The sequence below is a fragment of the Lipophrys pholis genome, assembly GCF_963383615.2.
Source record: "Lipophrys pholis genome assembly, chromosome: 13".
Lineage (NCBI taxonomy): Eukaryota > Metazoa > Chordata > Actinopteri > Blenniiformes > Blenniidae > Lipophrys > Lipophrys pholis.
In genome coordinates, this window is record NC_137632.1 from 24420914 (window position 1) to 24565092 (window position 144179).

The following is a 144179-nucleotide window of genomic DNA, read 5'->3' on the forward strand; positions in this document are numbered from 1 at the left end:
TGTGTTTGATTGTTTTTTGCTTTGTTACTATTTTGTTACTATTACTTATATATGCTATTCGAGTTTGGTCTATTTCTAACACTGAAATTTTGTCTGAAAATAAAATGCTAATTATTTTCCCATTGGCCAGATTACTTAACTCAAACTCAAATAATTTTTTTCCTCTTGCTTCTCCATTTCGTCGATGCAAATGTAGATCATGTGGACAGTGTTGTTTGTTTTCGTTTTATTCATCTAAATGTAAATGTTTTTCGTTCTTTATTTTTTTCTATTTGTATGTTCGAAATGCAGATTCATTCATTCATTCATTCATTCATTCATTCATTCAAAGCTTTCCATCCTCCATCCACTCATGCATCATCTGTACCAGGGATGACAATGAGTGAATTTCACAATCAATGTTTGGCGAATTGGCTTGCAGGCTACAACTGCAGTTGGAGATGAAGTGTTGAACAAAACTCACTAGTGTATAACAATCAATAAATATGCACAAACTCCCAAATATGGACAATTTAGATTTTATATTTTGACGGAAATCGAAGAACATGCAAGCTCTAACTAGTATGGAAAGGCAAATTGAATGTCAGGGTTTTAGTTGTGAGATGAAAGTGCAAAACTTCGATATATGATTTGATTTGTTGGGTTTCTCTCTGTTAAAAGCACCTACAAATGACTGTGTTGTATTTGGTGCTATATAAATGAAAGTTGAATAGAAAATTGAAAATGAATCTTCTAGTGCTACGTAATTTAGGTCAGAGGTGCTGAAGTTGATCTTAACTGTGGGCAAAGGCAGGTTTCACTCTGGACCGGTCACCAGTGCGTCAGGGGCCAAACAAAGAGAGAGAGACAGACAATATACTCACACATACTCACCTTCTCAGATATGGGATATTTAGAGTGACCAATTATCCTCACATGCATAAGGACATGCAAACTGCACAAAAAAGTCCAACGCTGTATCATGACTTTATGAAGTGAGACTGAGAGTGCTAATCATTCCACCACTTTGGAGCATTATTGCTCCCACATCACTTTTAACACTTTTAGTCAAAAAGACACATAAATTAAAACCCAGAGTCTTTGATGATGCGTGTTAAGCTCTAAATAAGCAACATAACGTCAATCTGTTCTTTTGCTTTTAATGTATTCTTTTCTAAATTTACAAACACTATTAAAGTTGGAGGATACGGTGCATGTATTGCATTATTAGTTATTTATTTGGCACCTTTGGGTTTGTTCATTCCTTCGTTCTGTCAATCGGTTGGTCAGTTGTCTAGTGGACAAACAGATAGATAGATAGATAGATAGATAGATAGATAGATAGATAGATAGATAGATAGATAGATAGATAGATAGATAGATAGATAGATAGATAGATAGATAGATAGATAGATAGATAGATAGATAGATAGATAGATAGATAGATATTATTATACATACTATTATCAATATACAGAGTTAATATTACTGTTACTTATACCAATAATAATAATAATAATAATAATAATGATAATAATAATAATAATAATAATAATAATACCATAATTTTATTGACTGTGGGGGTAAGAGTTACTTATTTTAGGGTATTTACCTCCAAACAGCCTCCACTGGGGCATTTAATCGATTACGTAATTGAACCAACACAGACGTTCACGCGCACCCACCCCGGGTCGTGTGATTCCCCCCTGCGGGTTTCCATCGCCGGAGTTTGACATTTCTCACGTGGAGCCCCTCGCCGCACACCATCATCATTATCATAATCATCATAAAGCTCGGCCCCTCCGGAGCGCGAGCGCCGACGCGCGCAGGAAGGCAGGAGGCAGGCGGTGGGAAGACGCGGAGAGAGCTCTGCCTCCCCCCTCCTCCTCCTGCTCCTCCTGTCCTGTCCGCTTCCTCACAGCGCCTGCGAGCTGCGCGAGGAGAAGCAGGTTGTGAATTCCTCCACCTTCCTTTTCCTCCCGGTTCGGTTTTCTTCTCTCCCCCGGAGCAGGACGCGGAGGTTCTGGGACTATGGAGGATGTGTATCACTGCACCCGCAGCCCGGCGTGGGAGGAACTTGTGAGTAAAAACTACAAATCTGGAGACTTTAACAAAGTGCCCCAGCACCCTTGTTTAGGTTTTTCATCCCTAAAGAAACTCACGTTAGAAGAATCCGGCGAAGTTTCTCCACTTATCCGACTTCACGCTCCAGTGCGTCTTTACGCGTTTCCCCTCGATTCTTTTCAAGTGTTATTCTAAGACGTCGAAAGCGTGTGATTCGCTTGAAATCAAGTCAAACACAAATCTGCACACTGATAACTCACAACAATTGTCATGCTTATTCTCGGATGAAAGACTTCTTTTCTTCTAATCCACATTTTGTCGCTTGGTCCCTGCCCATTTCCTTCAAAAAAAAAAAAAAAAAAGAAGAAGAGGAAAGAAATCCACCAACCGCTGTAAATCATCTGCTGTGTGTCAATTGAATCCAGTCATAGTGATTAGCTCTCATTCAAGAAGAATGGGATGATATTAGTTATATAACTTAGTAACATGAGTTCATGTGCGCATTAAAGTTAACTAAAGTTTTGCTTATAAATAGATAACTGATTATTGTAACAAATCGGGATCAGGATATGTAGTTTGAGTACTTGTAATTTGTATGAGTAACTGTGGTTTGAGTTTGAGTAGTGGGATTTCTAATGGAGTTAATTGGAGTCATTTTTTTTGAGGATGTTTGTGTGAACACAGCCGCTAGGGTCTGCCCTGCCACGGACGATCCCTCCGGTTCACCGGTCTGTGTCCCCGGTGTGGAGCCATAATAACCATCCGCCAGGCAGGGGGCTCTACTCCGGGAGGGTTTTTTTTCTTTTCTTTTTTTTTTTTTTTATGCGCCGCGGAGCCCATCCCCGCCGCGCCGCGACATGCTCCATCCCCCCGCGCGCTCCGCAGCCCACACACGCTCCGACGAACACCGCCGCCTTTATCCGGGAGACGGCGCGAGATGACGGCGAGGAGAGACGCGTCGCAGCCGCTCGGCAGCGCTCGGCTCCCGGAGAGGAAGGGAGCGGGAGCGGCGGCGGCGGCGACGGCGGCTGCTAACCCCGACTGGTTTCCCTCCTCCTCCCGACAGGAGCCGGAGAAAGGACCGGTGTCCGCCGCGGGAATCCATGCGCATGTGGTGGGCGCCGCGGCCGGCTCCGGAGCCGCGGACGAGTCCTCCGACAGCGAGGCGGAGCAGGAAGGGCCACAGAAACTCATCCGGAAAGTCTCCACCTCGGGACAGATCAGGACCAAGGTAAGGCTCGGCCTCGTTGTTGTTGATGGTGTGTTTTCCTCTTGTTGGCTTGTTGACTTCTTCCACCGAGATGGTCCGCGCGCATTTGCGCAAACTGCCTGGTTAGAAACATCACGGTCTGAATCCCAAGCTCCTGACATTCAACAGATCTCTGTGTGCTGTTCTTCAACTATCAAGTCCAGTTGCTCTCTTACGCAAAACAGACCAGAAAACCTTCGGGAAAACACCCCCTCAAAATATAACCTAAAATTGTTGGATCTGACAACGTTTTAAATAGTTTGTTTGTTTATTTGGAATGCAAAAACAGATGAAAACATGCATATATTGCAAAACATGGTAAATAGTAATAAAAAAATGATAATTATATAACAATTGATAATAGACATCATCGTGAAAGGCAATTAAAGTGCTTATTAAAGGATTGTGAAGAAGTTATTCACTCTCATCCCTTCCCTATTAATCCAACTGACAATGATACGCTTTAGTGTCAATATCTACCCATGTTTAGATTAAGTCGATTGAGTTCATTTTAATTATGTTATCTGAACAACGTGCATTAGAATGAGCCGTTTAATATAGAGAAACTCAATATTTTCATGTTAATCAGACATATTTCTGATAGGTAAACTGAACAACTGCCTCAGTTGATTGCGTTTCAGTGTACGTGATGAACAAACTCCTGAGAATTACTCCGAGCTCAACATAAAGTGCTATTTTATAAAACTTTCTGCAGCAAAATACAGTGAAATGCCCCTGAAAAAAAAAAGCTTTTGCTATAAGGCTGTTTTTTACAAACTCCCCCTGACAGCATGGCTTTGAGGCTAGTTTCATGGCAGCATCACTGATATCTCAGCTCGGATATTGTGTTATGTCCGCTACTCTCAAATAAGTGTGTGTGTGTGCGTGCGTGTGTGTGTGTGTGTGTGTGTGTGTGTGTTTGCCCTCTGATGCACCGGTGACCTGTTGAGGGTGTAACCTGCCGTCACCCGGAGCCGGCTCCAAGCACAAAAGAAAGGAAGGAAGGAGGGATGGATGGAGCCAGTAAGAGGATGCTGTGCTGCTTCTTACCTCCTGACACCTTAGCTTTCTTGGCCCACTTAGCGTTTACACTGGACCTGAGTTGCGTCCTCCCCACGCCAGTGGATCCACTTAATTATTGACGGCTCCACTCCACCCCACTTACATTATTCAGCACAGGAGTATATTTAGAGACCTCGGGCACGTAAGGCCTCACATTTCTCATGCAAATGATCTCAGATCAATGTTGTGTAACCTTTGAGGACACGTGGCAACATGCCAGTCGAAGTTTATACTTTTCAATGGAGATGTTGTCGAGTTTGTTGATGGTTTTGGGTAAAAAAAAGTGAGTGTAAAAAAAATATCTAATGGACAAATAGTAAATAGACAGTAAGTATGTATTCTTTTTGACCAATTATATTCAACTGAGGCTCCGTTTACGCAGCAAAGTTTTCAAGTGAAAAGGCAAAACTTTCATTGCGATATTGCAATTTTTCTCAAAACGGGCCAACCGTGTCTCCATGGAAACGGGACAAAATGCTCATTTTCAGAAAACACTCCGACTCCGTCTCCGTGGAAACTAAGCAAAACACAACTTTTTGCAAATTGCTCCAACTCCGTTTCCATGAAAACGACACAAAACGCAATGTTTCTGAAAAGTTGGCTACTGCAGAAAAATACGAGAATATAAGGCAGGAAAAATGTTTTCAATATACATTAAAAATAAATAAATAAATAAAATAAATATATATATATATATATATATATATGTGTGTGTGTGTGTACAGATGCATGTAAATGCTGCACAATTCAAAATGTAAGTAATGGAGATGTCAGTTTCCGTAGATTGCATTGATTGATTAATAATCCTTTATTTGTCCCACAATGGGGACACTAATGAACAATAATAATGAATAATAAAAACAACAAAAGTGACAGGGCCGCACGGTGGCGCAGTGATGAGCTCTCTTGTCTCACAACGAGGCTGTCTGTGTTCAAATACTGAACGAGGCCAAGTGTCCACACACCTTTTATACAGTATACATTCACACACGTAACACATGTATCTAATTCAACATGTCTGAAAATGTGTCTGAACTTATTAACGTATTTTTAAAAAAATAATCAAGAAAGAGCACTGCTACTTTGAAGAACACATCTTAAGGCACAAACACAGTAAAATAATCCAAATGTGTTTGTTGCATATCATAATACTGGACTTTACCACCTGATATCGTGCAACCTGTTGCCTCTGTGGTCAAGCCTGCACTTTTAAAACACTATCAGAGTCGGGTGGATGAGTTGTGACGTGCACGTATACTGCAGGATTGCTAATTGCAGTGGTTGGCGTTCAGCCCGGAGAGGCCTAATCTGCTCTGTCAAACTCCATCCAGCGGGCTGCATGTCACTGCGGGATTACTTTATGCCGCTATCTTAGTGGTATAAAGCACTTCTACTGTAATTGTATCAGTGTGTCTAGCATGTTGACATTGCACTAACAGGTCTGTGACTTATGGTGTGGGTCAGTGGGTTTTTTCTCTCTCTCCCTGTGTGTGTGTGTGTGTGTGTGTGTGTGTGTGTGTGTGTGTGTGTGTGTGTGTGTGTGTGTGTGTGTGCTGACGGTTCCTAATGGATCATGCAGGCACTGACTCACTGAGTGTTGTTCCACCGAGCTGTTTGCTCAGCTCCGCACTGTGTGTGTGTGTGTGTGTGTGTGTGTGTGTGTGTGTGTGTGTGTGTGTGTGTGTGTGTGTGTGTGTGTGTGTGTGTGTGTGCGCACGGATCCATGCAGGTGTGTGTGTGTGTGTGTGTGTGTGGGCACATGTACATGTGTGCACAGTGTCTCTGTCCGTCCCCTCCCCGTCCACTAGCTCTTCGCTTCTTTGGTTGCCACAGACGACCACATCTTTCGTCCCTCGCTGGTCGACGGCCGCGCCGCCCGTAAGACGCTTATTTTAGCTGAAGGGCGTCACACATGCCACGCAGTTATACGTCCACTTTTTTCTCAATTGATGTTGAAATAGAGGGGGGGAAAAAAAATCACGTATGACGTGTAAGTAAACCGCAATATTAAGTAAAAACTACACTAATGCTTTTAAAAATCTCTTTTCATTAAAGAAACTTTATCAAAACAAGAAAATTGTGCAGGAATCTCTTAAAATAGTTTATCAAAAAGTTAATTTATAAAAAAGAAAAAAAAAACACCCACTGATTTCTACTTCAGCTGTAGCTGTACAGATTAATTAATTTATTGATTAAAACAGTGATTCTCCTTTATCAACTTAAAGCAGCACGAGACTTCAAATAAAGCGCTGGGCAGTTTGTTATGTCTGCTCTACATTCCAGAACAGGGGTGTCAAACATAAGGCCTGGTGGCCATAATGGCTCGCAAGAGGCTCAAATCTGGCCAAAACACCAAACAAATTGGAAAAAAAGTAAACAAAAATGAAAATTCTTATTTTAATGAAACCCTCTGGTGCAAAATTCAGTGAAATGTCAAAAAAATAAATAAATCTATTACTGAAAATCGAAGTTTTCTTTGAAGTTTTTATTATTTGCTTGTTGGTTTGGCGGGTTTGGAGCCTCATGGAGGTCGGTTTTGGTCCACAGGACTCGTGTTTGACATTCCTGTTTAAAAATATGTTCATTTACTGGCTGGTTTAGTCCTTCATGTCGACACATTTTCACATTCCAGAACACAAACCGACAAATGACTTGAGAAAATGACAAGCGGGTGCCAGGGTATCCTTATGTAAATGCCCTTCAGCTGTCAGTGTCGTTAATTAAAATAGACCCGTCTAAATATGTGGTAGGAGGCAGGACTCCATGTTTGATTCCAGCAAACATGTGAGGATGACTCACGACGGTTTCATTGCCTCCTCTCTCCTGTCATCTCCACTCTCGGCCCCCTCGCTGTCTTTTCAGGGTGTGCGGTACAGTGCTTATAAACTTGTGACTAATTCTGTAGCTGTGTGATTAAAAGCAGAGCTAATGGTGCGTCGGGGTCAGCTGCAGCTGCTGCTGCTGGGACTGGAGACATCGCTGCACACCTCGCGTGGAATAACCCACAGCGCGTAGATGAACAGTTCAAGGGACGGTGCCTTTCGTAATGAGGAGAACGCATTGTCTGCTTGGATAAATACCCCTGGGATCGGGAAATTAGAGAAAATGACGTCAAAATGAGGTCAAGTGAAAATGCATCATTTTTGCATTTCAGAAGAGTTTCGTGTTTCCACGGCAACGTTTTGAAAACAGCGTCCGTTTCCTTGGAGAGGGCAGAAATGTGGAAAACTACGCCGTTAGCATGTCGGGCCACTAGTGGGCACTGTTTGTTGTTTTTTGTTTATCAGTCATGAAACATAAACAGAGTTTGATGGCTACGAATTCGGGTTTGTTCGTAAACATCTGGACTTTGGTGTGATCGATTTGTGAAAGTGCAGATTGGAGATGAGCGGCGATGGTCTCGTTTTGGTTTGTTGTTTTAGTCTCTGTCCAGAAGTGAGACCTTTTATGAGAAGTAGATTTTAAAGATTGTTTTTCTGGTAGAGGAACTTTAACGTTGTGGCTGATAGGCCTGCGTGAAGACATTATTATCAAGGCAGCCAAGGTGGTGTTCGCAAGCACCTGGTAGCCTGAAGGGATCCTGTGAATCTCCACCAGTTAAAATGTTTGGTACCAACAAAAAGTTGAAACTACAGCAGTTTGCAACAACATAGGGTCACTATGTTATACTCACCTCAAGTGAAAAGCAATTGCTGTTTGGCGATTTCAAGAAGGCCTTGTTTAGAGAAGCTCATTGTCAGAGCAGTTATACATCCAGAACTCCTCTATTCGGCATTGCAGAGTGAGGGCCCATGGAGCCACAACAATCAAACCTTTTACCGATCAGTGCTGATTCTCTGGATATCTACGCCTCCATATCCTCCCCCTCACCTCCGCCACTCTCCTGTGAGTGTCCCAGCGTCCTGTCCTCCTCTCCCTCGGGTGTAATTGCAACTCTGCGTCTCCTACAACTCCCACCACATGCTAAAATTTCACCAAAGAGATGGGGAAATTACAATCCCTTCATTGGCAGAGGGGTAATTGCCCCGTCTCTGATCTGCTTTGTTGCAGCCGGACTACACAAACGTGTAACTATTCATTTGTCAAGCGGCGGTCGGAGGAAGTGAGGAAATGCTGTTTAAGGCTGGCAATTTACACACAGTCACCTCAGTAGGTTCAGTTTCAGCTTTGACCGGGAACATACCTCGAATCTGAGGCACATAATTATGTACGGTTACTGTTCCTGTGAGTGTGAGAGACCAGAGGCAAGTCGAGTGTCGAGTGAGACTAATCTCGATATGATAACTGTGTCCTCTACAACCAATCATTTCCTGGAGGCCTAACCAGACAGGCAACTTTCAACTGTGGAGTTAAGTTGTGGATCGCTTGTTAATGTGTATTTGATGCACCGCGACCACTATTTCAAAGGACAAGAACAAGTACGAACCTTTAGCTACTTGCTGACACCACGTACCAACACTCCTACTTATTAAACTCAAACGATGTGTGAAGCCAACGCGTTGGTGGGAACCAACTCTCATTTTTAGTTCAACTTTTATTTAGAAGAGAAAAGGAAAAGCAGACGAGGTGCTTTCTTTTTCCCCAACAGGAACTGCAAAACAATCAAACAGACTAAAATAGTACAAGCATGGTTTCATACATATGTTTCTCCTTCTTACTCCAGTTTTTTTTTTTTGGGGGGGGGGGAAATGGAAATAGTACCAAGAAGAAATATTGTACTATTGGTTTCCACCATCCTTCCTAAACAGGACAAACACTTTAGTCCAATTGTTGCATGATGTCTGAGTTAAATTAAATTTCCTGACAGAGGATGGACCCCGGATGAGAGATCTTTTCCGAATCCCTCCAAGGAAGGAGTGATTCTCTTAGTGGCAAATTCTCTGTGCAGACTGTCCTAAAACCTTCCAAAGAACACAACGCAACTGATTGCCCTAGATCTTTGAGTATGATGAAGTTGCACATCCAGTGTTCACAGAACCGTAATAATTGGCTTCAGTTCGACTGGTACAAACTCTCCTCTTCATCCTCTTCAGGCTCGTCTCAGTGACAGTGGCAGGGACAGTTAACAAGTCGGCGACACAAAAATTAGAATTATTTTGTGTGTGTCACACAAATCTTACAAGAATTTCACGATCGATCCCTGACGATTTTTACTGAAGTTGCCAAGAGTTCAACTGCACGTGGTGCAACACTTACCATATGTTTACATGATACGTAATCGGGGCTTATAGCTCTTAAATTGTTATGAGATAAAACAATCAATCCTTTTCATAACAAGTAAAATAGATGAATTAAGGGGTTCAACAATGAGGAGAGTCCTCATTTGTTGCTTCATACATATCCCAGCTTGATAACAGTGACTGTGTTCAGACTGAAGTAAGTCGCTCCGCTGCTTGCCGAGGCGTGTAATTCCAAAAAATCTTCAACCTTGGCTCGTTGCATTAAAACACAATTAACCTAATCAGGGAAGGAGGTGGAAAGTCATGCGTTTTTTATCAGATTAATTAGACAGAGTCCTCCGTGAGGACCCAGAGGGGACTCGTAATTGGTTTAGGACGCCGTGCTCTGGGACTCTTAGCGGAGAGAGTGATAGACGCAGGCTGAGATGTTGAGTTGGCTCGAGCTGAGGTTCATAAATGGTCCGGTGGTTTGACTGTCTGGCTATTGTCCGAGGCAGGACGTTGGCTCTGCTCGACTCCGGCCGCTCAGCCTCCCAGGGATCTTATCCACCAACCACAGCTGCTGGATTCATTTGAACCGCCTGTGCCTTTGTCCATTGTGCCGTCATGTGTGTGCGTGCCGTGGAGAGCCCGTGTGTCACGCCGTCAGCGGCCCGGCGGGCAGCAGTGTAAGTTACTCACCGCTCGGGTTACTCATTCCTCTCTACGGCTCAGGACTCGCCGGCCGTCTCACAGTTGAGCAGCGGAAAGGAGCAGGGGTGCACAGAGGCGAGCTCCGAGACTATTTATAGATCACTTCTGGCCTACTTGGCAACAGGAAGGAGATGAAGACAAGGAAAGGAACTATGGAGGCCAAGGAGGAACAAAATAGAAAATAGAACGTCCAACTGGAGCAAAGTCACTTCTGCTTCTCTGGAAGAGACAAAAATAAAGTGTCACTTTTCGTTTCGCGGGGATTTGGAGTTTAAAATCTTCCACATGGATACTGACCACGTGAGGCCAACGCTGATTCTACTTGGCTACAAGCACTGGAGCTAAATAAAGAAACGTAGTGAACCTACCTCGTAGTATTAGTGTTGCGATGACTCAGCTCTCCTTCGCGGTACCCTGCAGAGATGCCAACTCTCTGTGTGTTTGTCTCAATCAGTCATGAGGCATTCATTATGCTTCCCAGTCCTAACGGGGCTATCCCTTCTCTGGTTGGCATCGCCATCAGACCAGCTGATTATGAGGCCTGCAGTGTGTTTGTCTATGCTGGTGTCAGGAGTGTTATGATGAAGGAGAAGCATTAAGAACCTCCTGCCTTTATAAGTTCTCTTGGATGTGCAGGAGACCCCCAAATGCACTTTCTAACCTCCGCTCGCACCGCAGGGCTAAATGAGGCAATGACTTCATGCACTGTGGTACAGCCCCACTGTAAAAGCCTTTTAGGGTAGTCGGCAATGAGGTATTTCACCTTAATCCACTGCAGGAATGTCGTTTTTTTGGCCGTAACGTTACGGGAAGGGAAGCAGTGAATTTACGTAGGTATACAGCTGTTTCAGCCCGTCCTCTTCCTGTGCTGCTATTCTTCCCTGTTAGTCACATTTCTGTCCAAACAGACTACACAAGATGAGCAATTTAGATGTGCAATTCCCTCGCAGTTTGAAGAACTCAACTAGCATTTACAGTTTTCGGACGAATTTACTCAAAATCTGATTTCTTGCAACATTTATCATACATTGCAATAGTATTGTCCCCATAGAGGGAATTCCTTTTGGGTTCAAAATAACCCATCAAGAACTCTTTCCAAGGCTCGGAGGTCATTTAGAAGGAAATTTCTATACTTCTCAGACCTTAAATTACAGAAAATGTCTTGCAAAGTGGCAGAAAAAGGCCACAATTACATATTTCCCCTTTTTTTGTCAAAAAGAATTCTCTGAATGGGCTTGAAGATAATCTTTATACATTATAGATATTATGATCCTGCTTTACAACATGTTATTTACAAAAAACAAATACTCTAAATATAAATTGTTGGCTGGGTGCTTTGAATTATGCTCTCAGTTACAGTAGTTTTCTGAGTTTTCCAAATGGATTAATCAGGTGAACAAAAATTCTGTTTGTGCTATTATAAGAAATATCACCAAAAAAATTTCTTGTTAGTTAACACAACTATTCTCTTCCAATTTTGTAATATTTCCTTCAATTTACATTTGTCATTTGAGAAGAAAGCGTAAATAGATGACAACTTTAGATTAAGAGTTCAAACATGCAAAAATGAAAAGTTAAGTCATGATTAGAAGCACAATGTACTGATTGTTCAATCTTAATGGAGAACTGAATACTAACTCATTAAAAAAATATTAAAAATGAACAATAAACTAATAACAAATGTTACTGTGCAGCTGACAGAACTATTCAAACATGTAAGACACTCCAATTGATACAGAGCTGTCGCTGTGGTGCTGATGTCCTAAATTGGACCTGTTATATATATTTTTTTCCAGATTGTTTGAATTAATTGAGGCATAGTTTTCATAACAACAGTTAAAAACAAGGTGGCTTAATTTGGTAATTTAACAGCAGCCTCATCTTTCTGGCTGCTGTTGTGTCCGAAGTGCATAACTATATGAATAAACCCACAAAGCCTGTGTATTTTTCTCAACTCTTTGTAAAGTATCCACGAAAACTTTACATTTTAAAGCCTGACATGTTACTAAAGCATCAATGTTTTGTCCAGCTCTATCAGCCAGTATAAATAGATGCCATCATATGTCAAACATACAATGAAATATTTTGGAAATTGGTATAAAACTAACTCACATTTCTCATATCATACATTTCTGTTGAAAAAGTTATTTAAATTTCAATGGGTAGTTTTAAATGTAAAGTTATGATGTTCAATCGTAGTTTTTCTTACATTTTCATAACAAATTCATCAATCAGGTGCACTTATGGGGCTAATAGTGTCAGCTTTGTGCTATGATAATAAATACTACAGCAATGATACATATCTCAATAGTTAACGGGACTATTTTTCCCATATCTCATGAAATGTACTTCAATTGGTTAGTTTAGATAGAATGATTATAATTGTAGCATGCTGAGACAAGCCCATGTGGTCAAAAGGTAAATGTGTGTTTTTGTGGTTTATTTGTAAACGAGCTCTTAAATTATCGTATCACAGATCTGACATTTATAATTCTATACGCCCATTTTGACCGACATTTAAATTTGACATGACTCTGCAACGTAAGTGTTTACACCATGCAGCGGGCGTGTGTGTGTGTGAGTGTGTGTGTGTGTGTGTGTGTGTGTGTGTGTGTCTGTGTCTGTGTCTGTGTCTGTGTCTGTGTCTGTGTCTGTGTGTTCTGCAGTGTTTTCTGTGTTATAGTTGACACAGCTGGTGGGCAGGATGTCGGCTTCAGCCTCCATGTCTGTTTGTAATTCTCCCCTAAGAGAGCAGCCTTTCCTTTGCTATAAATAGCCTGTGTGTGTGTGTGTGTGTGTGTGTGTGTGTGTGTGTGTGTGTGTGTGTGTGTGTGTGTGTGTGTGTGTGTGTGTGCGTGTGTTCTATCCTTGTTTTTATGTACTGGTGGGGACACAAAACCTGATCGTGGCCTCATGTCACAATGAGGACAAAAACGAATGTCCCCACAAGGGAAATGAACACATTTTTAGCTACGGAGACTTTTTTTAAATTTAGTTTTATTTATCTTATTTGAGTAAGGCTGTGGTGAGGGTTCTGTTGAGGACAGGGATAGTTATAAGTAGTAGTTTATAGTTAGTCTGGAGGAAATGAATTAAGTCGAAAGTGCTGTCACCATATTGTAATCTTCATTGAACTGTAAGTGTGTGTTTTCCCGTACTTTCGGGGACCTAAACTTCATTGCACACCAACCCACGGACTCGTGTCAACGTGACTACATAAAGATGTATTATGAGGTTTCCTAGTGAAAACATGTTGTATTGTCATTTTGTTGTTTGGGGTAGGTTAAGGACAGAGTTAGAGGAATAGTAGTCACAGCCAAGATTTGGAGGAAGTCTACAGGAAATGAATGTACGTGAACGCAATAACCCATAAAGAATGCACACATTGCATGTGTGTGGTTTATGTCCTTGTGACCTGACTCCACATGAACCAACGTAGACTAACGTCACAGTGGGGGCAAAAGTGGAGGTTCTCACGAGAGAGAGTAAGAGATTAACCTAACCCTGTGGTCAGAGTGAGGTTAAGGACAAGGTTAAGGTTAGACAGGTTGTAGATATGGCTGAGTTAAGAGTTAGTCTCCAGGAAATCAATAAAACTTAAAGCACATGCACCATTGAAATGTAATGTGTTTCTGTGTGTTGGTTTTGCTGTACTTTCGGGGACCCAAACTTGGTTGCACGCTAACTGACAAGGACTCATGCCAATATGGAGACATAAAGAGAAATTGTTATGCTTTTTGTTGAAAATATGTTTTATTGTCGTTCTGTTGTTTGGGGCAGGCTAAGGACAGAGTTACAGAAGTAGTAGTCACAGCCAAGTTAGGACGAATTCTACAGGAAATGAATATCAGTGAATGGAATGACCTTCAAGGAATATACATAGGGTAGCCCTAATTGCACACCAACTCATGGGGGAAAATATGAAGATCCATGAAGGGAACATTCTACAGTTTTTGGTGTGGTTTTTTTTGTGTGTGTGTGTGGGGGGAGGGGGGGGGGGGGCTCTTGCTGTGTTAGGGAACGACAAACGGTTAGCGTTACATATACAGTATAGTAGACAGATAGTACACAGTGTGTGTGTTTGTGCTCGTTCCACCTCTCCTGTGTACCCAGAGAGAATGATGTTCTTTTACCCAGCATTTGTGTGTGTGTGTTTGTGTGTGTGTGTGTTTTATCTTCTCTTTGTCCACTCTTGCATGCCTAGTTGTATTTGCTCTGCCTGTTCTGTGTGTGTTTGTGTGAGAGATGATGATGGGGGTGGTAATGATGATGAGTGCATGTACTGGGTCGCTCATGAAGATTCATTTGTTGTGACAGGCACAAACACTGGCTCTGCATGCGATAGAAGAAACATTTTCACTCTTCCATCTCCGCGGTATCAGTGCAGAAAATCAACTTGTCGTGCCCTAAAAGTTTATTTTGCCTACTCTTTTAAATGTGTGTACAATCTAACCAATAAGTGAAACTATTTAAATGGGAGTCAGGAAAGAAAATGTACACAATAATTTCTCCCTTAATAGAAATTGGTGTGATTTACTCGATTAAAGCAAGAAAATTATATCTTTATTGTGAATGCGGAAAGCACAGAAACAAATAAAAAAATATAATTTCTCTAACTGCAAAACTGTTTTTTAGCTAATGATTACAACTGCTTATTGACGACAATAGATGATATATAACAGTACATGAGGTATGATTAAAAAAAAAAGATATAGTTAGATACTGTAAGCAAAGCTGCAACACAGAGGTTCAGCGATCCCGGATAAACTCTTTACATACATCATTTTTTTCCAATAAAAAAACACCATTGAAAAACCCATTTCACAGTATTCCTCAAACATTCGGCTGCATCCCATGAAAACCATATAGGACTATTTCTGTTGGCCAATGTTGATTAAACTCATATAGCTTAAAATTGATTAACAGATGTTTGAAATGTATGTTGTCTGTTTGAATTTTCTTTTTCAAATTTTTATCTGTACAAATGAATGCAGGTTTGAGGATTTATGTAGCGTGTATATATAAAGTTAATGTTGATTAAAGCTCCCTAATACACATTTGTTCAGATTAGCCATAAGATCATGATAAGGTGTCTGTTTTTATTGAGTTTATTCTAATGCACATATCTTGTTTTCTTTTTTGCTGTATTTATGATTTGTTTTATATAAGGTGACCTTTATAGTGGATCCTTATTAATAACTTTCATTTTATTATTATATTATTATTATTATTATTATTATTATTATTATTATTATTGTTCAGAACCTGAACAATTTTGAAAACTGTTGAATGTACAAATTGAACAGATTGAATTATAATAGTTTGAAGAGCAGAAACAACTATTGGTTGGTTGTGATGATGCCACATTTCCAACAATTTCTATAAACCCATTGTGACTCTTATTAATAATGATTAACTTTTTCATGTAGAAGAAATGTGTGGAAATATATTAAAATGGTTACTTCCAATCAAAAACACTTCAGAAAATGTCCTGACTATGGGGTTAGAAAAGCAGAAGTACATTTCATTTTCGGGATTCATGACTCAAAGTTTACATTGTCTGTGGAATACCTTTCTTAACATAAGTGAGCGTAATTTGTGAAACAACCAATGGCAATAGCATCACAAGAGTCTCCTCACCTTCTGTATGAAATTATCTCTTAGTGTGAAGTGAAAAATGACTTTTTTCATGACATGCATCACAGCTTTTTCGATCCCAGACAGTTTTTCAGAAACTAAACTTTCACGTTAAAGAAGTAAATGTAGAAAAATGCTAAAACAGTGTTATCTTAAGGCATCTAAGCAAACTTCTCTCAGAAAAGTCAAGAAAATCCATTGACTGTGGGATAAGCAAAGTGGAAGTAAAGCTTGCTTTGTTGAGGTAAATGTGGAAAAATGCTAAGAGGGTTACCACTAATGCTGCTTTGTGAGACTAACCAAGAACTTTCAGAAAACCTCAGAAAAACCCACACTTGTTGTGTTCCCGGGACTTCTGCCATAATCCTGCTGTCCTCTGTGGAATACCCTTCTAAAAATAACCACTAAGTGTGTCTGATTGGTGAAGCAGCCATGATTCAATGGGAACAGGATCATTAGAGTCTTTCTCAAGATGTCTTTGTGATTGCTTGGACAATCGCTTAGAGTTCAAAAGATGTTCAAAAGCAGTACAAGCAGTCAATGGGACGCTTAAGTTGTCATTTCATTTGAAAAAGACAAGAACGTAAAGTAACAGTCGTTTGGGGTTTTTGATGATGTAACATCTTCAACATCCTCAAGACAGTCTTTAGCAACCACATACTTTCTGATGTATGAAATGAAATATGTGGAAAAATTCTAAAACTGTGTTACCACAGATGCTATTTCTTGCATCTAACCAAAGCCTCTTTCAGAAAACCTCAGAAAATCTACTGACTCCGGGATAAGAACTAAAAGTACCGATTGTTTCCGCTTCTTAGGACCCTATGCCGTCATCCTCTGAGGAGTACCTTTCTAAAAATAACCACAAAGTCTGTTTGATTTGTGAAACAACCGTGATTCAATGGGAGTGTGATTACCAGAGTCACCTCACCTCCTCTACAAAACTCCTTCTTTTTAGTCTGACCTGGAAAATACGAAAAACTACTCGATGTACTAGCTTCAAGGTTTGAGTTTGAGGGACGGCACCCTTAGTACCTGACCCGAAGGATGGAGGGTGACTGTGGTGGTTGGCTAAATATCAGATGTTCATGTTCAGTGAAACAAAATAAATTTTTATGAAATTAGAATAGGCAACATATTTTTGTTGCCACTATTAACTATGGTAGGATTGACCCTAATACATTAGTACCACATACCTTCTGTCGTAGGAGGAAATGTGGGAAAATACTAAAACAGTTACCACTGATGCTGTTCCTTGTATCTAACCCACAGCTCTTTTAGAAAACCTTGGGAAAACCTTGGGAAAACCTTGGACCCTGGGACAGTAAAAGCAGTACAACTTATTTCAGGGTTTTACAACTAAATCCTGACATCCTCTGTGGAATACCTTTCTAAAATAAACAACACCAGATTTTTGACACGACCATTATTCATTGGGAACGCCACTTCGAAAGTCCTTCTCAAGATGTTTTTGTGTTTACTTGGAGGGTTCAACAGATGTTCAAAGCTGCACAATCAGTCAATCACACACCTTTCCTGACGTTTCATTTAGTTTGAAGATGAGAAGTAACAGTAGTTTGAATTCGTCGCGATAATGTAACATCCCCAAGAGTCTCTGTTTAGACAGTTGTTAGCAGCCACATACTCCTTGTTGGACAATTAAATGTGGAAAAATGCTCAAACTGTGACCACAGACGCTGCTTCTCTCATCTAATCAGAAAACCACCGAAATCCCTTGACTCTGGGATAGGAAAAGCGGAAGTACTGTTTATTTCCGCTTTTAAAGACTCAATCCCTCTGTCCTCCGTGGAATACTTTTCTCAAAATAACCACAGAGATTTCTTTTTTTGTGAAACAGCCCTGATTCAACGCACATCACTCAAGTTTTTCTCGAGACATTCGAGAGTTTCTGAGCAGTCAAAGTTCACAGGAGCTCAAGAAGTGAATGAGTTGCTTCCCTCGCCATGTTCCTTTCTTTCCTTTTCCATCTTTCCCTCCCTCTGCAGCCGTCATTCCTCTTCCTCTGGCCCAGCGGTTGAGTGAGCGATGTGAGTTTACAGCTCTTTAGAGAAATGAAGTGTGGTGCGTGTAATGGGTTTTCCCTTTCTTCTCCACTTTTTTGGCCTATTCTTTGCCTGCCATGCATAAAATTGCTGCCCGCACACACATAAACAGCGGGTACTTTTTTATCTTGACAGTTTCCTGCAGATAAATACAAGAGGGTGCGAAACACAGCACGAGAGAGAGAGAGAGAGAGAAAGAGAGAGAGAGCGGACTTCTCTCGGATGGAGGATTTCTTTAATATGAGGCCTCACATTAAATGCTTGTGATTTTTTTCTCTTTCTTCCCGCAGACGAGCATAAAGGAGGGATTGTTGTTGAAACAAACAAGCTCATTTCAGAGGTGGAAAAAACGCTACTTCAAACTGAGAGGCCGAACTCTCTACTACGCCAAAGATGCCAAGGTATATATCAACAGTTCAACTCCACACAACATACATGCATGCACAATTACCTTCAAACATATTGGTGAAAATCTCAGAAAACCCTTTTATGACCCCAAACATTGGTAGCTTTCAGTCTAATTCCACAAATATCTTTTTTTCATGGTTGTGGAAACCAGACTTCTTAAGGTACAAAATGCACATGAGAGGATTATTACCAAATGCCTGGCAGCTCTGATCTGCTGAGGATAACTTACCTTAGGATTAAGGGGCAACGAGTTGAACTTGCTCTGTCCAGAGGTAGCAAAAACACATTTTACATCTCATTTATTTAATTTGTACCATATCAAAATCCCCCCAAAAATTGTCTTAATTACTGCACAAGCTTTTTGCCGGCTTGTATTAGTCCAAACGCTCTTTATGCTCTATGTATGTGTCAAAACAGATATTTTCACGACAAACTGTTAAAACGTCACTGCCTTTATAATCCTGTTTTTCCGTTATGATGGAATGAGCGTATGGCAGGCAGACAACCTGAGGGAACTGCCCTGAATGAAAATACTGACCAAATATCAAGTGGAAGAGGGGAAAAAAAATAAAGTCAATGTTTACTAATGTGGTCTTGTCAAGGTCAAGACTAGAGCATCCCAGGACCAAGACAAGACCAGAACGCTCTCAGGGTGGACAAATGGAGGCCCCAAATGCAAATAACGTTCGCACCAAAGGCAATATTCATTAGCTGTAAAATCCAGAAAACACTATACCAAGCAAATAGTGGGAGGATACAAATCAGATGACAAGTGCATAAACAGACAAATCAAGCACAAGCAGAACCGGAGACTTGAACAGGTAATGAGTGGAGGATAAATGATCAGACTGACTGGGTCTTTAATTACACACTGGGCTTGACAAGACACAGACGGAAACAATCAATGCTAACAATCAGGACAATAGCGGAGCAACAAGACACAAGGGACAATTTAACATCTTCACATTTGGAAGAAATATAGAGAGTACTTGTAGAAATACCCCAAAGTAGATTACAGTATGAAAGTAGAGGATTAATTAAACTATAATATAGAGTCTTTGAAGGCCGTTTCTGGTGGCAGGAGAGGAATTACCCCCATTGGTCTATGAAGAGTGTTATAGATTTCAGTTTTCTGAAAAACAGTCAGAAAATTTACTTGTGGTGCGAGAGATTGAGTTCAGAGTTGCTGCAAGTCTTTCTCTCTCAGTGAACATCCGTTTTTCTACTTTCGGCACTAAACACTAATGCATCATTTTATCTAAATTGATGATATACCCTGAGATGATACAATCTTGCTCCAGACACAGTTTGAAATGGTTCACTCTCCCCACCAATTAACACAATTAAAGTTCTTACATTTAGACGTTGGTAGATATTTTTACTTTAAACTGAGTGACTGCATCATCCAACAACAGCAAAATCTACACGTAAAGATTCATCACCACTAAATGCATGGCTGTGTATTACTCCCTTATCCTAAAATTCCAAACGTATACCCATGATGGTGTGCAGAATCAAAAGGATGTTATTTGTAGAGCTCTCTCTGAAGTCAGTTTAGGAGTATCTTTCACCTCTCTGGATCCCTTGTATAATCAGTATGTGTGAGCCCATCACATTGTACCAACGATGCAATAATCTAGACTACACCACTGACTGAAACCTTTAATTTACAGGAGCCTCTGCTAGTTGCCTAGCAACCACTGCCCACCCTGGTGATATAGTGTGTTAATTAGTGAGCTTTATATGGTGTCAGCTGGTACTTATGGACAGAGTCGGGGCTGAAGTCCACGCTCCTTGGCTCCAGTCTTTATGTAAAGATAAAATGAACAAAAAGATTTTATCTTTAATCTAATTGGTTGACGTATTTTTGTTAATTCATTCCAAATTATTTTCTGTGACTAATCAAACTGGATCAAATATAAAATGTTCACAAAAAGAGCTGGTGAATTAACTGACTTAGATAAATAAATGGAGCCCAGTAGGTTGATCCACCACTGGAGGAAAAAGGTGGTGAAATTATTGATCCTCTCACTTTTCAGATAATCTCAAGCAGCATCAAATTCAAAATTAGCATATGTGCATCAAGTGTATATTTTGATATGTCTTCTCTATGGTCTACTCTAAAATGTTCCATTTATATCAGAGGTGTCCAATCTGTATATTTTTCACTGGCCTGCAGCAAATTCTACAATTCTATCACCTGTTTTGTAAATCAGAGGTAATTTGATGAGACAAAAGATGCAGCGGTGTATATTCTTCTGTATGCAGACCTCTAGAAAACATTTGGACACCCATGATTTAAATGATGTGCACGTTCTTGCTTTCAGTATTTACTTCACTGGAGTGATGTTTTTCTTTTGCTTTCCCCCCTTTCACTCTGATTACGATCTGTTTCCCTTTCACCCCTGACCTTTGGCCTTTTTCGGTCGTCTGGATGATGATGATGATGTGTGTGTGTGTGTGTGTGTGTGTGTGCGTGTGTGCACGCCGTAAGTCCGGCAGTGCCGCGGCGCGCTGGCAGGAGCGGGTGCTGCGCAGGGTGTCCAGGAGCCGCGTGTGCTGGCGAGCTCTGTCCGTGTGCTGGACGGGCGCACGACGCTCCCCGCCACCTTTGGGCGCCAGCGGATCTGAGGAGGGCCTAGTGAGGATCCGGGTCAGCACAGCTCAGGGGCCAGGGGCCCGACCACTAGGACCCGCGTAGCATACCCACTCACCTGTAGTCCGCATTCACGTCATAAGCGCTCGACGTAAATGTCCAATCAAATTGGCTCACGTGACTCCAATGCTTCCTAATGACATTCGGCCAATCCCAAACCAAATATGACATGAATGCACTCGCTTAGATTCAAGATTTAACTGCAGGTCGGGCTGTGTAGTGTAGAAACTGTAGAGCTACGCCCAGAGTCATCGAGCTTGCTAAACTAACTCTGTAAGGAGTCTCGCTTCCATTGCTTTATGAGTCTTGTCGCACTGTAAAAAGGATACGAATGCCCCGTTTACACAACGTTTCATGTGAAAACGCATAATTTTTGTGTTCTTGTTTCAGGAAAGTTGCACGTTTACACAGCAACATTGTCAATGTAGTTAGCAAGCAAGGCCACAAGTTGGCACTGTTGTTTGTTATTTAACAACACGCTACAAACATTAGCACTGGGACTACACAGATATTCTGGTGGACAGACGACCAAGTTGGATTGTTTTTACGTTGACTGTCTAAATATAACTACCAAGTCCCAGGAGAATATGGACTGGGACGTTGTTCTTATTGTCCAGCTACTGAGCATGTGCACAACAACTGTTTACTATGGCTGTGTAGCGCAAGGCGCAGAAGCAGCGCTTCCCGCCGTCTATTCAGGATTGAGCCTGAATGTTTGTGTTGTCGTGTAAACGGATTCCCAAAACACAACAAATGTTTAGCGTTTTCACTCTTAAGTCGTTGCCGTGTGAACGGGCCCCAAGTTTTTGGTTTTTCCTAAATCTGATCTGGCTGCTTCCAAAACGTTAAGTTGCATAAATACAAAGTAGTTGCTTTTTGTGGTAATTTTACAATGCAACCACCTCAGAAATAAAGTTGAAAACATTTTTTTTATAAAAAAAAAACAAAACTTGAAAAAACCTGAAGACTCTATTTATGAGCTTCACTTGTGCCTCAACTGCATATTTTAAGGAGCCCAAATGTAAACCATATGGACCAAAATATTCAATTAAATTATATACCAATATGGCACTAATCAAAATTATTTTTTAAATAACAGCACAATGAAATGTAATATATTGTGCACAAACCTCTAAGCGCAACTATTTAAAGCAGCCACACTTTAAATTATTTCAATTGTCCATTTTTTCAGTGCAGAATTATTAAGATGCTTTGATGTTAAGATTAATCATTAAGACACCAAAATGTAAAGTTATTTCTAATGATCTAGCGGTGATGTTCATCTCTGTGAATAAGTGCCCATCACCCCTCTCCCGGCACGTCCAGCCTCTCTGGTGTCTCCGAGGCGGCCTGGCTCGCCGGCTGTGCTGCCCTGTGCTGAAGAAGCCTGACCTCCTCATTGATCCATCAGGGGGGCCACATCTCAGTAGCCTCCTGCTGGATAGGTTAGCGACTGGGCCCATCGGGGTTCTTTAGCCTCTGCATGACTGTAAGATGGCCACAAGCTTACTTAAATTAGTGCAGAGCATCTAATGTCAGAGGTCTTTAACATTCAGGTAGTCCAGGACTCGGTTCACTTGGGAGGGAGGGGAGCTGAGAATTTTCACACCTTCATTTGGTTCGGTGGCGTTCACATTCACTTTAGAGACCGGCTCAAACCGCCTGCAAAATGTCACGCAATTACAACAGCTGCTGGTTTGGGGGGGGGGGGGGGGGGGGGGGGGCGCTGTTACCCCAAACAAACCCTGACCAGAGAGGAGGTGAAGAAGAAACACGGCTCATTGATCGCTTCTTATCTCCGGTTCAGAGTTCGGGGGCGATTTCACGTCCCCCAAATGAAACAGTTTTTCCCTGAAGAGACTCTGATCCGGATCAAACAGGAGAACGTGAAAACGCCCTTAGTCTCTATTCAAGCGTCTTGAAAATATTGATATGATTATTTTATTCATCTGCAAAATGACCACAAAAGAATATCATAATGCTCGATTATGACACAAATCACAGGGTAAATTGGGGCTGCAGCAGGTTGATCAATGAAAATAAGGTATTAGTGGAGGAGGAAGAGCGCAGGAGGCTGCTGAGAGGCTGAGCTCTGGATCTGTGGGGAACAGAGGGTCTGGACGCTCGCCTCCGTCCACCATTCACTGTCAGCTTTCATTACAGCTTCCCCCAAGACGGCTGTGTGTGTGTGTGTGTGTGTGTGTGTGTGTGTGTGTGTGTGTGTGTGTGTGTGTGTGTGTGTATACACACGTGCACAACGGTTGGTGGCGTGATGAATGAGAGAGAGTGTGTCAAAACAATCACTCACACATACTGTACATCCAACACACACAGGATGAAGAAGCCAGCATGGGGGTTGGGAAGTGTGTGAGCATGAGCGTGCGTGTTAGGGTACAGTATTTGTGCTGGCATGTCATTCATACTCAAGGCCTCTTGGCTACACAGTCACACACATTCACACGCGCGTCTTGGAGGCATATGTGGAATTGCTCACACACACACACACACACACACACACACACACACACACACACACACACACACACACACACACACACACACACAAAACCAGTTTTGGCTGATATTCCTCTGCAGTCAGGCCTGAGGAGAGCGTCAATCACCGGGCATCCTCGCCGATAGCTGCAGCAGCTTGCTTACTCCTCCCACACACACACACACACACACACACACACACACACACACACACACACACACACACACACACACACACACACACACACACACGCAGTCAGAGGGCATTCCTTTGATGGAGTCGGCTGTTGGCCGGCGGCCCTATAGGAGCTCAGCTGTGTTGCTTACGCATCGCAGCTCTGTTAGGATATCATGTTCCTGTTTGTGGAGTCTGGCTCCAGCTCGCTGCACCGCACACAGATTCATGCTCGCTGCGCCGCCACGCCGTTCACGCCGCTCTCGTCGAGGTGCACGGCCACAAAACGGAGGGAGCACAGAACAGGGAAACCTCTGTACAAGTTGTAGCTGTGCACGATGGCCGATCATCATGAGGACCACACGTGTCGTGCTCATTAGCTACGTTTACACGGACGGGGACGTCTGATCCCAAAGCGCTTCGTATTACCAAACAGAAACCGGCTTCGGGCGATTCATATTTCATAAACTCGACTCATTGCATCTGTTTGTATCAACAGGATGCAGAACATTGCGTTCTGTGGAGATGATTCATTTTCATTTCCAAAAACACATTAAAGAGTCGAGAAAAATATCGAATTTTGCTCAAACTGACACCCTAACCCCTGGAAATGAAGTGGGGAACGTCTTGCACCATGTAGTCTCACTCATATTATCACTGATAGACCTCCTACAATTGCATGTATGGATCAAACTTAATTTGATCGTTATCATTCAATAACAAAGAATGAAAAGTGTCCATGTAGCTGCATCTGCTCATGTTAACCTCTTCATTCACTGCTTCACTTCCTCCCATTCCAGACGAGCATCCTTTTTTAAGAATAAGTTGAATTTTCTGCTCGGCTTTGGCCAGAATAAGTCTCTGCCAAACAATAAGCTAAGCTCAAGCTCATGTGTTGAAATCCGACGTCTGATTCTCTCATTCTCTTTTGTACCTCTTATCTCTCTCGCCTCCTCCTCCTCCTCCTCCTCCTCTTCTTCCTCCTCTCCTCCTCACAGTCCCTTATCTTTGATGAGGTGGACCTGTCGGACGCCAGCGTCGCAGAGTCCAGCACGAAGAATGTCAACAACAGCTTCACGGTGAGTGCCTGAGCTGATTGGATTTGAGGCGTAGTTTGCATGTTCTCCCCGTGCATGTGTGGGTTCTTCTCCCGGTTCTCTGCTTTATGGGTTAGTAGATATATATCATTTCTTTCTTCCTCTTGAATCAAAAACCCCTCCGGTGGGTTCTTCTGGCTTTTGCTCTTATATACTGTATGTCCAATCTGAGTGGGTGTGTCCACCAGTTTTTGCCCAAATCAGTGTGTTAGAGCCTTTCTTACATGTTCAAGTGAAAACATCAAGCTGCCGTTGCCCTCAGTGCCAACTTGGACGTCTCTACTCCCATTGTTAGTGTTTATAGTCTAATGTTCTGTGATGCATGTGTGTGGTTTCATTACAAAACAGACAACAGCACCCACTAGTGGCCCAACATGCGAACCAAATAGTTTTCACCATTTCCTGTAAACGGCCAAATTACACGTTTACATTTGAAACGGGGTCTTGGAGGTAATTCTTGTGACCTCCAAGGAAGAGATTTCGGAAACATCTGGTATAAAGATGTAAAACGTAAAATGCTCATGCTTTGCCTCTGGCCGCCTCCGAGCGGTACCGGCACTCCTTTGTGACGACATGGACACGAACAGGCTCATTTTCACATTCCGCCTGTGCAGCTTTTCATTATTCAAAGAAAAACCGTTGTCATTTGTTTCAAATGAACACGTTTTCACTGGGAAACCCTCCCTTCAGATTCAACAGCTTCCTGCAAGCGTCTCCTCCAGTGCGAATACGCAGCGTTGCATGTCAGTGATTTGGAGATTCTCTAATAACAATAAGAATGACGAAAGTAAGACGGATTGTAAATTATATTCTGCCAAAATATCAGAGGCTGTGTTTTGTAATTGTAACGGCTTTTAATAAGTGCTAGTGTCGGTACTCGGTAGCGACAAGTAGCTAAAGGTTAGTATTTGTACCTGTACTTGTGTTATTGGTGCATCCCCAGTATTTTTATTACACTTGAGCCATAATCATTCCGTTATTGGCACGTGTTGCGTCCCTACATGTGTCACTTCTATATTCACGTGGATAAATATTTGTTACTTTTACTGCTATCGTCTTTTCGACGGTACATTATTATATTAACGTAAAGTATTTCGTAGTAACGAGGGGTGAAAGCGGCTCTTTTGGTCGTGCAGGTTGCAGACTCAAGTGATTCTGTCGGTTCTCATTATACATGAGATGATATTTAAATGCTTTTCCCAGCAGAGCTTGTCACAGCGCACGCTCCCGAGGAAAACAAGTGATGCTGTGAATCCAAGAGTGAATGAGTGGCTTCGTGTGTGTGTGTGTGTGTGTGTGTGTGTGTGTGTGTGTGTGTGTGTGTGTGTGTGTGTGTGTGTGTGTGTGTGTGTGTGTGTGTGTGTGTGTGTGTGTGTGCAGAGGAAACGAGCCTCATGAGCAGAGGATAGAAACAGAAAGTGAATGAGCCAGTAGTGGTTTGTCCTCTCTATAAATGTCTCATGACTCCCCTGGTTGTTGCTATTTATAGAAACGATGAGGAGGAGGAGGAGGAGGAGGCAGGCAGGAGAACAGTGCCTGGAGGAGAGCGCGGAGCTATTTTTAGCACCGCCTTGAAACGCTCCGCCGAATGCCTGGCATGGCTTAACGTCGGTCATATTCATAAATGAGATTACGTGAGGCTGCTGCAGAGCGTGCGGGTGTGTGTGTGTGTGTGTGTGTGTGTGTGTGTGCAATGGGGTACGCTGCTAATGAGTTCAAAAAGGCACAATAAGCATCCCACTAAGCTGATGAGAGGAGAAGAAGCTGCACAGATAAAGGAGGAAGACAAAAATAAAGCATGTTTGACTTGGAATGAGCTCAGGGAAGCTTGAAATGAGGGAAATACTCTGAAAGGTAGAACGGTGGAGGAAATCCTGGAGTGATGTCACGCCGATGCTGACTGCGGTTTTCAGGGGAGGGGGGGGGGTGGGGGTGTTGTAGGGGGCTGAGAGGGGATCGAGCTCTGAGGAGGAGGAGGAGAGGAAGTAGGACCGCGGACACGGAGGACATAAAAAAACCCAAAAGGTAACGTGACGAGTGGCGTTTCACCGACACGCGAATCTTGGTAATGCTCATGAGCCCGACAGGGGGAGACCGGGCTTCATCACAACAGAGAGAGGGGGGGGATGGAAGCCACTGCGGAGGAGATGATGCTGTCCTCCGCTCTGTCTGTCGCGGGGACGAGTGCTCGTGCTGAATATCTCCGTCACAGACCGATTCCTCTCGGCGTCCGGGAGCCCGGCGGTTCGTGCGCCGCTGCAGACACACTCTGCTGATGTTTGTGCCGCACGTGCACGCTCGTGTCGTCTCGTGTGGCACTCAGCAGCCGCAGTCGCCAACGCTTAAATGTCACCAGAATCGGATTATAGACCCGTTTAATGTAACTACCCACAGCTTCATCTGCGATAACAATCCCACATGCCAATCAATGACTAATCAATCACATTGAGGATGCGTGTGTCTGTTTTTCTACGGAATGTTCAGGATAAAAGTGTGCATCTCTTCGTTCACCCGCGACCTCCACTTGGTGGTGTTGTGCGATGGTGCTGCAGACAGGCAGCACCTTGAAGTCCACGTGAGGCAGAGCTGAGCCCGCCCACAACCGTCTCCCGAGCCAAGCTCCGCCTCCGCCGCCGCCAACTCCCATCAGATGTCCTCAAACCGCGCCGAGACTGTGAAGTGAATCTGAATGATGCTCACGCACTTGTGTGTGTGTTTGCGTGCGTGTGTGTGTGTGTGTGTGTGTGTGTGTGTGTGTGTGTGTGTGTGTGTGTGTGCGTGCGTGCGCTGCAGGATTGGCCACATGCTCTGCACGTGTGTAAACGGTGGCCGATGCTCCTCATTATCGGTGAGCGTGACTTTCGTCTGTAAGCAACGACCAATCAGAGCCGCTGGCGGGCGAATGGAGAAATGCATCACTGTTACAGAACTACATCCGACAGTAACTTGTTAGTAATCAATTACTATTACACGGTATTGTTTGCTGCTGTCTTCCATTGAAGCAGCCGCTCATCGTTTGCTGCACTGCCATCTTCATCGTTTTTCTTTTGCTCGTCTGTTGATGTTGCTTTGATCAAAATAGCAACATTACTAAAGTTACTAAAGTTACTAAAGTTACTAAAGTTACTAAAGTTACTAAAGTTTCTTTGCGCTGAAGAAAATTGAAGAGCTGCAGAGCTGCTGTCTCTCTCCATTAGCTTTCAGCACAACAATGTTTTTAAACTGAAAACACGAAAAGTTTGTTGCGTTTTGGAGCCCGGAGCCGCTGAACACAACAACTTTCTGAAAAAGGCTCCCGAGGTGGAACCATTTTCGAAAAACACTCCGACTCCATCGCCATGGAAACGGTGGGAAAATACAACGTTCCTGAAATGCTGCAACTTAGTAAATAGTTCTTCTGCACATGCTCAGCAGATACAGGACAATAAGAACAAGGCTTCCTCCAGAGTGTCATGGCTCCCAGTCCACCTTCTCCTGGGACTTGGTACTTTTATATTTGACAGTCACTATGGATAGCAGTTCAACTTGGTCCTCCAGCAGCGCCACCTCATGGCCTGGCATGCCAACAAAACAAGGCGTTTTTCACTTGAAATTGGTTACTATTACACTAAACTCCTTTTTTTTGTTTGTTACTGAACTAATTATCTTCTCCTGACACCAATTTTGAACGATATCTCATTTTAGCTTCCTGTTCTCTCTTGTCTGCATGTTGGTCGTTAAAGCTGTTCTGCTTCTTCTCGACATCTTTAGTTTTATAAATCAGTTTCTGTTGAGAGCGGGTGTTTCGCTCAAGTACTGAAAATCACCTCATGAGAGTGCAAGCAGTTAAAAACACCCAACTTATTTTAAATGACTTATTTATTCAGATTTTATTTGGACAAAACATGCTGGTGGTCGTGTATTCACGTGGTACCATGTGTAGTAATGAGCTAAAAAATGTATCGTGTATAAAGATATAGTTGTGATATTTAAGACTTTTTAAGACCGCATAACTTGTTGATGAAGTAACTAGTATTTCCTGGTCATTGATTGAACAATCCTATGCGACGCCGTCTCATCTCTGGCTGTGGTTCGTGCCGGTCAGGGAGACGTTTGTTTCTTGCCGTCATCCTTCATTACGAGGGCTCACATGTGATGTGACTGCAGCTGAAGGTCAGTCACCGAGAGAGGCTTTCCAGACCTGAGGGAAGCCTCCAGCCAGTTTAGGAAACAGACATTCCCGTTTCCCCTGGCAACCAGCCTTATCGCTACCCGTCTCCAGGCACACACACACACACACACACACACACACACACACACACACACACACACGCACACACACACACACACACACACACACACACACACACACACACACACACACACACACACACACACACACACACACACACACACACGGATGCAAGCACGCACGCACATGTACAGGGTACACCAGTAGAGAGAAGATGATCCATGTCCAAAGGGATCAATTTGACAACGTGCATGCGAATTCAACCTGCTCTGCGCGCACGCACGCACGCACACACACACACACACACACACACACTAATCCTCGAAGTTCCTGGTGGGAAAATATGCATTGTGATTAACAGCTGAGAAAAACAAATGATAGAGAGAGAGAAGCGAGAGAGTGAGAGAGAAACCAAGCGATAGAGGTAGAAAGAGAGAGACTAAAAGAGACCACCAGTAAAAAAAGAGCAACGGAGAGAGAGAGAGAAATTGAGAGAGGAGGAAGAGAGAGACTGAAAGAGAAAAATAGTGAAAAATAACAACAGAAAGAGAGAGAGGGGTAGAGGTAGAGAGACAGAGCGAGAGAGAGAGAGAGAGAGAGAGAGAGATTTTGTGTTTTTGTCCACTTTGAATAAATTGCCACGGTCTGAGAGTGCTCGCTGCTCCGCCATGTGAAAGCACTCTCACGGAACACTCTCAGTAATTTGGGAGTTGTTGTCTTCACTTAAATAAAAAAAAAAAAAAAAAAGGAGTAATACTAACGTGATTGTCTTCGGTAACGAGCGAGGGCAGAGAGAGGACAGCGACGATGCTCTCCATCTTTCCGCACACACTGGAGGATCCACGGAGATGATTTCTGTTGCTGTTCTCTTTCTCTGTTTGACATTTCGCCGAGCGCATTGATTCCACGACCTGTGACAGATTGATCGCAAGAGTGATTAAAGGGATTGATCAGGGAACTGCGTGGACGCTGAAGCTGCTGCAGAGCACGATGATCTGCTTTACCGCAAAAAATAAACAGCTGACGAATGTGTTGAATAACCTCTGAAGGAATAATCTTAATTAAATACAACTTTATGCACGTGAAGAGCATACTTACGATTCTACAATACATTTTCCGTACTTGTAGGTTAATTGGTAATGTCATTTTACTCATATTTAAATACATTTACATACTCAAAATTGAATTTTTTTTTTTTTTATGCAATTGCCATTTTTGTTTGTTTGCATGATGAATTATTTCAAATATTCATGCAATGAAATTGATAACTTAAACTTTGATAGGACCTCAGTTTGCCAAACTGGTCACATGAATTTCTGAAGCAGAAAAAAACCCAACTAAATATGCAGGATAAACTGCTAAAACAGTTTCTGAAATGTACAAAAGAAAATAATAAAAAATACACTTCATTGATGCAAAATGCTTTTTAAGTCATGTGCACACACACAGATAATTTAACTAATAGCATTGTCAAAGATGGAGTCTTCAAGCCACGAGAATAGTCGCTTCGCCGATCGTTTTTCCAGCGCGATCGAGTTGAACAGGTTCCACCTTTGGAAGCCGTTTTCAGTAACTCTGAGCACCGTTTTTCTGTTTTCACTTGAAATGTGATCGTGTCGACATCCGATAAACGTTACAGCAGCTTTTTTTTTTTTAATTCTTTTTCTTTTTTTTTTAAACTCTCACTGGAACTCTAAATCATCCTCATGGAGCTTGAGACAAGTTATTTGGAAAACCAAGTCTGAATCCACGGATACATTCACGTAGGCTCACTATGTACTCGTGTGATTATGTTGCAGACTCGAGCTGCTCCAGAGTTTGGTCTGTGCGCAACACGAGTCTGTAAAGCAGATGGTTCGCCAGCAACTGTAGCCTTAATGCAGAAAGAACAGCGGAGCTGCAGGCAATCAAGCACACACACACACACACACACACACACACACACACACACACACACACACACACACACACACACACACACACACACACACACACACACACACACACACACACACACACACACACACACACGAGGTGTCGTGGGTGTCTGTCGTGCACCTGCTGTTTACCACACCTTGTTAAAGCCTCGGGTGCTGCTGTTCCCAACAGGCCTGTGATCACACAGATAGAAAGAGAAGGAGGAGGTGGAGAAAGAGGAGGAGGAGGAGGAAGAGTTACATTTGTTTTCCTGCAGAAGTAAATTATTTTTATTTTATTTTTTTATTTTGCCTCGCTGTTGATCGGTTTGGTCGGTGCAAATTGCCTCCTTCCAGGTTTAGGAACTAAACCCATTATTGGCAGAATGGCTGTGATTAAAAGAAGAATAGATTTTCACAGCAGCAGCTGGATGTACGATGATTCAGATTACGGTGAAGAGTCCATCTGAAATCTATAGTCACAAGATTATGAAGCGGTGGGTGGGAGGTTCAGGAAAAAGACAGTCTCATTGAAAAAGACTTAAACTTAATGTAACCTCGCTCAACTTCCATCCTACAACATGTAAACGCTCTTTTTTTCCCCCCCTGTGGAGTTTGCATGTTCTTCCTTGGTATGTGTGGGTCCATTGTTCAGTGAATCGGATCATTTTCAAGTCGGATAAATTAGTATCGAAAGAGAACAGATGTGTTGATTTGTGCGTGGGAGATCTGCGTGCGTCTGTCTCTGTCTCTCCGGGATCGTTTTCCCAGTTGAAGTGAAAAATCAGGGTCATGTTTATTTCTGAGTGCGATACCGTCTCATGTGCGTTTTCAGCCTCGCTCTTCTCGACAGTGTCGAGCAGCGACGACGAGAAAGAGACGGAGAGAAAGAGGAGAGGGGCGGGGGGCATTAATAAGTGATGGGGTGTTGACAGGGCGCTGTAAGTCTGCGGGGTTATCTACAGGGACTGTCCTTTTAAACACACATGCAGGGGACAGAGGGGAGGGGTGGAGGGGCCGGAGGGGTGGAGGAGGCTCTTAGCCTTCACCGAGGCGCTTCGCCTGTCAGCACATATCTGCCTCAAAGCTGCATGAAGGGGAAAAAGAGAAAGAGAAGGTTGGGATGAAGGAAAACTCAAGAAGGTGTGAGTGAGCTGGAGTTAATGAGAGAGAGAGAGAGAGAGAGAGAGAGAGCGAGAGAGAGCGAGGGATGGGAGGGGGCTTCTCGTCCTTTCCCTCCCTTAAAGACAGAAACAGTCGCTCTCTCCTCTCAGTGGCACCGCAGGCTGACGAGAAGCGAACGCTGGAAACACTTACCCCCCCCACCTCCTCCTCCTCCTCTCTCTCCTGCTCTGCCTCTGTTTGCCCCTCGTCTGTCATCCCCCGCATTCTCACCTCCCGCCTCCCGTCTCCCGCCAGGTGATCACTCCGTTCCGCCGGCTCATCCTCTGTGCCGAGAACAGGAAAGAGATGGAAGACTGGATCAGCTCGCTGAAGTCCGTCCAGTCCCGGGAGCATTACGAGGTAAGGGGACAGAATTCCTCAAATTTGTACTGACTGGGAAACGTAGAAATCAGAGAGTGTGTGTGTGTGTGTGTGTGTGTGTGTGTGTGTGTGTGTGTGTGTGTGTGTGTGTGTGTGTGTGTGTGTGTGTGTGTGTGTGTGTGTGTGCGTGCGTGCGTGCGTGCGTGCGTGCGTGCGTGCGTGCGTGCGTGCGTGCGTGCGTGCGGCAGGGAGACGGGGGAAGATATCCAGCACTCCATTAAGAGATAGTGCCGCAGCAACAATAGATCCCAGATTAGGCGTATCCTCTTTTGGAGATGCTCTCGCTCTAAAGCCGCCTGCTCGGTTTGCGCGAGTGCTAAAGTGTCGCACACCGTCCATCGCTGAAGGCAGACGGGCATTCCCAGAAGTTTGGAGCCCGAAAAAAGAGAAAGGCTCAGACCCACATGTGCCGAGAACAGTCGCTCACAACTCCACAGCTGGAGTGAAGCAAACGGCTTCGTCTCCGAGCCTGCACGCTTCCTTGTTGTCGATCATTATCTTGAAAAATGCTCCAAGTTCTCCCTCCGTCAGCAGGAAGTGTTTGAGGACTGTAAATCTGGGCTTTGTGCTGACCGCCACAGGTTTTTCTTGGAGGAAGAACGAGGAAGCAGCGCTGCATTGAAACGGCTTTGATTTGAGAGGGAAATCTTATATAAGACCCCATCCCTCACCCCCTTTTTCTGCACCGCAGTGCAGCAGCAACCCCACAGTGTGTCACAACAGCAACAACAACAACAACAACAACAACAACAGTAACAACAACAACATCAACACACTCACAGGCACAGTGTCAGGACAGCAACACAATGTTATTTATTTAAAGGCTCCTTTTCCTTCTCCGCGCAAAGAATCCAACCGTCCCAGTTTTGCAGGCACCTGCTCCAAATTCTCCCTACGAAACTCAAACGGCGTCCGCCGACATGCAGACGCAACGCCCACACCGGTACAGTACGCTGTCCTAATGAGCTCCACAGTGGGCTCGCTCGGTAGTTGGGTGCGTTTGGGAGCGTACAGGCTCGGCAATCAGGTGGAGCTCTTTGGAAATCAAGAGTGGCACCGACTTTCACAAAGTGGGTGACCACCCCCCCCCCCCCCCCCCATGGAGTCCTGAAGCACGTCCTGCAGGGTTTTCCTTTACCCAGTTTGCTCTAAGGAATCGCAAGAGAGCAATAAACCTGAAGGGGAAGTGGCGTATTATTATAATCCGGGAGTCGCGATTCAACAGATTGAGTGACGTGAGCATGGAAATGGTGGCGAATTCGATATTTCGGTCTGAAACACAGGGCTTCCGTCGATACAGCGTTGTACATTTTGTTGTCATGATGATGTATTGTCTCGTACCCAGTGCTGCCAACCTATTTTAACCTCTCCTTTGCCAGACTGCACAGTTTAATGTGGAACATTTCTCAGGGATGCACAACTGGTACGCCTGCTCCCATGCACGGCCCACCTTTTGCAACGTCTGTAAAGACAGCTTGTCTGGGGTCACCTCCCACGGCCTCTCCTGCGAAGGTAAGCAACGCACGCAACGCCGCACTCAGAGGCTATTTAAAGCCCAACAATGAACGCTAATTGTGGTTGATTTCACTCCAGTATATTTACCATGAAGTTGCTATTGTAAGCTGTGTGAGTCACACTATTTTAGCAACAAAAGCACAAACAGTGCAATCTGAAGTGAAGAGGAATGGACCGCGCGAAGGTGTGAGCGTATTGACTGACGGCGCAGTTGAAACTTGATCTCATGCGTGTCGGCACTGGTCATGTTTGGTGTGATTGAGGGCCCGTTGACATGGCAACGTTTTCAAGGAAAAACGCAAAACTTTTGTTTAGTTATGGGTGTCTGTTAACATGGCAACGGTGCCCGGGAGTCACCGAAAATGCAGCCTTTCGAAAGCAGCTCTCAAGGTGGAACTTTTTGAAAACACCGTGACTCCGTCGACATGGAAAGGGGCGAAAACACAACCCTCTGGAAACGCTCAGTCTCTGCGTGGAGGTGGCTGAAACGCTGCGACTGCACATGCACACCATGTCATGTTCTGCACATGCTCAGTGTATGGCCAATAACAACGTGCCATGACTCCCAGTCTATATTCACCTGGTGAAAAAGAAAAAGCCTCGCGGTCACAGTGGAGAAATGGGAAGCGTTGTTGCCATCATCTTAACAATATTCGTTAATTTTCCTACATAGATCTAAGCTTGTCCTGGGATAGCCACACTTGCAATACCACTTTGTACCACTAGATGGTGTATCGCATTACCATCTAAAAGTCAGATCCGAAGCTCAAACAAGGACAGCCACTCTATATGTAACAAGGTCAACAATCGTGACTTTTAAAACTTTGACATCCACTGTACCATATCCATCGATCAAGTGTCTCTGTGTGTCCGGAGAAACAGACGCACTGACATTAACGTGCTTAATGCAACCGGCTCTGAGCAAGAAACAAGAGCGAGCTGTAAATATAGCATGAGTATTTCTTCGGAAGATGTACGGACAGATGGGGATTGCTCTCGCCTTCTTCTCCAGCACTCAGACGAGGCACTTAGAGGACTCATGAATAATGCCTGTACTCTCGGGAACCTGTTTTCCAGTCACCCCACCCTCGCTCATACACAATCATGTCATTAGGCAGTCCACACAGATATACTACAAACTAAGTCAAAGTCATATCCGGGAGCAACAATCGATGTCTCAATCTTGTCCACCGCTAAACGCTGTTAGAGGGCATTAGCAGAACATTAAGAGAATATCAGAGGACATGATACGGCTGGCTGTTAATGGCCGAGCCTATAGCCGGAGCGTTCGCCAGTCAGACTGAAAGAAAACACGGTGTGTCTCGGACTGCGAGCGTCTCTGCTCGCAGGGTGAAATTGAGACGGAAAGACAGAAGAGTTGTCTGTCTGTGCGGCCTAGGTAGCACAAATCAATCCCTACTGACTGTCCTCTGCAGAAAATCGAAGAGAAATTTAAGCTGTGCTGATTGCTGTAAAACCGCTCGGTTGGCTTCCCTCGGAGCTTAATAGAGACCCTCTGCTTATTTTCGTCCCCTGGCTCTCTGCTGTTTGTCTGTGCAGCAAATCATCCGTCAGACATTGTTAGAGGAGCCAGAGTAAAACAGAACATCAGCAGACGCACCGATTGTTCTCCAGTATCTTTTTACAACTAATTCTGAAACAGTGGACGTCCAGAAGAGGGTAAATGGTGTTTATTCACTTATATGGTGCATCTTTTCACTGCTTCAGTCTTGAAGCACTTTACACTGTCAGTCACACTCGTCCATTCACACTCCGAGGCGATCGACCTCCATTGGGAGCAACAGGGGTTCCGCCCAGAGGCGCTTCCACAGATTGAAAAGATGGGAGGATTCACTCATTAAGTTCAGATGAAGTTACATCAGTTAGTGGAAGGAAGATGCTCCATGATCTGGAGATTAGTGGGACGAAGATGCTCTGTATTTTGGATGTTAGAGGAAGATGCTCTATAATATGGATGTTAGTGGGAGGAAGATGCTCTATAATCTGGATGTTAGTGGAAGGAAGATGCTCCATGATCTGGAGATTAGTGGGACGAAGATGCTCTGTATTTTGGATGTTAGAGGAAGATGCTCTATAATCTGGATGTTAGTGGGAGGAAGATGCTCTATAATATGGATGCTAGAGGAAGATGCTCTATAATATGGATGTTAGTGGGAGGAAGATGCTTTATAATCTGGATGCTGGAGGAAGATGCTCTATAATGTGAATGTTAGTGGGAGGAAGATGCTTTATAATCTGGATGCTGGAGGAAGATGCTCTATAATGTGAATGTTAGTGGGAGGAAGATGCTTTATAATCTGGATGCTGGAGGAAGATGCTCTATAATGTGAATGTTAGTGGGAGGAAGATGCTCTACTAATATGGATGTTAGAGGGAGATGCTCTATAATCTTGATGTTAGTGGAGGAAGATGCTCTACAATCTGGACGTTAGCTCACTTAAAACTAAAAAAGTCGTGTTAATTTCATAATCGTCATCAGTTATCAGCATGTTCCTACCAAAAATAGTGGTGTTTCAGAAACCCGATGACGCGTCATTCCCAACACTTGATGCCACACAGATGATTCAGTGTCTCTCTCTCTCTCTCTCTCTCTCTCTCTCTCTCTCTCTCTCTCTCTCTCTCTCTCTCTCTCCCTCTCTCTCTCTCCATCTCTCTACATCTGTCTCCTTTGCCTCCTGCTTTGAATACGAGAGGGCATCATTGTCAGGGATAATGAGCCTTGAGTGGAGAGGCTCTCACCGCCTTCACACGTACACAGCGCACATGTTCGCGCACATACATGGGCCGAGACCCGCACGCACGCCGTCACAGGGGAACATTAGCAAAATTAGAACGGGAGGATATGCAGATGGTGCTCATTATGATCTCCTTGCCTGTCGCTGACTCTTTGTACCAGCCTAAATTAAGCAAAAAAAAAAAAAAATGGTGTCACTTCGCCTCTGTTCTTTCACAAACGAGGTGCAGAAATATGCCGTTATTCTCAAGATCCCATCACACTTTACCCTCCCGCGAACGGGAAAATTAAGACGTGAGCAATTCTAAATAGCAGCCTGGGTCATTGCTGATGTAATCCTCCAAACATACGGAGATAGACGGTCTTGGTGGTGAGGCCTTCACGCCAGCGCCCCACTAGCTCTTTTTATTTCCGTTTACTTCAAGCTGAGTTTGATGGTTGATACCCAGAGTCGTGCTGGCTCTGCTGCTACTTGGACTGCAATGACAAATTAAGCATCGATATGAGCTAACGGCTATCATGCTGGCGATGCTAACTCAGTTCCACAAACAAATGGCGTTGGCGAAGGTCTGCGCCCTGCCGAGTGACGTAGTAGGTTACTTAAGTGTTTGGAAATCACATTGCTAAACTCAACTTTGTGGTGCGAAGCATACTCACCTGATAGCGTGCAGCTCAAACACGAAGGGGCGCTCGGACCCTCGGCACGGAACCTCTTGATTTATCAGGCAATCAGCCATGATGAATGTTTCCAACTCTTTTTCATCAGCGGCGCTTCACTGGCGTTAACCAATCGGGGGGCCGAGCGCCACGTTAACCACCTGTGGCTTCGGAGACAATGTGGGTGGCCCGCTTTGTCCTCGTGCGCCCGCTCAGTTGCTAAGGGTTACAGCCGATTACATTAAGCCGGGTTTGACTTTCACCTGCCGACAAAGTGATGCCGCGGAAACATGCAGGGAATCTGAATCGCGAGTGGAATGTTCACACAGAACTCCAGACGGAGCAGCAGGTAGATTTGAATGTAAATCTGTTTCCGCATAAATATGCAAATGAGGGACGTTTCTTTTTTTGGAGAGAGGTTAGTAATTACGCCTGCTGACATCTAATTAGCGCTTGATTTATTACATCTGTGTACTTTTCCCGGGTGTGTCCGTTGCTGAATCATGCATCACTGTCCGCTATTCTTAGCGTGCGGAAACAGACGAGGCTTCGTGCACAATAAAGTGTAAAGTCTTAGTAATTAATGGCTTCTTTTTTTTTTTTTTTTTTAATTGTCCGCACACAGGCGCCACCGCAAGTGAAAATGCATCGTTCTGACTTCCCGTTTCATTTGCGTTTCCACGGCAATGTTTCCAGAAAGTGTTGTTTTCGCCCATTTACACGGGAATGGAGTCCGAGCGTTTAGAAACGTTGTTGTGTCAGAGGTTCCGGGTGAACGACTTCTAAAAGTTTTCAAAAAATGCAAAACTGTTCTCCAGATCCGAGAGCGTCTTCTACTGTTCAGAATCGTTGCTGCATGTGCTTCTTGTGAAGTTTATTTCACCTTTCGAGAAATAAAACTGTGACATAATAATAATAATAATTTTAAGAAATAGCGAGAGGGTATTGTTGTATTTTGTCCTCATACGAATCAAATGTTTCTCACTAGATGTCATAGAAATATTGATTTTGTTCTTCTTCTTTTTTTTTTTTCAGTGTGCAAATTCAAAGCCCACAAACGCTGCGCCGTCAGAGCCACTAACAACTGTAAATGGACCACGCTGGCCTCCATAGGGAAGGACATCATCGAGGATGAGGACGGGGTGAGTTCATGGATTCATTCCTTCATGAAAGGTCCCGTTTACACGATGCAGTTTCAAGTGACAACGCATCGTTTGGGTTTCAGGAAAGTTTTGCGTTTACGCTGCAACGTTTTGAAAACAAATGTCTCGGCAGAAGCAGCGGAAACACTGAAAGTGATGTAGTTAGCGTATCCATCTGCTCACACATGTGCAGAGGAGGTATTTTTTCAAAAAAGTTGCGTTTTCCCCGTTCCCACAGACGCAAGAGGAGGAGCAATGTCAAAAAGTTATGTTTTGTCCCGTTTCCACTGAAATTGAGCCGAGGCGTTCTCAAGAAGTTGAGTTTTTCCCCGTTTCCACGGATACGGAGCGTTTTCAAAAAGTGGCATTTTTGCGTTTTCTCCCATTTTCCACAGATACTAAGTCATGGCGTTTTCGAAAAGTTGCATTTCCACAGACACGGATTTGTAGCAATCTCAAAAAGTTGCGTTTTCTTCTGTTTCCACGGAGACGTAGCATTCTCAGAAAGTAGCATTTTGTCTCGTTTCCACGGAGACGGATTTGTAGCAATCTCAAAAAGTTGCGTTTTCTCCTGTTTCCACGGAGATGGATTTGGGGCGTTTTCAAAAAACCTTGGGATATACTTTCAAAAAGTTGTGTTTTCAGTCGCCCCGAGTGTCAACGTTGTGTAAAACTGACCCCAGAAACGCTGCGAAAGTTTTCCATTTTCACATAAACGTTCACATCCTGCAACACAAGTGAAGAATAAGAAAGCACAGAAACATTAAAATCGTTTATTAGGTCATCCCACGACCCGGTTTTACCCACGTTTGACACGTTTGTGTGTGTGTGTGCGTGTGTGTGTGTGTGTGTGTGCTCTCCAGATCGCGATGCCTCACCAATGGTTGGAGGGCAACCTGCCGGTCAGTGCCAAGTGTGCCGTGTGCGATAAGACGTGCGGCAGCGTCCTGAGGCTGCAGGACTGGCGCTGCCTGTGGTGCAAAGCTATGGTAAGACTCCCGCCGCCTGTGCACAGTCTCAAAATTCTGCACATTCAACAGGATGCACGGGGCTATTTGTCTGAGTTAGGCTTTGCAAAACATGCAGTTGTGGATTATATTTCATGGATTGTTCCGCAATGAGAAATCACGCCAAGAATGTAAAGTTTCATCATCAAAATCAAACCTTTTAGCGATTCGCCTGATTACTGAGTCATATTTCGGGCACCATAAACGCAGAGCAAAGGTTTTCCCGACGTTCACCGAATGCGAGAAGATGAGATGTATTTGCACAAGATGCACTCACACTCAGCATGCAAACATGTCATCTGTCAGTGGAAATGACAGGATTTCCCCAACAGTGACTCAGCATTTGTTGTCGTACAAGCACGGTGGCGTTTCGTGTGGCCGACTGCTCACTGTCTTGGGTGATTCCGATTTTTATTCCTCTTTTCGCATTTTGTCCTCACAAGTGTGGATAATGGTGATGGGTTCAGTTTCACTTTAGACAACACAAATGATATTTAAAGCAATAAACAACCAACTTCCTCCAAACATTAAAAAAAAAACTGATGGTTGTTCTAACTGGAGACCCAATTCAAAAAGTGGTTCAAAAATATGTTTTTTACAAAGTACAAGGAGGAGGACGGGTTGTAGACACTGGTGTAAGAGTATAATAAAAAATAAAAAAACATTTTTATATGGTGTTTTTACAAATTTTCTTGGATATATATATCCAAGAAAATTTGTAAATATATATATATGTTTACATGACAGCGGTGCTCGAAGTCACTGAAAATGTGAATTTTTCAAGCCCATTGTTCTCTATGTGTGTGTGGTTTTATTCCATAAAAAACAAACAGCATCCACTAGTGGCCAAAAATGGTAATGCATTATTTTGTGCCTTTTGCACGAAAGCAGAAACATTTTTTCATAGGGTTTCAACAATTACTACATAAAGTGTTGACAATCTCAAAATAAAGCCAATTTTAAAGAAACCTGTTTCAAAATAAAGTGAAATGCTCAAAAAAACCTTCTCCTATCGCTGTTGCATTATGGGTGTTTTTACAAACTCACCCTGACAGCATGGGATTGAGGCTAATGCTAGTTTGCTATCTGTCATGGCAGATATCACCGATATAAACTGTTTTAACCAAATTCTTGTGGGTTTTGTTGTTGGTTTTTCTTAGGTGCACACAGCCTGTATGGACCTGTATCCTCGCAAGTGTCCTCTCGGCCAATGCAAAGTCTCCATCATTCCCCCGACGGCGCTGAACAGCATCGACTCAGACGGTAGGCGACACACTCGGAATCACCTGCGGGGGGCAGAGTTCAATGTCTGTGAGCAATCTTTCCATTTCTGTGGCGGCGTGGTGGCGACCTGTTGGGACGACTCCTCCTGAAACCGTTCAAGCACACACTAAATGTCCCTGTTTTCTCGCCGCCCACCCCTCTTGTTAACTTGCTGGAGCATGAAAACAGCAGCGAGAGACGGGTGACGTGTTCCTGCAGCCCCCGGTCCAGAACTCAGACCTCAGTTTCAGACCAAACACAACGCTTCAGGAGAACCAACCCAAAACGCACCGGTGTTTTTAAAATGATAATTAAATTCATGATTTTTTTTATAAAATACATTTTTTTTCGTCAACCCTCTGCAGTACTCCCGCCAACAGGTCTGAGCAGTAATACTCCCGCAGAGCGTGAAAGGTGTTAATCAAGTGTGAAGGCCGAGACGTTTGTTCCAGGAAGTTTAAAAATAGCCCCACCTGACAGGTTGACACACGCCCCGCTAAAAATAGACCTGTGTGTGTGTGTGTGTGTGTGTGTGTGTGTGTGTGTGTGTGTGTGTGTGTGTGTGTGTGTGTGTGTGTGTGTGTGTGTGTGTGTGTGTGTGTGTTATGTGATTGTTTGTATGGGTGTGTTTGTGTACATGAGTTTCTCATGTGAGTGTGTGAGCGTGTGTGTGTGTGTGTGTGTGTGTGTGTGTGTGTGTGTGTGTGTGTGTGTGTGTGATTAGCACCTGAGAGACAGATTCAGAAAAGCATGCGTGATAGGATTAATGCTGCTGGAGCCAGTCTCTCTCTCTCTCTCACACACACACTCACACACACACACACACACACACACACACACACACACACACACACACACACACACACACACACACACACACACACACACACACACACAAAAGCATGCGCTAATTAGTGATAGATGAAAATAGAAAAAAGAAGAATGGAGCATCAATAAATATGAATGATGTGGATGTTAAAATAAAAACGTACAAAATGACGAATGGAGGAAGAGAAAGGAAAAACACTGTTCTTTGTCTTCCTCCGTCGGTTTGCATCGTCTCACATGCAGGATCCCCCTCCGCCTAAACACATGCAGAGATGGGTGGGGGGTGGGGGGTGGTGGAGCACGTGCCAGAGCATCGTGACTGCCTCCCCTCCTCTCCTCACACTCCCTCCTTCTTCTCTCCTTCCTCCCTCCTTCCTCCCCTTCCTCTCATTCCTCTCCTCACACTCCCTCCTTCCTCCGTCTCCATCCTTCTCTTGACAAGATTCTGGAGAGAGGAGCAGTGTGTGTGTGTGTGTGTGTGCGTGTGCGTGTGCGTGTGCGTGTGTGTGTGTCAAATTAAGCTGTAAACACAGCAACTTGCTGCATTACATCCTTAGTATTGCAGCACTCGTGTATCTATGTGCATATGTGTTGCTTTAAGACAAAGAAACTGATCCTGGAGCACGCACACACACACACACACACACACACACACACACACACACACACACACACACACACACACACACACACACACACACACACACACACACTGTAACCCCATGACTTTTGATCATAAATCATTAGTAAATTTCTAACATAATCTCCTAATATTATATGTATTTATCCAGTAAGAACAACAGGACATTCCAACTGTTTTAGAAACATTTTTAAAGCTGTAAATCATTAAGAACTTGTCATTATGGTCGGTTCTGCCACTTTCCAACAATTTCATTTGCTCCCTTATATACCAAGATTATTCCCTAAATCCTAATAAATCAGTTTTCAGTTTCTCGGGTTAGTTTGCTGTAAATGTGACTCTGTGGAGTCGGCCTGTGTACGAGCGAGCTGCCCTGATTGAGCCGTGCGCTCCGCCTGGCTTCTCCGCAGGCTTCTGGAAGGCCACCTGTCCGCCCTCGTGTGCCAGTCCTCTCCTGGTCTTCGTCAACTCCAAGAGCGGCGACAACCAGGGCGTGAAGTTCCTGCGGCGCTTCAAGCAGCTCCTGAACCCGGCTCAAGTCTTCGACCTGGTCAACGGAGGGCCGCACCTCGGGTGAGGAGAGCGGCTTCAAATGGCTTCGGCGGGGGGGGGGTTAAGTGACGGGAAGCAAAACGTCGAAACGGACAGTCAAATGTAAATTTGAGCAATTTCAGATTTTCCTGTTGCCGTGGGGCCAGATACTGATAAAGTCCAAAATGTCGTCCATGGCAGTCACACATTCACATATTTATAGAATAACCCAGGCGTGCTCAAAGGCCACATACAGTCCATTTTCATCTGGACCAGTAAAATAGTGCCGTGATAACCTTTAAATTTAAACCTAATAACTTTTCTCTGTCGTAAACGTCGGTGATGACAAGTGACAACGTGCACTGTAAGTATGTCAGAAGTGACAGAAGAGTTTCTGTGTGTCTTCGTCAGCCTGCGCCTGTTTCAGAAGTTCGATAATTTCCGGATCCTGGTGTGCGGCGGCGACGGCAGCGTGGGATGGGTCCTGTCTGAGATCGACAAGCTCAATCTACACAAACAGGTGAGAGCGCGGTGATCAGCGGTGGTAGAAGTTCACACAAGACGTGAGGGTCGTTAAAGTTAAAAGAAAACTTATTCAACCCATCATCCATCTTGGATTGATTCATTTATTTACTAAAGTCCCGTTTACACGACAGCGCTTCAAGTTTTTGTGTCCCGTTTGAAAACGATGTTTGTTCCCCCGAAAACACCCGAAACTACAGCGATCACGTTGGGCCACTAAACTAAAAAGTTGTGTTTTCCCCCTGTTTCCATGGAGACGGTGTTGGAACGTTTCTAAAAAGTTGCCCATTTCCCTCGTTTCCATGGAGACGGATTTGAAGCATTTTCAAAAATGTACGTTCCCCCCTCCGTTTTCACGGACACAGAGTCCTACCCTGGGACCCGTTCTCAAAAAGTTGCGTTTTCAGTGGCTTGGTGAAACGGTCAACAGTGGTGAACGGACATCCAAAACGCTACAAATGTCTTTGTGTGTTTTACGTGAAATCGTTGCCGTGGAAACGGGGGCCTAAATCTCTGGGTTTTGTCCTGATGTCTCCTGTTGACATCCTGCAACCCTGAGGTTGATAAACTTGTCTTAAAGATCTGTATTTGTGTTCCTTGAAACACTGAAGACGTCAGAAACATGAGAGATCAGCCGTTGTGGTTCTTGTGGAGTCACATGAGGTAAACGCATTCTCCCAGTCTGACGCTCCCTCTCCCCGCGTCTCAGTGCCAGCTGGGCGTCCTTCCTTTGGGCACGGGCAACGACCTGGCCCGGGTTCTGGGCTGGGGTCCGTCCTGCGACGACGACACCCAGCTGCCGCAGATCCTGGAGAAGCTTGAGCGAGCCAGCACCAAGATGCTGGACCGCTGGAGCATCATGACCTATGAGATCAAGATCCCGCCCAAACACAGCTGCCCCACCACGCCTGAGGGCGCCGACGACTGCCAGGTACTGAGCTCACGTCGAGCTGACAGACGTTCACACGCCTCAGCGGGCCCCATCAGGCCCAGCAGGAGGAGGAGGAGGAGGAGGAGAAGGAGGAGGAGGAGGAGGAGGGAGACGCTGCCAGCGCTGCCTGACATTTTCACAGGGCCTCAGCTCAGGTTCAGAACTGGGAAGGGAAAGTGAAAAGTTCCCACAGAGCGCGAGTTTTTACTGATGTTAATGAGGGAAACGACGATGTTCCTGAAGATGGAAGTGATGCTTCAACAGTCAGCCTCGTCTATGTGTGAGACCAGAGTTCAAGACAGAATAGAATAGAATAGAATAGAATAGAATAGGTATTTATTGCACTGTTTCAAGAAACGATGAGACAGGATATGGCGGCTGTTAACTGGTATGCAAATTTAAAACCCACAAAAAAAAAAACTGAATAATCGATATGCTTGGATTAAGTAACTGATAATGTACAAATAATGTGAAATATTTAAAACCAGAAGAGAAATTTGGATCCTAATCTGGAGTCTTGTTGTTGATTTTTCCTCTGATGGCTGATTGTGTAACTTTATATTATCAGCTCAGAATATCTGTGATTGCACCACCTGAGGTTAAAATGTACCGAACATGTGACGATATAAAGTCGAGTGTGAGGATATGTTCTTACATACTGTATATTTTCAAATGTGGGTATATGTGTGGGTATACATTTCTATCCATGTAAATTGTATATATGGATATTTCAAGTAATTTATGTAGGTATATTTTTGATATTGTCAAAAACTACATGTTGATGAAGACCAAACATAGATTTTCTTGGGCAATTGTAATAGAATATATATATAGGCAATTATTTGTAATATCCTTCCTTAATCACAATTGTACTTTATTATATTTATTGTATATTATGTATAGTTAATTGTTTAAACATTATATGTAATTTACTTATACCTTTATATCAGATAATTTGTCTTAACATAAAAGTTCTAACATGTTTAAATTAATTGATTATTGTATAAGTGGAAACTAATAGCTAAATTAAAAAAATTGCTATAATTGACGATATAACAGGATATTTTAATCAGAGGATTGTTTTAGCATATGAAAACCAACACGTCTACATTTGAGTCTGACAAAATAAAATCCCATGCAAAAAGAGCGAAAACTTTAATATAGTTTAGATTTACTACACAAACATAGAAATATTTCAAGTTTTGTTTTATTATAAATAACGTCAGCCCTCAAGTCATAAAATCCACTGTGAACATAATAGAGGTCTGAGTTATTGCAAACAACTTAAAACCGACAAAACAAATGCCGCTACAGTCACATAGAAAACCTGACAGAAAGATGAGATTTTCGTGCTCGACTGGTATTTTTACCATCGATACTTCAAGGTTTTATGAAAAGTCAACATATTGTCCCATGAATCCCTCTAACTCGTGTCTCTACTTTCCTCTCTGCAGTTTCACATCGCAGCCTACGAAGACTCGGTGGCCGCTCACCTCACCAAGATCCTCAACTCCGAGCAGCACTCGGTGGTCATCTCCTCTGCCAAGTACCAGACTTTAAACTACTTACATGGAATATTTTATAGTGGGGGGGGGGGGGGGGGGGGGGGGTCAAGTGTTCATTTTATGAACTCGATTTTTTGTTAAACGTAAAAACAGAGTATGATAAATGCTAATTCTACCTGGTTTGATTCACCATGAGGTCCTGATGTTTCCTCCTGGGTTCTAGGATCCTGTGTGAAACCGTGAAGGACTTCGTTGCCAAAGTGGGGAAAGCGTATGAGAAAAGCACGGAGAACGTGGAAGACTGCGACACCATGTCTTTAAAAGTGAGCGCGGCGCCGCGACGACACGTGTTGGACTAGCGGCGACTCGCTGAGGGACGCCGCCCCGCCCCGCCCCGCCCCGCCCCGTCCTTCACCGTCTGTCCTCCTCTGTGTCCCGCAGTGTGCCATCCTGAACGACAAGCTGGACTCGCTGCTGCAGACCCTCAACGCCGAGTGCCAGGCGCTGCCTCAGCTCCCGCACGCCACGCCGCCCATCGTGGAGGAGGAGCAGGAGGAGGAGGAGGAAGAGGAGGAGGAGGAGGAAGAGGAGGGGGACGAGGAGGAGGCCAGCGAGGAGAGCCTGACGGAGCCCAAGAGGAAGCTGGAGGAGGAGGAGACGGAGAAAGGAGGGAGGGGAGGGAGGGGAGGAAGGGGAGCGGGGTCGCCGCATCAGCTGTTCAGGTGCAGAGAGCAGCTGATGCTTCGGGCGAACAGTCTGAAGAAAGCAGTGCGACAGATCATCGAGCAGGCCGAGAGAGGTACACACCATGATACACACACCCTGATACACACACCCTGATACACACACCCTGAAATATACTCATGATCATCGAGCAGGCCGAGAGAGGTACACACCATGATACACACACCCTGAAATATACTCATGATCATCGAGCAGGCTGAGAGAGGTACACACCATGATACACACACCCTGATACACACACCCTGATACACACACCCTGAAATATACTCATGATCATCGAGCAGACCGAGAGAGGTACACACCATGATACACACACCCTGAAATATACTCATGATCATCGAGCAGACCGAGAGAGGTACACACCATGATACACACACCCTGATACACACACCCTGAAATATACTCATGATCATCGAGCAGACCGAGAGAGGTACACACCATGATACACACACCCTGAAATATACTCATGATCATCGAGCAGGCCGAGAGAGGTACACACCATGATACACACACCCTGAAATATACTTATGATCATCGAGCAGGCAGAGAGGTACACACTATGAAACAATAGGATAGATAGATAGATAGATAGATAGATAGATAGATAGATAGATAGATAGATAGATAGATAGATAGATAGATAGTCACTTTGATCCACAGAAAACGTATATAATCTGTGTTTTGTGTGTCCAGTGGTGGACGAGCAGAACGCACACACGGACGACACCGAGCTCCCGTCGCCCGTGGAGTTCAGGAAGGACAGCGAGGAGGAGAACAGAGACAGCGAGAAGGACGAGGACACCAAGGAGCTGGAGGGTAGGACTTTGCCTTCTCTCACTTCTAAAGCAGGGGTGTCAAACATGAGGCCTGTGGGCCAAAAGCGGAACGCAAAAGAGGCTCCGATCCGGCCAAACCACCAAGAAACACAAAGGAAAAAGAAAGTACAATATAGTAAATAAGTAAGTAGGTCAAATAGATTTATATGGAACCTTTCACAGATGAAGATAATGTTGAACAGCAATAACAGCAGGAAGATATAAAGAAAACTGAAATATAATCAGTCAAAAAAATAAATAATTATATGTATTAAAACTGGGAGAAATGAGAGTAAGAGTTAAGATACAGGGAGGAAAAACATACATAAACAAAAACATGGACTAAATTAAATAACGTCGCCCGGGGAAACAGCGGAACTAGATTGGAAAATGGGAATTAAGAAAGCAGAAATGTGCAATATATAGTACAACAGACACCCTGAAAAATGCCCAATATACACCACAGATGTGCAATATACAATACAGGTCGCCTCAAAATAATCCATCTTTGTCCAACAAGATTGATCAGCAGATGAGCACAAGTGAATATTTGACTTGCCTCTCCTGTTATTTCACACAACAGAAACCAGGTTCAGTTCAGATTTCACTCCTTTCTGTACAGAGGATGTGACTCACGCCCTCTTGTGGCGAGTAAACTGCAGCACCAGAGCTACTGTAAAGAAGAAGAAGGAAAAAAAAAAAGCGCTGCTGACACAAATCACCTTTCCCGTCATAAATAAACTGAGGGATTAGCGCGAGAATAGATTCTCCTCCTCTCCTGTGATGTTCCCCCGTCGAACCAGGCTGCTTGTCTCCAGTGAACGTAGAAACTGGAGCTGCGGAGGTCTGCGGATGATCCGTATCCAGCGTGCGTCCGTGTGGGTGTGAGCGCGGCGGCCCGCAGGATGTGGTTATTGTCTCGGAGGCTGAACTTCTTCCTGTTTACCACGGGCCCGCTTCCTTCCTTCCACACATTTTCCAGCCGGTACGAGACAAGGAGGCGTTCGCCTCCGTCTCCACTGTTGCTCCTGGTGACGGTTGTCAGGTTCGAAGTTTCATGTACCGACACTGCAAATTGGCTTCTGCTGTTCAGCCGCGCCACGAAAACAAGCCGGGGCGCCGCCGGCGATTCAGCTGAGGTCGACACAGACGTGCGCCGCCGTCCATCCACGAGAAAAGGAACTAGAGAAACGTGAATTCTGTGCATTTATGTGTTTTTGGAGAGAAGTTTTTGTTTACGTCCCGCTTGCTTCTGCCTTTCTATTGGTTCGTTAGTTGACGCAGGTCGCGTCACCATCACCACAGGTTTCTGACCACTGTCAGAATTTGATTGCGGATTGTCTTTGGTCGCCGTGACAACGGCCGTTCTCACAGTGCCACTTGGAGCGGCGATTGCTATCTTTCGTCTGGGACGGTTTGAAATCGCACAGTGCGTCGTGGGGAAAAGAAAGTTCCCGAAAATAGATTAATAAAGTGTGATAAATCATTAAAAAAAAAAAAAAAAAACAGACACAAGAGGCTTCAGTTAGAAACTTATTTACTATTACTAATTTAGAAATGTTATAATTTTGTAGAGACATTTTGCAGTAATGACTCTGTGATTGTCTGAGGCACCTTGAGATGTCGCCTGATTTTTAAGTGTGCTATACAAATGAAATGTGTTAATATTATTATTTATTTTTCAAATGTGTTTGTTCTCTTGTGATAAAACATGCAAACTGTGTTTTTTCCATATTTAGAGGAAAAAACCCAGACAGACCGGTTTTCGGTTAAAACAGTTTGTGACTCTATGAAAGCACATTGGGGGCGTTTCTTCAATGACATGTTCTTTATAAGAGTCTTTTTAAGTTAAGCCCTTCATTTGGTTTTATTTAGAGTTCATGGCTCTACAATAGTCAAAACATTTGAAAAAGTGAGTCATTCGGCCCCTTTTTCCAAATTACTGCAAAAGTGCTGAGGACAACTACAATGACTGATATATCGGCACAAACATGTATTTCTATTTTCTTGTAGTATTTACATTTTGTAGACATCACACATGGTCTAAGACTTATGGTTATGAGACTTATGCAACAGTGTCTGCAATCAAATGGAATACCAACATGTTAGTAGAGTAGCGCCATCTGCAGGTAAAAGGAGGGTTTATTGTAATAATGTAGGAAACATTGTGACATGTTTTTTTTTTGTCTCTGTGTGTGTGTGTGTGTGTGTGTGTGTGTGTGTGTGTGTGTGTGTGTGTGTGTGTGTGTGTGTGTGTGTGTGTGTGTGTGTTCAGCTGCTAAGAGTCCCTGTTCCCCGACGGAACGGAGGGTGAGCCGCAGCACGCAGTCCTACGGATCCTTCACCATCACGCCGTTCACCACCAGCAAAGAGAATCTCCCCGTCCTCAACACTCGTATAATCTGTCCAGGTCAGCACACACACACACGCACACACACACACACACACACACACACACACACACACACACACACACACACACACACACACACACACACACACACACACACACACACTGTAACCCCATCGATCATAAAGTATTTAACAGGGAGTTTAGTATTTATTTCTCATATGTAATAAACATAATATAGTACAGTAGAAGATTATAGTATTTCTAATGTAGTAATAGTAAATACAAAACAAAACATATATATATATATATATATATATATATATATATATGTTTTTTTTTTTCATTTATTTATTTATTTTTTTCATTTGTCATTCTCGTTTTTGTGTATTATTTTAATGTACTGAGTATTATTGATATGCCCTTGCCTGATAACTGCTCTCCTGTAGGAGCGAGGGAAGAAGAGATTTGGGGGATAACAATAAAGAAAGTTATAAAGCTAAAAAAAGTAATAATGAAGTTGTGTTTTCCACTAACAAGCTCTAATGGATGATTTACGTGTGTGTGTGTGTGTGTGTGTGTGTGTGTGTGTGTGTGTGTGTGTGTGTGTGTGTGTGTGTGTGTGTGTGTGTGTGTGTGTGTGTGTGTGTGTGTGTGTGCAGGATTGCGAGCCGGTCTTGCCGCCTCCATCGCCGGCAGCTCCATCATCAGTAAGATGCTGCTGGCGAACATCGACCCCTTCGGCGCCACGCCGTTCATCGACCCCGACCTGGACTCCCTGTGAGCGCCGCACCCTCTGGTCACTCTGGGCGCCCAGCAGATCCTCGTCTGACTGCTTTCTGTCTGTTTGTGTTGCTGCACCCAGAGAGGGCTACATGGAGAAGTGCGTCATGAACAACTACTTCGGCATCGGCCTGGACGCAAAGATCTCGCTGGAGTTCAACAACAAGCGGGAGGAGCACCCGGAGAAATGCAGGTGGGACGATATTCCCTCCTTTATTCCTGATTAAATCCTGCTCCTGCACACTGTTAATCTCAGTTTCTGCCTCTTCCTGACGCAGGAGCCGCACCAAAAACATGATGTGGTATGGTGTTCTGGGCACGAAGGAGCTCCTGCAGAGGACCTACAAGAACCTGGAGCAGAAGGTCCAGTTAGAGGTGAGGAAAGAAAAAAGGTTTGCAGATTATGACTAGTGTAATTTGCACGTGCAGATGACAGTCGGGAAGCTATCTGATGAGGATATAACTGGTTCCTTCTCGACAGTACTGACGACCCCAGAATACCATTAAAACATTTGAACTGATTATAGAGTATTTTCCTCCCACTAACGTCCAGATTATGGAGCATCTTCCTTCCATTAGTATCCAGATTATAGAGCATCTTCCTCCCACTAACATCCGGACTATAGAGCATCTTCGTAACACCCAGATTTTAGAGCATCTTCCTCTTAACATCCAGATTATTGAGCGTCTTCTTACACTAACATCCAGATTGTAGAGCATATTCCTCATAACATCCAGATTATAGAGCATCTTCCTCATAACATCCAGATTATAGAGCACCTCCCCCCCCACTAACATCCAGATTATAGAGCACCTTCCTCTTCACTTCCAGATTATAGGGCTTCTTCCTCCCACTAACATCCACATTGTAGAGCATCTTCCTCCCACTGACATCCCAGATTGTAGAGAATATTCTTCCCATTAACATCCAGATGATTATTTATGAGAAAGTATTCAGTTTATTTTCACAGCATTCTAAAACTCTGAGTGATGAAGCTCCAGGTGGTTATGTTGATGACATGTCCTCCTGCAATACAAACCCTGAACCGAGCTGTTAATCTGCGTCCTCTCTCAGTGTGACGGTCAGTACATCCCGCTGCCCAGCCTCCAGGGCATCGCCGTGCTCAACATTCCCAGCTATGCGGGCGGGACCAACTTCTGGGGCGGCACCAAGGAGGACGACGTGAGTACGATTCCGGTCTCGCTGTGAAAGTGGACAGAGCGGAAGTGATTCTCCCTCCTGGAGCCGAAGTCAGGATGTCAGTGTGGATGCTGGTCGACCTCGACGTGCAGAGAGGGGAGCCAGTGATATAACTGTTTGTTTAGGGCCCGGCCGGAGGACTGCTAGTGTCACGCACACACATACGTACAGTACATGCCTTTTGATGTTACGTAACTCGTGCTGGAGAGAAGGAAAGAAAAACAGAGAGGACATTTAGATAAACTCCATCTTGCACGCACACGCTGAACACACAGAAGCCCTGAATCATATTCGTAATGTCCAGGCCCAGAATGGAATTCCAGTCACGTATGTCCAATTCAACATGTCTGAAAATTGGAAGGAAAAAGTCAAACGTATTTAATCCTCCCACTTCCCCAATATTCAATAATCACATTTCATAATTATCATGACCATTATGGAATAATATGATTGTTCAGCACTTTTTGTTTTTTTCATTTATTCGCACATTATTTTCCATTTGGACATTTTTACTTTGTTACGCAGTTTCACTGTTGATCATTAACACGTTCATCAACTGTTTTCAAATCAAATCAAACAATTTTTATGGGAGCGACTTTTGAATATTTTTTTTAAATAGATTGTTTTGCAGACAAACGATAATAACTGTTAAAAATGTGCTGCTTTCCGAAACTAATTATTATTATAGTTTGCTGTTAAATTAATATCCTTTGTCTTCTGGATACTGGATTTCTGACCTTGAATTACAACTGTACAGCATGAATTTATAGTTTTACTCGTCTCCATTTCCCGAATGTCCTTCTCGCGTCTTACAGATCTTCTGCGCTCCGTCGTTCGATGATAAAATCCTGGAGGTGGTGGCCGTGTTCGGGAGCATGCAGATGGCCGTGTCCCGGGTCATCAAGCTGCAGCACCACCGCATCGCGCAGGTGAGGAAAGCCCAGTGCAGCATGCAGTGGAAGAGAGAGACGTGTCAGAGCATGTGTGTGTGTGTGTGTGTGTGTGTGTGACCGAAGCCTCTGTCTGAATCAGTGTCGGACGGTGAAGATCACCATCCTGGGCGACGAGGGCGTTCCCATCCAGGTGGACGGCGAGGCCTGGATCCAGCCGCCGGGCGTCATCAAGATCCAGCACAAGAACCGGGCACAGATGCTGACCAGAGACAGAGTAAGGAGGAGGGGAGCAGAACGGATGTGTGGGACGTTTTGAGAAACGTGCATTGAAACATACTGCAATACCTACCAATGGATGCTTTTCTATTTCACCTTCTCAGTGACTTAAAGCAACATTGTCGAAAAATTCAGATATGTTTCCTGTTACTACCTTATTTATTTATTTATTTATTTATTTATTTATTTATTTATTTATTTATTTACCTGTTTATTTACTTGCTTATTTATTTGCTAACTTATTTATTTATTTATTTATTTGTATTTTGTACATTTGTACCAACCTTTCGCAAAACCTACTTACCCAAATTGCATGAAATTTTCGGGGATGATTTATCTTCCTCCAACGACCACTCAATTCGATTTTGGGAATCACAACTAACCGTTTCCGAATAATCCCCCCCAAAAAACCGCGAAACTATGAAAAAAAAAAAAGTGCCATTCATCTCCTTTCATCTCTTCACACTAAATCTCCTTTGAAATGTTCTACTAATAAAAGCACTAATACATCCCCCAGAAAGCCTTGCAGTCTCACAGTAACACCTGGTGGCTGAGTCGTTTCCATGGCGACAACAGACAGTGCCGTTGCTCCCTGATCTACCCAGTTAACATCGATATAATTGCTATCATGTTAACTATGATGGTTGGCGATGGTTTGCGCTCTACCGAGTGTAGTTCTAGTTTTAAATGATCTCAACCCTGAAGTAGAGAAAAAAAATCCTTATTAGTGTATTTCTAGCTCTTTAAATCCATACTTATATAACACCATTTACTCACTTTTACTCATACACTTTAACCTGATTTCAACTTTCCAATCAGCGAATTAAGCGGTCACGGTTTCAGTATTATCACCACCGGAAAACACTAAAAACCACAATTCGATCCCATTGGAAACATTATAAAACTGTTCATGTGAAGAAGGTTTGGCGAGTGGAAGAAAACAGTCCACCACACAGAGACTAATCAAGTTATCAATGAAGGACAGATGTGGTTATTTTCCCCCAATCTGCATTTGGAATAGATTATTCAACCAAATTGTTCAGCTTGAAATCTTTTCATAAATAAAGTCCAGCCTGGTTTGAACTTATTCTTGGTCTTTTCCTCCAAAAAACCTCAAATGACGCACAACCACCCCCGAGATGGTTCAATTGAGCACAATCGTGCCATAATAACTTTTTAATTTAAATGCTAACGTTTTTCTTTGACGTGCCGCAGAGTATACGTGATTGAAATGTTCAGAGTTTCACGAAAACCAAACAATCACTTTGGAAATGGACTCCAATCTCAACCCAAAGTGAATTTTTTGTTAAACCTTCTGGTGCAAAATACAGTGAAATATCCCTGGTTTGTTTTATTTTTTAAAAAGTGTGTTGCTCCAACCAGCCAATCAGAAATCAAACCCTATATAGTGTCATCGGGGGTTTAGCCGATCCCAATCAAGGTAGGCCCTCCCTTTGACTCCTCCCACAATTAGGCAGCTCTACTCTGGCACATGGCACCACGAGAGGAAGTACTTCCTCCTCTTCCCAAGATGGCTGTGTGTGGGCGGAGCCAGTCCAGCTCACACAGACACAGCAGATTCTGAATGCAGCTCCTATGATCCGATATTCAAATGGAGGAAAATCAAGTAAAAGCAATAATACAATGTTTTTGGATCAATGAGATAATATGAAAGCGTTGAAAAGTTGGATAATATGACCCCTTTAACGCTTATTATGGCCCTATATTATCGGCCCGGCTCACGCAAGATAAAGTTCTATGGAGTCTATATGTATATTGTGCTTGTTTGTGCTCCCCTGCAGGCGTTTGAGAACACGTTGAAGTCCTGGGAGGACAAGCTGAAGTACGACAAGCCTCCTCTGCGGCCTCACCTCTACCCTCAGCAGTCCGTGGATCTTGCCACGGAGGAGGAGGCCTCCCAGGTGCAGATGTGCGCCCGGGCCTCCGAGGAACTCATCACGAGGTAAACCTCGCCCGACCTCCGTGCGCCTCCCTACGTCTCCCGACTTCGTTCTCCAAATAACGCCCTGCACTCCCTTCTCTCAGGATATGTGAGGCCGCGAAGACCAACGGGCTGCTGGAGCAGGAGCTGGCTCACGCTGTGAACGCCGCGTCCCACGCCATCAACAAGACACACCCCAAGTTCCCTGAGGTACACCACAGACTCAGCTTATAACAGCAGGAGAACAAGGATGGTTATACAAACAAGTTATTTACCACTAGAGGGCACTGCAGCCGCTCATTTCTTTGTATCCACTCCTTCATGCCACTGTCATGGGGACAAAATAATCCAGATTATAGGTTGATATTTCTCTGCTTGTGATCAATCCATCGGCATTTATTAGGGTGTCACTTTTCAGAACGTAAAATACAACTTGTAGTGCTTCAAAAAACATAAAAAAGTTCCTCTGAACTTTCCACTGATTCACTTTCATTTCTAGAAGACAAACTCTCCCATACTTCAAGTCTCTGTATTGTGAGTGTGTGTGTGTGTGTGTGTGTGTGTTTACCTCACCCCGATTCTGATCCTGAATGTTGTTCCTCCAGAATCTGACGAGGAACACGGCCATCGAGGTGGCGAGCACCGTCAAAGCTCTGTACAACGAGACGGAGTCTCTGCTGCTGGGCCGCGTCTCCCTGGTGAGTCCTTGTGGCTGAAGCAAACCGCCGAATCGCTCACCTTTGTTCTGGCTTATTTACCATTTCACTCAAACTGTGGCATTAAAGAATATCAGTCCTTTGTCTTTCGCCGTGTCGGCTGATAAGTCCCCCCTTTTTCTTTTTCTCTCCCCCCCCCCCCCCCCCCCCCCCCCGAACAGCAACTGGATCCGCCGGAGGAGGAGCTGCTGTCCGGCGCTCTGCAGAGCGTTGAGGCGGAGCTGGCCAAACTGGGAGAAATCCCCTGGCTCTACCACATCCTGCAGCCCAACGACGAGGAGGTAGGCAACCTCACACACACACACACACACACACGCACACACACACACACACACACACACACACACACACACACACACACACACACACACACACACACACACACACACTGATATTACATGCGTCTGACACACCAGGTGAATTTGGGCTGAACTAAAATGTGTTTGACATCCCTGATTTATTATTTCATCCCAATTAAACACTGTCTTGTGGTTCAGTTTCAAATTCAATGACATTTGACTTCATATGTTTGACCGTCAATTTGATAGACAGATAGATAACTTTTATTGTAATACTGACAATTTACATCGGAGATGCACTGCAGAACCAAATTCCGATGCAGGGTCAATGATAAAACACACAAAAAGTACCTGAGATAAAATAACTTCAAATCCCCAAGACAAGGTGACTAAAATGTAGTGCAAGACTAAATAAGTGGAAATAAGTTAAAACGGAGAGCGTGGTATTTGGTATTAGATTTCAAGTTTCCTACGGCTGCTGGTCCACTCAAGATGAAATCGTCCTGCATGTGAGTTTGACTTTTATTTCCTGTATGTTATGTTTATACCACATTGCTGCTCATACAGAACTTCTAAATCATAGAGACAAGGCATATTTATGTCTAATAAGATGGCTGTTGTTACTATATCAACAGGTTTGTCAAGCTGAAGTGAAATTTGAAATTTTGAAATCACATTCAAAAGAAGAAAATTTCACTTTAAACGTTGACAAAAGACACTTAAGTTCTTCTCACAGTCTGGCTGTTGTCTTTTTGTCATAAAAAAAAAAAAAAAAAGAAATCAGCTATGGGGACTCTTTTTTTAAGATATAGTGTTTTTAAAAGTATTCCCGTGTTTGATCATTTACCCTCTTAAGACATTTAAACCTTTTTTTTATATATTTTTATTTTATGAGTGCTATTATTTTTTACACGTTCTATCAATTTTAAGTGTGCTTTTGCTCACTTTATCGATTCCAAACGGAGCAGCACCTGCTACTTCGTTTATATTGCACATATCACGACAAATAAAGTTTTTTTTATTCTTTTCTATTCTCCTCTATATTTGGACCATTTCCATCAGGAATTAAAAAATATCAATTAGTCATATTTGTTTGAGACTTACACTTTAATGTTTTTACCCAACGTCCACAATAAAACAAAAGTAATTCAGTTGCTTACTTATGATAACATCCTTTAACAAGAGCAACATTTTTGGCTTGAGGTATTTGTCCTGGATTTCTCTACATACGGCGACATTTTTCCCGTATAATGTGCCGATCCATGATCGCCTTCCTGCACACTTAGATGAAGCTCAATTTGCTGCGTACCACAAACCTCATCTTGAAGTTGCAGTTTTGACCTTTACCTACTGAAATCGTGCTGTATATAGATTGGCGACACACATTTCTGTAGGTTTATGCAACAGTAACTGAGGGAGGCGGGGCTTAGCCACACATTTACACCTGTGCGGCATCAATTCCCGCTGCTTAAAAGAGTCCTCAAACCAAAATGGAACCTTCTTCGCCGTGTCGTGTGACTGCAGGTAACGAGAGAGTCGGGTAGCTAAATGAAAAGCTATAGGTTGACTGTGCTTATGTACCAGGACCCCTCTCTGGGTTACGGCAAGAGGAACAGTCGCAGCAGCATGTTTCGCATAGTGCCCAAGTTCAAGAAGGAGAAGGCCTCCAAGAAGACCAGTCCCCAGTCAGGTAGGAGTGTTCCCATTGTTTTCCTCAGACTGAACAGACAGGCAGCCGGTCCGGGTCGGGATCAGTCGGGGTCTCTCCGATCTGCCGCGGGGGAAGCCCGAGTGAAGTTTATGTTGAAATATTGTGAATGTCGCAAACTTGACGCGAAGCTGGAAATGCTGCCATCCTTCGTCCATTCAGCGCCATCCAATCCACCCACAGTTCTAATACCAAAGAAAAACAACAACAACAAACTGTGTTTCATGCACTGTGATGTCCCCCCACCCCCCCACCAAGGTGTTACGTCTCATTGCCCGACCCTGTCCATCCACGTGCCCCCACCACCCCGCCACCTCACCACCCCCACCTCATGCCTTTCCGTCATGCTCATGAGTTCAACTAGTCGTCAACAAGACTTCAGATGGAGAACGAACAAAAAAACAACAACCAAAAAATAACCTGCAGGGACTGAAAGTTTCAAATAGAAAAACTGAATAGACGACCAGTGAGTCGGGTGTTAGAAGTGTGAAAGTCCTTCCCCTCATCTTGGGCTGGTCTCTGATTGGTTCAGCTGTATTTCCTCTCGTTTCCCCTCTTTTATTTTTTCTGTGTTCTGACAATGGTTGACGATGTGCATGCACCCCCCCCACCCCACACCCCCCACCCTTTTCCTCTGGACTGCCTCATTTTAACCACCGACCTTCAGCCTCTTCATCCTCCTTCCTCCGCCGCCAGCTGCCTCCTCCGCTTGTTTCCCCTCCACTCTACATCTTCTCCCCCGATGATTTACCACAACTGTCACCCTCCATTTGTGAGGTTGTGCGTGACATATTCACATGGGCGAGAGTGAACGTTCTGGGATGTGTTAAATGGCAGCGTGTGTGTTTGTGTGTGTGTGTGTGTGTGCGTGTGCGTGCGTGTATTTCTGCTGTATACGTGTGTGGGTGGGTGTGTGTGTGTGTGTGTGTGTGTGTGTGTCTGTGTGTGTGTGTGTGTGTGTAGTGGAGAGGTGGGGCACAGAGGAGGTGGGCGTCTGGCTGGAACAGCTGAATCTGGGGGAGTACAGAGACACCTTCATCCGACACGACATCCGCGGCTCGGAGCTGCTGCACCTGGAGAGGAGGGACCTGAAGGTAAACACACACACACGCACACACACACACACACTCACACACACACACACACACACACACACACACACACACACACACACACACACACACACACACACACACACACACACACACACACACACACACACAGACACACACACTCCTAATCTGTGTCAACCCTCTCCTCCGACCCACGATCAACTCTTTTCGCTCTGTATCCTCTGCGTCTCTCCGGCTCACGTCTCTCTGTGTCGCCCGCCTCTCGTGCTGTGCTGCATCGCTCTGCTTGGCTTCTGCTTGGTGACAAAGACTTGCTGCAACCCACTAACACTGTGTATCTGTTGAAGAGGGGGGAAGTCAGCCAGTCGTAGAGGATATGTGTAACTGAATAGGAAGGAGACCCACAGCCGTCATCTGTTTCCTAGGGAGACTGCAAGGCGGCAGAATGGGAAAGATTTACATGACGATTCACATCTGACTCTTGCAGGGTTGAAGATCCAGGTCCCAACAATTCAATACAATTCACTTTTATTCACATGGCGCCACTGACAACAGAGCTCCTCTCACAGCACTTCACCTTCGTACATCATAAAGAGAATAACATACAAGAAAACATGGTAGCAAGAGAGTCCAGAAGGTTTAAGTCGCAGATCGCAGACTTTCAACTGGTTAACCGAAGATCCCTGCAGGAAGGTACAGAGAAAGTAAGGAAGAAAGTAAATTATGGATTACATGGGGAGTATAGAGTGTTTGTAACAACCAATAATTATTGCCAATAACGTAATAATGACCAATAATGAAATAATAACAATTCCGTATTTATGACCAAGAACGTAATATTACCGATACTGTGCTAATGACCAATAACATTATTACCAATAATGTGATAAATACCAATAATGTGTTAATTACCAATAATGTGTTAATTACCAATAACATAATAATGACCAATAATGTATTAACCAGTAACAGAATAATTGCCAATAATGTCATGACCAATAATGTCTAATCGTTCCTTGAATCAGCAGGGGCACGCTGATTTTAGTTTTTTTTCTTAAGTAGGTGAAGCAATTTGTGCTGCAACAACTGTATGAAAAGTGTTATTGAAATTTAGTTTGATTTGATTTGATTTGATTTGATATTCCAGGTGAATCTGGTCATTTTTTCCTCTTGAAGCATCAATTTAGTTTTCCCCCAAGACATCAATATTGAAGCATTTGATTCTGCTTGAACTGATCTTGACCGTACCCCATGACGAAAACAGAATCATCTCCTTCACTTCTAAATGATTTCCGCGACAAAATTTTGGTGTGATGTGCCGATTCAGTTTTAGAGAGAATTATTTAGAAGTAAAGCAGATGATTCTGTTTTCGTCATGTGGTACGGTCAAGACCAGTGTAGCCCATATATGTGGCGTCTTCAAGTTTGGTGACGAAATCATTAAAAGTGTGGAAGATGTTCGGGTTTATTTTAGTTTTTTTTTAGATGTCATGTATTTTTTTCACACATTGAATATTTTCAGTGTTAGGGTTAATAATTATAATAATATATATATATATATATAATAATAGGGTTTTATTTCTTAGCTTATGTTGCTAATGCCTTTTTTCATGATGTTATTATATTCTACATTAAATTCTGGAAAAAGTTATGTACAATGCATGTTGCTACCCTTAAACGGCCCAGATAATGTCGATAATAGCAGGTATGATGGTATTAATCGTTATTAGTTTAATACCATAGTGGTGAGACACTGAGTAACGTTTCCCTACAGACTAAACCTAAAGCAGCTCACTCAAGAAAAAGGTCTTTGGGGACTTTACCATGCCTGAACTGTCGGCTTTTTCCAAAGAGGAACATTTTGAGTTGAGTAGCAATTTCCTCAAAGCCATGCTGTGAAGGTGAGTTTGTGAAAATACCCATAATGCAACAGCTGAAGGAGAAGCTTTTTGGACATTTCACTGTATTTTGTGCCAGAAAGTGCCATTAAAATTGGCTTCATGTTGAGATTGTAGTTATTTTTGTTAGTAATTGTTTGGTTTTCGTCAAAATATCAACATTTTCAGCACGTATGCTCTGCGACACAACAAAGAAAAACTAAATTCAAAGGTTATTATGGCTCTATATTACCAGTCCGGCCCACTCAAAATGAAATTGCGTCTAAGTAAAATGAGTTGACGCCCGCAATGTACATGAACACACACTTACACTGTTTCTATGTTTTTCTACGTATGTCCCTCATTTCATTGTTCGAGACTCCCGGTCAGTCTATTTGTTTTTCTGGAGAATTTTAGTGCTTTGCTGTTTTATTGCAGAGAATTGTTCAAATGTTAGTTTTTTGATCTAATGACATTTCTCAGAATGTTTATTGTCATCTTCAGTGAAGCACAGTGTTTCCAGTGTACATAAACAAGTTTGATTCAATTTAATTTGATTATAAAAGTATTTACATGAAGTTATCAGGGAGGATAATGTTCTTAATTGATTTTGAATAGGAATTACTTAAACTGTGTGGACAACTTCAAAAAATGACAGATTTCAGGTCTTTGGATGATTATCTATGTCATCAAATACTGTAAAGAGTCTTATTTGTGTCCAGCTCAAGAATCACAGCCTTTTTTTATAGTAAAAAGCATTTTTATCATAACTCTGTAGCATTTGCTCCAAAAAATGCTTACGTTTAAATTTTGACATATTATATACAATCACAGAACCTCAAAAGACATTAGTAAAACATAATCATCAGATGGGATTACCGTCTAGAAACTCTCATTTGTTGACTTTTGAGTGCATTTGTGAAAATAATCTGCAAATATGAAGCTACTTTGGTGCAACATCTCGGTAGGACCCAAGCAGAAGAACTTTCTGAACGGACACTTTCCCACCAAGAGCAATAGTGTCGATCATTCCTGTTCGAACAGAACTGTTGGAAACACAGTACGGCCATGGTAAATAGTTCTTCTGCACATGCTCAGTAGATGGACAATAACAACAATGGCGGCCTTATTTACAAGACAAGGTTTCAAGTGAAAAATATATTTTGCGTTTTCGTGTCAGAAAGGTTTCATGTTTACACGGCAACGATTTAAAAATGATGTAGTTTTCATGTTGGGCCACTAGTGGGTGCTGTTGTTTGTTTACATAATGAAACCACAAACACATACAAGAGGAGAACAATACACTCTAAACATTAACAATGTTCGTACACGGACATTCTAGTGGACAGAAGACCAAGTTGGATTGTTATTATGGTGACTGTCAAAATAAAAGTGCCAAGTCCCAGGAGAGTATGGACTGGGAGTCATGACAACACGGAGGAAACATTGTTCTGATTGTCTCTAATGAACATGTGCAGAACAACTAGTTATGACGGCCGTGGTGAGCATGTGTAGTGGCAGCATTTCTATACCGGGGCGGAGCCCAAACATTTCCAAAAAGTTGTGTTTTCGCGTGTTTTTGAAAAGTTCTACATTGGAAGCCATTGATTTTTATTTTTTTTTTATGTCTTCATTTGTTTTTTTGATAGTTTTAAAAAAAATTGTCTACTTATCAATGATCAATAGTATCAATGGATTTTATTATTATTTTTTTAATAATACATGATGGCTCATCTCTGCATTTTGAACCTTTTTACATTTTATTCAAAATGTTGTTCCCAATGGGTGATCCGGTCAGTCACGGAGTGGAGCGTTTATTTTAAAGCAGCCATATTTCCCGTGTTCATCCCAAAGTGTTTGAGTTTGAGATATGGAGTGGATGCTTCGCCCTAAAGGTCAGTGTTTGGTGTATTTATAACGTCTCTGGTTCCGTCCACAGGATCTGGGGATATCGAAAGTGGGTCATATGAAGAGAATTCTTCAGGGAACTAAGGACCTGGCCAAGGCCTCCATGGTTGACCTCTAACATGGGACTGACATAAAGCTTCCGTTGGGGGGTGGGTGGGGGATCAAACCGTCCCTTTGCATCGTGAGCATTTGGGAGCACCGCAGGAAGTGAAGGGAGGACGTAGGTATTCAAGGGGGAGCTGGATGTTTATCCCTCGGCTCAGAAAACAACATTGTTCGTGCTTCGGTGCCAAAATGACTGTGGAGAAAGCCGCATATGGAAGCCGTGGACTCCCTCAGTCACGCGCACAAAGACAAAGCCATTTCCAATCCAATAACCACTCATTGCACACGATCAGGTATGCAACTAACCCATACTCTCAACAAACCCGTAGCAGAACTTCCACGTTCGGTTTGGTGGCGCGTGAAGACGACGTCGGCGTCCAGGAAGCCGTCCGGGGGAAGAACCGTCACACTCTATGCTTGCTCAACTTTATATACGTTTAAGTGCATGATTAGCGTCTTGATTTTCCTCTGTGTGCGAATTACCACTTGAACAAGTTTGACATGACTTAAGTATTACGATGCCATTTGTTAACTACTGAGTGCATCCCCTCTTTTTTTTTTTCTTTTTTTTTTTTTAGTATTCAGCTCTTTTTCTAGCTTTAATTTATTTTGCATGAAGTGTCAAAGATTTCTGTCAAGTGCCATATCTTCAGTTATTTAGTGTGAAATGTGCTTTATTGGTAAGAATCACAAGGACTTCTTTAAAAAAAAAAAAAAAAAAAAAACAACCACAAAGCTGTCAGCGTGATTTAAATATATGGAGTTAATATTGGTATCTTGGCACGTTCTGTGGATGTGAAATCAGTACCAAAGTGAATGTCTATGAAAAAAACACGCTCATCAGTTGACTCTTTCCTTAATTAGGCCAGAAGGTCTTAGGTCTTAACTCAATTTTAAGGTGCAGGAATATGATTAGTATTAGTTACAGCTGCAACAATCATTATTTTTGCTGCTTTATGTTTTTTTTGTTTTTTTTAAGGATTTCCTGATTAATCGATTAGTTGTTTGGAGAAATGTGCCAAACGGAGCTGGAAATGTTTTTAATTGTTCTGGGTAGTAGTTCAAAACCAGAATATATTCAACAAGATCAATCACAGATTTCTGATGCCCGCCAAAGGGCGACCTGGACTCAGAAATATATTATTTAGGTATTTCTTTAAAAAAAAAAAAACGTCAAATCCGGTGACACTTTCATTTGTGTCGCACTTTTCATATCCAACAAAATCAACCACAAAGTGCTCTAAACAATGAGAACAGTGAAACTAGGCCCCCGTTTACGCGACATTTCTTGTGAAAACGCATCAGGGTTTCTTTTTTTTTTTTTTCCAATTTCGTTTCAGAAACGTTTTTGCATTTACATGGTGACGTTTTGAAAACGATTCCCGTTTCCACGGAAACGGCAGAATTTTGAAATGAAACCAAGAAGTTTTTCCTCGTTTCCATGGAGTCGGAGCATTGTCAAAAAGTTGAGTTTTCGGCGGCTCCGTCGCGTGAACGCCACGAGAGTTTCGCATTTTCACTTGGAAATGTCGTCGTATAAACGGGGCCTAACGCAGCTAACTTATACGCAAACCTTGTAGTTATGGATTGAAATTAGAATAGTAGCTACTCATGAAAAGAAAATGTTTTTTTTACTGAACTGAAATTAATGACAGAAACATACATTTCAATTGATGGAATCTTACTAAAGTCCGTCTTGTGTTCACTTTTGAATTAATTTTATGCGATTGGCATTTTCAATTTTATCTGTTGAAGTTTGAACTGATATCTCAAGCTGCTATTGGGGTATATCCCCCAGTTGGGGGCGGGGCTTATACATTTAGAATTTGATTATAATCGCACGAAAATTCCTTTATATAGCTTTTAAAATAAAACTTTTCTGTTGATCGACTAGTCGATTGACGGACTTCTGGTTTGCAGCTCTTGTACCTGTCAGGTTAAATTGTTGGTGGCAGCATCAACTGTAGGCTCAATCTCTTTATTCTTTTCTTTTTCTTTTTTTTTCCTCTAAGAAAAACTTCAATGGCACTTTCTTCTGTAAAGCCGCATATCATTGCATCGAATTAACAGTTCACCTCAACTTTTATACCTTTTCTGGCGCAGTATTTAACACTAACGAGGATAGGAGTTAGACTTTTTTGGGGGGATATTGTAATAGAGCAGTTGACCTGCAGCCTGCATAGCGCCGTTCGAGTGCAGCTTTTCGCTCTTCTGATGACAAACGAGACGCCGATCTCACACTATTAGTTTCTTTTAAAACCGGTGGCATTACAGGGTATATTTCAGTATGTGATGCTAAGTCGATATATGTGTGTATATATATGTATATATATATATGTATAAAAATGCACTGTATATACAGTATGCCAGTGTATGCAAACAATGTTTGTAAGTGTTGTAGTAATCGGTGGTTGCGGACATGGCATGCATTGTCAACAAGCTCACACGTTTGATTGTGTATATTACACCACAACAACAGTGTATTTGGTTCTAATCTCTTGTACATGATATTGCTGTCGTAATCCTATGATGGTGCAATATTTTATCTCTTGTTTTGATACTGTCTTCTGAGCTTTCCCACGTGATGTTTCTCATTGGAAGTAGTGGGGAGAGAAGAAGAAGAGAAAAAAAATGTTTTTCTGGGGGGGTGTTTTTGTACATGCATTCCTTGAGATTTGAGGATTTTTTTTTATTATTATTTTTTTTTTAGATAAGTTAGACCCTTGACGGACTTCAAGTTAAGTAACAAGCCTGCAGATTTCTTCCAGTGGCACACTGGGTTGTAGTTTCACTCCTCTGTGCTTCCAAGGTGATCCACTGAAAGTCTATGAATGGGTTCGAGTGGGCAGACACGACTATCTCTTGTAACGCGTAGAGTGTGTGTGTGTGTGTGTGTGAGTGTGTGTGTGTGTGTGCGTTTTAACCAGTGGCCGATGCCAACTGACTCACGTTTCATTTCAAAAACGATCGAGGATGTGGAGACGCACGCACGGTTTTGCCAGAGCTTTTCCTACATTTTCGTCCCTTAATCTTCCAACACGTTGCACGTGTTCCTCCTCAAAGTTAAGCCTTCGAAGCATCGTCACTGCTGCTTTGTACTGTTGGATGCAGCGAAAACGATCAGGATTATTACACTTTATGTTTCAGAGAAAAAAAAAAAATGTATACAAAGACAGACAATTTGTGTTTCCTGTTTTCTGCAGCTGCATCATGCAGAGTCGAGTCATTGAGGGGATGTTGGAGACGTCTGTAATCATGTTCAGTGGTTCCCAAACGTGTCCCTCGGGGGGGGGGGGTCCGACGCTCTGGCTCCTCAGAGGAGGTCAAAAGTAAAAAAAAAAAAACATGAGAACATTTTTATGATTTGGAGACGAGCTGGGACACGACAAGTCGTACACAAACTTTGCGTCCCTGATTATATAAATGCGACTGTTCATATTGTCTTATCAATCAATTGAAAAAGGTTGGGAACCACTGATCAAGCGCCACATTCTAATTATCCGACAAAGTTTATTTTACACATTTACCAACGGCAGAGTGTGAGGGAGGCCTCCAGCTGTGCATGTTTTGTCCCTGACATGCCACCAGAGGTCGTTCTCTCTCTCTCTCACACGTCTCACACACCTTCACGCTCCCTGATCCCCACGCAGTCTCCTGCTTTGGTTGTTCAGTCGTCACTACTTTGCATGTTTGGGCTCCGACATGCCGAATTCAAATGAATCAGAAGCCGCGGATCCTGTGTGGGGTGCAACACAATGAGGGAAAGGCTGAATTTAATCCAGTTAACTCTCTGTTTGCATTGGATTTGCTTTAATCCTTGGACCAAAAGATGCAAACAGATGGTTTACTGGACACTCTTAATGAATAGATTCTGCCGCAGAACTAAAATTCATTGGTTTGGTCACTCTTGACCACTTTTGCGATCGTTTTTCATTCAGGTCAGAGTTCAGCTGTTGACCTGCTTTAAAGGACCGGGATATTATGCAGCTTTTCAGCACTTTCACATGGTCTTGCTGGTCCAAAAACATTGTATTCAAAGTTGATTGCCTCAAATCCAGCCTTTCCTTGATTTTCCTCCATTTGAATATTGGATCATAGGAGCTGCATTCAGAATCTGCTGTGTCTGTGTCAGCTTGACTGGCTCCGCCCACACATGCCCATCTTGGGAAGAGGAGGAAGTACTTCCTCTCGTGGTGCCATGTGCCAGAGCAGAGCTGCCTAATTGTGGGAGGAGTCAAAGGGAGGACCTCCCTTGATTGGGATTGGCTAAACCTCAGATGACACTATATAGGATTTGATTTCTGATTGGCTGGTTGGAGCAACACACTTTTTTTAAAAACTGAAACAAGACGGAGAGAGAGAGGACAGACTTTCTTCACTTCTGGTGCGTCATTCCAGGTATGGGGACGATCATTACTGTTGGAAAAAAATTAGGAAGTGAATTTTGCATAATATGACCCCTTTAAGAGTGTATAATCCATTCAGAAACGACTGAACTTCTGGTTTTAGGGACCGTTTACACGACAATGTTTTCAATCGAAAACAAAAAATTTCATTCCCCTTTGGATGTCCGTTAACACGACGATGGTGCAACGCAACTTTTTAAAAAAAAAAGGTTATATCTCCTAGAAACGGAGACTGTTTATTTCCTATTTTGTTGCACCACTGACTGATTGAAGATAATTTAGTCTAATCAGATCAGACTGAACCTTGCAGTGACTCTGGAGATTATATCGTCTGTGCATTGCTGTGGCCAAGCAGCCGCCTCACGTGTGCGTCCAAACAAAAGTGTCTGCCGCTGTGTGTGAATCTTCTGAGTGTGTCTGGTTGCCAGACTCCGGGATGTGGAAGTCGCCGCCTCCCTTCCTCGCTGTGGTCTTTTCAGTGGACTGTACATAATGCTGCAAACTGCCTGGTTTTCCGAAAGCAAAGGAAAACCCATGCAAATTATGTTTTAAGAAGACAGATTAGCATGTAGTCTCTGACGTGGTTCCTAAAACAATGGGAGAAAAGTGAGTTTTATTCGTTTACATTTCGTTTACAATGGCACAGTTTTCATTTGTAAGGATATATATGTAGGTATAAACAAAATATTTGCATATTTATTGCCTAGGGTTAAATGATATTATGTGTATTGTGTTCTCACATTTGGAATATAATGTTACGGTCGTCACCTGTATTACTATCTGGATGATTTTTGGTAAAGTAGTTGATCATTTTTATGACTACTAAGTGACTGTTTTCTGTGCCTTTTTATGGTTAGAATGCATGGTTAACTATTTATTACGATTTGGAGTCACTGAGATGTGTATTTTTGTATTCTGAATAAATAAATGGTTCAGCTTTTGTTGTACATTTTGGAGGTGCCTTAAAAAATAAGGCCACCTATTCATATCTCTCTTCTTCAATAAAACCAAATACATGAAAAGTGTTTCGGACTCCTTCTGTCCACCATTACAGCGTTTAGCTCCGGGGTCTACAACCTGCGAATCTTTAGTTCCTCTGTATTGGCTCTCTGAATATTATATGCAGCACAATATTAATCCTAATATCTTCTTCTTCTTTTTTTTTAATGATTCATATACCTGGATTATTTTCAAAAAAAGACTCTTCGGTAAAATGGCCAAAACCGCTAAAATGTTTTAAACTGGCAAGAATGGAGCAACGTCAGGTTAAACGGTTAAAATGGCTTAAAAATAAAAAAAATTTAAATTACATGACAGAAGAAAAATTGTCAAAATTCAAAATGGCTAAAACAATCAAATGGGCCAAACAGGTTAAAACAGCTAAAAATGGCTACAAAACCAAAAACATGAAAAATGTATTTTAAATTGTCGTCATGAAATGTCATGGATTTAGCAAAACTACATATATAACTTTATAAGCTGTACGAGCTCTTTTAAGAATAAACATGTTTTGTGGCTCCAGAAGAATTTTATTTGGTCAAAAGTGACAAAACGGCTTATTTGATAGAAACGGTTGCAGAGGCCTGGTCAAGCTGGAACAGCAGTCAAATGTTAGATTAACTTTTAAGTTCAGTGAGACATTACGGCCAGAGTAACCAGAGAATAAATGAAAGCTTTATTAAGATAAAAGTCAAATGAATTGTAAAAGTGAATAATAATAATAATAAGTGAATAATAGTGTTTTAAGTCCTGATTTAAAAGAAGTGAGTGTGTCAGCAGGAAGTTTACTCTACAAGTGAGCGTAGGAACGGGATGTTTCATATTCTACAATCTGAGATGTATTCAAAGCTTTCTCGAGCAAAAGTCAGATTTTGAAGTGGATCGAGTGGGATTTAAGCTTCGGTGTAATGGGACTCTGGCTGCAGCATTCTGGATGACCTAACAATTTCTTCTGTTTGTTTTTACTGACATCTACAATCGCACTGTTACAATAACCCAACCTGATGAAAATAAATACATGAACAAGTTTCTCTCAGTCTTGTCCATTCAGAAATCCTTGAATTCAGATGGTAGTGAGCTGATTTGTTTTTGCCTTCATGTGGTTGTTTCATTTCAGGTCTGAGTCCAGAATCTGCGTGTAGCTGCATAGATCACATGTGTAATTGCTTACTGTCATTATAGAAATGTGGAACATGTGACAGAACTATATCTAAATAAAAATGTTGAAACCAGGAAAGTTGTCAAATTGGTGAAGTTATATATATAAAGTCAACACAGTAAAAAAATAGATGACAGATGGACACGAAAGCAACAACAACAAGGAAATATTATTACACACAATGTAAAGTATTTTGTTATTAGCTATGCCTATTTCTTATATATATGTATAATGAATGAATAATGGTTATTTGCACTACCAAATGCAAAAACGGCTGCTACTAGAGTATTTATATTTACCTACATTTACCGAGGAATATTAAATTCAAAATAAAATGTAATGGTTTAAAACGAAAAACAAACATCAACATTGCTCGGTGTTCGATTGCTCTGGTCTCAACAGTGTCAGTGCGGCACACATCGCTTTCTCCGCGACTACTGACGCCTTGTTCCTGTTTTCATGGGTAGGTGAAGTTCAGTAACGAGTCGAGTAAACAGAAGCGCGACTCATTTAAAGACCATTCGGTTCGATTTGAAGAGCATCTGTTCTCTTTACACTAGTTGCGTTAAAGTTTAGGGATAAATTTAATCCATTTTGGAAACTTATGTTTATATATAAACAATTTGAGCTTTTTTCATGGTTTGAGTTCCAGGATTGACGCGAATCGTGATTCGTGACATAGTGTTTCGAAATGATCGAGTCAGTCACGGTATGAACATCCTCCACCGTCAGCGCTGCTGGAGTCCGACACTCGAACGGTGAGGCAAAATAGAAAAAAAGACTCAATAACTGCATTTAGGAGAGTAAACGGTTCCGTCACTGCACGGTTCCGGTGTTTAGGTGGTTTCATTTCCCCGGACTCGGTGCGGGTTAGCGGGCGGAGGCTGACATCGCAGCACGGGCGGAGAGCGGCCTGGTTCCGCTGCAGTTAGCCCGGTGATTGACAGCCTGTCAACGGGCTTCGAGGCTCCGAGGCTCCGGGGCTCGGTTCGTACGTGGACGTCTGGGTCCGACAGGTTCGTTTTAAACCCCGTGTGTCCGTGTCTGCATCGTTCCGGATGGAGAATACTAGATAATAATAGAGTGTGTTGAGGAGGAGTGGCGTGTTAACATCAGTGTTGTTAGTCCGTGGCCTGCTGCGGGGGGTACCAGCCTCAGCAGCCGGCCGAGTCCAGGGACCCGGGACGCATCCCTGGTTCTGACGGTGGTAATGTTGGGACCTGAGATCGGGTCAGGACCAAGACGACAACACCCAAGACCAAGACAAGAACAAGACTTTAAGGGGCTAAGACCAAAACCAAAACATGACCCAAGACCAAGACCTTAATAGGTTTAAACTGAGTCAAGACCAAGACTAGAGCATCCGAAGTCCAGACCAAGAGTTTAAGGGGACAAGACTAAAGAGAAGACCAAGACCAGAACATACCAAGACTTCAAGGGAACATGCCTGAGTCATGACACTAGTGAATAACTACCACCATTAACAGGCAATATTAACAATATTGTAGAAAGGTTAAAGGTGTCAGCGTCTTACCGAGACTGTTTTTATTCAGAGGACCAAACATGCAACATGGAGTACAATCTGAAAAGGCTTTTCAAGATCAGGGTGTTTTAGTACTGGTCTGGAGACCACCTTTTCAAAGGTCTTGGTCTTGAGTCAGTCTCTGCCATTTCGAGTCTTGTCTTGGGACGCTCCAGTCTGCTCAGTGCCTTTTCTTTTTCTATGCCGATTGGAGTGGGCCTGACTTCCAGCATGGAGCGTCACGGTAATGTTTTGGCAAATCGTGAGGGTCTGCAGCCTTTTCCCAAAAGTAATCTGGGATGTAGCATCACAGATCCAACGTCACCATTTCCCTCAAATGAACCTTGTAAGTGTGATTAGGCGGTCTGTGTATTTCTGTCGGCCTGCTACATGATCCTTCAAACAGTTTTGTTCAGATTCTTGGTCTGAAGCGTCGGAAAGTCTTTAGGTGTTGTGAAGGGAAAGTTGGTGTTTAAGACATGTTTAAGATCTGACCTTGTTAAAATGGATGGTTTTGTTTTGGCGGTTGGAGCTTGTCAGACCTCTGGGAGCTATATTCTCGCTATAACTTCCTCCAAAACAACCTGTGTGCCGGGATAAATGCATGCGTGCATTTATGTTTGCGGCGAGTTGTTTGCATGTTTCCCATGTGGCTGCCTGGGTTTGGGTTTACAATAGCTGAATATTTTCCACAATAGTCCGAAAACGCGTGCACAATCATTTACATGCCATGTAGGCTGCTGCATGTTAACTCGGATTTATTGTCCTTTTCTTTCTGTTTAATGGTGCTGAGAATTGGGCACCGCAGAGAGTTTTCAAAATAAAGCCTTGGTTTCGGCATTGCAGTCGTCAAAAGTCACTCCAGAGGAATAACAACACGAAGTCAAAGGACACAACAATAGTCAGTGGATGCCTGGGAATGATAACATGATAAAAGCAAAAGAGTAAATAAAGTCAGGAACAATCTGCTTGCAGCCATCATTCGCCAATATCTTAAACGTGTTGACCAGTTTGGCAGTTTTTTCGCTTTTCCTTGCTCGCTCACAAGAGAAGACGGATTCCATGATGGTTCCATTATTAGTAACGTCGAAGTTTGAATTATGTTTTTCTCCTTTTGTGAAAGATATTTCTGTCAGTCGACATTTTGGTTTGGTCAGCACTGAAAGCAGAGGCGGAAGTGATGATGTTATAAAAACGACTTCATGTCGTTCAGGTCAGATCCTTCCTTTGTACTGTTTGGTCCAGTGGGACCCATAATGGAACTTAATGAATTTACCAATGCTTGTGCTCAAACAGATTAGTGAAAAAAGAAAACGCAAACTATTGTTAATCAATCCTTGGGGCTTTTTTAGTCACTTTACCCATTTTTTTAAAAAGTTTCTCTTATTCCAGCTCCATTATTAACAGCTTTATCTTTCTCGCTCCAGTGTTTCTTGCTCCACGTTGCCAGTCCATCACAGGAAAAACAAACCCCAAAACAGCCAAAGAACTTAAAAAAAAAAAAAAAAAAAAGGTGTGAATTATAATCCAGAAAATACAGTAGTTCAGTTGTTGTTTTTAGCACCTCCACCTTTATGGTTTGGCTCTCTTCCTTCTGAGGTGTACTGCCCTCTGCTGGCGAACCTCCACCCAGCTTTCCCTCTGAGTTATTATCCCTATTCATTTCAGTGGAACACAATGAGAATAAATATGTCTGACCGTGAAGCCGCCTGAGCCTGATTGGTGGTTAATGTTTGGTCTCACAGTCAGCTGTGAGTGTTTTCCCGTCTTCTGTCTTTCTCTGTTTATCTCTCCATCCGGCTCATAACTTGACCCGTATCCACTCCCAACTAAACAAGGCGTCAGGCTCCATTGTTTTCTGTTTTCTGCCCTTGGGACATTGTTGAATCTGCTTCCTTCTCAACAAGGATCACCCCCCCCACATATTTGTGCAAAAGGTGACAACTCATGTTTTGAATGAGCCGAGGAGGATTTGTGTGAACCTAAACTCGGTCACAACTAATTGCAGTTTTTTTTTCTCCCTGCCATGACTAATACTAAATGCATATCTCATTATGTGACGGCATTGGCTGCATGAGGTGATGCTGCAGATCTGTTGAGTCTAAATGTTGAAACCTCTCAGGCCAAAAAAAACAACAACAAAAAATTGATTACAGGGTTGTTGTTTTTTAAGTTGTTCCCCTTCGTTGGAATTATCCACAACAGACGTCACTGCGCCTGCTTCCCTTATGAGTGTGTCGGGATGCAGCGCATAGTTGAGGTCGGGCAGCAGTGACCGGCCGTGTTGTTTTTCACACGGCTCACCAGAGCGCCCGTGAGAAGCCAGGAGGTCCTGGATCAGCAGAGGAAGCCAATGGCATGTGCTCTGCCCTCCCGCTTCTCAGGATGCGGGACCGGCTGATCAATCGGGGCCGCCGGCCCGCGTGTAGACTAAACCAGCCCGCTTTGGACCGTACCTCAAAGGAACGGCTTGGATTTCTTGGGAAACTTTTCCTCCTTGTACACTGTAAATATTTTGCCTCCTTGCCTTGCGCTCTCATGCTGCTTACTGAGTGTGTTTCCCCTGCTCAAAGCACACACCCCTGCTCCCTCGCCTCGCCGTTTGATCTTCAATGCCGGTCCGGCTGTTTTAGAGAATATCAAAGAGGCGCAGCCCACGGTAGCATATTCTCACCAGCAGGGCGAGTCTTGGCCTACTTTTTAAGAGCCCCGGGCTTTTACACAGTTTCGAAGAACGGCACATTTTTACATAAGTGTCACTTAAGCCTCGGTCCTGCCGGGACAGTACGGTAAGGCAAAGACCCAACTCTAGCACGGTTCCACCACAGAACCATCCTTACGCAACTGTCGATACGCAACAGGAGTCCTGGCCCTCTCGGGACCAACGTGGAAAAGTGTGCACAAAGCTGAGTATGTAAACAACATCAGATGATTCATACGGCTGATGAGATATTTCAAAATTGCGGGCTTGTAAAATAAATCACTGACCAATCAGCAGATGGCTGTGTTGTTGCTCCTCTTTATCGGACCTGGTCTGTATTGCCGGGTACCCTAACGGAAGGGTGACGAAAAGCTGTTGCGTTGCGTCCCGTCCCGTCCGTTAGAATGTCCTGTACCGCCTTTGTTATTGTTTAGAGCCCATTGTTCCCTGCTGCATGTGTGTGTGGTTTCATTACAAAAACAAACAACAGTGCCAACTTGTGGCCCAACATGGAAACTATATATATTTCAGCGTTTCTGACATTTCTGTAGGAACGTACAATGTTTTAATAACGTTGCTGTGTCAACACAAAACTTTTCCTAAACGAAAACACAAAAACAATGCTGTTTCAGTCGAAACATTTAAACGGGGCCTCTGAATCAGTTTTCCGAACTACTGCTTTAAGACATTTTGGCCATTTTCACTCACTCCGTTGGTTTGCTGTTTGTGTTCCAGGTGAGCGGCCGACCAGCCAGACAGCAGCGGCCCTCTGTTGTCATGGATGCCTGTGCACGTATTCGAGGAGTCCCCATCAGGTCCAGGGCGTCAGTCCGGAAGGAGGTTTGTCTGCTGTCATACTTTTAGCTCCTCAGTTTAAGCCCTGGTTCTCGAAAGCTGCTGTCCAGAATGTTTCCATGTCTATTTATTCTTCATTTAAATTGAAGGGAGCCCTTGATCACCCGTAAACCTATGACCAAAAACACCTGTTTAATTCTATGTGTTTTAATGTCTTTGTTACCTTTGCCAATGAAAGTTGAGCGACCAACAACACTGGCCGAGAAGGTTATGTCATCTGTGTGTATTTATTTATTGGTTTGTATGTAAAACAAAAAGGGGCGGGGGGGGGGTCATATTTAAAGAAGATTAAGTTTTTATATTCAACACTGTTACTCACTTCACCCGTCTCTGATCTTAATGTTATGGCTGACAACAATATTTTCGAGCTGCAAAAAGTGTTTATGCAGTACAGTGTGTAATTGTATTGTTAACATTTTGTCTTTAAAAGGTTTTTTTATTTTTTTTGTCTGCGTTTGTCCCTTTAAAAAGTTTGTTTTGGATGTTTCGTGGTTCGCAGTAAAACTCTGTTCCGAGCTGCGGTCTCAGTTGGAATGAAGAGACCAGTGAGATTTCTTGGGGGGGGGATTTAAACTGTCAGCTCCAGTAAAATGTGATTAGTGATGATCTTTATTGAAGTTACAGTATGTGTCAGCGCGGGCACACGCTAAAAGAAGACGTCCACAATGATGATCTTTGACGGGCATGTAAACTCTGTTTCTGCAGACTGTGCGTGACTGTGGGTCGCAGTCTGTGAAGAGCCTGTTCAGGAATAAGAAGGAGCTGTGCACCGTCGGTCAAGAGCTGCCAACCAGAGACGCTACAAGGCTGACAGAGGTTTGTCTCCTAAACGGCCACAGACGCATCCATCCCGCTCAGTCGGGCTCGAACTCATCGCTCGTCGTCGACTCTTCTCTTTCAGATCCACTTTGTGTGCCTGCCTGGTCAGTGCGAAGGAGAAGATGTCACTCAGCAGGTGAGCTATCGTCACTGGAGTTCAGATATTCAGGCTATTTGCCGGATATTTGTTTCCTTGTAGAGTTTCTCAGGTTTCCTCCCACAGACCATTTTGAGGTTAATTGGCCACATCTGGGATCAGCTCCAGTGCTTTGAGACCCCGAACTGGAGAGAGATGGTTTAAAACTACATTTTAACACAAATAAGTCTGCCTCTTGATGGAAAAAGTAGCATATTTTAACCTAAAGACATCTGTAAATAATGTATTAAAAATAGCCTTTGCATGTCCATCAGGGATATTAGAAGAAGGTGGATCGAAGCAAAAAATGAATACAATGGAAAATTTTATCAAAACAAACATTTGACATGAGTTTAAGTGTTTCACACATGAGGCCCGTGGGCGAAAAACTGGCTTGCAAGAGGCTCTAATCCAGTTGATGAAACAACCGAGCAAATTGAAAGAAATTGCAAAGAAACCTTCGACTTTCTAACAAGGCTGGTTGAAGTGAGTTTGTTAAAGCATCCACGTAAAAGGTTGCAAAATACAGCAGCTAAAGGAAAAGGGTTTTTGTGTGTTTAACCTAAAGACAGACACACGCCAATTCTTCATATCGGTTCACTTTTGTTTATCATACAGTTACCGATTTAAAAAAAAATTAAAAAAATACTCAAAGTGGCAGATTCGATATGACGAACAACATATCGTCCATCCCTATTTAAGATTGTTTCATGAATGACATGAAATGTCTCCTGAAATGATACAATTTGAAATCCAACTGATCACCAAGTTTCCATGCAGCCTCTCGTATCCTGAAGCTTTTACTGCTGACTCATCCTTTAGCTGCTGCTCCGTTCTGGGCTTAGCTCTTGTATTAATGTCCAATGTGATCCCATGACACTGCATGGTGGTATTGGACCCTCTGGCAGCCCAGATTTGGCCTCCGGGCCATATGTTTCAAACCCCTACTGTCTACTGACTACAAACCTACAGTCAATTCAACAACATGTGATTTGAAGCATGTGTAGTGCAATTGTAGCTTTGTAAACACACTCAATGTTTTATTAATCAAGCCTTGTCCTGAAACTCACGTTGAGGCTGTCCTCAGTTTCATTCTGGGTGTTCATTTGTTGAGTTTGGATGTTTTCTTGGTTTGTAAGATATTAGTTTGCAGTTAATTGGTGTGGAAGTGTGTTTCTGTCTCAGTTTGCCCTGGGATGACTTTCATCTCACAAAAGATTTGCTTTTATTTGGCGCCGTTTTGAATCAGCAGAAATACAGAAAATTATGTAGTTAGCCTGCAGGGCCACTAGTGGGTGCTGTTGGGGTTTTTTTTTTATAATGAAACCACTCACATGTGCGTGTGCAGACAATACGCTCTGAACATTAACAATGTTCGTATACAGACGTTCTAGTGGACAGACGGCGAAGTTAGTTTACACAACATGTTTTTTTTTTTATAATTCCACTTTGGGAGCCATTGTCAAAAAGTTGTGTTTTCAGTGACTCCAGGCATGTCTGCGTGTGTGTGTGTCTGCGTTTGTACATTTGCTTCTTAATATGTATTGTATCTTTGTACTGTTTTTAAATCATTTTAAGCACTTTGTATTACATTGATTGTATAAAAAGTGCTATACAAATAAAGTTGATTGATTGACTCCGAGCACCGTTGTCATGTAAACGGACTCCCAACATGCAACCAAAGTTTGGCATTTTCACTTGATCTCAATTATGTCGATTTACACGGAAACGGCAGAACTAAAACACACAAATGATGCATTTCAGGCAAATCTTTGTTGTGTAAAGTTGGTCGAAAGAGCAATGTTTAATCTCCAGGCTCTCTTCTCGTGTTCCAGGCTCTGTTGTCTCTACCAGCCGGACTGTGCGAGATCCTCCGGTCCCTCCACGTCCACGGCCTCAGGAACGACGAAGTCCTGCTGCTCAAAGACTACCGCAGGCTGTCGGAGCTGAAGGACGCTGGGCCTCAGGTAAATGACAGAGCTTTCATTCATGAAGAACTGGCTCAGCCTGGAGTCTCGTATGAAGGAGAAGTGAGCCGTAAACAGGGAAGTGAAAGGAGAAAACAATGGGAAGTGAGAAGCGGGGAAGATACGCCACTCTGCCGTGCTTCTGTACGCATCTTTTCCTCATTATGTACTTCTAACTTTCCCTTTAAAAACACTTTTCTTATTAGTTAATAACTTACTCTTGTATGCCTGTATGAGATGCTTGACTTTGAGACAGGACGAACATTTCCAATACTTCTAGAATCAGTGAGAAATATGAAAAAATGTCTGCCTCACACTTTTTATTTTATTTTTCACCTCTTTGACATCATACTGAAAACGCATGTTTTTGAAAACAGCTCCCAAGGTGAAACTTTTTTCACTCAACTCCTCATATTTACTTCTTACTATACAAACTTAGAGGTAAAGTTATTATCAATGTTATTCACTTCACCTGTCTGGCTATGAGTGATTGTTTACCCAGACTCCCTTATCTCTCTAATGCTTTTGATTCTTACTCTCAGAATATGTTTTTTTTTTACTATCAGTCTTAAGATTTTTGGGGGGTTTTATTCCTGCAGTTTGACAGAATATTAATCTGCCTATAGCAAATTTACCAGAAACGTGACACAAGGTTAAAAAACATGCATCTACCTCCTATATGTGTGCAAAGTCCCACAGTTCACGTCGGGACAAACACAGAGCACTTAAGGAATAGTCTCCCCGTGTCCCGGTTTGACCCGCCTCAGGAACATCTGTGAAGGAAACCGAAGATGAAAAGTCTCAGATGTTAAACTTTCAAACGTGTTTATCCAGAAATGTTCAAAAACACATTTATTTTCTCTTCTAATCCGATGAGTGTGTTTAGATTAATGGTGAAAATGTTCAGAAGTGGTTCAAAACAGCTTGCAAAAATGAGGTTTTTATGTGGGAATGTAGATGTTTCTGCAGTTACTCTTATAAAGGTAAGTTTATTTATAAGTATGGTGTATTTACACTGGTAATGAAACTAGTAGAGTTTCCTGTTGAAACTCTGTTTAACTCTCTTATGATTTGAAAGTCTTCATTTCGTCAAGCTAATTCCAGCTGACGATCGGTGAAGGCAAGTTTAGTTAAATTCAGTTTTATTTATACAGCACCAATAACGTCACAGTCATCTTAAGGCACTTTCACAAAGGAAAAAAACAAACAAGCTGTGTCCACGTCAGCAAGCGTAGGTGTACAGGAACGGGAAAAAGTGTTTTAACGGTAAGTAACCTCTGCAGAACCAGACTTAGGACGAGACTTTCTACTGTTCAGGGATGGAAAGAGGAAATATGGCCGTAGGAGGTTCAGATCACAAACATCCAGGTCTGCTGTCAGAGATCCAGAAGGTACATTAGTGACATGGAGGTTTTACGCTGAGCAGGTCAGCGGACTGATCAGGCGGACAGACAGTCATATTAACACGTATGTTGCACTTAGGAGTTGTGAATTAACCTCAATCTTATATCTTTGGGAGAAAACCGAAAGCCCACAGACACAAACGGCTAGAACGTGTAAACTCCACTCAGACCCTCACCCCAATGGTCGGAGTCGAACCAGGGATATACTCCCTGTGAGACGAGAGGGATAAACACTGCACCACTCCGTTTTGGCTTTAGAGAGTGAAAGTTTGTGCTTCTTTTCCCAAGATAACTTTAAGGTTCTTCAGTAATGCTGAAGCAGAGACTGTGATGTTAGCACAAAGCTCTATTTCTCCACTTTCTGGGTAGTTTTGGACTTTTCCAGCGTTATGGTTATGAAAAAATATACACGCCAAATCTTTTCAGCACTGGCAGCAGAGGAAGATGAGGGTTGGTGCTCACCCTTCAGATTGCGGACAGCGTTGATTGAATTGTTTTTCCCTCTCTTGGCCTCGTCTGTCACGCCGCAGCGTAAACAGGAGCGCCGAATCGTTCTCACACTTTTGAAGAAAACGCAGGTGGTTTGTTCACACGCAGATGTTGTTTTCGCAGCCTGTGATTGCAGCCTTGACCCTCCTGGTCTGGTCCTGTTTGGGTTCACGCAGGCCATGCAGCTCGTCTGTTTCAGACCTCCCACCTCTGGACTAAATTCTGCATAGGCACCCGCCAGCACAGACATAACAATACACTCCTCTCTTCCTGTAAAACTTAAAAACTAACCAAGTCGATCCAGTTTGAAATTTGTAAGTGTACAAATCCTTCACAGGTCGTCTGAGTTAGTGATAACAGGAAGTTTAACAGTTTACCCTCTGTCTGCCTGTTGAGTACAAATCCTCCAGCCAACTTTTCTCTTTTCCGTTTCTGTGCTGTTTTCTCTTCCTTGCAGTGTTGGTTGAAAGCCGTTTGCGTGCTGAGACACAACCCCGGCTCTGGCGTCTTCCCTCAGGCCGGCGTGGCATCGCTTGTGGGCCTGCTGGGGTGCTACATGGCCGGGGTCCGCTACGCACTGGAGCTCCAGGCTCTCCAGAGGGCCGGCGCTGACTCCAGCCAGCCCGAGGAGGACGACACCAACCAGTCGGTGTCCTCGATTGAGGACGACTTTGTCACGGCCCTGGAGCATCTGGAGGAGGACGACACGGGAGACAATCTTAGTAGGTTTCACATTTGTTGCTCAGTCCTGCTGTGATCTGCAAGAATCATGAAGTTATGTTCTCTTGACTACATTGTTTTGCAAATGGGACCCTGAAGGTAACCCACACATGAAAAAGAGAGAACATTCAAACTCCACACAGAAACGAACAAGTTGGACACAACCCTGGAATGTTGCTGCTTTTGGGATACGTGGCCCATTTCTACATAATTATTCTTCTGAAATGCTAAGAAACTTGAACTTCTATCACTTCTGCCGCTAGGTGGCAGTAGTGAGGTTTCTACGAGTTAATGTGTACTCATTGAATTTTTTTCACAATCATCGAGTTATTACTTGATTGACAAAATCTGGATATAACACTGATGTCTGTGACACATCGTACACACAGGATAACATGACATACTTATAATGGAATTACTATTGCAGGAAAGTAGAGCTGGCACAGTTGTTAAATTTTGTATGATTTTAGTTGCTCATTTTGAGTTTTGTGTTTTTTGGCCTCAAGCTCTCAAATTGTGGAAGTTCTTGGTTTTTAAATCATCTATTATGAAATATGAAACTCATTTTGGATGTGGACTGACGGTGTCATTGGAGCAGAATAAATTAGTTTATCGTCTTTTCATGTTGTCTTTGCTTAGTTTGGTTTGTTTACTTGCCTCTTTGCAATTTGTGTATATAACCAGTTTATTCCCCTTCTGTTTGATTCCTGTCTCCACAGCTGCAGCTTTATATTGTCACTTTAAGAAGCGCGACGTTGCATCTCAGACGATCCCAGCACACAAGCGAAAGAAGGAACTATCAGGCTCCCGGGTCATTGTAGGCTCTTCTTTGAAGAAGGCTTCGGCCAAACATCGAACCGATGTATCTGTCACGGTGCAGAGGTCGTCAGGAGTCGAATCGCAGTGGACCTACTGCAGTCCCGGAGTTCGACTGCCTTCGCCTTTGATTCACGTCAGTGAATCAGAAGAGTCGGATTGTTCAAGCCCAAGTCCGATCATCTTCCTCGATGAAGTGGGCTACCAGAAGAGCCTGCTGGCAAAGCTGGACATCCCCCAGGTGCCGGGAGGGCCCAGAGAGCGAGTTGAAGATTCAGATTCTGAGGTCAGCGAATTCTTTGACAGCTTTGATCAGTTTGACGACCTGGAGGAGCTGAGCGAGGAAAGCTGCACTCTCACCCTGCCCCTGGATGCCGTCCGAGCTCAGGACACACAGAAGAAATCTGCTGATTGTGGTGGACCAGCACTGAAGTATGTGTCCAGGGGATGCTCTACCAAGGGTATGAATCCTCATTGTTTTGACCAGCCCACTCTCCCAGCCAATGTAAAAAAACCCACTCCTCTGAAGCCGGGCTCGCCCTTCTCCATTCACTCAGAGGTGCCAGATTCCCCTCGACCTGTGCAGACGCCCTCAGAGGAAAACGCTGGCCCGCTTTTCAGTCCGCTCAGCTCCTCTGCATTCAGTCCTCTGGTGGACTCAAGTGGACCACTGGAATACTTCTGGAAGACCGATGAGGACGAACAAGACGACTCGGAGCTCCGTAAACCTCAGGACCTCTGCTCTCTCTATAAAACCTACTCAGACTTTGCCAGCAGTCTGTCTAAAGAAATTCTGGGATCTGTGTGTGGCTACCAGTCTGCTGTCGACATCAACGACAACAAGAACCTCAGCTGTGTATGCCACAAAGAATTTACAAACCCCTCGGGCTACCTGATGAAGCTCTCGGACATTCAGGAGACTGTAACTGTGGCCAAGCTGCAGAAGAAATCTCAGTCTCTTAAAGACGGCATCCAGAGGTTTGCTACAGACCTGGTAGAAATGAGTCTGGGCAGTGCTTTGCGAGACCTCCAAAAAGGCGTGTCCACGTGTACCACCACTTTATGTCACCTGGCCGCTCGGCTCACCTCCTCGGTGTTCCAGATGGCTTTCCATGAGATTGGCATGCGACACGCCTACGTTTTGAAGGAGCAAGCAATCAATGGACTCGCTGGTTTTCTGGTTGGAGAGGCAGTGTCCGGGGCGCTGAAAGAGTTCCTGACCGTGAAAAAGCAGATTTTCCACAGCACGGTGACTCGCTTTGCTGCCGATCTAGCCGAAGAGTTGGTGTTTGAAGGCATAATGGAAGTGTGTCAGTTCTCGCACCCTTCAACGCCTCTCACTCCCAGTGATTGGTCTTTTGGACAGGGTAAAGAGGAAGAAGAAGAGGAAGAGGTGGTGTCCTCATATGCCTCAGATTTATCAGAGTCTGTGATTCAGGAGGCCTTCATAGAGCTCTCTCAGGCAGATGTTTCTTTCACGAGCCAAGCAGCCATCAGTGTATCCATGGATAATGTCTGTTATGTCAGTGCAGAGAACACAAGCACTCACACTTGCAGTACCTTTGCAAATCAGCAGGTTTTAAGCTCGAGCTTGACTACATCGGCCCCCGGGCCCTCAGGAGAAGATCCCCCCTGCACAGTGAAGAAAGCTCTGTTTACGGTTTCAGGCATGGCCAGCTGTATTCCCGTACCCCAAGCAGGTCAAGCCCTTTCTCACCTCCAGGACTCTGAGGAGAGCTGTCAGCCAAAACCTAACCAGGCAGATACCCCACCGGCCAGTCCCAAAAAAGGAATTGTGTCATCATGTGATACCACCACATCCACACACACTCATCTTTACAGTCATGGAACACAGACCCCCACACCTACTGGAGACCTTTCCCAAGGAAAGTCTTCTTTTCAAAACTTCTCTGGAAACATGGTGGACATGATTGTATCTGAAGCTTGTGAGCTTATAACTGCGTCTAAGGTGAAGAAGAGTTTTGGGGATTGTGCTGATTTTCTTACGAAAACTATTGGAAGCCGCAGGGACTCCTCCTCAAAGCAGGAGACGGTTAATTTTGAGACTTTGGATTCACCTTTAAAGCAGGGATCTTTCAGATTTGACTGTGGAGATTCTGGGTGTGTGAGGCAGAGTGAGCTTGATCAGCAGGCAGCTGACCTTTTCATTCCGCCCATTTCTTTTCAGATGGGTCCTCCAAGCCAGGGAAATATCAAGTGTGAGTTCGATCACAGGACTCAAGGTGCGGCTGAAACAAATCCTGTGATGATGGATACTCTCAGTGTGCCAGGTACCGACATGGGTGGACCAAGAAAGGTATCTGCTCCTGTGGATGATTCAGCTGCAAACTCTGGCCAGATATCTGGCGGGACTCCCGGTACTCCTCCTTCCACCCCTCAGCAGCCAAGCGAAGTATCCAAAGAAAAACAAATAAAACAGTTCTCCAAGAAGCTGAAAAGCAAGCTCGCTAAGGAGTTTTCTCCTGCGACACCCCCTCCAACCCCTCACGATCAGCCCGAGCCTGGCCCCGAGCCAACAGACTCCATCCCTGAGGCAGACAAAGCAGAGTTCATGCTCAAACTGATGAGGTCTCTCTCTGAGGAAGCAGATGGTAACGAGGATGTGGATGAGGAAGAACCAGCAGACGAAAATCCCATTGATAGCACTAACAGATGTTCAGAGATGGAAGTCGGCCGGAAAGAACTTAACAAAATGTCGTCTCGCAGGATGTCCAACAAGGAGGCTCTTCACTATGCTGAGCGGCTGGCATGTCACATCGTGTCAATGGCAACCGAGATGGACACCCTCGGAGTGACGGAGGACGACGGAGAATTGAGCATAAGCAGTGGGAGACGAAGGGACAGCGTGGCTCAGTTCTCGGAGCAGACCCTCAACACACTGTGGGTTTATGCCGGGGAGGTGGCGGGAGAGGTCATTAATGACGTGAAGAAGATGGTGAGCTCAGGACAGCAGTGTCCCTATCACAAAGCTCTCAGAAGAAGAAGCTTAGAGAGATCCAGCTCTGAAAGTCTACACCACCGTCACCAGTCCCAACCCAGTGCCGAGCGGAACAGAGATGTGAAGATCGGAAGGCTGGCTGAGCAATGGTCCAACGACTTGATCGCCTCCGTTTCCCGTTCTCCTGCTTCTTCCTCTAGTATAGTCTCGAGCTCCAGTTCTGGCCTGTCCTCTGAGTATCCCAGCTGTGAGAGCGTTACAGACGAATACGCTGGCTACCTCATCAGGGTGCTGAAAAAAGAGGGAGGGAGCAGGGAGTTGGTTTTAGACCAGTATGCGAGCCGTTTGGCATATCGCTCAATAAAACTAGGTTTGGCTCACGCCAGTCGCAAAATCAAGCAGAGGTCAACCAGCACCCGTCTTCACTCTTCAAAGTCTCTGCCAGATGAATGGAAAACAACTGTGTGTGAGGCCTCATCACCCAAAGAGAAAACAGAGTCAATGGCTATTAATCCAGGTGAGGATGGCCAGTGTAGTTGCAGGAATTCAGAAGAGCAGAGTAAGAGGGAGTACATGGATCTGGTCAACTTTGCAGAATCTTTAGCTTACAACATCACCTGCGACGTCACGCGCAAGCTGCACGTCTCCTCTGTACGACTGCCCAAGTCTCTCACTGACTCCTGTCTTTATAAGAAATCCAAACTGGAAGACATGACAGAGAATCTCATCAGGAACTCCTTTTCCTGCCCCCTGATGTCCAAGGAGGGTAAAAGTCAGCACTACCACAGTACCGGAAGTCTGTACGACGGAGGCTACAGCAGCAGGGTGATGCAAGTCATCGATCACTATGCCAGGAAGATTGTTGATGACACCCTCAAAATGAGCCTGGCTTCAGTTGGACACTCGTCCCGAGAACACCAGAGGAACCCAGGTCACGACAGACACTCTCACATTCAGAGATTCTCTGAGGGGCCAGCGCTAGTCCGGTCTTCGGGAGGGAGGACGTGTCACTACTGTCAGGTCCAGGAGTGTCCATACTGCAGCAAACTCGGTCGGCACCACTACCAGCCCGTATTGCAGAGGAGGAAACTGGGGTCGGAGTGCAAGGCTGAGCGACTTTCTGGTCTGGAGATTCCCAAGATCCACATAGACCTGGACCACAGGGCAGCGTTTGCTGAAGGAATGGTTTCCACGGCAATGGAGACGGCGAAACGCGAGCTGAGCAACACCAGCCTTAACGCCGACAGTGGGATCGGTCATGACGGGACCAGCTATGCCGAGAGTCTTACAGCTGAGATAATGACGTCAGCCCTGACCAACGTCTGTCAGTCTACCAGCATCAGGTACGAGCTGCAAGATGGAACATTTTGACCCTGACGCAACTGTTCATAATGCACATTAACAAAAACAGCATCATTAAGGAGCCTGTTGTGCTCTAACTCTTTGATGTGCTCCATGTTTGAGATTCTCTTTCCTTGTCTTTGTGCGTTCAGTTCTCCAGGTCGAGAAACCACAGAGTCCACTGTGTCCCAGCAGCTGAGTGTGGGAGACGACAGTCTGGGCAGCTGGTCCAATCTGAGCTTCGAAGACGAACATCCAGACGACAACAGCAGCTTCCTCCACCTCAGTGACAGGTACATGACCCTGCATGGCATACACCCACTGACCTATTGAGCACACCTAATTCCCAACATTAGTTTAGTTAACGTTTAGCAAATTTGGTAATTTTTCAATTATGATGCGTTTCAACTTAAAACTATGCAGTAATCCAGACCTTGAACTAAACTGGTTTGTAACTTATTTCATGCTGGAAATGTTCTGAATGAGCTATCAGGTACGAGTGGCTCCTGCTCTGACTGCAACTTTTCTTTAATATAGACAAATGATGGGAGTTGAACGGTTAAATTTTTTGGGAGTAACGGTAGCTTTGTCTTTCTTGTCTTTGGCTGCTAATTAGCAACCAAAAATCTGACACAACAGAGTTCAAATAAGCACAATTGTCAGATATTTTAGAGACGATTTTGTGTGTGAAGTCTCTGTTTTTGACTTTAGCACACTGCTGCTGTGATCATCTCACTGGAGGCATGGTCGCCTTTTCCAGAAGACTGTCATGTTTTTATATATTTTGATCTTTCTTTTAAAAACCCAGCAATTCCCAAAAGTTTACATCGTTTGACCTGTGCTGCTGTATGCATTACATTTGTGTATTCATGGACTCAGGACATCACTTAGGTCCTTCTGTACTAGTTTGTGTTGCTCACCTCCTCAGACCCAGAACATTACGGCCCGTGTACAGCGAGTCTCCTGTGGTTGAATCGAAACGGGAGGTTTCCAGAGGTCAGGGCAGAGCACAGAGGAATGTTTTGGAAATCTGACATCGCCTTTACTGCCAAAATGCAATTTGGATCGCAAGAGATCGGTGCAAACGTTGTATTCTATGTGAGCCATGAAGAGTAGGTTCTAAATATTTAATGTTGATGTCTATTCTGCCAAATATTTGTCACGGAATTGGCTGCATTTTATTGGATGGACACTGTGTGTACATTCAAGAGGAGAGAGTGAGGAGCATCTATGCACGCAGACTCCAGCGACATTTATTAGGTTTGCTTGTGCAAAACAAACCCTGGTGTGATTGCGCTATTAAGCTCTCCATCTCTCCATGAGCAGTCATGTACCTCAAATAAAATGGCCTGATGATCTGATCTAAATCCACTTCGTTGAATCCACCAAGCTAACGGTATCTGGGAGGCCTCATGATCAAGGAGCTTGTGACCCCTGGATTAAATAAACCAAACAACATGCTGAAATAACATCACCAATCAGCCATAACTTCATGATCTAATATTTCAAAGGTTCCCTTTTCCCTGCCTGCGCTGCACTGATCTGCTGATGCATCAACTTTTTAGTGTCACAGTGTAATTGGCAGGTGGGTTATTAATAGGGGAACTTTTCATTGTCGGAGAAACAGGTTTTGAATGTTGAAGCAAGTACACGTATACATGTGTTGGAAAGATGGGCGTGAGTGTACTGGACCTGGCAATTTTGGATTTTGATGAAGGCGAGAGATGTTGTAAATTAGGCCTCAAACTTTCACTCATCCGACACACCAACAACCAGCTCATCAATTAGGTATCCTGCTGTCGCTTAAAGCGTTTGCTTGGCCGCTACGCTACCAGACCAGGATGTTGGCATGAGATTACAGGGGATTACAGTTTCCATGAAAGGGTGTACAACGGAAGTTCCTCCTGGATGGCAGGACCCAAGGTTTTACAAGAAAACTGTTATCAGAAGTATCGGCATACTTACCAACGGCTTTCTGCCTTCTTCTTGTGCTCCTCGATAGTGGTCAGGGGTCAGCGTGGCCACCTTGAGTGATTTGCAGCTTTGCTACCAACAAGCTGTGCGTGTGCACTGTGTATTCTGACATTTCTACTCTCCTTCACTATTTACCTGCATCTATGACCCTCTGCTGGTTCACAGATTTTTTTTACTTCAACTCCTTTTGATTGATAAGTGCAGGCTGCAGACAGGGAAAGGTCCTTCCACTTGTCCATTTCTTCTTAAACTTTGAGAACAAATTGTTCATTTCCTCCCTCATATAGCCTTCCAACTAAAAAAAAGCAAAGATACATTTATTTTCAGTCACTCACTCGCCTCGCCCGTCACTGGTCATAATGTTATGGCTGATTGATTTATGCCTATTCTAATACAAATTTGGTAAATGTCTCATAAATGACGGAAATACTGATAGGTCTCTTAAAGCCTTTGGTCTCTGCAGAGACAACAGAGTTCTTGACGTTTCTTTTATAAGCGTCCCATCGCTCTGGAAGCAAAGTCTCACACAGTTCGGAGACTCTTTCCCAGGATACAGAACGTTATTTTGGCCACTGGGGCCAAGTTAAAGTATCATAATATTTTCTAAAGGTGTGTCTATTAGTGTTTTCCTCACTTCTGACTCCATTTCAGTGGGAACAAAGTCCAGCATGTGTAATTCATTAGACTCTCCTAAAAAAGGCCTGCAGCAACTATTTCCGCCCTGCATATGAAATAATGGAAGCTCAAAAGACAAAAGTTCATCTTCAAGTGTTTATTGAGACTAAACGCTTGATGATTAAAGAAAAGACGCAGGTCTCGGCATGTCGGTCAGTGGAAACACGGGGAGAAAGCTGGAGCTGAGGTAACGCAGATTAATGGAGATATTTTTAGTTCCAGAAATTTTCCCCCCGTCAGACTCGAAGAGATCGTTGCATGCCAAAATGTGTGGCTTCCAGCCAGCCGGCTAATCATTGGCTAATTACAGCGAGAGTGTGTGTTGTTGTGCGTCGGTTGCCAGCTGGTTGTCCTGGTGGAACCCACAAGATTAACAAGATTAAATGAGGACAAGAATGCAGTGATCGCACATCTCAGGCCTTCAGCAACAAATTGCCTTGGATCAAGATGAAAAGACGATTCAGTGGGATGTACGGTGGAAAAGTCTGCATCACTCAGTGAATCCTCCTCTGTTTTAGACCTCACCTGACATTTAAAGGATTATTCCAAATGCCAGAAATGGTCATCAACCAACCTGAGTGTTGTTTATCATAAATACGTGATAGATGTCGTCATTATAGCGGATGGGATGAAACCGCTTATTATATCCTGATCTCTTGTTGCTCTAAATGGCTTTTATACCTGCTAGAGTTTTAAGGCCTCTACAATTGAAGTTTTCCTTTCTCTTTAGCCCCGTTTCCACAGTGCCCCTTGGTGCCGGTACGGGTCAGGTCGGAACCGGTTGTTGTGCGTTTCCACTGACTCAGAACCGTTTACCAACCGGTACCATTGGTAACCATTTCTCGCTACCCCTCCACTTGGGGTACCAGGCACAATGTGCCGGATATGAGAGGGAGGAGCTTCAACACTGCCGTCTGCTCATTGGTCCGTGACAACCGCTGTTCTCCCAGCAAGCAGCCATTTCCAATCAGTTCTTCTGCAGCAATCAGGAAACTTTTTTGAAAATGTCCTCCCGTTATGACGTCACATCCTGCATGACTACGCAACCGTTCATAACCCCGCCGACATTTCAAACTGTTCCCCGTGTAATGGAAACGCACCACTGATACGGGTCTGGTTACGGATAGTCAACCCCCACCTGACCGGCACCGGTACCAAGGGGCACTGTGGAAATGGGGCTTTTGTGCAGTAGCATTGCTCGTAGTCACTAAAAATGAAACTTTTTGAAAACAGCTACCGGGGTGGAACTATTTTTTAAAACACTCCGCGTCCATGTAAATTGGGGAAAACGCAACTTTTCAAAAGCGCTCAGGCTTCGTCTGTGTAGACGGTGGAAACACCACGGCCTTTAGTAACTAGTTCTCTTGCACTTGCTCAGTAGAGACAATCGGAACAAAGGGTCCTCCTTGGTGTCATGACTCCCAGTCCATATTCTCCTGGGACATGGTACTTTTATTTTGACAGTCACCGTATTAACAATCCAACGTGGCCGTCTGTCCACGAGAATGTCTGTGTTCTCCCATTGTTAATGTTTATTTCAAAAACCAACAGCCCCAACTCATGACATGAAAACGTTGTGCAAACGCAAAACTTTTGTGAAACGAAAATGTAAAAATGATTTGTTTGAATTTTGTGTTTATCGTTAACTTGTTCGTATCGTTGTATCTGTGAAGTTCTTGTACTAACCTGCATTTATGGTGTAAATTTAAGCCTTCATAACAACTGGCTTTGCCCCCACAGGCTATTTAACAGCGTAGTGTCATTGATGTAACTAAGCTGTAGTTGCCCTCTCAGTGGTTCATGACCTTCCTTTTCTCTCCAGCAGCAATGGGAACAGCAGCAGCTGGAGCAGCCTGGGCCTGGAGGGAGAGGCGTGTGAGGAGCGCATGTCCTTCTCTCCTTCTGACAGGTTGGTCGCAATCTGGTTGGATTAATTAAATGTTGCCTGTAAAACTTGGTGGGTCTCCTAGAATGAGACTGAATGCCAAGTAACTGAACTTATTGTTAAACGGACTGTGAGCAGGAAGCCAGTGGAAAAAATCTCAGCACAAACATCAGCGCCAGCTCCATCGTCTGAAAACAGTTTACAACATTGTCAGAGTGGCATTTCCATATATATTTTGTCTCATACTTGGAACCGACAGCTCCCTCTATAACCACACTTCAGCTCTGGATGTAAATAAGCTTGACACGGCATATGCTTGTTGATACTAACGTCAGCATGTGTTCTTGTTTCTGTTTCACTTGCATGTAATATGGCCACTTAATAGGATTATTTATATGGATTTTCATACTTTGAGGCTTTTGACTTTATGGCGCTGTAGCAATTTAACCTTTTTAAATTTGAGTTTACTCGCGTCCATGCTTTCAGCCAGAATGGACTTTCTCACAAAAACTCAGCAATGTGCCCCATCTAGTCTTTTTGAAGCACTTCGAGGGTTTCGTGGATTATTTTCCATCAACACAGTTCATGATTTGGAAGGTGACAGCCAGTTCTCGTGTGTCAAGGCTTCCCGCAGACATCTGAGAACAATCAGTGCCATGCAGCACTGATAGAAAGAATAAAATGAATGTAAGATGACAAAATAGTCAGTGTAATGATTGTACTAAACATGTTTATGCCTGTTGAAGCTGATACTCTCCACACATTAACTGAAACCAGTCATTTCAAAGAGCGTAGCAAGGCTGAAACAAATCCCCCCCCCCCCCCCCCCCACAGTCCCCTCATTTAAAAACGGGCCAGAACTGCAGTTCGAGTCCTGCAAATTCAACTTAAGTGTCAACAGAAAATCAACAGACCTTTAAATGTTTTAACATATTCTATATTTTAGAGTTTCCAAGAGAGATCATAACATGTGGGCAGACCACAAGCTGGAATATGCTTTTTGATACATGCTTAGAAGAAACCAAAATATCCTAAATGTGAGTGCCTCAATCTTTAAAGTACACTAAGCTGTCATCTGTGTGTGTAGATTAGAGATGTTCCCATGTGAGCAGTTTCAGCAAAGGCAAACCCTGAAGTTTAGAAAGACTACACGGTAGCTGAAAGAAAATAGGCTATTTATGCATTAATACATGTTTCTCAATCATGTCTTATGTTATTTAATTGTCTAAATCCTGCTGTTTTTTTAAAATTATTTTTTATTTTTTAACAGTTCCCTTGCTCTGAGTGAGTGCTTTGAGTGGTAGTGGTAGTTTTTCTTTGATGCTGCAGCAGCTTTCTGTTGTCATACAGGGACATCTAGTGGTCCCAGATGGTATTTCTGGCTCATTTTGATATACAGAGCCCTTCTTCTCGGAAGACCAGTGAAACAACTAAAAACTTGTAGCAACTTCTAGTCCAGGAAAACACGGTATTGTTCAAAAGTAACTGGTAGCAGATTAAAGTCTATTCGATCACATTTGCTGGGATTTGGCCAATCGCAGTCTGGCGGCTCTGCAGCACCGACTAGTGGCAGACAGCTGCATCATATTTATGCAGCCTCGCACATGAATAAAACTATTATTTCTGGTGCCAAATCGGGTGGGGGCCGATGTTTAATCACACTCTTTGTGTACACGGGGATGAATTGCATTCTCTCCGCAAATTAGTAAACTTGATACAAGTCATAAAAAATGTTCTCGTTGAACAAAGTGTTCTGGCAGCCTTTCTGCACACACCACTCCGTGGTGAGGAGACAGGATGCCTGAGGGAGATTATAATGATCCCCATGATTTGGATGAAACAGGAGTCCAACCGAAAGCCCTAAACAGTCATGTGAAACAAAGCAATCCTCCACAGTCCCAAATAATTAGCTTTTTGTTCAGCACAGGAGGATAGATGACACATCGGGTGGGTCTGTGAAGGCCACCTTTATCTTTTCTGCTCAACATTCACAAGCTTGTTCTAGAGGCAAGCGTCTCTGGTTTTAAAGTGTTGCACCCTCAGGCTTCAAAGACATTTCCCTTTCCCCAAAGTTGGCTCAGACAGATGCCAGACCTTTTCACTATACCTTAGATGAAGTGACAATAAAATGTGAATATGTGCAGATTGTTTTTGATTCCAATCACATTAGCTATTAAAACAGTCATTTTTGTGGTTTTGGCTCTGAAAGCTTTACAAATCTAGCTTTCTCCGGTAATCCAGAGAAATTGATCAATTATATGCATGTCAGAGGGGCTCAGAAATACATCTGCAAGTTCAATATTTATATGTAATCTGTAATCAATTATAAACAATTTGCAAATGATGAAGCAGGGGCACTCCTTTTTCCTGTGTTTTCTAGCACTTCTAATATCATTTGAAGCAACTTGTCACACATTTTTACGGCTTGAAATAACTTTGAGAGAACAGTGAAACCATGAAATCACCAAAATACCATGACAGGAAGAACAGTAAATGATAGGATTCATGTCCAGGACTGTATTTACTTAGCTCATGTACCAGCCTGATTACATGGAGAGGGTGAGCCTTATGACCAATGTTTCAACCAGCCACTAGGGGGAGAGCAAGATATCTTACTATGCATTTAATGAGCACCCTTTGGGGGTTTTAGACAAACAGTCAGCTGGCATCTGAGGGTTTAAATACCTGTCATTTATTTGAAGGTGTCTCAAAAATGAAATCACAAAATAAAATTCAACATAGAACATGCAAAATACCAGGGGTGTCAAGCCGAACCGGCCAAGCAGTGTCCAATCGGCCAGCAAGATGAAATCTGCCAGCTCTGACAAATTGACATTAACTGCAATATATTCATTTGACCATCGGGGGTGCACTTTGGTCTGGATCACGTGATGAATTAGTGATAGAGGAATGTATCCACATTAAAGATAATTTCTAGAATTTGACAAGTTATTCTGATGAAAATATGAACTAGTTTACTATTTTTTGCAGTTCCAGTGAGATGTGACCAAATGTTTTCTGCCTTCTTTGATGTAAACAGTGTAATACAAATCCACTGTGACCTGTGAGGTTTAAAGCACCTGGTGAACTGAAACTTGATGAAATAGAAATTGCAGTTCTTATATTCAAATTTCAGGTTGTAAAAGCTCAATAAATGTCAACTTCTTAATGTCATATTAATAGTTTTTTTTTCACTAAAACAAAGACATTCACAGTTATTTATAGATTAAGATTTGTGGCCCCTGAAGGAAAAGGAGTTTGACATGCTTGCATTCTACATTTCAAAACCTTAGCTTGGTTTTTATTATATTTTGATGCAACATTTTCAGTCACTGCGATATGTAACAATAGAAATATTAAGTCTTTTGTGCCTGTAATTCATGCATGAAAGGGGTTGCGGCGTATTTCACTAGGATCCTGGACTGAGTGGGTTTTTTAGTCTTCCGGGACATCTCTCGCTATTCACAAGTTCTGGTTTAAATTTGAATATGTCTTCAGTGTGTCTCCGCTGCGCCAGGATCTGGCTCGCCGTGCACGCTGAAAAAGCGCTCTCAGACGTTCCCCCGTCTGAAAAGAGAATGATATCCTTTATATGACACGGAGCCAGAGTCGGTGTGTCTGTAGCCGTCGGCTGTGTCAACAAGACGGTGATTAACAATCTTACAAAGTGGAGAAATGACTGTTTACCCGTTGGCACGTCACAAAGCAAATATTTGCGCGATTGACACAATGGATATCGAGTAGATTCTCAGGAGGCAGAAATCAACTCTCACACCAATCAAAGACGCGCCCTTCGTCATTGTGTCTTAACTAACAAAAGACTTAAGAGCAGACAAGTGTGATTACAGGAATATAAAAGAAACACTAACTGGAAATATGCGGCATTGTTCATTCAGGGCGTCTTTTGATCAGGATTGCTGTGATTGCGGTGTTTGTGGCCTCCAGTATCCCGCCGTGCTTATGTCAAAGGCTGTTAGCTTAAGCATGCTTAATGTCGCTTGTATATCTTTGCATGCCGCCTGGTATTGCAGGCCATTTGTCTCTGCATTCGCTCACCTGTGCGACATTTCTCATCCAGCAGTGACAATCCAGAAGACAAGGAGGCCGAGGTCAAAGAGGAATCCAGTGGTAAGGACTTTTCTTCGTGTAACCGGCGACAGACATAAGTAGTTCTGTCGTCTTTTTGATTTATTTCAGACGTTCTGTCGAGAGCTTTAAAGCGTTCGCACCATCCAGAACCGGAGATAGTTTGAATGTTATCCGTATAACAAAAAGAGGAAAGACAACTTGATAAGAACTTTGAACCCGACACAGAACCAGAAAAGATTTGTTGTTACGCTGAGAACTCATCAGTGAGTGATGAAATAATCTCTTTCGGGAAGATGTGTATGAAACCATGATAGAGCAGATCCAACGAGTCCATTTTGTTTCCCTGTTTGAAGAATATGATCATTTGGAAGAAACGCAGTTGTGAAGATGATGAGGACCGACAGATTTTTATTCATTTTATTAACTCACTGGTTGATTCAGTTATGTCTTTAACACAGTGGTGCTCGGTGATTGTTAGCTTATGGAATATTTTAACAATCTGCATAGTCTAGCTCATGATTTGGAATTCGGTGAATCAATTATATTAATCCTGAATATCGGGCTCCTTGTAATTGTACACAGCATTTTCTGACCCAAAACAGCCGACTGGAGACGAGTTGACCTCACGTACCTTTTAGCTTTTACTCCAGTTTGAATAGTTCTGCAGTATCACACATAAACCTTCAGGTCTGGAAGTCAAGGTTCCTCCTCATTCACGGCTCTCCCAGCCTCTTTATTCCATTGCATGATACTTAAATTGGGACACTCTTCAGATTATACACAACCTTTTGCCCATTTTTTTCTAGGATAATCCGCATTGAATATAGGAGATGGTTTGTACCCTATTATTTTTAAATCTTCACTTAAAGTGTAGGCGTGAGGTAGGTCTAGAGCACATTTCATGAAATCTTCATACTTTAGTCTCACATGCAAGGAGTGAAACTATGATGTCATAGCCCTTAATATACATATATTTATATTCTGATGTTTTAAATGAGACTAAAACACAAGTACATGTCATTTGAATGTCATTTTCTTTCACTGCAGCATAGATACTTTCACATTCGCACGGCGCTTGTATCTTTCAGCCACGTCTGGATTCATGTAAAGCTGAGGGCTTTAGGTCTCGAAGCTTTTTCCACAGTGGTTGCTCCAACGCCCTGTACCCTGCTTTGTATGAAGCCGGTATAGGAGCTGGAGGGAGTTTCAGTACTTGTGCATTATGCCTTTTCTCAAATCTTCACAAAGAATAGCCTGGATATACATTTACTGAACACTTTTACCCATGGGCCTCACTGAATGATATTGTAAGCCACTCATTGAGGAATAAAATAGACATTTATTCAGTTTAAAAGGAGAAAATAATGGATACCTAATCCTCATCCACTCTAACAGTTATTTCGACACCGGCACACTGCTCAGGACAGGTTTCAGCCTCCTGCACCCTTCTGTTGATGAAGTGCATATGGAAGCTGGATTCTGACTTACTTATTCAAAGTTATCATCCAAAAAAAGTAGTTTACTTTGGTGCACATTTGAACCATATTGTATTAATACTCAAGCTATAATTCGGGATCATGCATCGATATCTGGTTTTTAAAGGACAAGTGGCAGTACTACCCTTTAGATACTTTCTGATACTGAGATATGAGTTCTTAATTAAAATGCCATCAAGCCTCATTTACGCTGCATACGCAAACGTGTGAGCCCCGAAACTCTTTAGCATGTAGCATGCAGCACGGCTCCATCATAAAAACTCGCCAAGTCAACAGTGCCAATGATGACGGCCAGTAAAACGTTGCAGCCTTATATGTCATTTGTAAACTGTATGAACGCCTGATAAGGAGAGAGCAAAAAGTACAGACTTTGAAGTGCAGATCATTTCCCCAAAAGGCCGTCAGACAGTTTGATATGGCACCGTCTTGGACAGCAAAAGGAAATGAGGCAGAGTTGAGGCCCCGCTCCGAGACTTGGAACAGTCAGATTCTTGCTGATTGTGTTTGTCTGTCGGGGATTTCGCCGCCCCCACGTTCAGCCACACTGCTCCTCATTCATTCACTCCTTCCACTGCGTCTCGGACGAGAGGCCTCCGAGTGGAGAGGCTCCGTCTTGACGCGGAAGCGTGGGAAAACGCAGGCAGCTGCACTGGATCTGTGTGTCTCGGATGTGCTTGAGAACAGACGGAACAGAGCAGAAGTGTGTGTCGTCCTGAGGTGATCCGGTTCCTCTGTGCTGCAGGGACGCTGTGTGTGGACCGGACTCTGGCGCAGCCTCCCCGGACCGTGCTGCTCATCGTGAACTCTGACGTCAGGGAGCATGGCTTCCTCCCTCACCACGTGACCCTCGACCCCCAGCTCAGGAGCATGCTGCAGTGGGTGGCAGCCTCCATGGCCGACGTCCCTCAGATCCAGCTGAGTTCCGACAGAGAGCTGCAGCAGGTGATTCTCTATCTGTTCATTCCCACCGCCACCGCGGGATTTATGATCCGGCACCGAGATTCTTCCCGACCACGTCATGCTCCCGTTATGAAAGAAGTCATTCTTTCTCTGATAGTTGTTGGTTTTCAAAGGTTAGAAATCCCGTGAAGCTGTGTCCTGGTTTCCACTACAGTTTGCTTTGTTGTGGAGACAAACCACCAGCTACTGCTGTGTTTAAATAAAACAACTGGCGTCATGTTTCACAGCCACTGAACCCTGTCAGATCATCGAGTAACCCTTCCTACGCGCCTCCAGATGTGGTCGCTTCAGCGCTAATCACAGTTCATCATAGAACAGATGAGTTTACTGTGAGTTTGGTTTGTTTTGGTCAACTTCGATGAACAACATGAACGGATGCATCATAATAAATTGCAATACTAGAAGCTGTGTGTTTTATACAATTAGGTAGGTTAGTAGAAACAAACTCAGTGACCGTCTAAACAAAGAAAAGAGCAGGTCAGAAAACACGAAACGCTTCAGATCAGGGACTTTTAGCCCCACAATTCACACAATGTGCAGGAGACACATGCAACTTTATGTCTCCTTAATATCACCTACATTGAGGGAACAATTTAAAATGATATCTTACAAGAAGACAATGAAATTTGTTGCTCCTGGTAGTTTTTGGGGCATCTTGATATTAAGAAATTACAATAGTTCAGTTTAGAACTAACATAGAACCTAATATTCTCTCCCGTACTTTGATGATTGAAAGGTAGATTTATTGGCCTATTGTATCCCAACTCATACCAGCTGTCCATAACCAGACTGCAATGAATAGCGTCATAAAAGTCATCAATCTTATCATGATTTTATTTGGAAATCTGACAGGTCTTAGATAGAAGTTGTACCTTGTGTTACACTTTTTTTTGTACTAATGTCAGTCTAAAGCGCTGTTTACCCGACAACGTCTTCAAGTGAAAACCAAAAAACCTCTGTCCTGTGTTGAGGGTCTGTATTACGACATTATGCAATAAAGGTGCATGATGTACCAATGTCATAAATGTTCAGCTCATTATGGAATAATCTGCCGTATTTTATAGTAAAAGTCATGATTGCATTTTACAATAATTTGTTAGATTCCAACAGTTATTACAAAATGCTGCGTTATTACATAATGTGGTGCCACAGGGTCTGTTTACATAAAAGTGATGCCTGGAGCCAATGAAGATGCAACTTTTTGAAAACATAAGGACTGAATCAGAATGTTTTCAAAAACATAAGGACTGAATCAGAATGTTTTTGAAAACATTCTGATTCAGTCCTTATGGAAACCGGGGGGAGGGGGAGGGGGGCCCAAGTAGCCTGAAACATTGTCGTGTAAACGGGGTCTAAGTCACACATAACACATCCCTCCCTGAAGCTCTTTGCCATTCCCCTTACATAGAATTTAAAGCCGTTAAGATCAATAGAAAAACACATGGAAGGTATGAAACAACTACATGCTGTCACAGACCTGTGAGCAATGAATTAATCCTGATGGGAAAATTCCATCAGTGAAAGACGACGCTGCAAACACTCATGCGCTGCAGTCGTTGACTCATCACATTGGACCGGAAAAAAACTAATCCTGCGTACATTTCAAAAATTAATCTGATTTTCCAAAACCATTTGTCTGTTGGCTTTCTTGATCTTTAACATATTTATCCCTTTCATGACTAATTGGGAAACCTCGCGCTGTAATCCTGATTCACAAGTTGACAGACCAAAACAATCCACGTGGTAATTTCTGAGTTAACCCCCCCCCCCTTTTTCATTTAGACCACTGTTGATAACTCTTTCAATGGCTGTTCCTGTTTTGAATGCCTTCCAGCTTCCACTGGTGGTCCAGAGGCTTCGAGAGCGGCGGTGGCGGGTGGGAGAGCTGCTGCACACGCTGCTGCGCTACTGCGAGGAGATCCAGGCGCCTCAGCCCAGCGAGGAGCCGCCCCAGGCGGGCAGAGAGCACCACCGCACCCCCCTCTTCCAGTGGCTCCTGGAGCATGCTTAGGGCTTTTCATCTTTCTTCAATTTTTTTTTTTTTTTCCTCAGTTCCAAACCGGGCTTCTGCAATCTTCACCGCCCCCCCAAAGGGCATCACACAAATCAGCTCGAATGTTGGCGGCCCGTGTCACCGAGATTCACCTCCTTTCTGCCTTTTCTCTTATTACAGCTCTTGAGCTCACTCCTCTGCACCTTTGCTTGGAAGGCCTCACACATCGAGGAGGAAGATGTAGGAGCGAGAGAGAGAGAGAGAGAGGGAGGGAGTGAGGAGGAGGAGGGAGAGAGAGAGAGAGAGAGAGACCCAGCCCTTGTGTTTCCAGACAGAAATGCAGTGAGTTGAGAGGAAGAGAATGTGTTTTCTGTTAGGGAATCCCCACAGCTGCTGGGCGGGTGATGTCAGTACACCCACTGCTCACCTCCGCGGTGGTGTTTCCACATGTCCAGAGTCCAACTGTGCGTGTGCACACACACACACACACACACACACACACACACACACACACACACACACACACACACACACACGCACACAGAGCACACCACACCCTCGTGTTATCAGAAACAAGGAGACATTATTCCACAAGTATTCCAGCCTCACCGTATTAACCACTGAAGCTCCAAGGTATTTATGATGAATTCACAATGATATAAATGCAATCTTTAAAGTGATGCATTCAGTTATCTTGCGATGAGGCTTTGGCTTCGTGTTTCGCCGGCTCTCACAGCTACACACACACACACACACACACACACACACACACACACACACCGACACCGACACCGACACCCCATGTCGGTGGACACTTTGGTGAAGGATCACCGTGGCAGGTCTGGCTGCACATGGCCTGTGGATACGTTGCCAAGTTTACCCATCAGAGTGTTGATAGCAGTTTGAAATCTGGAAGTTTTTTATATTTCAACTAAATTGACAAGTGTTTCCGAATCCCTTCACTCAAATAACTAAGTGACACCTTTTGTCTGTTTTTTCAACTCAAGTAAAAAAATTTCAATGTTACATGTGCTGGGGAAACTTTTCACGTTCACACTGAAATAGTCCCGGGGTTCACTGCGGTGATACTGCTTCATCTTTTTCTCTATTTTCTGGTAGTTTTTGAAATGTCTCAACATTGTAGACAGCGTAGGAGGTCCGGTGATGACAAGTGCACACGCCGAATTCTGTTACTGAGTAAAAGGCTTGAAATGAGACGACTTTGGACCCTTTCTGTGAGGAGTTTGCTTGTTCTCTCGCAGCTTTTCATCCAAAGATGCATTAGTTTGGCTTACTTGGTGATCCTAAAGCCCCGTTTAGATGACAATGTTTTCAAGTAGAAATGAGAAACTTTTCGTAACGCAACTTTTTGAAAACACTCCAACGTTGCCACTGCACATGCCCACCACGGTCATAGTAACTACTTCTGCACATGCTCAGTGGATGAACAATAAGGTTTGCCTTCGTTACAATAACAACCAACAGCTCCCACTAGTGGCTCGATATCTTAACTACATCATTTCCACAGTTTCTACCATCGTTTTCAAAATGTTGCTGTGCAAACGCAAGACTATTCTGAAACGATGCGTTTTCACTTGAAATGTCGTGTAAACAGGCTCTAACGTGTCTCCACTGTGACTATAAGTTGGATGAAACTCTAATTGAAGGAGCATAGAATAAAAAATAATGGCAGGATTTGAGCTTTGATCTGAAAAGCTGTTTAATCCGATACACCGATTGAGAACAGGGTGATTGGTGAGATTATTTGTGGTGTTAAAACTCTTAAAAAGTATTCAGAGAGAAAGAAAATGCTCCCCGTCTGTTCCAGTGATTGAGTACCCAGAGCCTCCCTGTGTAAAAACATACAACTTTAGTCGTGATAATCTGAGCCGATCTCTTGGCCGCCGTTTACTCCCCAGAGCTTTCCAGATGCTGCAACACTTCTTGGCTTGCCTCGATTGTCAAACTCAGTAAAGTACTTGTAGCGGGTGATGTTCACCAGAGGGATTTCAGGTATTTGAAAGAAGCGAAGGAAGTTTTTTTTTTTTTTTTTTTTAAGGGAGAGCATAGCTCACGGCTATTTACACCTAAAGAACCAGTTAGACCAGGGGTGTCAAACATAAACAACCGGCCCGCAAGAGGCTCCAATCCAGCCGGAATAGTAAAGATTACAAAGAAAACATTGATTTTTTTTTTTAACAGATTTCTTAAGATTAGCGACACAAAACGACACTGGGACCCGAGCTCAGATATCGGTGACGCTACCATGAAAGATAGTAAACGAGCATCAGTCTTAAGCCATGCTGTTAGGGTTTATAAAAACACCCATAATGCAACAGCTATAGGAGAAGTGCTTTTTTTAGACATTTCATTCTAATTTGTACCAAAAGGTTTCATTAGATTTGGCTTTATGTTGAGATTGGATTCTTTTTGTAGTCTGCGCCACAACAAAGAAAAACTTTAAAGTTTGAATTTAAGGGTTATTATGGAACGATTTCACCAGCAAACTAAAATGTCTTTGACACCCCTAAGTTAGAGGCATTAAAACGTTGTTATTACCGTATTTTCCGGACTATAAGTTGTCGAAAAAGCGCAATGAAGAGGTTAGTTATTCTTCCATATCCATACGTAACTGCACCATCAATATATCTGGGCTTTCGGCTATTCTAGAATCTTTTGTCCTCAGCTCAGTTATTGGCTTATCGATTAGTGTTTTTTATTTTATTTTCTTCATTACGGTAACACTTTCTATGCTTTTCTCCAAGTTACACACATACTCTAAACTCTTTCTCAGTTTATCATTTTCAATGTAAATTTTTTATTAATTTTGTTTGGGAGACATTTCTGTTGCTCTCTGTTATTCTGTTGCCAGACAGTGACATCTAGAGGTCTCAGATGGTATTACTGGAATTTATTTTTATATGTATGTAAGTCCATTCTGGACATGAGTCACATGACAAGGCAAACCAAGAGAAAAAAAGTGTCACTTTTAGACCGGAAAATACAGTAATTGTCTTCATGACAACAAACTAAAATGTACTTCTTGATCGCTCAATCGTGGATTTGCTCATTTAAATCAGGTAAATTGAAGATGTCCTGTCGGGGGGGAAAAAGGCATCCCCTCCCCCGACAGTGGACCCCCGTCCCCCACACTTTGAGACTCTGGTCTGAAGTTTGTCTGGTTCTGAGTGTTCGTGTCCCACATTGGCTGCAGGGGAAGATCCAGTGACGCACATCACTCGGCCCATCCGTCACTAATTAGACACCTCCAGAAACCACACTTACACATCGTGTCACACACACACGCACACACACTCTGTCATTACTCAGCCATCCCCTCCACCAGTGTGTGTGTCCACACGTTACTCACCGATACGTGCACTTTTTGGGGGGGATTCTGAGGATGTCTTCACTTCGATTGCACATTTTTGTGAGATTATTTATTTGCTGTTTCCTCCCCGACGTGACGCTGCCGGGTCCTCGACTCTAAATCTGGACTGAGTTTGAAAACACTGTATTATACCACAGCCTCGCGTCCATGAATATAAACTTTTAGGTGTTGTCGGTGGTGTTTGCCTGCATGGCTGAGACCCGCCTCCGCAGATTATCCCCGCTTCTTAATCTCTGAGCTGCCAAATGGTCGTATAATCCGCAAGGTGTTTTTTGTCCTCGATCTTATGTTTACACACAAAAAGTGAATATTTATCAAAGATGCGACGTGAAACCCGACGTCAACGATGAAGTCTGTCAGGGTGACATGAAGGAGAAACGAGGACGATGAAGATCGTTGTTTTAGATTGTGGTTGTTTAAGTGAACGTGTTGAGAAAAAAAAAAAAACCCCGTCAAGAATGAAATCTTTGTTTTTCATTCTCAGACGATTTCAAGTGAAAACGGGAAACTTTCATTGCGGTTTGGGTTTTCTGTTTACGCAACAGAACCACTGAAACCTAACCTTTTTGAAAACACTTACTCAGTCTCCCTCTGTTGATGCTGACGGTGTATTTGTTTTTTTCAACGGTTGCCGTGTAAACACGGAACTTTTCTGAAACCTAAAAAACGGCGTTTTCACTTGAAACGTTGTGCAAACGGGGCCTCATTCTTGATTTTTCATTCATCATTTGTGACTTTATTATTGACATATCGAAATTTCTTGACTGAGTTTACCTTTTTTTAACCAAATTCTTTACGTTTTTTCTTCATTCCAACCTTATTTTGGACGTTGTGACGCAATTTTGACTTGAGTCTCCGTATTTTGACTTTATTTTTTACACTCTGACTTTGACTTTTGGAAAAACTTCCTTTTGATTTAATGCTTCACATTCTGACTTGTTTCCAACTTTATTATCTCCATTATTATCTTTACCTTCTCCTCCAAATAACACAATTTGAACCTTTTTATTTGAAATGTACTTTCTACCTTAAAATTTTTCACATTTTGCCTTTTTTGCACTTTATGCTTGAGATTTTCATTTTATTTCTACATTTGTTTCCTCCACATTCGGATTCATTAAAGTTCTATGTGTTCTTTAGTTTCAACTTTTTAACGGTATTGAAAGGTTTATTTTTCTTGACATTTTGACCTTATTTGGACTTTTTTTTTTTTTTTTTTTTTACTTTTCCATACAATTGACTATTTATTTTGACTTCATTCTTGATATTCTGATTTTATTCCAACTTCATTTCTCACATTCTGACTTTCTTCAGTTAAAATGTTGAAAATAAAGCAAAACTACAATTGTATTTCAAAAGATTTCCTATACATTTTGACCTCATGGGAACTTATTTTAAACTTTTATATACATTTGATTCTTTATTTTGACTTTACTCCTGACATTTTAATTGTATTTCTACATTTTTTTCCCCACATTCTGACTCTTTAATTCTATACTCTGACATTTTAACTGTATTTTAACTTCTTTTTTTTTTTCACATCATTCAAATTTATTTTTAACTTTTCAATCCCTTCAACTATGACATTGACATTTTATCTTTTCATTCACTTTCTCAACATTTTCACTTAAGTTATTTTCTATTTTAATATCATTCTATTTTCCTCCTTAATGTCTCCCTGGCGTGTTGCTGTGATAAACGTGAAAACTGAGTGAGCGCTTCTATAGAACTGTTCTGGTTTACAACAGAGGAATGTATTCGGAGTGTAAAAATCCTCTCCCGACGTGTGTTTCCTTTCTGTACTTGACATTCCCGTCCGTCCCCGGTGAGCTGTAGCGCTTTATTGTCGTGTTAGTGAAAGCTGAATGTGAACCTGCCAACACTTTAGAAGCAGATCCTGTAAAAAAAAAAAAATCTGTTCCCGGCGTTACTTTACTGCCGCCTCTGAGCTCGGAGGGGCAACATATTACTCAAAAAGAAGATGCACCTCACCTTTCCTCGGTATTCCCCCGCTTCCTTGTAAAATCCTGCCAAATGAAGATATTTAATAAATTATAATCTAAGTTATATAACGGTGAGTTCGCCACTTGTTCTCCCTCGTGTTGCTGAATAGTTTACACGTTGAAAGTTTGAAGTCAGAAAACTAACTTTGTTTTTGTCAAAGCTTGGCGTGACAATAAAGCTTTTTCATGTGCTCTCATGGTTTCTCTTTTATGAAGACAAAAAAAAAAAAAGGCATTTTCATGAGTTAAATGACATTTAATTTAAAGATTAGAAAGGAACCTGTCGAATATGTTACAGATTTGGTTTCTATAAATGTGTTTTACGTCAATTGAAAACATTCCAATGTGCATTTTTGGTAATTTTCTGATACTTTCACATTTTAAAAATTCTAAATACATCAAGCAATTTCATTTGATGCACCTCACAATGATAACATGAATACATGCCTAAATGGTCTATTGATTAATGACAGGCTGTATGTGTATGATTTCTAAAATTATTTATTAGTCATATGAAACGGTTTGAGCACACCTCTGAGGCGTCACAGAAAATGGTTACAGTGGAATGTCATTCATTTCTAATAAAAGTTGAGTACTGGGGCGATTTCCAGACAAACATTTAGTGGATATCATGTTTTATTAATGCTAAGTTGTTTGAAAATACATCAGATCTGAGAAATAGGCTGTGCAACATTTTTCAAATTGTCATTGTGTCGACTTGAATCCCCACTAAGTATTAAACTGACTAATTAGAACACAAAATTGGTTCGATGAGCTCATTGGATGTTGAGCTTCACACACGGCTACGTCCAATCACGAGTAAAAGTATTTAAGGAGCCAAATGTCAAGCTGCTTCTGCTCTTTGGCTGCAATTACACTGCAAGTCTCGGTGCTCAGATCTGAAATCGGATTTTTTATTTATTTTGGCCGTGCGTTTACGCTTATTTTATCAAGTGACCCATATCTGATTCTCACAGTTACACTCGCCTACAACATCAGAAACATCACACATGCATACAGGGAGCGTTTATGAACTTCGAGTTAAGCCATGGATGATGATGATGCTGATGTCACAGTGCCTGACGAGTTCGCCAAACATTGCCAGGATTTTTGACGAAAGGGACCATTTCCTTCTCTCTCCAAAGACTGAGAAGTCATGTGACCACATTTTCCTCCTGTCGGATCACCTCCAGGCTTCTCATATCTTTAACGCATCTTCATTGTTTATGCGCGAAAATAAGCTCGATGGTCACAGATTTGATTAGAGACGCGATGGTAAAGGGGTCATTATGCAAAATTCACTTTCTAAAGGTTTTCCAACAGTAATAATCGTCCTCATACCTGGACTGACGCCCCAGAAGTGAAGAAAGTCTGTCCTCTCTCTCCCTGGCTTGTTTCAGTTTTTAAAAAGTGTGTTGCTCCAACAAGCCAATCAGAAATCAAACCCTATATAGTGTCATCGAGGGTTTATCCAATCCCAATCAAGGTAGGCCCTCCCTTTGACCCTCCCACCATTAGGCAGCTCTGCTCTGGCACATGGCACCACCAGAGGAAGTACTTCCTCCTCTTCCCAAGATGGGCATGTGTGGGCGGAGCCAGTCCAGCTCACACTGACACAGCAGATTCTGAATGTAGCTCCTATGATCCAATATTCAAATGGAGGAAAATCAAGGAAAAGCTGGATTTAATAAAGTTTGAATACTCATTCAAACGAGACTCATGTGAGAGTGCTGAAAAGCTGGATCTTGTGACTCCTTAAAGAAAATCTGATCAGCCTGGTTACACGGCGCTTATATTCATTACCTTAAGTTTGAACTTAATTTAATTAAATAAGCTTGAAGAACATCATTCAATTAGGTGTTACCAATAGAAGCAATTAGTTAAGTTGGTCCAAGTATTTTCTTTTTTCCGGTGCTTTTCAACGTATGAATGAGGCCTGTATCCTATCTGAAAATACATGTCATTTTCCTGCCCACGCTGTCCAAAAGCAGATCCGATCTGTGAGGGCACAACTCTCTGCTGAAGAGTCTTTTTCTTTTCTTTATTCCTGCACTTCTCCCATGGACAATCTTTATAGCTTCAAGCGCTGTAGAACAGCTGCATAACTGAATAAATCAAGTGGGATCAGTAACCATTAGCAGCTGTCATGTACTGCAAACAGAAAGCTCACCACATCAAATCCAGCCTCCCTGTCAACAAACCACCTTAAAAAAAAAAAAAAAAAAATCTTAACGTCTCTTTGATGTGAGGTAATTTTTAAACGCTGTGCACCTCAGAGATCCTCATAAGCCCGTTGTAATCCGGTTGCTTTACTAGCCGGGACTGGACCGGGTTACCTCGGCTGCAGGTGCCAAGAGGAACAGGTCTCGATAACAAAGCTCCACTTCTTGGTTCGTGCCTGGATACGGCGGCACAAAACAGCCATTGTTGCTGTGTGATTAGATCGCACCACACAGGCTCACATGTATAATTAGCTGGCTACAATGGCCGCTACCTGTCGGCGTGCGGGCCTCCCGCTCCGGGATGAATGGAGGTGTCTGTCTGGCGCTGAGGGGAGCAGGAGAGAAAAGTAGAAGGAGGAGGGAAGGTGGGAAGAGCTAATTGCAGGCTGGATGGTGATACAGGAGGCGAGGAATGCGTCTGACAAGCACAACTTTGATGTGCCGAGTGGCGGGAAGCCCGCCGACAGACAACAAGAGGCTCTCAGAGCGGCCGCGCCGACACTGGAGGTGGGCGATTGGACCCGCGGTGATGTCACTTCCAGGAGACTTCAGACGAAGTGTGAGGGCGTCGCGGGGAGATCCGAATCGCTGCAGGATCTCGCTCCCACTGTGGCTCTGTTTACGTGGCAACCAGGAACTTTCATCGCGTCTTGGATGTTTGTTTACATGACGACGGCGTCGCCTCTGGAAATGTGCAGTTCCGAAAAAGTCACAGTTAATCGTTTTTCTGCACACGTGCAAGTAGATCGACCGCAGCAACAAAGGAAAACTTCAGAGTGAAGTTGAGTGCTGCTCAATCTTTTGAATTTAACTGCCCCGACACCATCATCAAGATCACAATCATTATTTAGTTCAACTACATCAGGAGTGTCAAACACATTTTAGTTCAGGGACCACAAACAGAACAATTTCATCTTGGGTGGACCAGTGAAATAGTGCCGAAATAACGTTTAAATTCAAGTTTTTCTTTATTGCGGCGCAGAGTATACACGATGGAAATCTCTATATTTTCACGATTACTATCAGAAATGACTCCAATCTCAATACAAAGCAAATTTTGATGAAGCCCTCTGGTGCAAAATACAGTGAAGTTTTCAAAAAACTTCTCTTCTCTTCTCGCTGTTGCATTCTGGGTGTTTTTACAAATTCACCCTCACTGAACGGCTTTAAGGGTTATGCTCATTTCCTATCTTTCATAGCAGCATCACTGATATCTCCTCTCTTGTCTCATGTGTTGTGAGAAAGTTGTTTAAAAAAATGTTTTCTTTGAATTTTTTACAATTTGCCAGATACTGAGTGGGCCTACCGGATAGAGAAAGGCAGTTTAAAGAAGTCTAAAAAAAAAAGAAAATGAGTTTTCACTTTAAATGTCATGTAAACGAGGCCTTAGTTTGAGGTCTCGCTCTGTCTCTGATTTTGGGCTCTATGACTTCAACCTCGTGTCTGATTGATGCCTTGATGTGTTTCACCTGTGTGAGTGAGTGAGTGATTGTCTGCACCTGGTAGCTGCTCTATAAGTTGGGCTTCAGTTGTGGGTCTTGTTGCCAGTTTGTCTGTGTCATTTCCCCACGTGGGATGTTTTAGTTGTCCTCTTTTCAGTTCTGTGTTACTTGTGTTTCCTGCGAGAGCTCGTCACAGGCGGGATTCAAACCAGAATCCTATGGTTACAAACTTGATCCCCCAACACCAAGACCACCAGAGCCCCTCCCCCCAGAACCCTATCAGATACTCAAAACAATGGTTTTTCAGTCAGTGAAAATATAACAGCTTTCATATATGCTGAACTTCACTATAAACTATGAAACTTAATTCCATTTTTCACCATTTATGGCTTAAAACTGTGTTGAAACTGGAACAAATTGTCTCTGGATTTCTCAAAAGTAAAGTAAAGCTGTACAATGCCAAAGAAAGTACCTATAACATGACTTGATAGAAATATTGGGAGTATGACAAATGTAAATATACTTCTCACATTTTTAAGTTGAAAGCAAATAGTCAAGAGGCTAAAAACAGACAAACAAATCTTTGGTGGAAATTTCACAAAACAAACAAAAAAAAAACCCTGAGTGTCGATGAGTTGTTTGCCTACACAATAGAATCACGTTAAATGTACATAACTGGACTTTCCTTATACAACCATATCTTCACTGTTTTGGCCAGAGGTCTGCGATGTTTATGAAAAAAAGAGCAGTTTCACCATTTTTCACAAATTTTAAATTTTAAAAATAACTAAGAAGTGAAAAACATCAACAATAAAAAAAAGTTAGTTCTACAAATAAAACTGAGGTTGGAATCATGAAGTTTGACAGGCACAATTTAAATCTATTTATACTAAAAATATTTGTTATTTAAGCCTTTTTTTTTAAATATATTTTTCCTTTTTTTTATGGATTTTCCTGCATTAACCTTTTTATGCAAGTTATTCATCTTGCTTATTTAATCACTTTAACTACTTAGCTATTTATAGTTGCTGTGTGTTTTCTAATTATTAGAACAGTTTTAGCTACCAGCATTTCTTGTTTTTTTTTTGTTTGTTAATTTCTTCTTTTTTTCCTGGAAAAACTATTCTAGGAATTCTAATATTTTTTTCGGCATTATTATTTATTTATTTATTTATTTATTTATTTATTTATTTATTTATTAAGTCAGTTTGATCTCTTTTTACCTTGGAGATTAGACCATTTCTGAAAATCAATGTGATATGCAAATGTAATAAAAAAGAAGAACAAAATGTTTACCTATATTCCATATTTTCCGGGGGAGGAGTCAGTCTCGCAGCACTTCAACACTCTTAATCACATTGACCCATGCAGTCAGATTGCAGGAAGCTCCAGATCTGTGTCGACAAACTGTGGACTCACAAGCTCAGTAATGTGAAGAAGCATCACTCTGGTTGGGTGGTTGGGTGACACAGTAATTGTTGAGCACAGTGCGTCAGTTGACGCTGCAGGTGGCCACAGCCGAGTGAGTAACCGTATAAAATTCAACGCTGGGTGACACTCAGACTGAAACATGACCATGGAAACACTCGGTGGAGATCGTAACAGCTTCCTGACAGGAATGTCCAACTGACACAACAGTAGGAGGTTCCCAAAAGTGACTCATTTAATTTACTTCCTCTAAAGTCAACAATAACTATTTCCTCATACTAGACAGTAAAATGTGTATTGATATAAAACTTTCATAGGTTTCTCAGTGTTTGCATAACCAGAATTATATTAGAACAAATACGAGCATTAATTACCTTAATTTCCAGACTATTGAGCGCACATGAATATGAGCCGCACCCATAAAGTTACATGACGCATCACATGGCAGCATGAAGCCCGTTAACCCATAAAAATCCATAAATTAGCCGTGTCATTGTTTAATCCACAGGGTTCAAAGTGTGAAAAAATGGTGGCTTATAGTCCAGAAATGACGGTAATTAACTGTGAAAAATACATTAATTTACATCAGACCACCTTTACACAACGTTTCAAGTGAAAATACATCGTCTCTGCTTTTTCACTTAAGAAAAGTTTCATGTTTACACGGAAACGGCAGAAATGCTGAAAACCATGCAGTTAGCATGTTGGGCCGCAGGTTGGTGCAGTTGTTTGTTTTTCACACATGCAACAGAAAACAATCCACTATAAACACTACACGGATATTCTACTTTACAGTTTTGTTGTCGTGTAAACGGATACATAGCGCGACGAAATATTTGCATTTTCACTTGAAAATGAGGCTTTAGAATGTACATAATATACATAAAATACATGAGGGGTAACAAGTTTAACTAATGTGGCTTTGTAAGGTCCCGCCCCCACTACCACACAAACACACACACACACACACACACACACACACACACACACACACACACACACACACACACACACACACCAAAATCATCCAGAAGTAGTACTTTTCTAGCCTTAACCGAACATTATATATTTTTTTTTCGTACACTTGTGTCATGTCCCTCTAATTTGTTTTTGTAAGTGTAAGGACGTCCTACACAGTAACACACACACACACACACACTCAAATTATTACGCAGGAAGTCGTCAGTCAGCAGTATTATATTGAGACAGACATCAGCTCTGTACCACCCCCGGTCTGTTCCACACACACTGCGGAGGGCTGATGTCTGTACCACACAAACACACACACACACACACACACACACACACACACACACACACACACACACACACGGTCTGTGACATCAGAAAGGCTGGGCCCTGGCTCGGTGCATCCCCCCCCCCCCCCAGCACCACACTCCTCTTCTCCACGTCGTCTTGTAATTTCCTGACATCACTTCCCTCACAACAGCAACAAACGGCCGGGTTGTTGGGAGAGTTCTGCGATGGAGGGGGGAGGGGGTGGTTTGAGTCAAGCACATGGAATCCATGATATACTGTACTGGGCTTTGTGCTCGAAAGGGGAAAACCAGCTACATCACCCCTGCTCGTCTTTTGTTTACTCCGGCCTGAAGAACATCTCCTTTGTGTTCTGTCGTTCTTTTCATCGCCGCCGGACTAATAGGTGCAAGCGGGTAACGAGCTGAGGGGTTTTGAGTCGGCGAGGTGGGTCCGAGGGGTCGCGCTGGATGACCTACTGTACCGGAGTGCGCGGAGCGATGAGGCGCTTCGCACATAAAAACCTAATTCAGAATGTGATTTCCTCCAGGACGGCGTGATTGATTGTTTTAGGCGGAGGTTGCGGTGCCGCAGTCCAAAGCCCCTCGCAGTCCAAGTGTAATACTGAAAAACTTTATGGAGCGGAAAATCAAATTATTCAAATCCTCTTGCAAATTGGAAAACTTAACCTTCTTCTATAGTTTTTTTCCACTGGATGTGAGAGAGGAGGGAGCGTTTGAGTCACTGTGATTACGTAGTTCCACCACCTGCATATTGTTCGGGGTTTAAATGCTTTACGACGGTTTAAGGTTTTGTTGATGTAGGGCTACTTCGTAAGCCGGTTCTTGCTTCATCTTGTTACGGAGAGCCAAACTTTACTGTCTGAAGTAGCCGCGCAGCTACAAATACACTCCAGTGTTCCGCTTTTTGAAAAAAAAAAAAGAAAACCACCCATCACGTTCACATGGTCGTAGCTAATCTAACGTTTTATATTTTAAAGTGGCATTACGACATTTTAAAGTCATGTTTGTGTTGTACGTGAGGGGGCGATGTTGAGGCCTTTCAGAAAGTTTAGCTCGATTAAAAGCCAGGAGAGTCAACCATTTTTGACTTAATCCTCCCCCTGCTGCTTTTTGACTGAACACACCACCTTGTGGTTCCAACTGGTACTGCAGGACTCAAGAAGCTGCGGAAAAGTGTGAAGCCTACTGAATTTAGCATTAAAATGGTTGAGATTATTATTATGTAAGGTTCTGTTAATTTAGGTCAAACTAATCCTTTAAAGAATGGATGATAACTAATAACTCATGAAGGAGTATTGATAAAACTACTTAAAATGTTTGTCTAAGCTCTGAGGTTTTTAATTAACCTGCAAACAGTCTACTTTCCATTATCTTTTTATGAAGTACTATAAGCTCTTTCAAATCGAACGATTACCGTACATTTTCATGATTTTGTGTGCTGAGTCGGTTTCTATAATTAAAGAGGTTTTTGTCCACTTAAATCAACTTTATAATGGTTTGAATGGAATTTCTTTTGAATTTATTGTCATTCAGCCCAGTTTGAACCAACACAGCATTTTGTTTTCTCAACTTTCCCTCAAGTTGTTCATAATGTTAGCACATGTCTCGCCGTCATTTGGGTTTTTCGTTTAATAATTAGAGAGTACTGTTTCTCTAAAAAATGGTTAATTTGTTTTAATTATTATTATTTTCCACATTAGTCTTCTCATGAGCATTTTAGCTTGTGACATTTAACTTTTGTTTCAAGTGTATTTTAGCTCAACATCACATTTCAATAGTTCCATCTCTTTAGTTCACTTTTTTCCAGTTATATATATTTAGGATAAATATTTGTACTTACTTTAAGTAACTGCATCAGCTGGCTCGCTGTCTGAACCATTTTGTTTTGGCTGTATACTATTGTTTACACTATTCGATCATTGTCCTGCTTCATAGCTGCTTTTAAAGTATCAATTTTGGTTTTTTATGTCTATATTATTTACCAAACTATTCCAGGCATTTTATCAATTATCAAAATATTTACTGACAGTTTTGGCTATTTATTTTGATAATTTGTTTGGTTAAATTCTTTATGTTTTTTCCTATTTATAAGTATTTATCAGCTGCTTTATCTATTATTTTTACTTGATATTTTCTTACTTTTACCTAACTATCCATTATCCATTAGCCTCCATTGAAATACATGTCATAAATTAATTAATTAACCTCTTTCTTTATATTCAATCCATTTTATTGGCTTCAGGTCACTTAAATTTAAATTCTTCTTTCTATCGATGTTGACTGGTTTTTTTTTTAATTTTCTGAGTCATGTAAGATTATTTTCGCAAAATATCATATGCAAATGTGAGACACCAAATTTCTGAGTCATGCCGTGAACACATTTTCTTGAGTGCACCTTGTTGGGAATCACCAATTTCTGCTGGGCTGTTTTCGCCGATGTCCTGGTAACAGAAGTTGTGGCGGACTTCCTTAACCCTGCTGGCTGTGGTGACTTTTCCCCGCTGTTGTCTGCTTGTTTCCAGGAGTGACCGCATCGCCGCGCCGGGACTGCGACAGAAACTCGTCACTATGAAATCTATCATCGTGGGAGCGAAGGGAAGGAGATCGTTATAAAACAGAGAAGGGGAACAGCGGCAGATAAGAGTTTATGTCAGGGGGAGCAGCTGAGTCATGTTGGAATTATGAGTGTTTATCTGAAAAGGAGCAGCTCGAGAGGATCCTGGGCGGAGGGTGAAATATCAGAGTCAAGTGGGGCTGCTGGTGTTTCCCAAACCGACAGCTCTGTTTTGACTCTGGTGATTGAAAACAGCCGTGGGAGCTTGGTGTGGACCTGGTAACGTGGTAAATAACATTAGGCACTATCTGTGAACGTGACTCACAAAAACAACAGGCGTCCTTCAGCCACACTGCCCGGCATTGTTCCGCCCCGGGAGGAGCAGAGAACAGCCGGGCCGGCCTTCCACTGCCTCATCTGGTGTTGTGTCTCCGCTCGTCGCCTGTCGGCATCCCGCCCACCCGCCGTATTGACTCAGGTGCGTGCGTAAGTTTGGGTTCGTGAATGAGGAAACAGCTTGACAAATGGTTTCTTGTTTCTGGATGAGCTCAGCGCTCTTCCTCCGCGTCCACGCCCCGCGGACGGCCTGACTCGTTTGATGTGACCACGGGGAGGAAGTCGAGGTCGGCTCTGCGAGATTCCGACTCGACCAAATCGATCGGAGATGCGTCCCGCTGAGGTCACGGTGGGCCATTCCCCGGTGGTTTTCCTTCATCCCGAACCACTGTGACAGTAAGGGATCGCTGCTTCGTTAGAGACGTTTGGTTTGGGGACCGGCCAAGTGCTGGAGCGTCGATCGAGACGTTAAACCAGCGCCGTGCAACCTGCGTCTCTTTTGTCCCTTCATTGCTAAAATTAAGTTTCATTAAACCTCATAACAAACAGTCAGAGTTGTTTAGACTTCTGAAGATTGCTCAAAACGTGACAATTATCTCGTGATTATGAGAAACGGTTTTAATGAAAAGATTTAAAATAGGCTCAGTTTTTCTGAATTGAAGACATTATTAACTCATTAATTAAGAAAAAACAGAGTCGATTTCTTTTGCATGTGAATGCGCTACGCTTCCGTACATATAATTCAAAAGGCAAAGCACGGCTACATGCAGTGACTCGGCTAAAATAGATTAAAATGCAAGGAAAACATCTGACATTAAGAAAATCGTCTTTCTAAAGCGTAAACATGTTATGCGGCTCTGGATGAAATGGAGAACACACACACACACACACACAGATAGAAGATCGCACAGTTAAGCCCACAGGAACCTGGACTCAAACTGGGGATCTATCTCTGTGAGGCCAGGATCCTAACCACTACACCACTGTGACGCCACGACATTCCTCACTGGAAAATAGGTCTCAGCTATTCTCTTTCCTTTTCAGTCATCCTGCTGATGATGTTACTGTCACAGTTATGGTTCTAACATAGACGGACATAAACCACATCCCAAACCAGTAACGGTTATATAACCAGATTTGCAGGAGCCGTGTTGACATGGAGCTCAAAATATAAACCCGTAAACAAATAAAATAACAATAACAGACACATAAGTTAATAATTAGAAGATTTTGGTGAACAAAAATCAAACAACAACCTCAATTTATTTCTTTGTTGACAGATGGATAAATTCAGAGTGCGTGCGTTTATCCACTGGGTATAATTACCTATTCAAGACAATGACAATATAGATACAATAACAATATATTTATACATTATCAATATCATATATGTGATATTTCTGCGTTTCTTGCATTTACACATCCCCACAAACAATGATTTCTGAAAACTCTGTCTTCGTCTGCATCTAAGGAGCGGTAGGCGGAGATTCACGTCACAATTCCTTCCAGTACTCTGATTGGCTGTCATGTCTTCATGCTTCTCGTTACACTGCCCCCTACAGGTTTAGCTGCTCATCGTAGCTCTAAATCAGGTGTATATGCGGGTCTGTGTCAATGAAGGTCTTTTTTGTAAACGTAGAGGGGGAAATATCTGTTTTTGTAAAATGAACAGTCACAAAATGGAGCGCAAAGTCTTGAAAGTGCCATGTTTTATCTTTGCTTTGTTAAAACTAAACCTTCTCCAAAGACTGCTTTTCCTCCAAAAGAAAAATGTGGCCACTCATAACCCCTCCACTTCCTGTCCTCGCGGGTGTGGTCATGTGACCTCGGAGAAGATCCGCCTGCATGGACGGCCAGATCCTTCCTTAAAGGATAAATGGTGGCGCCTGGGCCGCTGGTCCCACCGGTGTCACTTGTCATTTTGCAGTATTTCCTCGCACACAGTCCAGCGGCGGCTCTGATAGCGTTCTCAGTCTTCACCCCGACTCTCCCACACTCTGCAACCCACACACACATCAGCCGAAACACGATCCGCCTAATGGTCTGGAATATCCCCGCTTGGGCTGATCACCGCTCCAATTTTCTTTTCAAATGTGGAGTTTTGATAAAACCGCAGGCCGGTGTGATGTGACGGGGAGAGGCGGGGGTCGGGGGTGGTGGTGGGCTGTAAACACTGGGGTTGCTATGGAGACTGAGTGAGCAGCGAAGCCGTCTGAAAGTCGTGTGTGTGTGTGTGTGTTTCGCCGTGGACTCGGAGTGACCTTCTCACCGCTGCGGATGTGGCCGCGAGAGGGAGAAGGACGCTTCTCTTCCCTTCGTGTTCCGACTCTTTCAAATCGTCTCCCAATCAAACGAAACAGACCGAGGATAAACTGGGAGAGTCGTGCTCGGCGACTCTCTCGTGCACGAGGAATCCTGAGAAGGTGTGTCATGGTTCAAAGCCTGTTCCCGGGAAGAAAAAAAAACCTAAACCCTGAGCAATCCATGTTGGATCTCACTGATATGGATGTTGCGGAACTTGGGATTGTTTTTTATTTCCATGTTGCGACTTGTTTTTAGTCCAGCAAACCTTCATCATCATGGCGACACTAGTAAACACATCAATAACACTGGAAGAAGGTTTCAGGTCGGTGATGCTTTGGCAAGAGGTGACATGATCAGTGTCAAAGAAAGACTTATTGTATTGGTCAAATTTCAATAAAGTCAAAACGTTTAGCCAGAAATCTGCTTGTCTATGGAGAAAATAGACTGATCTACAAAATGTTGCTTGAGAACCAGTTTCAAGTGAAAACTGCAAACTTCTATGGCATTTTGGTTCGTTTACACAACAACAGTGTTGGGAGTCACTAAAAACAGCTTTTGGAGTGTGACCTTGTTTTTGGTCTGTTCACACTTTGCAATTCAAAAACTCTACTCCAACTGTGACCTTGTTTACATGACAACGTTTTCAAGTGAAAACGCAAAACTTTCATTGCGTTTCCGGCGTCTGTTCAAACGACAACGATGCTCGACAACTTTTTCAAAACACTCCTTCTCCATGGAAAAACGCTAATTTATTATTTACAGCGTCATGACTCCCAGTCATTTTGTTCTCTGCTGCATGTGTGTGCGGTTTCATTAGTTGAAGCAACTTCTGTGTGTGTTTTTGTTTTTTTTTTAACTCTAAGGGAAACTATAGAGGATTTAAGACATACCACCACTGTGCACTGGGTGGCAGTAGTGAGTCACTATTAAAGTGTAGTTGTTTGACTTTAGTGATCTCAGAAATCGTCAGCATTTGGTGTAAGTGAAATCGGAAAGGTTTCATTGGGTTTTGGGCATCTGTTTCCATGACAACGGTGGTCGGAGCCACTAAAAGTAAAATCCGTCACCATGGTAACGAGGGAACTTTCTCACGGAAAGCTGCTACTGCGTAAGCTCACCATGGCTGTAGTAAATAGTTGTCCTGCACATGCTCAGTAGATGGACAATAACAACAATTAAGTTAAATTCAATGAAAGACCATGTGGGAGGGGAGGGGTTCAACAAGGTTTTATTGGTTTGTTTTCCTGGGTGAGAAAAACGCGGTACAAAAACAAAACAACCAACATTGATTAGTATGGTTTAGACACTTAACAGTATTTACTGAGCTTTGCTTCAGAGCAATATTACATCATTTAAAATATGATTTTAAAATAAAATAATCCTCGCTTGTGTTTTGGGAAAGACCATGGTTAGGCCGAAATAACAATATTTCAAAGGTTTCACTCCCAACAATACAACACGTAAACGACATAATGAGGGTCACAATGAGACCACCAAGTACAAACAGTTAAGTCATAAAAACTGCTTTGTAAGGAATGAAAAAAAGAAAACGTTTGGGTTTCAATGACATTGTTTCCAAGATATTTTACTATTTCAACAGTACTTGGTGGAGTTGAAATTACATGTTCAGTGTAGTGAAAAGAACATGTTTTTAGTCGGGATTACATATTTCTGATCCCCTACCCCCAACTAAACTCCAGGAAAAAGACTTTAGAAAGTCATAGTTTTACAATGTTTAGGTCATATTAAGTCAATGATCCACTAAGTTAAGTTTATGAAAAGATAACAAATGACAAGACTTTAGCTATAAAAGCAACTTTTTCACCTAAAATAAGACAAAAATAGCCCAAACTTTTTTGCTTTCTTGAAGCGTTTTAGTAAAAATTATATGATTTGGAAAATATTTCATTAATGTCATGGTTCACATTTGTGGTGTTATTTTGAAATTCTGTCTCTGGTGTCAGGCAGCGTAACTTCCCTCCTGGTGTCTGATTGCTGCTGATGTGTTTCACCTGTGTTTGAGTGTGTGATTGTCTGCACCTGGTGTCTCTGGTTTTTATTGGCCATCTTTCAACTGCCTCAGTAATTATTATTATTGGTTTTTCTTGTTGGGATTAAAGATGAGCATTTTTCCTGAGTCCAAACAAACCAAAACAAGTTGTTCAGTCCGATTAACTTATGTTAAAGTCAAAAATGTACAGAGGTTTCAGACACTTATACACCTGAAGTTGCTAGGAACTTTAATAAAAGTGGGATAAAACCAGGTTTTGGGCTAAAACCTCATGAATTGTTTAAAACAACAACATATTTTTATTAACTTAACTATACTAAAGTAAAAATTATGTTGTTTGTGAAGGAACTTCAATGTTACGTTCAGGCAGCAACGCCACTTGTCTCGGTTTATTAAAGTTGCATGTTTTAGTCAAGTAAAGCAAATAAATCTTGAATCTAACTCACTGGTAAAAAACCTTAAACTTTTTTTGAGAAAAACTTTCTCTCCCACTGAAGACGGGACTCTATTATGATCCCTCTATCTGTCTGGAGACGTCATGTGTTTGGACTTGGAGAAAACATGCAAACTCCACACAGAAGTCCCGTCTCAGAAGCCCTGGACTTGAACCAGGAACGTTCTCCCTGTGAGTCGAGTGCTTACCACTCCACCGCCACAAATGTTAGTATTCAATATGCACGCTTCGCAGAAGAGAACAATGACAGCATTTCCCGGGAGCTTCAGCTGGTCTGCGATCAAACATTAATGTTGCAGCTGAGCTCGGGATGCGTGCCGGCAGATATTTATGCCAGGCAGCAGCTCAACCATTTCCTCATATTTGGCTTCCCTAATTTATGCATCTCAGGCCTTCTGGTTTAAAAAAAAACAACAAGAAAAACAGGCTGATTCCAGTGGAATCATGCTGGTTGCTTTGAAGCTGAAATAGCCACGAAGGGCAGCAGCAGGCCTGACCGGTACCTAGATCACCGTGACTCCACAGTCTGAACCCTGAACCTTCACCCTCGACCTCCTCGCCACAGGCCGTCGACGTCGCAGCTTTCACGGAGAAAGTGTGAGGCCGCCGGGTTTGTCGTTGGGGTGAGGGAGAGGGCATGGCCGGCGAGGAATGCTCTTAAAAAAACCCAGAGATAATCAGCCGCTTGCAACGATGCAAAACCTGCAAAACACCCAGTCCGGAGTTTGATCTCTGCATGCTGCTGTACGGCCACTTTCGTATTCCTCTCCTCCTGCGTTACCTCTCCTCACCCCTTCTCCCCCATTCATGCTTCATCCCCCCCCCCCCCCCCCCCCCCCACTCCTTCTATTTTCCCCCTCTCAGGGCTTTTTGGCCGTCTGTCATCATGTGAAAGAGCATCAGGTTCCACTCTCTGGCAGCCTGCACGCAGCAAAACACAGGGGCATGGCCGCCGTCCAAACACTCCCCACACGCACGCACACGCACACTCGCAACGCTCGAGAACCGGCCCAACGCGAATAAAATGTGTGATACAACCCAAACAAACACATGTTAACATGAATACTGCTGCTTTTCTTTTTTTTTTCTTTCTTTTTTTTCCCTCTCGTTTCTGCTGCAGCGACGAGCTTTCCGACCCCTGCAGGAAATTGCTGAGGGCAAAGGAAACCCGCAGCTAAACACGGGTTCTCACGGTGCATTAACGGCCCCTGACCGGGAGGAGAGCGCCTCCTGGTACCACATCCAGCGCCGGTGCCAGGAGGCAGGCCGCGGCCAGCCAAGTGCAAGAGGCCGCCGGAGCCGTGCGAGGGGCTTTGAAAGGTTCCCCGGGGTTTGATAAAGTCCTGGCCTCCGATACGGCACCGAGAGGAACTCCTACCATCCAGAGGCAAAACATCAACAGAGAGGCAGCCATTTTGAGAGAGGGGGTCGGGGTGGGGGGATGGGGTGGGGGGGGGTAGGTAGTGTGGTTGTAGTACAACATAACCCAAATCATATGTGTGGTTTCATGAAGCTGGAGCGCCCATAATGATGGAGTACTAAATGATTGTAGCGCCATGAGGTTTGGGGAGGGGGGAGGGGGAAGAGGGAGGGGGAGGGGAGCGCGTATAAAAAAGCCAGCGTTCTCCCATGAACTCCTCTGGCACCCAGAGAGTCGCTTGGATTTCGCAAACTCACCAAACCTACTACAACCGCCCCTGCTTCCCATTGTCGCCGCTCCCGCCTGAAATAACTCCCGTTCCTAAAGGAGCCTGTTTTTTTTTTGTGTTTTTTTTTTCTGCTGGGCTTTCAAATCCTACACTGCTGCTCCGCTGGTGGCGGGGAAACGGGGGAGGTTAGGGAGGTCACTCGCTGGGCTCGCAGGAGCCGCTGCCATGTTTAGATGCTGCGACATGTGACCGCGGGGCCGTCTGTGGACGCTTGGTCTTAATAAGTCCAAAACCGTCCATCACTGCGCCGGTTACTGTAAGCCAGGTTATAACGGGACCCGGGAAGGATTTAATAGCATCATCTTATTTGTTTTTTAAGCTGTTTTTAGGTGCTGAGTGGAAGTCACGTTACTCGCTGTTTTCACGTGTCGCAGTTGTGCAATCCTTTTTTTTTTGAGGGGGTGGGCGGGGGGTCATTTAAAACTGCATCAATTTCACAATGAAAGATGATCATGCGTGATGCACAAGGTGGAATTAGTCAAAACAAATCAAGTTAATTTATTGTTGAAATAATAAATGTGACAGATGAGCATTTTTACAGAGATTTAAAATGAATCCAACTTTTAATGTAAAGCCTGTTTATATGACAAGATTTCAACTGCTTTTAAAAAATACCAAATCCCAGGAGAATATGGACTGGGAGTCATGACGCCACGGTGAAAACTTTATTCTGATTGTCTACTGACAAGAAGAAGTAGTTACTGCGGCCATGGTGACCAGGAGCGGGAGCAGCGTTTTCGTAAAAGTTGCATTTTTGCGCAGTTTCCATGGTCACTGAGTTTGAGCATTTTCAGAAAAGTAGCTTTTCCCCCCGTTTCCACCAAGGCGGTGAGCATCTTTTCCCTGTTTTCACGGAGACAGACTCTAAGACATTTGCATTTTCCTTGTTTCCATGGCGACCGAGTCGGAGCATTTCAGGGAACATTTGTCTTTTCCCGTTTTCCACAGAGATGGATTTAAAGCGTTTTCAAAAAGTAGCATTTTCAGTGGCTCTGAGCACTTTGACGTTACATAGATTAAGAAATCCTGCATTTAAATGGGTTTCACTTCCATGGTGCTTCCCCACTGGTTGAGCAGTCCCAGTAGTGCTTCTAGCCATTCATCCATTCATCCATTCATCCATTCATCCATTCATCCATTCATCCATTCATCCATTCATCCATTCATCCATTCAACCATTCATCCATGGCTGTTGGATCCATCGAGGGCTATTTGGAGGTTGAGTCATGCTCAAAGAATCTTTAACATGAAGACATCAAACCTGCAAACGGTCCAATCAACTCACTAATGACTCAAAGACAGAGAGCCGGGTGTGTTGGGGCGGTGCGACCTGGTTTAACTTTCTTGAGGCTCACCTCAAAAACCTGTGGTCCAAACGATAAAAATTCACATTTCATGCAAGGAATGGTGTGAAAGTTTGCTGCGTTGATGACATCTGACGGTGGCATCTTGTTCGCAGTGAAATTTAACCCCTCGAGTTGCAAAATTCACTCATAAAACATCAGCGAAACCTGCTCCGGCGCACCTGCTCCGACAGTTTTTCGCCATCCCGCTCGGCTCTGTCGGGCGGCAGCGGGCCGCTCAGATTCACCAACAACAACGAGCCGCAATTTCAAACGACTCCATTCACGCGTCTGTGGCATGACAAGTGCGTAAATGAAGGTGAGAGGAAACCTGAAATGCGTCTGTTCATGCCGCTGGAAGGCCTGTCAGGGGTAATTGTGGCCGCAGTCATGAGTCACCATGATGTGCTGCTGCGCTGATTTCTTCACTCGGTGTAATAGTGGAAATCCAGCTTGGCTGTCATCCGTCTGCTCGCTTTTACTGTAAAAGGAATACAAAGAAATAATGTAATTGTAGGTTTTCGTTAAGGAGTGAAATGTAGGAGGAATTAATGAGTGACGAACCGTGTGTGTGTGTGTGTGTGTGTGTGTGTGTGTGCGTCCTTTGTAGGTCAACTGCAAGGTTTCTTTTGGGTTTTTTTACCCTTTTAAAACAGTATATAAGTCAATGTGACCCAAAATGTTCAGCAATGGTCAGTTCATTCCTTAAATATTCAAATTTAACCCTTTATAACCCAGTTATTGAAGTCCTGTTGAAAGTGAAAAAGTTTTTCGCTTTTTATTGAAGGAGAGTTGTGTTTTTTCCACTAATGCAATTATCTTTAGGTTCGCAGACATGTTATGTTAGGGCATTGTGACAACATATAATTAGTGTAAAGAACTTTTTGATATTCATAGTGGAAAACTACTGAAAACCAACAGTTTATTTGATTTAAGTACGAGTCAGTAGATTTTTGATGTATCACAGTGGGGTTTTCTCATTTTTAACACTTTATTGCATAAATACTGATGTTTTTGCCTTTTTCCTCTGATCAGGAGAAATTCAAACCCTGCATGTCTTTATGAATAGCCGTGTGTTCACATTATTAATGTTTATTGTGTATGGTTTTCTCCACACGTGTGTCTATATGGTTTCATTACAAAAACATACAACAGCACCCACTAGTGGCCAAACCTGAAATCTTCATCTCTTTCTGCAGTTTCCATGGAAACGGAAGCTGTCCTCAATACCTCGAAATGAGAAACGTTGTCTTGTAAAAGGGGCCTTAGACCATAGAGTTCAAGGTTGTCGTAAAAATGTATTTTTAAAAAAAAGCTTCACGGCTTCATGAATTAACTTGTTAATTCGTGAGAAATGTAAAGAAATTAAACCGGTGAGTCTCAGCTGGTGGGCGGCGACACGGTTCTGGGTCACTGGGTCAGGAGCCTTTACCTGAGGCTGAAAATCAAAAGGTTAAGATAACAATAAAGCTTCATCTCCACACAGATATAACAACCTCATATGTGATGTGAATCTCATTATATTGAACTTTACTTGAAACGTTGGTTTAAGTACCGCAAGTAAAAACGTGAAGCCGTATAAAGTGAAGTTGACCTACATTTCATTGGAGCTCAATTTTAATTCATATCTGTGCCCGAAAACACTCGAGTCTGTTCGAAGTTACTGAAGTGAAGCGTTTTGGTTCCACTTCAAGTGCAACTAATTGAGCAGAAAAGTAAATATTTTTCTCGACTTCCACGTTTCCAACACAAAAAAAGCGATAAACTGAATTTGAAAAGTAGAATGTTTTCTTGATTTCGCTCGCCGCTTTTCAGCGAGGGGTGACGTTGGGTCACGAAGCCAGACCGTCGGCGAGCCGCTGATTGAAACCATGTAAACTCCTCCAGACGGGTCTTTTAATCCTTCTTCTTCTTCTCCTTCGTCCTCTTCTCCTCCTCCACCGACCTCACATCTCCATCATCCTTTTTCTAATCCAGTGGTCGCAACTTTTATGACCAAAAAACCCCCCCAAGATTTTTGTGATTTGTCACCAAATAAAATTTGTCCAAATTATCCGAAATGAAGAAAAATCCTCTATAAAAAAAAGATGCTCAACATACAAAAAACTAATCTCGCATTCGGGATGTTACATAGCTACAATTTAGATATTTTTATTTTGTTTATTCATTTTTTGCTTTTGTAGCCAATTTGAGCAGTTTTTCCATTTTTTCATGGATTTTTCCCATTTTAGCGATTTGCTTGGCTTTGGTGAATGTTTTCAGCCATATGAGCAATGTGCAGGTGCAGCGTTTCAGAAAAGTTTTCTAAAAGCTGCGTTTCCAGTGACTCTGAGGACCGTTGCCATGTAAACAAACGCAATAAAATGTTCTGTTTTCACTTGAAAACGTCATACAACTGGTGCCTTAAACTGCATTGTAGGTTTTCAAAAACACTTTTTGACACTTTTTCATCTATTGTACAGAATTACTAAAAGACGTCCCCATTTTTTACTTAAGCATGAGTAGAAATACTCGTGTAAAACAAAAGTTTTTTCTTAACAGGGCACCCATTGAGATGCTTGATAATTGGAAAATTTCTCTTCATAGTAGAATTGTGTGAAGTTTGTTTCACTCTATTGTTTGTTTTGTTTTTTTAAGGCAGGGAAAATAACTATCATACGCTATTTATGTTTCTTTTAAAAAAAACAACGACCAAAATCGCACATTTTATGTGTTCAGTCCTAAAAAATGTCTTTACATGGCAACATTTCATAAACTGATTGTTGGTGTCCCACGATATCCTGAATTTTCTAGTTTAGTTTAGTTTATTTGTTTATTTTTCAGGGACCATGTACAGAAAACAATCTTAAAGAAACCAGTGGCCAGTTTCCATCTGCAGGCACACAACATTATAATTCATATCACAAATATAACCTACGGTGACAATGTGTAAAATAAGAAATAACCATTAATATCTATCACCTGGTTTCATAAAATTGATACAGAATACAACAAATCTTGCTTTAGCTTCATCTCTGCGAGTGGACAAAATGCAACATCGACTGGTTTATCATGCAAATGGAGATAAAAAAAAAAATATGGCGTCAAATAAAACACACCGTTGTTTACGTCATTTTAAGCAGTGTGGCGTGAAACTGTGTGCACAGTTGTTGGCGACTCTCAGCACAAGCTATGGATTTCTTAATTCCCATTTCACTTTAATGATCTTATCCTCTTTAGCTTTAAAGTTAGAGGAAGAGAAGTTATCAAATTTGGTCAATTAAAAGAAAAAGTATCGGTTCTGACACGCATGCCCGTGAGCACACATTATTTAGCTTCATCATTCTGCTTGTTTCTGTTTTGAATCAGAAACTGGTTTAATACAGAGCTGGACTTTCACTAAAACTTTAGAAATTGCATTAAAGAAATTCAATCTTTGAAAGACTTTACAAAAATTACTTTTAGGGATGCACCGATACCGATACCAGTGTGGCGTACTCCTACTGGTGGTTTGTGGCAACACACAGCCTTTGCAAATTGTTTGCATCAGGAGTTTGAATTAAACTTTATGGCTTTTAAAAACTGCTTGTATTTGTACTCGGTATCGGCAAGAAGCTAAAGATGTCAAGGCGCGAGAGGAGGGACCAAAACACAGACTCACAAGGTTCCATAAAAACAAAGGTTATTCTTGAATAGTCAGGAAATGCAGGGGGGAAGGTAGCGACAAGACGAGGCGACACATTAGCGCTGAGCAGGGGAAGAAGACGATAACATTAATTGGATAATTGGAAACATGAAGTGAGTCACACAGGGCCAGACACACTCAGGCCACGTTTACATGTACGCGAGTATTTTAATAAACTGTGATATTTCTCTGTGTTTGGGCCGTGCATTTACGCATAAACGCAGCTACGGCTCACCACATACGATGAGTCCTGAAAACTCCAGCCACACTGGAGATCTGGAAAAACACTGTGACTCTGTTTGCATCTAAAGTGAGGTAGGCGGGTATTTATGTCACAATTTGTGACGTGGTGTTTGTCTATCATGGCTTCATGCTTCTCACTACACTGCCCCCTACAGGTTTGGCTGCTCATACCAGCTCTGAACCAGGTCTATATATCCAGTGTAAATTAAGATTTTTAAAGGGTGAAAATATCCGTTTTAGTAGAAAACCAAGGTACATGTAAATGTGGTAAAAAGACACGACAAAAGATTATTACTTGTACTCGTCCTTTAATAAAGTGACATCGGTGCATCCCTAATTCTTTAGCAAACAGGAAGTCTTGGCACTCAATCATTATTAGTGTAACATGATTACTCTTTATTGGTTAGAATAAGCTGCTTTGATTCTTTCACAGTGACTCTGAATCTTCCTCAAAGAGGTTAAAACAAGACATTGTAAAGAGGACAAAGATTAAATACTGCAAAGTTCTCAGAAAAATACTCAAATAAAGTCCAGACGGGTGGAAAATCTAAATCATTGAAGCAGAAACACTTCAGTAGCCTCCCCTGACAAACAACCAGCGGTCCATTAACAAACAAATTTGTGGTATGAAATTGTGCAAACAAAAGAAGTTTAACGAGTCTATAAACGCCACTCGATGTCAGTGCATTAACTTGATGCACGACCAGATCATCCTGTTTGCTTCACCATGACCCCAGAGGCTTTCTGATGCATCTCCATATGTGATGTGAAATGCACGGTCCTTCTGTCTTCCACCGACAAAACCTGGAGTCAAGCCAGGGACTTTTTACCAAAATCCTCCATCCGTGGAATTTACAGGAAGCAGTGATAAGTGCATGAACAAGAGTTTCCAGGTATTTAGTTAATAGACTGAACTCCTCTCCCGGCCCCGTTTTCCCAGCCTCGGTCGCAACATCGCTGGAGAGCGGCAGGGGTCAGAGGTTAACGCATCCAACTCTTTGTGTTTATTAGAATTGCGGTTGAGGTCAACATGACTAATTGCCGAGCAGGACACATAAAATATCCTCGTCTGGTTCACTAACGAGTCTGCGCTGCCTCACCAGAGTGATCAGTCATTTAACGACGGGAGCAAACTGTAAAACTTTACAATAACTTTAACTTTTACACATCTGACCGGAGGGTTGATTCCTGGTTAGCTGAAGCAACTTCTGTTGAGTTTTGTGCAACTTAAAGGGAGAGTATGAAAGATTTAAGACATACCCCCTCCTGTGCACTGGGGGGCAGAAGTGAGTCAATTTCAATTGAAATTTCTGTAGTTTGACTTTAATTATGATGAACTTCAGCGTTGGTTTTCAAGTGAAAACATAAAACTTCCGTAGGGTTTTGGGCGTCCGTTTACATGACAACGGCGCTCGGAGCCACTGACAATGCAACTTTTGAAAATGTTCTGACTCCGTCTCTGTGGAAACGAGGGGTATGCAACTATTCTGAAATGCACATGTGCACCGCGGCCGTAGTAACAATAAGAAGACCGTTTTCCTCCAGAGTGTTATGACTCCCAATCCATAGTCTTCTAGTTTCCACGGAAACGGACATACTTTTAGAAACCATGTCAACACGAAACGTTCCGAAAACACAAAGGACAAAATAATGCATTTTCACTTAAAAGGTCTACTTCTGTTCTTAGACTAGGGGCAGTAAGCTCTGTAAATGACTCAATGTACTATCTGCTGGCAGCATTTGGTATTACAACACTGAATTTTAGCTTTTTCACTTTGGTGGATTCCTTTACAAAATGTTGATGATTCATGTTACGACGGCGTTTTCACCTGAAACCTTGTCGTATAAACGCATTTGAACCTCTCCACCTTCTCTGGGCTGAAAATATGAATAAAGTAAATAAACAGAAGGGGGAGATATACCGTATAACTCTAGAAATGCAAACCTTCCATATGAATTAGGTTTTGTTTTAATTTTCTTTTTCTTTTTTCTTTCATTTTGGACATTGTTCAAGTCTTCTGGAACTGTAGTTCAAATCAAACAGAAGTTCGAAACAGAAAAGATCCCAACAGTTTAATTTGCTGTCATAAAATCATTAAACATGTGGAGGATTTTTCTCCTGTGGTCTGATGTTTGGTCCAGTCTCTCGTCTGTCATAGGCGAGTTCCGTGATGACTGATGGTCTGATCTGAATCCCCCCCCAGTGATGCCCCCTTCCCACCCCCCCCACCCCACCCCTCCAGATGTGTGTCTGCGCGGGGGTGTGGACGGGCAGTAAATGGGTGGATCTCCTGCTTGGAGCCGCTGCAGCCATAAAGGGCTCGCTTTACCTGCGGTGCGCTCAGGTCGATCCGGTTGACGGTCCCCGTTTCAAGTCCTTTCTAGTCTGCGCTCCTCTGATTGGCTGCGTAAAGAGGGGAAAAAAAGAACGAGAGAAAACTCTCTCTCTCTCTCTCTCTCTCCCTCTCTCTCTCTCAGCCCACCCACTGCTGATTATAGGGACTCTCGCAGGCTGCGTTTCCTTTTCTGCATTGAGTCTGGGACCTGGCCCGGCGGCTGCACGGCACACGGCACACGGCACAGAGCGCGCACCATGGCAGCTACGCACGGCGAGTACCGAGGCTACCTGCGGAACGCGGTCGACATGGAGGCCGGGCAGCACCGCTTCCACCCGGTGCACAGCTCGGAGCCCACGTACCGGCCGCTGCTTTTCGGAACCCTCGCTGTTATGGGATTGCTTCAGGTGGCTTCCAGCGTGGCGATCTTATTACACCTGACGGGTTATCTGCAAGAGGTAGGGGCTGCAAACGAGTGACATGACACTGGGTCTGGGCTTTCTAAGGGTTTAATCTCCCCGCGCGTCACTTTATTATTCCCTTTGAGCGCTTTTACGCAAACTTCGGCTCAGCGTGTACATATTTACCAAGACTTCACGGAGTGATTCCAAGTTACACTCACGCATATATAGATATTATTTTTCTTCTTCTTTTTTTACAAGGCAATAAAATGACAGATAAGTGTGCAGACTGCTTGAGAGAGGAGGCGGCTTCTGCTCTCTGAAGTTGAAGAACGACAGAACGCGTCTCTGTTTTGGCACCGTTCGCTGCGCACTGCTGGCGTAGTCTTTTGAAGGCGCCTTCAAAAAACGCCTCTTCCTCCGCTGTAAAAACACTGATAACATCTCGGCAAGCCTCGGTGAGGCGTTCCACTCAGATTAGTTGTTTCAGCGCGACGCTTTCCAGCTCGTTTCACCCGGATACGGACGCGCGAGATGCTTTTTTTTTTTTTTTTGTACTAAAAGGGGATAAAAGAAAAAAAAAAAAAGAAGAGAAATGCAGATGTCTTCGCTCCAGCCTCGTGTTTACATGCCATGTATTTGTAATTTATACGTTGTGAACGTTTGAGCCTGAGCAGGAATCTGGCGGAGGAGAGAAAGTCTGTGGATGTTCCAACTTGTGACAGTTTTGGAGATTTCTATCTCGGCTGTCTGTATAACCTTACATGGCCTCCTTGTTTCTCTGGGTTCGGGCTGGAGGATCTGCCATCCTGTAAAACATTTCCATTCAGTTGTTTTCCTAACTTTGTGGGGTCTATTGGCGTTGAATAATTGTCGTGTTTGAACAAGCCAAAGTGAGCAAACCCACATGTCCACGGCTCTGTCAGGATGCTGCGAGTTCACCTGGGGAGCATCTCTCTACCCCCCCCCCCCCTCCCCCCTCCTCCTCCTCCTCCTCCCTCTTTCTCCTTCTCTGTTTAAAGTTCTCTGGCCTGTGCCTGGCATAAACACACTGCAGTGTGGTATGGTGGCTTGTTATGTTCTGCCTGTGAGCCAGAGAGGGAGAAAGAAAATAAATTAAGAAGGAGCTTGAGGGAAAAAAAAAAAAGAGAGTAAAACTAACAAAGCAGAGATCAGACAGTGTGATGATTCCGTCCATGTTCCTCGAAGGCCCCCGGCAGCAGCCCCTCCTGAGTCCTGAGCTCTGATTCTCCTGGATTGTGAGGGCAGATGCGTACAGTTGCACTCTGTGTGACTCAGCAGTTGTGAGGAGTTTGGCCTCGGCCCTGTTTGCCCATCAACACCTGAAGGAATTCCTGGAGAAGTAGGAAGAGTTGAAATCTCTGCAGAGGAATGTGCTGATCAGAGGAGGGGATTTTATTTTTTCCTCTTTAAAGAGGCTCTGGTTGGAGCGTGAGAACCTAAAAGTGCTTTTTTTATTGTGCTTTTTGGCCAGAAATACAAGTTAAGTTATTGTTTATGTGCAGTGTTTTTAAATTTTTTTTATTTTGGTGAATGTTGCACCTAGGGGCTGTTTGGAGTACTGCAGGGGAATATGTTATAAAGTTTAATAAATTGCACTTTAAGCTTTGAATTCAACTTGTGATGATTTACTATTAATTCACAAGATCTGCAACTATCTTTGTCTTTTAATTGCACTATTTTGCCTTTTTTCACCTTTCTTTTGCATTAATGTAACAAACTTTTGAAATATCTTCCATTTTAAGTTTCACCTTTTCTTTAAATTGTTTTCACGGCCGAAATGTCGTATCTATATATTTTAATGTAAGTTAGATTTTCTTGGACTGTTGTTGGAGCGACGCATCTTCCAACTCCAAGGTTGGAGGTTTGATTCCCAGCTCAACCTGCCCATTATCGGCGTAACCATTAAGCATTGGTGTAGTGACACCCCTGGTGGCACTTTGGAGTACTGCACAGGCAATGTGAGATGATAAAGTTTTTAACAAATCTGTTCCCTCCAAATAACTCAATATCTCATCTGTTCCCTTAATTTACATTTCTTTCATATTATACTCATCTCGCTTTAACTTTTGCATCAGCCTTCATGAAGTCTTGCAATCTTGTGTTGCATGTTTGCTTTCTTTTTTGTGTTCCTTCTCAATAACTCATTGGTTCCCTTGATTTGTTGTCTTTCCCGAACAGATTCTGCTGTGTTCCCTTGCAACAACCTTTGCAGCTTCTTTGCGAAACTTTCCTTTTCCTCCCCAAAAGTTGGTCTTCTTTCACCTCAACATCTCATTAGCTCTCAACATTTTGTTCCCTCACTGCAACTATTATGTTGCCTTGTAACAACGTGTGCATGTACGTGCAACAACTTATGCACAAATACAATTTGTATGTTCCCTAGAAACAACTTTTGTCTTCCTTTGCAACACATTTTCAGTAGTTTAACAACAACACTTGTTCACTTTAAGTTCTTGTGGAAGAATTTTTTTCTTTCCATTGAAATGACTTTTGTGTTCCCTAAAACAACTTTTGCCCCCAAAACACAAACTACTCTGTTTCCTGGAAACAATTTGTTTTGTTCTCTTGCAAAATGGGATTGCTCCAAACCAACAACTTTTTACGTTCCCTTTTATGTCAACTTTGTCTTCCTATGCAACAAACTTTAGTTTCTAAACAACTTTTAATTCCTTTTATGTTCACTTACAAAACCTTCTAATTTCCATTGAAACAACTTTTACTTTCCTTAGAAACAACTTCTGCGTTCCCTTTTTCGTACCTTTGAAATGAGGTTTGCATTGTGTCTTGAAATCACATCTGTTCCCTAAAACTACTTTTACATTCTTGCACAAAAACACACGTGTTTCCTTCTGAAACTCTTGGAATTCTTTTAATCACCTCTTCCTTGTCCCTGTGGCATGTTCCCTAAAAATACCTTTACTTTGTCTAGCTTGCAGCTATATGGGACGCATGCAAGGTCGTGTAAAAGTAGTTTAACAAAGTTTCCTGAACTCTTCGGTGGCCGCGGTTTTCTAGGGATTTGATCATAACGCTGAGAACTTCCTTGTAGTTTATTTAAAAAGATCACAGAATCCTCTCTCATACCTGTTAGAATGGGTTTAGTTTTTGCCTTTTTGAAATGTTTTTACTTGAAACAGTGTTTCAAAGAAGGGGGGGGCGGGGGATGTAAATATCGAAACAAGTCTGACAGCCTCTGATGTAGATCGCGTTGCCTTCAGGCTCTTTTTGAGGAACGCAGGGTGGAATCGGGAGGGTAAATTACACTCCAGATCCCACACTCAACAACTCCTCTTGTATCCGTCCTGAAAGTCTTCTCAGATATTTCCGCCTCGTCAACACCTGTCAGAAACAGTTTCCCATCATTCCTCGCTTTGTGAACGTGTCATGGCTTTTTTGTTTTGTTACTTTCACATCCACGTCTCTGATCTGCCTCGTTTCTGTCTCCAGGTAGATTTGTCTGCAGCGCCGCATCGACCCATCGAGGTGAGTTTGACCTCTTTTTGACCCTCTTGACTGCTGATTTCACAGCCAAAACATGAAAACACACCTGGGTTTTTATAGAAAGACATATTACCTAATATTGCAGTGTCTCCTGTGGCCAAGTTAAAGTTTGCAGGGTTGTGATTGACACAACTGCAGAGAAATAATTTCTCTGTGGCTTCAGAAATGTTGTTAAAAGCATAACAGGTATTTCCGCTTGTCTGCGTCGACGGGGAAGTACAGTGCGTGTAATAACTTGGATGTGTTTTTAAGAGAGGAGTCGAAAGCGGTGGGGAAAAAAAGAAACAAAAACAAGATATGCATCTGAAATTCTGCACGAGCAGGAGTCGTGATTTTCCCATGGGTGTGTTTGCTTCTGTAGAACGAAGCACAAAAACCCCAGGTGGTCCCGGCGGCCGCAGAGAGGTCAGACCGCAGCAGGACAAACACCTTTTCTGCCTTTTGATATGGAGGGAAGCGGCTTCTGGTGCAGGGTTTTTCTCACGGGTTTGGTTCGGCTCCTGGTTGAACTGTGCGTAACGTTTCCAACGTCGGTGCTCAGTGAGTGTTTCTCAACCGAGGGAGTTAAAACTGGCGATGCACTAATATCACTTACTCGGAATAAATCATACTTACAATTGGACACAGTCCACATGGAGATTAAAGGAGTCATATCATCCAGTTTTTCAACTCTTTCACCTGGTTTTGTTGGTCCAAAAACATTCTATTCAAAGTTTATTGGTTTTCCTTGATTTTCCTCCATTTGAATATTGGATCATAGGAGCTGCGTTCAGAATCTGCTGTGTCTGTGTGAGCTGGACCGGCTCCGCCCACACATGCCCATCTTGGGAAGAGGAGGAAGTACTTCCTCTGGTGGTGCCATGTGCCAGAGTGGAGCTGCCTAATTGTGGGAGGAGTCAAAGGGAGGGCCTACCTTGATTGTGATTGGCTAAACCCCCGATGACACTATGTAGGGTTTGATTTCTGATTGGCTCGTGTCTGGTTATGTGACGACGGTTCTTGTAGCCAATGAAAACACAACTTTTTTTTAAAACACTTCTCCACCATGGAAATGGGCAAAACGTGGCCATAGTAAAGAGTTCTTCTGCACACGCTCAGTAGCTGGACAAACGGAACAATGTTTCCTCTGTGGTGTCATGACTCCCAGTCCATAATCTCCTGGGACTTGGTAGTTTTATTTTGACAGTCACCGTAATGACAATCCAACTTGGTCTCCTGGCCATTAGAATGTCCGTGTGCTCCCATTGTTCAAGTTTAGAGCGGATTGCTCCTTTGCGTGTGTGTGTGGTGAAATCACCACACAGTCAGCCTGTGCTGATGCTCCTCTGACTTCTGGCCTGTTGCCTCCACGTGTGCCGTTTGAGAAAACAAATTAAAGGTGTGTTTTGTCTTGATTTACAAGGCCTTTTGTGTTTATACTTCCTGTCTGGCTCGATCGTCTCACTGCAGCCAGACTTTGCTTATTTTTTTTATCAGCGGAGCGACAAACGTAGTGCAGAATGGCCGCAGAGCCGCGGAATCCAGGAACAACTGATTCAACTTCTGCAACAACAATCTTTGTTCGCCGCTTCAGTGACTAAGATGTAATCGGATACAGTCGGCTTCACATCAGCTGCAGCCAGGTTTACTTCTGTTGCTGTTGTTTATCTGGCTGTTGATGTCGAGTGACGTGAAGTTGGTGAGAAGAGTTATGAGCAGGAGAATCCATGTGCAGGATCGCTACCCGATACCAGTATTGGGCCCGATACTGCACAGAGTACTCGTACTGGTGGATAACGCATAGCCTTCGCATATCGTGTGTAAATTATATTCTATGGCATGTAGAAAGTACTCATGTCAGTACTGTGTATTGGCAAGTAGCTAAAGGTTGGTACTCCTTTAAAAGAATAAAAGAAAAACATGGCGTCATTGCGTCCCTATTCAGAACTCTTATTTTGTGCATTATATTATCGAGCATCTTCCTCCTACTGAATGATGTGACGTCAATTGAACTTCAGGATAAAGTCTGATCCACACATTTGGTTAACGTGTAACTGCAATATAACTAGTTAAGTGTCTCCACTATTTTTTTTTAGTTCCAGTAACTTACACAATTCCGGTTATAATAGAATTCTTGATCCCTTTTTGGACGTCGGCGCCTGATTTTTGGCTCAAGTTTTGTCGAACCGACAGAAAACGCAGGACTTTGCTTGAGGAGCGTTTGGTTTCTCATGACGCTTTAGTATCGTTTGAACCGATGCGTTTTTGTTTGTCTCCCTGGTGGAGTGCGGACAGAAAGCCGCGCGGCGCGGCGTGCTGGGAGCTTTATGAGGTGTCAGGGTGACGGGTCCACTTGGCCCGCGCCGTGTTGTGTTGGCGTCGACACCGAGCCCTTCGGTTCTCCCGCCGGAGAGCCGGGAGGCCTCGGCGGACGGCTGTCAGGCTTTTGCTTTGATGTGCCGGTTCGGCCCCCGCCACCGGGGGCGGACTGGAGCGGGCCTGTGGTCGCCGTCATGCCGGGGAGGGGTGAGAAGGCGGGACGGTGAAACGGACACGGCTCACGATGGGAATGTTTATTATCTGTGGCGACGTGTGCGAGACGTCTGGAGAGAAGCTCTGCGCTGGTGGCCGGGCGCTGAGTGAGAGGACTTTTGTTCTCGTGCAGCATCTCAGAAACCACTCGTCAACATAATGGACATGTTGAATGATGCGTGCGGTGCGTAGTTAAAGGGCCGAGCGGAGGCCTGCATGCACTGTGGTATTGCAGGATCAGACCTCTGCAGTCAACAGCCGGAGCCGAGCGCAGGCGAAGAGGTGGACGTTTGTCCTCCAGTCTTCTTCGGGCAGCAGCTCACGATGCAGATCAGGAAGTGAAAAGGCATCGTTTTTGTGCTTTCGTATCACAAAAGTTGTGTTTACACATGTTTGTTTACAAGGAAAAGGTTGATAACGAGGTAGCGATCATGTCGGGCCACAAGTTGGTGCTGTTGTTGCCTTCGCCAATGAAAGTTGGGACGAGAAGGTTATGTTCTCTATGTTTTTATATACACATATTTTATCAACTTTTGACAAAAACTATTGACCCCGAATTGCATGAAATCTTCAGAGATGATTCATCATCATCCAAGGAACAATCGATTAGATTTTAGGGCGTTAACGGCGAACAGTTTCACCACTAAATCCCAAAAAGCTACGGAAAAATGTCCCATACAAAGCGGATGGCAGGTGCGCGCCATGGAGGAGATCAAAGGAGATCAGCATATGTTGCCATGGAGACGCCCCCTGCTCAGTGTTTCACACTGTGACGTAGCTACCCGACAGGCTGGCTGGCATTGATATGAGCGAACAGTTAACATGCTCGCGATGCTAACTTGGTTCCACAAAGAAATGCGGCATTGGCAATGGTCTGTGCTCTACCGAGTGTAGCTCTAATTTGTTTTCGTAATGAAGCCACACACACGCGCAGCAGATAACAATCCACTCTACAGACCTATTTCAACGCGTGTAAACATGTTGGTGAAGCAGCAGACGGTGCTAATCTTAGATGAAAATCTGTGTGGATTTGGGATGTAAAGTAAATACGTGAGTATTATTAGCACGGGGCAGCAGGTGTAGAGTTATGTAACTGAGTTCGTTTGGGAAGTGTTGCAACACTTCATTTCCAGACATTTGTGTATTTTGATTGCCAGGAGGTTATTTGATCAGAGGAAACTCAAAAACAAGCCTTAATACATCTGGCATGAAGTGAAACTGGGGCTGCACGATGTCCAGTAAACAGTTAATATGTGATTAATAACGACAATTATGATTCGGGATGAATACAAACACTTTGCCTGTTTACTTGAGTACGATCCACTGGAAAGTTTTCACTGCAAAAAGTTTCATATTGAAACGACAATGATTTGATAGCGCTGATGGATGGAAACGCCGTAGTTTGCGCATCATGCCACTAGTTGGTGCTGTGTTTTGAAATGCAACTAAGCATGTAGAGAACGTTACAACATCCACTTTGTGAAGTTTAATCTGCGAGCTTTGATTCAGCACAGCTTCTTTTTTTTAATATATCTTTAAAATTCCCATTTTAAATTAGAACTACATAAATACGGAAACTAGGGTTGTTAAATAAAAGGGCTGAAACTGAAATAAATAGTTTTGATGCTCTGCAAATTAAAAGAAAAGTGCAATTAATTCACAAAATAAGATCTTCTGTTCAAATCACATCGTCATTGAAATACTAAACATTCTCATTTGTTCACTTATTATCTTATTGCTTTTGTTGTGCAGCCTGGATAACAAACTAGTCACTTTATAGTCTTTTACTGTTAATTATTTATATCTTGAGCATGGCTTTGATGGTGTTTGTTTGTCGATCGCCTCCGGCCTGCACGGATCCATGACTAATAGATTTTATACACATATACGGTAAATGAATGCTGTAATAATACTGATGATAGTTTCACCTTTGAGCTCATTTGATTGAGCGTGCACGGTCAGTGTTCTTGGAGTTTGTTTGAGTTTTTTTTTTTTTTTTTTTTCTCATGTTTTATCTCAGGAGGTTCAGACGGAGCCGGTACTGAACGCACTGAGAGACACCAGGAAGCCCAGGAAGTGTAAACCCTCCAAGGAGAACGTGCCGGCAGCCCATCTACAGATCCGAACCCGACAGGAGTACCCAAAGAGTGAGTCCGAGTCCCGGTTCGAACCCTGGTCTGAGTGTTTTTGTAACCCTTCAGAGGACATTCACAGAAATACTTTCTTTTAAAACCTTGAATTGCATTTCTTTCCCAACTTAATGTCTAAAACCTTCATCCATTTCTCATGCGGCTGTACAATTAGGGATTGAAATTGATGAATTTTACGATTCCATTTTAGATTCTGGTTAATGATTCAGATGAATGAAATTGAATTTATTTGGATTTTATTTAGAATAAAAACATACAAATGTATATTAATCATTATGATGACATGTAAAAAAAACGTATGACTCAACAAAAGTCATAAAAGAGACTTATTTTCATTGTGATCCTCAAACAGAAATAAAGTTCTACCGATGCAAATCTATTGCAGAAAATGATGAATCTCAGATGTATATATGCATCACTAAATACGTTACATCTCTTATCGATTGTCATTTGGGACAAAAGGATCTGTAGTTTCCTGCAGTATTAACAACAGAAGACGTGCCAACGCTGCTGACGGGTTGAGATTCAGTCCGGAGAGGATCGAAGACACGACGTTTATTCAGAGTTATCGCTGCTGTGTGCCGGCGTTTCTGCATGTTGCTCGTACTTCCTGATTTCGATGAAATGTCCACTTTGCAAGTTGCCCTGTTGTCGTCCTTTCTCCTGGAAATGGAACCAAACTTTAGAGCGCTTTTGCCAAATTTTGCAAACGGTTCCCTTATCAAGCGGCACAAACGATTCCAAGGAATTAAAACACTGGGAAACGGTTCTCGATTTCCATCCCTACGTACAATACATCGAAAATGTTTTGCTATTTTGAAATCGACCAAAAGAGCCTCAAGGCCAAACTGTCAGGGTGAGTTTGTTCACAAAAAAAACCCACCCATAATGCGACAGTTTTTTTTTGATATTTCACTGTATTTTGCACCAGAAGGTTTCATTACATTTGGATTTATGTTGAGATTGTAGTTATTTTCTGCACTAATTCTTTGGTTTTGCTGAAAGTATAGACCTTTTCATCCCATATGCTTTGCGCCACAACAAAGACAAAGTTTAAATTGAAAGGTTATCATGGCACTACTACTAGGATGTATGTGGAATCTGAGCTAAAATGTGTTGATCGACTGACCAGAACGTTCCTGTTCCTCAGAGGGTGAACCGAAGGCCATCACCATCGACTGGGACGAGGTGCACGGATACCGCCACAAAATGCATTACCAGAAGGGGAAGCTGCTGGTGATGGAGTCGGGTTTCTACTACGTTTACGCCAAGACCTGCTTCCGCTACTACCGGCAGGGGGGGCCGGAGGACGGCGGCCAGGGGGGGACCTCCCCGGTGGATGTGAGCAACACCCAGCTCATCCAGTACATCTACCACGAGATCATCAATCAGAACAGCAAGGCCCTGCTGCTGATGAAGACGGGCAGCACCATGCGCTGGAACGACACCAGCTACAACATGTACTGCGCCCAGCAGGGCCGGGGGGTCAAGCTGAACGAGGGGGACGCCCTGTTTGTCAACGTGTCCAACGCGTGGATGCTGGACCCGGAGGGCGAAGGGACGTATTTCGGGGCCATCAAGTTAGGCAACTGAGAAGTGCACCTGGTGGGGAGCGGACATGCTACTGAACATTATGCCAAAGAACCACTGTTAGTGATTTAGATTGTCGATTTTTTTTTTTTTTTTTTGTACACGTTTTTTTTTCTTCACATTGCTCATCATCAAGTAGCCTCGGAGTCTTTTAACGAGAAAAAGCAAACTGAAAAAGGCCACTACCTTTTTTTTTTTTTTTTAAGTCTTTCCACTCTCCCGTCCTCCCTCCCCCTGGAGAACAGACGCAGGGCTTTCAACCTTTTTACCCAAACAGCACTGAAGTTTTATTGAGCTTCTTTTTGTTTTTCTTTTCTTCTACGTATTGTGGTTTCGTATTGGGAAATTTCAGTACGTTCAGGTCAGATTACAGCGTTTAGGCTTAAGAGTTGACATGTGTTTATGCACTAATTAAACAAACCACAAGGGAGCGACCGAGGAAGTGAAGTTTGCTGGCGAGCGGCGCGGCGAGAGCAGATTTATCAGTGCCGATTGTTGGAAAGAAAAGTCGTCGGTGGTGGACGGAGCATCAGCTTGTACTTGGCAGATTATCGGAGATTAACGACACTTACAGTTTTTGTCTGTTGACCCGCATCAGTGTTTCCCTGAGAGGATTTTGGAAGTGTGAAGCAGGAAGGCAATGAGGCGAACTGGACCGTAAGTAACTCAACAGTTTGGGTCGAATTAGACGGCGCGGCGGTAATTTGTTGCGACCTCTAAATCTCGGAGGCACCGTTGAAAGTTGGCACCAAGGAACGGCCGACTAATGTTCCAAAGCATCGAAAAAAGGGTTTAAAGGGGAGCGTTTGGTTTTATTATTTGGGTTTTCTTCACGATATGGAACTACTAGAACGACGACTACGAACTGCAATTCATCGTTTCATCGTGTTTGACCATTTAGATGGATTGCATTGGTGCAGTAGGGCTTTTTTCTTTGATCACAGTTAAAATAACTAAAGAAACAAGAAAGTCAACGGAATCTCCACGGTGTCGGTGCGCTCTCTCTTTTTGGACGTACAACATCAAATATCATGATTTCAATGCCACATTATTGCTCTAATATCTAAAACTTTTCACTTTATTGAGCCGCTTAAGTTTCTGCCTCTTGATATTGGTGTTAACCTTTTCCTCAAAGCCGTCTTTAATCTGATTGGCTGCCAATTAGGACGATTGTATTTGAATTCCGTGGCTTGTTTTTAACAACCAGCTGCCGCCTCGTGTTTCCCTCCCGAGTCGCTCGGTTGTTGTGGTTGACGTTTTGTGACGTCGGTTCATGTTGTGCAGGCGGACGCGTCAACGCGTCAACCCGTCAACCCGTCGACCTGGCCTTAAGTCATTTAATTTACAAAAACATGTTTTCATTTCATTTTTTTGTTTTATTTTGGACATGCTCAAAACCAAATACCAAAGTCAACAGTGCACACCAATTTCGGTTCCATTTCAAAAATCATTCCGTTCAAATTCAACTCTTTGACTTTGGTTGCTCTTTACGTTAGTGAACCAATCAATGGACAGAAATAGTTCAACCTTTTCAACCCTGCTGCCAGGATCTGGATCATGAAGTCAAATCGAAGCGTTTCTTCCTTTTTAAGTATCATACAAACATTCAGGGTGCCTCTTTTCAACTTAAATTTAATTCCCTTTGTTTGTTTGTTTTTGCCTCAGAAATCCTTCACAACCAGATTATCAGCAAATATCGTACATAAATTTTTTTTTAAAACACACTGGTTGTAAGAGAAAATGTAGAAAATACATTGAACGAAATATCATTACACGGCAGTTATTTATTTAGTAATTAGAAAGAAAATTCCTCACTTCTGCCAAAGTAAAAGTGATCAACTTAGAATAAAAGAAGGTGAAAGGGTCAGGGGCGAGTCTGAGCTCCAGGTACGAGATGATCCGGTCACAAATTGAACCGTGACCGTTCAAATACAGCATTATCTGTTGGTAATTTGACACCAGCCTCACCCAATTGAGCTGAAAGCAACGACTAAACAAGGGAGTTCCGTTCGGTCTGAAGCCTGAGAGAAAAGACATTCTTAAATGTGCCGTCAGCCTAACGAAAGAGGGAAAAAACCCAGAATGTGTTGCTTGTAAACGGTGAGAATTCAAAGTGCCGTCATTGTCGACTCTTGTTCTACGTTTTACGTTCCATACGTGACAGAAAACCCCCGCCGACAGCCCAACGACTCCCCTTAACAGAAAAAGCCATACACAGCATCTTTGGAACCGGGGAGGAAAAACAACATGTTTGTTGTTGTTATTGACGATCAACAAGCGACTGCAGATAGCTGGACTGTCTGAGCGTGAAATGACATGAATTGACTCTTGTCTTTTTTAACTTCGGAAGAAACCGAATTGAGTTCGGTTCATCTTTTTTCTTTTTTTTTTTTTTTTTTTTCTTTTTTTTTTTAACTTAAATTTTGTTTTTCATTTGGCTCTTCAGTGAGGTAAATGGGGAATATGCACTAAATATTTATTTATTAGCTATAGAAGTACAGAGACGGGTCATTGTTAAAGTGACCTCTCGACTGTAAAAAAAAAACAAACAAAAAAATTCATTTATGTTTCATGTCTGTACGACATCCATTAAGCAGCACTTAGAGGAAATAGTAGACACGCTTTTTGTTATTAAAAACACAGGGGCTTCATTTTAAATTCTATATTTATGTATCTTGATTTTGACAATTCTGTGTGTACTTGCCTAGCCAAAAGCAATATGGATATATTGTTCCTTCTACCAGATTGTAGCAAAACCTGTAAGACCTTCATCTGACTTCACCTGATAGATTTTTTCCATTCAGTGTTCTTTATTTTTTATTTTTTTTTTATTTATGTTTGTGTATGTTTTAATAAAACAAAACTACTTTTGTAACGACGCCTCGTGTGTGCTGATCTCAGACAATCTGTCTGGCTGTTTCCTCGTCTCTGCATTGCAACTCGGCGAACGGCCCGCCGCGTTATCGCGCCGTGCGATCTGATGATCTCCACAATGTCTGAGGCGGGAGAATTTCGACACGGCTGCGGCCAGCGAGTGGAGTCGTGCTGTTCCGTTTGCCCCACGGCCGCCGCCCGCTCGGATTGGAATAACCGCGGGAGCCTCGCGACTTCGCCGGCGAACGTCTGCGAGGCGTGTTTTTTTTTTTTTTTTGATGGTCGGGTCTCCAGTGAAGCCCCACGGCAAGACGGGAGAAAGTGTCGGACCCCGGAACAATCCCTCTATTGTCTGCAGCCGGGCGTTCACCCGAGCATCGCCAGAGAAACGATTTCACACGTCGGTGGCGTACGTCGGGACCTCACACGACTCCAGACTCATTGTTCAAACACTACAGAGACGCTGAAATTAAATCTGGGGGTTGAGGACGAAGACTTGGCAGAGCTGCTCGAGGAGATGATTCATTTTTCTTTTTTTTGCTTTACATAACTTTCATGTCCATACATCTCTAAGGCCTCTGGGATCTGCTGGAGAAGGCGCCAGATATCACAAAGTTAGAATTACTGTTGTCAAAGAAAACCAGAGTACGACACTTTCTAGACCAGGGGTGTCAAGCGTAAGGCTCGTGGTCCAAAACCAGCCTGCAAGAAGCTCCAGTCTGGCCGCCAAACCACCAACATCAGGAAAACATTGATTTAAAAAAAGAATATATATATATTCTTAAAAGTTTTGGACACAACACTGAGGTGTCGGTGAAGCTGCAATGAGCGCTACCAAACTACCTTTAGCTTTAAAGCCATGCGGTCAGGTTGAGTTTGTAAAAAAAAAAACATAATGCAACAGTGACATGAGGTTTTTTTGACATTTCACTGTATTTTACAGCAGAAGGTTTCATTAAAATGACTTCATGTTGAGATTTTAATCATTATTCTGTATTATTTTGCCAAAATATGGACATTTTCCTCTCGTATACTCTGTACCAAAACAAAGAAAAACTTTAAAGGTTGAATTTAAAGGTTGTTGTGGCACTATTTACCAGTTTGGCCACTGGAGCTCAGGGGGGGTCAAACACATTTTAGTTCAGGGGCCACATCCAAGCCAAACCAAACCAAACCAGACTCTAAAACTTTATTATTACTGTATTTTCCAAACTCGAAGTTGTGAAAAAAGCATCACGAGGAAGATAAACTTCTATGATATTTGTTTTTCCATATCTAGACGTGACTGCACCATAAATCAACCTGCATCATCAGCAGTTCTGGAATCTTTAGCGAATTTGTCCTCAGCTCTGGTAGTCGATTTATTACCTTCGCCGACAAAAGTTGGCCGAGAAGTTTTCATCTGTATGCATTGATTTATTTATTGGTATGTATGTATGTATGTATTTCACCAACTTTTCGCAAAAACTACTCCCCCGAAATTGATGATTTGTCATCATCCAAGGACCAATCCATTAGATTTTAGGACATTAACAGCAAAACGTTTCTGAATAAATTCCCCAAAACTGCGGAAAAATTGTCCCATACCAAGCAGAGGAGAGAGGCACCTCATGGAGGAGATCAAAGGAGATCAGCGTCTGTTACCATGGAGACGCTCCCCTCTCAGTGTTTCACACAGTGACGTTGCTACCTGACCTACCTAGTTAGCATCGATTTGAGCTAACTGCTATCATCCTAGCGATGCTGACTCGGTTCTGCAAACAAATGTGGTGTTTGCGAAGGTCTGCGCTCTACCGAGTGTAGCTCTAGTTATATTTTGGACACGTCACTTTTCCTTCAAATTTCTTTTAATAAAGGCCACAGACCCTTTCTCTGATCTGACAGAACATCAGAGTGAAGTAACAAACAGCCATTAACCAACTTATAAAACATTAGGGTCTTCATCAGACCTGTTAAAAAAGTGTTTTCTCGTGGTTTTTAAGGCCTTTGGTACCCCACAAAGTGCCCTTAGAGACTGTCTGTGGTCGCGTCAAGTGACGTCAAAAGTGACGCGTCAGGCAGTTTATCGGAATGTGTCTCATTTCGGTTTTCTTTAACAAGCCCTTAACCTGGGAGGAAACAAAGCCCCGGGTCTCCTCTGTGATCTCCTGTGACCCCCCCCCCACAGGTCAGGGGCCAATACCTTCTCAACCTTTGGCCCCCTGAGACAGCCCAATTAAGATGTTGAGAGTGACTCACATGATTAAATGCAGGGAAACACGCCCACGCTCAGAGACTATTTCCTGATCTCGTCTAACATCTAAGCCAGGTGTGTCAAACTCATGTCAGTTCAGAGGACACACAGTCCAACTTCATCCTGAGGGGGCCAGAACGGTGAAATAGTGCCATAATAACCTTTAGATTTAAACTTTACCGTTTTTCTTTGTTGTGGCGCGGAGGAAACGTGATGGAAATTTCACAAAACCCAAATAATTACTAGGGAAAGGATTATAATGTCAACATAAATCAATTCTATTGAAACCTGGTGCAACATACAGTGATGTCCCAAAAAAAGCAAAACAGCTGTTGCACTCTGGGTGTTTTTACAATCTCACCCTGCATTATGGCTCTCAGGCCAGTTTGGTAGCATCGACGTCACTAGCTTTCATGGTAGCACCACTGATTTCTCGTTTACACCGACCAAGTCGAGTTGTTATTGTGGTGACTGTCAAAATAAAACAACCAAGACCCTGGAGAATATGGACCGGGAGTCCTGACACCGCAGAGGGAACATTGTTCTTAATGTCCGTCGACTGAGCACGTGCAGAACAGTCGGTACTACGGCTGTGGTGCGCGAGGTTTCCGCCGTCTCCGTGGCAACGTCTTCAGAAAGTTTCCAGTGGCTGCGAGCACTGCCGTCGTGTAAACAGACCCACAACGTGTTGCGTTTTCACATGAAAACGTTGTTATGTCAACCTCAGTGTTGTGTTGTGTTGCTACTCTTAAGAAATGATTTAAAAAAAAATTTTAAACAATGTTTTCTTTGGAGTTTTTACAATTCACTCTGTGGTTTGACCGGATAGGAGCCTCTTGCGGGCCGATTTTGTCCCACGAGCCTTTTGTTTGACCCCCCCCCCCTGCTCTAAAGTGTTTTGCTTTAGATTGAGGCCTGAGAGTTCCCTGAAGGTTTTTTTTTTTCTTTTTTTTAGTATTCCATGCAAACAAACAACGCTTGCACAGACTTTTGCAACAGTAAAACAATTCGGCTGCGGCGTCCATATAGAGCGGCTCCGATTCGGATGGAAATAGATGAAGCCGTGAGCGTAAACAACGGACTTCTGTCGGCCTGCCGCTCCTTCGATGCCACTTGATTTCTCAACTCTTGGCGCTCGACAGAAAACCATTAAAATGTGTTGTGTCAGTAAACACTATGGAAAATGTTGGCATCCGCCGAACCTCCAACCTGAACACTCATACACACACACACACACACACACACACACACACACACACACACACACACACACACACGCACACCCAAGCGTACATCCATCTACACACACTTATACAAAAGAAGTCTCACTTCGCTCGCTGCCCGCGGTGGTTCATAAAATAGGTGTATTTGGCACAAGTGCGGAATGTTTTACCACTCACACGTGTAAAAACACGAGGGGCCGTGGCAGCGAGAGGCAACGGACCGCTCCGCGTCAGAGTCGGCGTGCCATCCGAGGCACAGTCAGGACTGCTGACTCGTGTGTTTTTCGCTGCTTCCTCCAGGTTTTTCCATGACGGCCGGCGGCGGAGGAAGAGGGGAACACGCAGGCTCCGCTCGGGGTTTTTATGATGCTGCATCTCCATCCAGAGCGGTCTGAGAGGTGGAGTTGTTGGTTCAGGAAAACAAAGTCATGTGCTGGAAAATGTATCAGGGTGCCCCCCCCCTCAATAAGAGCCGCCGTTGGCCATTAGGCCATTAGGCCATTAGCTAAGCCTGGCTGCTTGGCTTTACGAGGCTTTGTGGTCGGGAGGAAATGAAGCTGTGAGAAGTCAGTGTTTGGCCTTTGTTCTGCGCAGGTCGCTTGGCGTGTTTGAAGGCCTAAGCAGCCTCAGACGGTCGCCCGATTGCTCTATCGATGTATAAGTTGTTGCCCACACACGTCAACAGGCATGCACGCAGCCCACCGCTGAGTCAGCGCATCCCGCTATTTTCACAAGCCGTCACCCTTTGTCTGCACCCCGATATAGCTCACATGTTTCTTGCTTTTGATGTTTTTTGTTTTTTTTTCCAACCGCTTGGCTAATGCTAACATGAGCGGTATTAAAACAATAACGGAGCGAGATTTACGGGCCGTCCTGCAGACGCATGGGCGTGAGATAGCAGGCGGGTTGTTACTGTAACCAGGCCCTGTCATCCACCCGGCATGAGCGGCGAGCGCGCGCCAGACTCTCCGAGGAAGCGTGGAGGCCCTCGATGAAAGGACACACCCGTTTGGAAATTAATAGCCCGTCGAAAGAACAGCACAGCATGTCGGCTGTCTGAGGTTTGATCTTCTGAGAGATGAAATCCTCTCACACTCTCTCTCTCTCTCTCTCTCTCTCTCTCTCTCTGAGCCTCACTCGTCCCATAATGCAGT

General features: G+C 43.1%; 3 protein-coding genes across 3 annotated transcripts; all 3 read left to right on the top strand.

Moving 5' to 3' along the window:
* Window positions 1-2972: 2972 nt before the first annotated feature.
* On the top strand, window positions 2973-63137 carry dgkh (diacylglycerol kinase, eta). Its single transcript, XM_080478936.1, has 29 exons — window positions 2973-3274; window positions 18218-18328; window positions 24658-24738; window positions 32323-32427; window positions 33828-33960; window positions 38411-38517; window positions 39381-39506; window positions 40685-40787; window positions 42666-42828; window positions 43198-43306; window positions 44018-44239; window positions 45694-45785; window positions 45968-46067; window positions 46186-46543; window positions 47182-47304; window positions 49579-49713; window positions 50316-50433; window positions 50519-50629; window positions 50715-50811; window positions 51512-51619; window positions 52453-52566; window positions 52670-52804; window positions 54609-54769; window positions 54853-54958; window positions 55354-55446; window positions 55626-55745; window positions 57348-57453; window positions 58435-58565; window positions 62361-63137. Exons 1-29 carry the CDS (start codon window positions 2981-2983, stop codon window positions 62445-62447), a joined length of 3849 nt encoding a protein of 1282 aa, XP_080335062.1. The 5' UTR covers window positions 2973-2980; the 3' UTR covers window positions 62448-63137.
* A 6569-nt stretch (window positions 63138-69706) lies between these two features.
* On the top strand, window positions 69707-98271 carry akap11 (A kinase (PRKA) anchor protein 11). The gene is made up of 12 exons (XM_080478993.1): window positions 69707-69756; window positions 73957-74061; window positions 74782-74892; window positions 74978-75031; window positions 76867-76998; window positions 79348-79612; window positions 80330-84728; window positions 84879-85019; window positions 89201-89284; window positions 93339-93388; window positions 95588-95787; window positions 97640-98271. The coding sequence occupies exons 2-12, from the start codon at window positions 73999-74001 to the stop codon at window positions 97814-97816; spliced, it is 5676 nt and encodes a 1891-aa protein (XP_080335119.1). The 5' UTR covers window positions 69707-69756; window positions 73957-73998; the 3' UTR covers window positions 97817-98271.
* A 28504-nt stretch (window positions 98272-126775) lies between these two features.
* tnfsf11 (TNF superfamily member 11) lies at window positions 126776-136698 on the top strand (the record flags this gene model as incomplete). The annotated part of the gene is made up of 4 exons (XM_080477854.1): window positions 126776-126976; window positions 130391-130426; window positions 134976-135102; window positions 136256-136698. 4 exons carry the CDS (start codon window positions 126776-126778, stop codon window positions 136696-136698), a joined length of 807 nt encoding a protein of 268 aa, XP_080333980.1.
* Window positions 136699-144179: the final 7481 nt, after the last annotated feature.

Bases quoted from the DNA above. Each gene is read 5' to 3' on its own strand.
- dgkh (XM_080478936.1), top strand. From the start codon at position 2,981: ATGACGGCGAGGAGAGACGCGTCGCAGCCGCTCGGCAGCGCTCGGCTC. The intron at 24,739-32,322 runs GTGAGTGCCTGA...GTCTCCCGCCAG, and splicing joins ATGTCAACAACAGCTTCACG to GTGATCACTCCGTTCCGCCG. The intron at 51,620-52,452 runs GTGAGTACGATT...CGCGTCTTACAG, and splicing joins GCGGCACCAAGGAGGACGAC to ATCTTCTGCGCTCCGTCGTT.
- akap11 (XM_080478993.1), top strand. From the start codon at position 73,999: ATGGATGCCTGTGCACGTATTCGAGGAGTCCCCATCAGGTCCAGGGCG. The intron at 76,999-79,347 runs GTAAATGACAGA...TCTTCCTTGCAG, and splicing joins TGAAGGACGCTGGGCCTCAG to TGTTGGTTGAAAGCCGTTTG. The intron at 93,389-95,587 runs GTAAGGACTTTT...TCTGTGCTGCAG, and splicing joins GGTCAAAGAGGAATCCAGTG to GGACGCTGTGTGTGGACCGG.